The following is a 104,993-nucleotide window of genomic DNA, read 5'->3' on the forward strand; positions in this document are numbered from 1 at the left end:
AAAGTGGTCTTTTTTTTACTAACTTTCTTGGCAAATATTTTAAGGTTTCCAAGTCTTAGTAGTAGAAGGTATGTGATTTAACATTGCTTTTGATTTCATTTTAAGATTTTTTGCACACTAATGATATCTATCTCTCTAACTAGGGTAATTGGTGACAAAAAATGATATCTGAAATAACTAGACAGTTTTCGCCTGATTTATAATTTTGATTTAAACTCATTCTACCTACTCTTTTTCTAAAGAAACTGAAAGAATGAAAATAAAACAAAAGGTAAGCAGTATCGAATAAGAGATTCTTTCATGTACTAACTTTCAGAATCATCATTTCGTTCACATATAGCCTCTGATCAAATAAGAATCACATCACAACTTTGGTATAAAAGATATACCCATCCATTTGGACAGGTTAGTCTTAACCTGAACGTCCGTCGTATAGAACCTTTTTTGTCGTGAAGATACTCGCATACAAAAACACATCTTCAAGTTATTTTTAGAACCCTAACTAATTAACAAACCACAAACATGAAAATCACTTGTTTAGTTCTGTGCTTTCTGGGATTAGCCGCTTTTGTTAGCGCAGGTAATTTTGAAACATTCAACAGCATCAACAAATTATAAATTGCGTCACACTGTAACTTAAGATGTATTTTGTGATTAACAAATTATATTTTAACTTCGTGATGTCGGTTAAAGATTCTAAGAAGCAATTATAATTGGATATCGTTGTGGCTTTTTCCGATGCATTCCGACGGATGCAAGATCAAATCCAATCATATCGTGACTCATGTGTGTGCAAATAATATAATGATCGTTCAATGATCTTTGCCAGAGGCATGCCTCGAATGAGGAAGTGTCTGACCCTCATTCATAGCACAACAATGAATCTTCTCCATTGCCAATGTTGTTTGGTTTGTGATTTACAACAAAACGGCTCAAGTGTACGTGTTTTATTAGACATTCTAGACGTTCAATACACGTTCTGAGAATAAAAACCATCTACACAGGGCAATCTACATATTTTTGCCTTTCTAATGGAAATTTAAATTCGCGATAATGGATGTGTGTACTAGTATCTTTAAGAAAGCATCTGGAAGAAGTAGATTTGGGTTAAAAACTTGCTCAAAAGGTTCTGTCATTCAATGTGGTTAAATGAAAAAAAAAAAAACAAGTTTTGAATTCCAAGTGATTAGGAGCCGGTTTTTGTTTTTATTTTTAAATCTTCGCAACCGCTTTTTGGTCTTAAGCTCATTAAAAAAATTTGCTTAATTACTTTCACGTTGATGATGCCAAAAAATTCTCATCACCGTTATAACTAACGATGGTTTTAATTAAAAATAATTATCTACTTTGTTTATCTATTTCCTGGTAAATGATATTTTAATAACGTCATTTCCATTTAATTCTTTCAGATTCTGGGTTCTTTGTTCCTAAAGCTTTTTACAAATTAGATGCTGAGGGTCATAAATCAAATGTTCATGAAATCAATCCTCATGTATGTATGAGTTCATCATTTTTAATATTTTACTAAACAAATTTCTGTTTTTATTTTTTTCCAACATATTAGCAAGCAAATATTTTGAGACGTCTCCGAAGACAAACTTTCGGTAGTAGTAGCAGTTCAAGCACCTCATCATTTACAACTGGTGATGGTGGACAAACTTACTATGAATCACATCAAGTAGTGAAAAATTCTGCACCTGGGTAGGTTTGGATGATATTCTTTTGAAATTACTAATATTAATTATATGGTTTTTTTTTTCTACAGAATTCTTCAAAGCCGTTTCAGTGGTGATGATGATGATGATGATTTTGGTATTACTGGACATGCAGTACATACAACAGGTGTTATTAAAAATGGTCGCGTAGTTTATGAAGATGTAAGGCACGAAAAATTGTAAAACTAATTTGAATATTTGAGTATAACATTGTGGTACATGCCTAAAATTTATAAATAAAAGAGAAGCTTTTTTATATTGAATCAATAGATCTTTTATTTTTTTTTCTGAAACGCGTTCAAAACGCGTCTGAAACGCGTTCAAAATGCGTCTAAAACGCGTTCAAAACGCGTCTGAAAGGCGTAAAAAACGCGTCCAAAACGCCTCTGTAACGCGTCCAAAATACGTCTGAAATACGTCCAGAACGCATCTGAAACGCGTCCAAAACGAATCTGAAACGCGCCCAAAACGCTTTTTAAAAGCGTCCAAAACGCGTATGAAACGCGTTCAAAACGCGTCTGAATCGCGTTCAAAACGCGCCCAAAACGCGTCTGAAACGTGTCCAAAACGCGTCTAAAACGCGTTCAAAACGCGTCTGAAACGCGTTCAAAACGCGCCTGAAACGCGTTCAAAACGCGTCCAAAACGCGTCTGAAACGCGTTCAAAAAGGCGTCCAAAACGCGTTCTGAAAAACGTCTAAAACGCGTCTGAAAAGCGTCTGAAACGCGTCCAGAACTCGTGGGGCTACGCCGCCCCACTAGTGAGCCTGAAATCAACCTATTCATAACATACTTTTTTGTTTGGACAAATTTTTTTTCGGCTTATTTATGGTTACCATTGTTCCAAGTCTTTTTACATTCTTCAAATTATTTTTTAAACTTTTATTTATTATTTTTTTTGGTAGGCAAATGAAATATTTCCCTTCTCAAGTATTTTCAATCTTCATTAACAAGAGTAAAAGTTGACTTATTTTGTAATTATTAAAAAAGGCTGCCATTGCCACATTAAAATTCCCATTTTAATGAGAGCAAAATTTTTTCATTATCAACTTATTTTAAATTTAACACCAATTTCAACTTTCAACCTTACAATTAACCTATTATTAAAAAAGAAATTCCCAAGGGTACATGTCCCCTGGGACAAAAAAATAAACCATGGGACACAAAATTGCAACGATATTAAAGTTTTTCTTGGTAACTTGACAGTACTTAGCTCAGTGAAATTTAACAGGGTGGACAACAACAAATAATTACTAAAGATAAACAAAAGTATTCGCCTACTGTGGTGTACCTTTATAGAGAAATTTTTTTTCAAACTTATACATTTTTATTTTTGATATTAATTTTGATGATCTGTTAGAGCTTTAGTGAGTCAGTCAGTCAGTCAGTTATCGTTTTTGTGAAGCCCTATGTTTAAGAAACTACTCATCTAATCTTAAGTAGCTGAAATTTTCGGAGGAATTTGTTTTTGATTAGCAAACAACCGAAAATTACCGTTGCAAACATCTACCTAATAACGACGGGACTAAAATTTTAGAACTATTACAATACTTAAAAAACAATTTTTCAATTTTATATAAAAGCATTTATAGCAGATAATACTTATTTAGGTAATTCTATTATTCGAGCAGATGCTGGTGGGAACATAAACTCTGTTGTTGTTTCTGGTCGGTATGTTGAATAGGTAAATGGTTTATTCGGACGAACATATTCATATCCTCCAAATTCATAACCATTAAAATTGTTGTTTCCAGATATGAAAGGATATTCCGGCCTCTCATAATAATATCCATCTCGTTCGGAATTGTAAATTGGTATAACATTCTTTTCAAAAGTTTCATATTGACTTTTTAGCAAAGCTTGTTGATGAAGAATATTATCATTCTGAGAAATTTGTTTCACCAACGGCACCAAACGTACTGTTTTAATCACTGGAATGATATAAATGTATTATAATAATAATAAGGATTGAAATACAATCATTCGGTCTTAAAACTCACAGTTAAATGATATTAATAATAGCACAAAAATGAAAACGTTGGTTTTAAACATAATGAGATGAGTTATTGTAACGATGTCTGAAACTGCAATGAGCATGTCCTTTAAATATTCTTCGAGTTTTTACACACTTTATATGATGCATTGTTTAACCACGTCTTATACTATGTAAAACTTAACTGAAGTAAAACATACCCACCCATTATGTGTTTAAGAGTTGAAATGTTTTTGTTTAAACAGATAAAATATGTTACGACTGTTTCTCAGAGATTTTTAACGGAAATGGGGATATTTTTCTTTTGACTAAAATAAATTTTTAAATCTCAGGTAAGTACCTATACTGAAGTAGTGTAAATGCAAGGTCAAAATAAGTGATATGACAAATTAACAGTCGCTGGCACAATTCTTCATATTATAGGGTATTGTTGCTTTGTTGAGCACTTGGTTGTAGGTATACAGAAAAAAGTTAGTGAAATTATTTACCAATATAGGTACACTTCAGAAATTTTGGATGTAGTGAGCTTAGAGCAAGCTACGATCTACAATCAGAGGCTCATCATGAGTGCATGTGTTAGTGGTTAGTAAATAACACATGCACACAAAATATATAGTACGATACAATACTAACAATAAACATTACATTAAAAATTTCTACAGACATCAAAAAACAATCACGAAAGTGGTGCACTGGTCTGAAAACTTGTTTTCAATCCCACCTTACTTATGTTAAAGTCGATATAAGACGTATTTAAGTTGAAAAGTTTACACATACGATTAAGAGGTTCATGTATGCAATAGTTTGTTCTATGAAAGTCAACGTGTAAAAGTTCAAATCTTCGAAGGTGGTGAGACCCTCCGCGATAATTAATCCCGATACAGGCTAACAAGATTGGAGCATCAATGTGTCCATTAAGAAGTTGATGAAGAAATATTAGATCATTATTAACTCGCCTTTGATATAGAGTTTGAATCTGAAGAAGTTGGATCCTTTGTTCATATGGAGGCAGGTTATAGGGATCAGGCCAAGGAAGTCCCTTTAGTGCGAATCGTATGAAATTATGTTGAATTGATTCAATACGACTTTTATAAATTTCATAAAATGGAGTCCATACTTGGGAAGCATATTCGAGATGGGGTACAATACTTATTATGAAATAAAAATATTGCCAGAATATTTTTAAATCTTTTAAATGATTTTGAAATCAAAATTTTTTAGCCAATTCTAAAAAAAGCAAATAACTTGTCCAACGCTGAGAAGGGAAAAATTTATTCTGAATTTATATGTCAAAACTGAAGGCGAATGACCTTAATGTTTTTTGTATAACATAAGTATGGAAGATAATAATAATTATTCTATTGGAGTGGAAAATGCATACGAATACACAAACACGTGTATTAGCTCTACTAGCTCTACAATGCATTGATTCGCTTTGATAATGTTAGCTTCTCACATTTTTTTTCTGTTTATCTAATGTCAAAGTAAATAATAAGTAGGATACAAACACATAGAAACAATAAAAACCATTAAAATCCTCTTTGCAAAAAAATTTCAGGTAAACCGTTAGAGAACCAAAAAATGTGAAACTAGTTTAAGCCCTGATTTTTCAATCGTCACTCGTCAGTTAGACTATCAGAAGAATTAATGTCAATATAAAACAACTTTTATTCCTAGGAATAAGCTCTAACTGAAGTTTATCTGACTATTGAAAAATTGTCTCTAAATGATTTACATTTTAAAAATAATTAAAAATTTAGAGAAAATGGAACTGTGTAAAGAAAACAACAACTAAAAACATATGTAACTACAGTTACAACTCGAGAATGAAGTGAAAACACAGAGAAAAATATGACCCGCTAAAAACTAACAGATTGCCATATTGTTTTACCGTCCATACACTGAGCCAAAAAACAACGTAAAATGAATCTAAACCACTTTGAATCAATGGAAAATCACTACATTTTTAGCCTAAAGTGGAAAATGATTGAATCAAAGTAGCACACTTTAAATCAAAGTTGTTCACACATTAAATCAAAGTTGTTCACACATTAAATCAAAGTTGTTCACACATTAAAAAAATAAAAAAAGTGAAACTGGCATCCGCTGGGGATCGAACCTGCTATACCTGGGTTGACAAGCTTGTGCTTTACCACTGTGCCATCTCACTTATAAAAATTGATGTGACAAACGGTAAGTTAAGCATAGGACTACTTTTTAGAAAATTAATGAATATATTTTTCACCATTGATTCAATGTAGAACGGATTAAAAATTACTATGCGTTTTTTCTCTGGGTGTACATTTCATAAGGAAATCTTATTAAAATCAACGATTATTATTTTTATAGAGAAAATCTTATTAAAATTTGACTGAAAAGTTGATTTTTTTTGCAACTTAGCACTAGAACAAAAATCGCGATCAATATTTTCATGGCAGGTTGGTTCAGGTGGTAAGGTGGGTGACTAATGATTTGAAGTCTACAGTTCGATTCCCAGCCTGTTCATCGTTTTTTTTATTTTTTTGCAGATTTTAAAACAATAAGGAAAACCCGATTGTTTTAATAAGGTTTCCTTCTTGGATGAAAACCATAGAGAAATCTTATTGTTTTTGTTCTATTTTATGTGGTCTATTTTTCTCTGTGAACGACAAAATTACCCCACAGGTTTTTGACTTAGAGCCGATTTTTCAATCTTCTTATAAACAGTCAGTTAACTGTTCGACGAATAAAGTTATTAGGCTCATAAACAATCAGATAACAACATTGAATTTTTCAATCAAGAATAATTTATTCTACAGAATAGCAAAAAAAAATTGTCAAATTCAAAAATATTCAAAATTAAACGTCATTTTTATTCATATATTTTTGTGTTCTTGTGTTCCTCTGTATTTTTTGTCAAAGTTCTTTCAAAGTAGTTTTGAAAATTGACACAATATTTTTGTTGAAATTATTCTTTAGAATAATTTTTATTCGTCTCTGAAAAAAGCAGATAGTTTTATTCCTAGGAATAAGCTTTATGTGCCTGTTGAAAAAATGATTTTTTCCCTATCAGGGGAATAAGTAGGTACTAACTGACTGTTTAACTGACTATTAAAAAATTGGCCCTTAGAATTTGAAAAAGGTTAATATAATAAGTAGATATTTTTGATAGTCTCGGTTGAGGCTGGGGACACAAAACTTAATAACTTAACAAATCATGCTTGTTTGAATAAAAGAAATGCTAGAGAAAAAAATAAACAAACGAAAAATCTGAATTTGTTTATTAATGATTTCTATGGTGATGACTCCAAAATAATTGAAAAATAAAAATAAGATATCGTGGGCACAACGCCAAAAACCACGAATCTGCAAAATTGTAATTTTGAGAAAAACGGCTGTGAATAAAATTTTAAGTCATGAATTGCTATCAAACAAATTCGATATTTCTGATGCATCTTAACCCAGGCCTATAACAATATCTTCGGTAAAATTATCAACTGCCTTCAAATGATAAATAATTAAATAATTGCATGCTTTTTACTTGCTCTATAGGGCAAGTATTGGTTTCGTGTCGAAAAAAAAATTGAGGTTTTAATCAAAACCAACATTACGATGATGGAGAATTCCGAAAAAGTGGGTCCCGCAATTCCGTCCGTCCGTCTGTGCGTATATCTGTACACATTTCCACAGCCTAAACGGGTGGACGGATTTTCTTCAAATTTGGTACAGATGATTTTTATGAAATTCTGAAAGTTGTTTTTTTTTTGTTTTTTTATATCTCGTTTAGAACGTATACTTCCCATACAAAAAAATACGATATTGCGAATTTCTCGAAAACGGCTCTAACGATTTTCATTAAACTTTGTATACGTAATATTTAAAGCAGTGACAATAAAACTGCATTTTTATTTATCTCAAAAAAGTCAAATAACAAAAAAAAAATTTTTCATTTAACAAAATTTTACCCTAAATGTCGGCTCTTCCCCAATATCATTTTTTTTTTTTAATTTAGAGCCAGCTTTTAAAATCTATAAGTAGACTAACATAAAAGTGCTTTGAACTGCAAGAGCAAGTACGTGCGACCCCAGTCGTGCATTTTATTTTGTATTGCCCGCTGATATGGAGTGATGCAAGCCTCCGCTTTCTGAGGCTAACCCAGTGAATCTCACAGACGGATCAATTAATTAAAATAGGGATATCAAGAACTGTTCTTCATTATTTTATCGTAATTTTAGAAAAAGTTCAGCTGCCTCATAAATGCTTCCTTCCAGTAAGCGAATGAGTTTTTTTTATTCTCGCTCAATTTTCCATGGGAATTTTGATTTGAAACGACCTATAATATATTCCAATTTTTTTTTCAAAATAATTTTTCGACAGACAAAAAAAAAATTTTTTAATTCTTGAAGGTTTTTTTCAATTTCTTAAGTTGTTCATTCACTGAGGGAAAATCCAAACAAAAGTTGTGACGTCAGCTAACTTTCGATGCAGTAAAGTTTGCAAAAGTTTGGTCTTTTGTAGCGCACAAATTAGCTGAGACCTTTCTGATTGGCAATAATTTAATTATGCTTTTTTCGTCTATACCTACAATATTTTTGCTTTATTAACAAGACCAATTTATATAATGCTAAGAATTCTACTTCTTGGCTTATAGATTTCAGTACCCATATAAGGTACAGAGTATTTATATTATAAAATCAGTCTTCCTTGAAATACGGAAAATATTATGGAACTGCAACCTGCAAGCATCGAACAATCTCATAAGCATTTGTGTTTTGCAAGAACGTAAGAATAAAGCGTAGTATCAGTATCACACACATGTTCCTTAAAATATAGCTTCTCTATATAGCTTTTTTTTTTTAGTTGGTTATGAATTATTATGAATAGGGTGTTCACTTCATAATGTATTTAAAGAAGATTGTTGTTGTATCTATAAAGCAACTTTATTTGTTTCTGATGTTTAAAACGTAAAGTTAATTGCACGTTTGCTTAAAATTTAAAAGATATTTATCTTCATTTCCATAAACCATCTTTAAAAACAATGCCGTCATATTATACATTAACATATTTTATTTATAAAAAACGTATGTTAAAACAATGTTTTGATGAACAAATTCTTGGCACGTTATGACAGAGGTGACATTTCACCAAAAAATAAAATTTAATTCAAATCAAAATTGTATAACACTGACAAAATAACAAATCTAAATTTTAAATCGTTAAAATATTTTTCGCAATGTCTTGGCTTTTAGCTTTATTAGTTTTCTCAAAAAGTTTACAGTTTAATTTATCATTTCTCTTTCAGATTAAACATTGAAAGCTTTTAGCTTTTTCGAATGTGTGAAGTGTGATAATGTATACCCATATCAATGTATACAAAGTATATCTTTCCGGTCAAGTTTTATTATTTACATGTTGTCTTGATGTTTAATAAAAAATTGTTGTTTAATATTTGACTTGTTTATCTTATAGGTTCAACACCGTCGTCAGTCGTCATCACGTATAGTAAAAACCCCACCGGCTATTTAATTATGTTATGACTGTAAGGCAATATGATAACATTTGTTTTGCATTTTTTTTTTTCTTTTTCTTGAACAAATATAATTGTTTATTTTATTGAGTTGGTACAGGAATGGATTTATGTACCTACACCTACTTAAGTTTTTTTTAACTCTAGAGAAATATTTTTAGTTCAGTTTGAAGTTTCTATTTTTAAATGCCTTTTTCACGAATTTCTTGAGTTCTGGTAGAAGTAATGCCTGAGTTAAAAAATGTGGAGCTAATTTATTGGTTTTCAGGAAATAATGTAATTCTTTGTGAAAATGCTATAACTGCCAGCCTATGAACTTGGTGGTAACGCACACAAGTGGTTGTTGTTCATTCAAAACCTTCAATTCTTTGTTCAGCGTGACCATCATTGGTTACATAGAGCGGAATAACTACTTAATCCTTAAACGTTCCAAACTTAAACTTTAACGTTCCAAACTGGAATTACTTCCATCTTATCTGAAAGTGATCGAGCTCAACTTGCATGCAGAAAAAATTGCAAGCGTCAATATTGAAACAAGTACCTACTCATACAAATTTGACCGAATTCGCCTTTTTAAGGATGAAATTTCCTACTGACCGGAAAATTTATTTTAACAATTCAAAATTGATGATATTAAGAAGGAATATTTTTGAAACAATTAAAATAACAAAAGTAGATGGTTTAGGTTCAAATTGTAGGAGATTATAAGCTTAAAGACTATGAAACATCGTTTTTGTTAACAAATATGTATGTAAATGTAGTTTTTCAGGGCTAAAATGAACAAAGACTGGAAAGTTCAAGTAATTTTCAATATAACTTCTAGATTTGTTAGTTTTGGTATCACCCATGTGGTTTTACCTCCCCTCCGACATCAAAAACTTACTCTCTAAACATTGTTGACAATGTTTTAGCATGGGCAATTTCGCGATTGTTTATTTTTAAAATTTTCTATAGGCTCTCGTTATTATAGGACAAGTTAATGAGCCCTTTACAAAATATCGCCCTAAACACTGTTAACTCTCTCAATATAGTGAATCCGTGACTGTATTCCTTTTAAGTTTGTGAATGTTGAATGACATATTTTTCAGTGGTAAGTATATTAAGTAAGCCAAAAGATGCTGTGAAAAAAGTTCAACAACATTTCAAGTGAGAATTATGCATAATTTTCTTTAACATTTACCAAAAAAAAATCTCATTCGGCTCAACTGTCAATTCCAAAAAACTATACTCATAAAATACATATAGGTATGCAAAAAAAAAATATCTTGAGACTTGAGGTATACATACATTTATATGTACAATTGTACATGTATGTACATTAGGGTGGTCCAATTTTTTGAAGGTTACATTTCCGTTGTTCCCGACTCAAAAATTGGTTGCATATGCGTTTTGTATTACTCACATGAAATTTCAGCTTTTTAGGTGAAGTGTAAGTGGGCGCTCAACAGGCTCAAAGTTTTTGCTCAGATGCTGTTCTAGCTAGGTGCTCATGCCTAGTAATTAACTTTTTTTTTTGAATTTATCAAGTGAATTAAGTTGTGACGGTACAAAGTTTTTCATGATATGTTTTTTCATTCATAAAAAAACTACTCGTTAAGTGATGTTTTCACAGATTTTTGTTGTTCATTTAAATTCGTCTTTAAGTATTTTTTGCTTAAAGTTAAAACAAAACAGAATTAATCAATGAAATATGAATGACTCAAAACCAAAAACATGAAAATCATTAACTTGGTTGTCGGAAGCATGCGTGCTTATCATATTTTAGTCAAATTCCAACTCCAAGCCAAGTCCTATTACGATATAATCAGATATTAAGGGTAACAAAGTCTAATATTTCAAAGCTGATGAGCGCCCTCTTCCTTTTACTTTTGAGAGCTAAAACTTTTAGCTTATGTTGGTATAGATGCCTGTAGCAAAATAATGGGTGGGGAAGTAATGAATTATATGGTTTACTTTTTTGCCTTATAACGTGGACCACACTAATTGTACATAGGTATATGTCTTTATTCAACACGCTTTTGTGGGCATTCTCGGTAATGTTTGTAGGTACCTATTAAAATATATTGAGTATATAAATTATATCCATATTGATATTATGTACATTGAGTGTCAAATAAAATCGTAATGGGGACTTTTCACGAGTTGATTTTTGCCGTGCGGCGAAGCTTTTCGACTCGTGTGAACGTAAGTCGCAGGCGACTAAAGTGACATCTCCATAGAAAAATCCTAGTTGACCGACATATCGTGCGGCTAAAATCGACTCGACTTGAGAAAACTGGAAGTTGATAAACTCTCGAGTTGAAAACCGAAAGTTGAAAACGTCAACTTTGAGTAAACAAAAGCAAATTCGGAAGTTACATAAAGTTAAAAATCCTCAAGTTATGTTCAACTTCTAGTGAACAAAATGGCCCTTAATGTATTTTATGGTTTTCAAGAAAATGTTGCGATAGTTTTTATTTTTTTTTTTTTTTGAGATATTGTTGATTTATCCCTTAATTTGGGCCCCTTTGCTCTTTATTTTTCTTTGTAAGAAAATGCAAGTTTCCTTTTATTTTTGTTAACCTTAGGTATTCAACATTTTGAACCTTGTTTCGGCTAGTTTTTTTTCAATTTAAAATTTAATAAGTGCACTTCTGGTTCGTTTTACCAATGAAGAAAGATTTAAAACTTTGTGAAGCGTTTTTTTTTCACCGGAGCCCCTTTTTTTACAAAAGCTTGAATATTTTAAAAAACGTTCAAATGACAAAGCAAATTAAAAAAGATATTTTTTGTTTTTAAATTTCTCAAATGGCTTAAGCAAACTTGAAGCGCACTATTATAAAATTAAAAATTGGAACAAAAATTTACTCGTAGGAGGAAAAAAAATAATTTTTGCACAGCAAATGAGCATATAACTAGCTAGAGTTAATTTATTTTTTTATTTAGAACCCAATAAAGGTTACGGGCCCCCACCTATTGTGTGGTTAGCCAAAAATGCCCCTAATTTGAATTTCTTATGTTCCTGACGGAACCTCCTATGGCATGATGAAACCTCCTACTTAAAAGTCGGAACCTCCTACAAGGTAGGATGTTTCGTCACTTTTTCTTTATTTACTAATATATGATATTAGTTAGTAATGGTTAGTAATTTACTTACTAAAATTTGTTTTTGAATGAGCTTAAACCGTAATAAAAAGCATTTTGTGTAAAAAGATGGCTATTTATAAAAGGAAGTTCTTAATTTTTAACAATATCCGTTAACGTGTCAAAACCTCCTCGCCCTACCCTACTTAGTAAAATAATGGTTATTTTCTTATTCGACAAAACTAATTAGCAAAAAGAAATGCCCATCAATTTAGTTCGAGCTAAAGTAACTATTAAATATGCATTCATTTCATATTTAATACAGTTTCCATATTTAATTTACATTAATTACCCAACCTTCTTTCAATTTCCCAAGTTTTTTTAATTTGTCTGTCAAAATAATATCATCCAACAGCTTTGCCGACCTTCTTTTACTGAGTCATAAATTAATCTGACATGAAAAGATTCAGCCGGCAAAGACACGATTTATAATGGTGTTCCACTGTTTAATTTATGTTGATCGCAAAATATATCACTCAAATCTTTTAAACCTTTCTATATAACCAAAATCGTCTTTCTAAAATGTAAAAAAAGATTTACTTTACTCTCAAACTAATGGTGTCTAGGATAAATGTCAACTGGGTTGGATACCATCTAATTTAGCGATATAAAAAAAGAAAAACTATTAAAAAAATACGTGTTTTTGGTTTATGAATGATAAATGTAGGTGTGATATAAACTAAAGTTATAAATAAAACCAAAAAAACAAGTTGTCACATTTCAGGTATCTTCTATTTTTTTGCTATAAAAAGATACATAATTGGACTCCATTGAATGAGATACAATGGTCTCATCTTTTATCACTAACATTATTGCTACCAATCCATGCAATCTTATTTAATATACCACGATATAAATATTTATTGGTTGCATTTTTTTTTGCATTTTCCCAAACCAAAAAGGAGGTTTTTATGTCATAAAAGGGCCCGCATCATTGCGTTGCATCTGCATATCTGACGACCGCTGACCAAGATGAAAAATTATATTATATCTCATCCAAATATCCAAATAATTACATAAGAAATGCTTACAATACCATCCAACAGGTGGTGCTGGATAATAGGGCCGGTTATTTTTTTGTGTCCAGTTCACATGCTACGTGGTTAATACACACAGTGGATAAATTCAAAATTGATTCAAAACCAAAATTAAATACTTGAGTCTACTGTAGACATTTCTTTTGAAGATTCAAACGAAAAATGGTAACTTTTCAATGTTTACTTTGCAATTCAAAAACAAAATGAAATATAATAAAATAAAAAAACATTAATGGCCAATTTTGCAATAGTCAGATAAACCTCAGTCAGAGCTTATTCCTAGGAATATCTATTTTTTTATATTGACATTATTCGTTTGATAGCCTGACTGATTATTGAAAAATCAGGGATGAGGAAAATAAAATAAAACAAATTTTTGAAATGTACATGTACACGTTCACTACGTACAGTACATTACATGGAAGAGTTGTTTTCGAAGAAAATTGTGTGATATTCTAAATCCAATCAAAGTTATTGGGAACGTTCAAACAGTTAACACAAAGCTATCGGATAGCTTTTTGTTGTTGTAAACAATGTTAAAAATTAGCAAAGAAACGAACCATTTTCTGTCAAAAAATAATCTGAAGGTATCCGAGAATGTTTGGTATACCTCAGGTATCCGAGTGATCAGCTGATAAACATTTGGCTATTTTTTATTTTGATTTCTTTTCGTGCGCTTATTAAGCTTGAAAATAAAATTAATTTGCAAGAATTAAAGTTAAATCGATTGTGCAAGTGCAAAAGAAACAATTTCCTCTTTTCAATACGTACTTACATATTTTTTGTAGCTGCTTTGTTCAAAGAGATATTCCAGATACGGATATCCCAGATAGCCTATCCGATAGGTGTTTGGACGTGCCCATCAGTGTTGCCAAAAACTATGATTTATCATAGTTTTCATGAATTCTGAACTCAAAACTTTTTTTATTTCCTAAAGCCTGGTACGCTGTTCGCGCTAAATTTTAGCGAAGATAAAATTCCCATTCATGTTAACTATAATTTGTATTTGATTCATTTTAGCTCGGCTAAAAATTTTCGATTATTTGTATGGAGACTAAAATTTGAATAGGATAAACTCCAGTCTTTCTTAAAAGCAGCTTAGATGTTAAAAATAACACTTCTCAAAACTAAAATTAGAAATAGACTTGATACTGAATCACCAAACGAAATTGTCAAAAATCACAATTGCTTTAATTTTAAAGTAGAAAAAATTATAAAATGTATTCATAGTTCTTTCATAAGCTGTTATTTTCTTGCTTCTAAAATATACTGAGGTTTATCTTATTCATAGACAATTTAGACCCACTTCATGATTTTTCTTTGGAAAAGAGCTTCTTCTAACCTGGGTAATAACTTTAGACTCCAGACTAAGTTAGAACCGCTTTTAAAATATGGCTATGAATATGGCCCATTACTATTATCTATATTGTTCAGTACCAAGTACATTTACGTAAACATAAAAACTGAAAAGTACAAACTAAAAAATATTTTTTAAATTTTGACTTAATGTTAAATCCGAAACACGTTGTTGTTGTTTTACTTTTCCCAAATTTGGTCAAACATGATTTTTTTCTCAAATCATGATTAAAAATCATGATTTTTTATTTTTTCATTCGGCAACACTGGTGCCCATTCTCACTTCTTTTAATTCACTGCAATACCGAGAAAATAAGGTATGTACCACCTTATTTCTGGTATATTTAACTATAATGTAAGGTCAATATAGAGATGACTCCCCAATAAAATATAATTTACCTTACTGTTCTAGTAAATTTGTGGCTTCTGATTAACTTTACATTAAAGCTTTTTCTTGTATCAATTTCAAACAAAATTGACTAGAAATAAGGTACATATTTTACCTTACTGTAAGGCTGAAAATATTGCTTTTTAAAGTAAAATAAACTTCTGTGGAATATAAATATTTCACGATAATTTAGTTAAAGATTGGTTCAAATAAAGTCAATTTCATATTACTAATGATAGTTTTGTAAAGAAAACTGTAATGCATGTATCTACCAATATTATAATAAAATAAAGGTAAAAATAATAATACAAATTTGAAAAACATAATTTGCTAACACGTTCTTACTCCTGGAATTGAGGAGAAAGTACGTGTGACCCAGTTATATGTTTTTCAAAAATTGTTATTATCTTTATTTTATTATAATATTGGTTTATACATGCATTACAATTTTCTTTAGAAAACTATCATTAGTAGTATGATATTGACTTTATGTGAAGAATATGCCAGCCTCAATTAAGGAGATCACCACGCTCATAAAAAGACAAAAAATACTGAAAAAAACTACATTTCAAAAAGGAAAAATTACATCTGATGTCAAATTTTGATGTTAGACCTAGTAAAGTTAAGTTTAAATCCTCTAATATTGAATTCTAACATGAAATGAAATCCAGAAGAGGCGCCCTGTTACAAATTATAGGTAATAATAGCTTGCAACTAATTTTCTTTTTCTCTGCTTGATTTAGCTTAAAAATCAAGCATTTGTTTCCAGCAGTAAATTTTTTATCTGACACAATTAAACGCATGGAAAAAAAGTGAAGACAAACTTAGAAACGAATTTAAGCTAGATCGATCTGCGTACTAGACAAAGAAAACAATTAGGTAATATTACCGTTCATTTTTGTTAATGGTTTATTTATTAAAAAACAACGCACACAATTACGACAGCCAGATTTTATCTTCCATTTTCCGGGAAAAATTTAAGAATTTTATAAATTATAAAAACAACTCGATATTCCGCACTCAACTATGATTGAAAAAAAAAAACATCAAAAACAAAAGAAAAGCAAAATGGCAGACTTTTCAATGACAGCATTAAGACGTTTCTACGGCAATGATCTCTATTGGGAAAAATTCCTAGAATTCGGTACAACTTTTACCTTAGTATGAGGTTATATTTACTCAAATCAATAAAATATTATTTACTAGAAACGTGGAGTAAAAATAGTAATACACTTTTTTACTTGAAAGTATATTTTACTTTACATAAAGAAAATATTACTACAGGTAAAGTTTGTACTACTTTATTTTGTTCACTATAATTAACTTGTAAAAATTACTTTACAGAGCCACGAAATTCTCAATACGTAAGATAAGTTTTATTAAAAATCTAGGGCTTTTAACTTTAATTATCTTACTAGTCATTTGGGGTGAAAAATACTAGATTCATTTTTCTCCGTGTACACTTTGTATTTTTATAAAAATAATTGCCTTTTAAATTAATTTTTGTAAAATGGGTTTTTAACGTTTTTTTTCAACAAAAACTCATTTAATTCTAAGGGAAAAAAAATAATTTTTTACATTTAGTTTCCCGGATGACCAAAACCCATAAGCATTAAACATGTACTATTTAAGAAAACACTATTAGATTAATAGTATATGTATTTTAAGTTTATTTTTTATCGGCAACGAAAATAGAGCTTGAACCAAAACCTACTTTTCTAAAGGATTTTTGTGTGCTGGGTCCGAATCCGAAATCAAAATTTTACTAGTACGTCACGTTTTTTAAATACTTGAGTATAGACAGGTCAAAAACGCGTTTTTTGAGTACATTTGATGTCGAATTACATGACCGAAAATATTTTTTTTGCAAAACTACTTATGCAATCTCAAAACGCCATATTAAAACGTCCTGAGGTATTTACTTTTTTTCAAAATTATTTTTTTTCTGAAAGCTATTTAAAAAAGAAATTTATGATACATGTCCCAAAATCTTGATTTGTTTATATAAAGAAATAAATGGTTTTTTGAACCAAATTTCTGTTTGCATCTTCTGATTTAGACTTAAAAAAACACCATACTACGGAAAAATATATATTTTTGACTAAACATCAAAAATAACTAAATTGAAAATTAGTTTTTGAGACTTCATAGCGAATATAAAGTGATGAATATAGCTAAAAAACTAAACGTGATTGAATAAATCTGGAAACAGTTTTGAATTCAGCACACTAAAGTCAATTAAAATCACCAAGCAAAGTTCTTGCTCCCAACTTTTTTTTTGTTTTTTTGCCAACCAGTATGCTAACTTACCTTTTTAAATTTTTTTTTCTAAATTTAACACGGACAGGCAGTGCTCGGAAAAAAAGTCATGATTAAAACAGATACAATCTGTATTAAATTTAGCGGATTTCTGCATGGATTTTTTTCCAAGAATATGGCGTATACCATATTCCGTAAGCGGACAAATTTTCTCATATTCTTCTAAACAAGGAAAGAAGCTTTTTGAATTATAAGGTTAACATTGTTTTTAATTTAAAAATTAGAACTAACTCTGTTGTTCCCGTTGTTTTCAAATATTTTTTTTTAGATATATATTTTTAATTCGCACTCCTTCCTAAACAGGTACATCCTTCCACTCCCACGTCCCACCTTGCATTTGTTTCCTCTACTCTATAAGAATCCAATACATTAGGGTGGTGGTTCTCATCCGGGTCATGCAGTTGGATAGCCGACATCCGGTTGGAACTGTTGAGAAACAATTTCCCTAATTTGTTTAGATTTTTATTTCACTTCCTTCCTCCCCTGGATTTAACGTGGAATTTTCATGTAAATCATTTCCTTTATTTTTAATATAGGTAATTTTATATAAGATATATAATAAGATACGCGGATTGTACCGGGAGACTACGCAGAAAAATCAAAATCCGCAAAAATTAACGAATTTTTTGTCGCTATATTAATTTAGAGTTGATTGATGTCCATTCACCGTGGAATTTCGGAAAAAATCCATATAAGGATCATCTTAAAGAACATACATACATGGATATATCAAAAAATTATTTAACAAAAATTTGGTCCTTCTTTTAATTTATTAATTTTTTTTATTTTATTTTATTAATGAAAAACTGTATATCTAAAGTATCTAAGATAAATCAAACATTTAATCTCCTTTCGATGTTTTTAGGTTCTCTTCCAGTTCCAAGGAGTTATTTTTTAAAAACAAATTTTAAAGAATAGATAAACACTTTGTTTACCTAAATATTTGAATAACAATGTCTCTTGGCTAATATCTTAATTTATTTTCAATGTTAAGGCTACACTGCCCCACTGTGTGACAATACGACATAATGACACGCTGAGACATTTACAATGACCTCGAAACATTATGCCAATTACGTGTTCAATTTTATTTCTTTTTTCTTCTTTTTGACATAAAACCAAACCTGTGTGTGATAACACTCTTCGATATTCAAAAGAAAGAAAAAAAAATCTCCTCCTTCCACCAATTTTAACATAATAATACCAACCTTTACCGACTTTTTGAATAATGTTGATCGAAATTTCATTAGATAATTAATATAACAACAAAAGCAGAAAAAAAATCTGGTATAACCGGCACTGATACCAATATTTCCAAATTTCCCACTGATGAGCGGACAGATAGACTGATACAAGAAACCAAAAAAAGAAAAAAAAAAATTGCTGAAGATGAGTGCGGTGCTACCACGTGTATATAATAACTGTCCCGTGGTGTCCAGTACTCAGTTCAAAGTTTACCTCAATAGTGAACATCTATCTTGTTCGGGAGCCAAAAATTTAAATTTTCTTCTAAATCAATCATGTTCCGTTTCGTATTTGTTGTTTGCGCTTTGAGCGTCGTTTTTGCTGCTGTGAGTGAAATTTAATTAAAAATTACCAACTATTTTATTATTGCTAAAAATTTATTTATTCGAAATTTTGTTTAAACATTAAAGTGATAAAAAGTTATTGGAAAGTTAACAAAAGATAAAGAAAAAAAAAATTACTTAGGAACGCACACATTTTGGACGTTTTGTTGATTTATCCATATCGCACTTTTCAAATGAACTGCATTTTACATTACCACAATAGGTTCCAGCGCCACCAGAATCTTGTGGGAAAATTAAGCAACAATTTATAAAGTACATTCATATTGGTTTTGTTATCAAAAACTTACATTTGTCTTTGCTTCCAAAAGCACTCGATCCAGAATCAGATTTCGAAAGAGTATTTTGTTGTGCGCATGAGCGACCATTGCAAACATTTGGGCAGCACTTTCCTCCTATGCTACTGCATTCAGTATCTTGCAAGCATTTTGGAGTGCAATTTTGAACCTTGCTGAATGATGGGCATTCTGAAGTTTCAAATTTTTAAATATTAGAAACAAATAGTTGAACTTTTAAAACAACAAGACTTGTTTTTAATTATTCAATTTTATTAATTTTATTGTTTCTATAACAATTCTCTCTATTATTAAAGATATCAAAACTTACCTTGTGCACTTGCAATAGTGACGAATAGAGCAATTACTGCCAAACAAATTATAAGTTTCACTGAAATCATTTACATTTTAAAACGTGTCAATACTATTTTATGTTTATTTTTTACTTTATTATTCAAACTTACCCATTGTTACAAAATCGGTATACACGTCTTCTTACTTCAACTTTGTGCCACAGACTGCTTTAGTAGTTTGTTTGCTTTAATCCCTGACGGTTGATTTTTATAGAGACGCTGAATATGAACGTAGGCTTCCAATTATCTTATACAGTCTCTTGACTAAGCCCCGTAATGTGAACTCACCACCTTTACGCTGACTTGTTAATCTTATTTCTTCAAGTAAGTGAGGGCGAGGGTCTCGAGATAAACTAATAGAAAAAACCCGTTTAAGCGCCATCAGTTATTTCATTTATAACAATAAAAATAATAATAAGCTGTAGTTAAGTATTGTTTAATTTTTTGTTTATGTTTACAACAAACAAAAAAAAAAAGGTCGCCTTAAGGCCGAATAAGACAGTCTTCTATGTGGATGCTTCTAATCTGCGTTGAATCTTTTTTAAATTACAATAATATTGACGATACTACTTAAGTTCTCTTTTTTTTTTTCAAAATATGAACAAGTGAGAGTGAGAATGGACGTTAATTGAGGAGACTTTTAAAGTCTAGATAATAAACGGTGACCACAGATTTTAAGTGGATTCAGACTCAGTTTATAGTTAAATATGTGCAAGTCAATTAGTTATTTCTTGGAAATATATCAGTGTAGTTAATCATTTAAGATGTAAATATTGAAACTGATTGTTATTATTTCATAAAAAGATGAAAAAATTAATCACATTTAGATTTTTTTTCTTTATCGTGGTTCCATTGATCATTATAATTAAATTCAATATTTTTTATATTATCTTCTTATGAGAAACCTTATAAGTTATGAAATATTTAATAAAAATTCAGTTTTTTTTATTGTGGGATCAGTCAAACCTGATTAATTCAACTAAATTGGTGATTTGACTATGAAGTGACTGTACTGATGATTTATGAACTAACCACAATTAAATTCACAAGTTCGATTTACTGACTTAGTTAACTAGATTGGAAAAACTGGTCCTCAATTTTAAGATAAATAAAATATCTTTCCATAAAAATCGTAGTATTGAAACTTAACCTATGAATTGTAATTTTTCCTCACTCATTTTTTTCCCAAAACCCCTTAAAACTACTATGAACTCATCTTTATAAGAAAAACATTTTTGTATTTATAATTTTTTTTTTTTAATTTTTCCTTCCAGCCACAAAGGGAACTCAGCGCAGAAGCTAAAGCCGAGAAGGATGAACTCGAAAAATTCCAAAATGAAAACGCCCACTACTCCTTCGACTCAGCTGTCAATGATGATATCAACGATCAAGCCCTTCATCGTTCTGAAACTCGTGATGGAACTAAGGTAGAAGGACAATACTCATACAGTGATGGTTTTGTTCGTCGTACTGTTCATTATGTTGCCGATGAAAATGGTTACAGAATTGTCAAGGAAGATATGGAAGAAATTGGTGAAGGTCCAGTCTTCAATCCAAATGGACAAGCTGATGTTTCTGGTTCACAAATTGGACAATACTCCATTAAATTGGATCAAACTGACAATGAAAAACATTACAAAGAAGTCAAGTCACAATAAGTTGACTAAAGTAAAAAATACAAATTTATCTGTATTAGACTGAAATATTATTTTAGCTTGTAGCTGAATTGTAAGATTTATTATAAAAAAAACTGTTAAATTTGAATTACATATACATAAAAATAAACAAAGTACAGGTTTAACTGTTGAAAGTTAATTCAATGTACTGCATGTAACATCAAAAAAATTGGTATTTATTTATTTTATAAATTTTTGTTCTTACTTTTCTTCTGAGATCCATACTCTAGTCAATGTAGGTTTTTATATTTCTTGATTCCTAGTTAGCATTTCATTTCCGTACATTCATAATGAGTGTTTTGAACTTTCAAACTTTCAATGTATCATCACCCTACCCACCTTTCACATTCCCATTTTTTAAATCTATTTATTGATTCTTATTGATCGAAAAATTTGGTTGTCTTTAAAGTTGGTTTTCAGACGACTGTAATTTTACGTGATAACGTCATAAGAAAATTAAAAAAAATTTTTGAGCCAAAAAAAGCATTGGGCTGTCTTTTACAAAATGTTCAACGGTTTAACACACTATACAGGGTGACTCAAAAGTAACAGTCCAAACGAAATATTATGTTAAAATAACTACCTACATATATCAGTTTTATGTGAAGTTTCTAACAACCCCGACCTTAAACTAGTATTTCGCTTCCCCTGACTATAATCGTTTTCAGTTTTTTTTTATAATTCTTTCACTTAAACATTAATAATAGTTGGGAAAAATTAATTTATCAAAACATTTCTTATCTCGTACACCACGTCGCACAGTGTGGCCAATGGTATGAAAAGCTGGCAACATCGATGCATCGGCCACACTGTGCGTCGCTACAAATTAATTAACTGTTTAAAGTTTTTATAAAGCTCATTTTCAAACTAAAAAAAATTCGTATGGCGTTACACAGGTTTATTATTTTAAAAACTTACTCTGTTATTTTAGTTTTCAAAATAGTGAAACAGTTTTCAAAGTTGATCTTAAACGAAAGTTATTGCAATATGAACTCAACAACGAATTTTTTTCATTTGCTATATAAGTAAAATTTTCAAAAAGTCGTCGGGCCACCCTCTACTGTGGTTCCACATCCTATTGGTATCATACTGCTGAATACTACCTCCTATCTTATACAGAAGAGGGTGCTGATCGATATTGGAAAATTTTATTTTTTTGGAAAAATATAAAAATAAAAAAATGTTTCTTTTTTTTAAGTTAAAAAGTTGTTTTTGTTGTACTTATTCTGAAATAACATCAAAATAATAATTTCTGGCACCTTTTCCAAGTAAATTTAGTCAACATTTTTAGTACACAGACTATTTTTTGCACTTTTTGTTTATTAATTATTATAATTTATTATTGCTGACATTTTTTTTCGAAAAAAAAATATTTTATATGGTTTATAAAGACAAGCAAAACTTAAATAATATATTTACATACTTTTCAAAAAAAAAATTTTTTAAATCAAGATAACGTACAAAACCTGAAAATTGAGCTGTTATCAGCACCCTCTTCCGCTAAAGATAGCGAACTAAAATTTCACAACGTTAATGTTATAAATAAGTGAAACAAATTTAGCGGGTGGCCCGACCAAAAATTAAACTTATTTATTATCACTCTCAGGGGGTCACCATGGTGTATGAGGAATTTTTTTTAATTTAATTTTTGTTAACGTTTCAAATGGTTAGATTGGTAATGCAAAGTTATGCATATGATATGTAGCACTTAAGGACTAGTTTAGAAACATTAAAAAATGCTACAATTTCTCTTTTATAAAATGTAACTCTAACTATATGTCGGTAGATACTATGGGGCAAGTTAAGGATTCTTTAAAAAAAAATGGAACTCGCGATAACAATTTTACATGACATTAAGATGATGGAGGATGCCAAAAAATTGGCTCCGGCAATTCTGTCTGTCTGTCCGTCTGTAAGTACCTCGAGCTACAGCGTAAACTACTGAAGCGATTTACTTCAAACTTGGTAGTTAATAGTTTTGGGTGATTCTCTAGAGGAGAAATTGAAATTTTTTTAGGACCAAAAGCAACGCTACCTTTCATGTAATGTAAATAGAAAAGTTATTTTTTTTTTTAAGTAAAAGTAATATTAAAATTTTATAATAATTTCAAAAAATATTTCAATTTTTTTTTTTTGAAAAATCATGTTTTTGAAAACGGGTTATTGAAAAATTTCGAAATTTCATTTTTATTTGTAAATTAAATATTTCTTAAAAAAAAGCGTACCAACCTTTTTTTTGAAAAATGTTAGAAAATTTTTATATATAATTATTTTTTTTTAAACGGCACTTACGATTTTCAAAATTTTAAATAAAAGAAATCAGATGCCAAACTTTGTTTTGTGATCAAAATCATTAAAAATGGAGTTTCATTAATTATAAAAACCGATTATTATTTTATTTTTAAGTACATTATCGGAATTGTTTTAATAAAAGCTTTAAGATAAGAGCTACTATTACCATAAGAGCAAGTACGTGCGACCCAGTCGTGCATTTTATTTCGTATAATTTAAACTGGAGTTCATTTACCAAGTTTCAAAAGTATTGAATTTTACTCTCAAGGTGTTTTGGTGTTAGTTCCTAAGCCTCCCATTTTCTTAAAAAAATATCTTTCCAGCCTGATCAAATTCCCTTACCTTACCTACCTTTTTACATGGTGATTTATAATCATGAAATCTTAAATGGTATCTTATGAGCATTAAAAAGAAAATCACAAAACATATTTTTTAATATTTATTTCAATGTGCTTTTTTAACATTAAACAATTTAATTTGCTTTGCAAAAAAATAAAATATATATATATAAAATTTACATTTCATTGTGCACAGTGACGTCACATTCTCCACTTAAGGAGCTACTACTACTATTCGATATTATAAGTGCTTTTTCGGAATCGGTAAGATTTATGAATTTATTCTTGTTCTTAAGTTCGATTTGTATTAATGAAAGAAGATCTGGAGATTTGGGTCGTTTTTCATTTAAAATCGAAAAACTATTTTGTGGAGTTTCCTCGATTGTTGCAGGTGCAGGTACTTCAACAGGTACTGCAGCTGCAACTGCAACTGGAGCTGGTTCGACTGGATGTTCTTTTTCCTTGTTCTCTGATCTTCTTTGGAGTCGTTTTGATCCTTTTGTGATCAACATTACAGCTGGAGATTCATGAGATAGAGCTTGGATAACTGTCTTAAGGAGTTTTGGTGGTGTTTCAGGTGTTTTCGGATTGCCAATAACTACATCCGCTTGCATAGCACTTCTTCGGGCTTCTTCGCGCTCTCGAGCAGCATTCTTACGCATAAGACTTCTTGCTCGTTTCTTGAGAATAGCTTGTGCATTTGGATAGTAGACTATCACTTCATTCAAATCTGACTTTGAGAGAACAAATAAATTTGCATAACCTTTGGATCGGACATCTGCTGTACGTCGATCGGCTCCATTTATACCAAGCAAACTGATCTCTCCAAAAACAGAACCCTCTGAGAGTGTGGCAAGAACGATTTCGTTGTTAGGACCGCCCATTACTTGAACTTGCCCCAACTTAATTATATACATTTCACGACCAACTTCACCTTTGCGACACACATAATCGCCTGGAAGGAAAGTAACTGCCCGTAGCTTTAGCACCAAATCTCTCAGAAGTGCCTCTTCACAATCGGCAAAAAGTTGAACTTTTGATAAAGTTTGAATGTGCACAGAGATAGCGATGTCGGTTTTTAGATTTATTGGAAGTGAATCTAATATGTTGCTTTCATCTATGAGGAATTTTAGTGAGTATCGATTTAATGGAAGGTCAATATTAAAAACTTACCCAATGTTCTCTGTTGATCCCACGTGAACTTAAACCACATTTTAACTCTTCTCTGGACTTCGTTTGGTAGATTTAATCTTCTCATATATTCAAGTGTTTCATCTTCAAGCTGGCGATATTCGTTTTTGTTTCGAGTTGCTGTTGAGATGATATCACGGATTTGACCAATAAGCAAGGCAAATACAAACACTCCCATCAGCCAAGCAGCAGTCATGAATACATATTCACCTTCCCTTTCAGGTTTTGGATTTTTTCCTAATAGAAACATTATAATGAAAAGCAAAACAAAAGATCGGTAATATTCTCAACATAAAAAAAAAAATATATTCTTTTACAAAACCAAAAGGATGAAAATTGAGAATTTGGTGGGTTTGGCTTGAAAACTATTTTTCTTTTAATTCTTATTCTATATGAGCTAGAAGCTCATTGGCAATAGCTTTTTATATTTACTTGTTACATTTTGGTTAATTCACCAGGCAGTTACATAATTCGATTCATTTAAAAACATTTATTTAAATCGACTTTTCAAAAAGATAGTACCACCTTTAAATAAACAGATTGCCTTGTTGAGCAGTTTTTAAAAGATATTAAAATTAAAATCAACCATTAAAAAGGGTTTCCATACAGACTTCTCAATTTTTATAGAGTAAATCTTCTTAAAATTTAAGTAAAACTTCATTTATTTTTTATCTTGTCTGTCTTTATCTGTCGGAAATTAGATTCTACTTCGGAAACAAAAAATAAATATTTTTTAAACCGTTATTTAGGTACTTGCTATTGAAACGTTTTATTGATTTCTGACTTTATCATGAACGACCTGACCGGTTTCAATTAAAATTTTTTTATCACAAGTGAAACGCCACAAAACAACAAGTAATTAATCAAAACAGACCTAGAGCCTACGAAGAAGAACAAATTAACTTAATTAAAAAATTGAGGAAAATTCTTAAAAGTATCAATTTTGCAGTAATCTGTTTTTTTTTTTTCAAAACAGATTGATAAATTTACAGAATGGCATTTTAATGACTCTTAAAAAAAATAAAAAATTCAATAATCTTTTCTAAACAAGAAATCTAATGATATACATAGGTACCTACTTAACTTGGAGGTAAAATCTTTTTGGTTATTTTAAAAATAACTTTAAAAACTTTTTTACCTTTCTTTTAAAATAAATGATAAAAGTATTCTTTTATGAATGCTTTAAAAACGTTTTACAAGTTTTAAGCAACTTTTAACTTAAGAGCAAGAACGTTCGATCTAGTTTTGCCTTTAAGTTTAAGAGCAATGTTTTTTAAGTTTTGTAACTTTGGACAGAAAAATCGCCGTAGCCTCAAAAATATTATCTGCACAGAAAAATTATGTACACTCACATCAAAATTATATTGCCAAAAACTTTGATCTCTAAAATTTTCTTTAAATATAATGGAGAGTGAATAAATTGGGCCTTAGAGATATAAGCCAGTTTGCGCTTTAAATAAGACGTATTTCAACAGGGAAGGCTTTTCGAACACTTTTCTTTTATATATCTGAAAAAATTAGCATTTCCGTATTTTGTTCCACAAAATGCCTTTTTTTACTCGTCATTCCTGTACTATAATAATCAGTCGGCTCAAAGACTAATTTTAAAATTATTTTCCATTATTTTCAATGCTGATTGATGAAATGTAAGTAAAAGTCACTTAACAATATTGTTGAAAGCAAGACTGGAAAGAAAATACTAAAAACTGTTTTGCATCTCGAGTATCTCGGAAACAAACGGGCCAACGATTGTGTTAGCTTGAAAGCCCTTTAATGTCGAAATTTGGATGATTTAAGTTGGCACTTTTGTTAGGTATGTAAAATGAAATTGTTTCTCATGTTTTTAAAGTTAAGCGAAACCATACCCAATCACATCCCAAAAAATTTGTGTTTCGAAAAAATTCAATTTGATGACATTTTTTGACTTAACAATACTATATGTACAGGTATACTAAAAATATTGGGATACCAAATTATACTGTTTTTTTTTTTTTTAATCTTAAACCTTAATCAATCACATACCCACATTAATTCGTTTAAACAAAATATCCTTACCTATTGATGTGGCAGTTTTGGTTGCAAATGCGAAACATCTAACATATGGATGACCTTTTCCACTAAACACCCAACGATTTACTCCAAGACCTGAAAATTATGTTAAATACACAAAAGTTAATAAAAAAAAGAAACACACATAAATCAATATTTATCAAAGAAGATAGTTGCAACGTTTCTAATTAGCAAATCAATCATACACAATTTAGCAACGATAATACGACAAAACGACTAGATTACCTTGATACGAACTATACGCATAATACGAACAAGCTGTAAGATGTATCATATAAAGCATGTAGGTCAGTGTCTTTGCGACTCGAACCTATATAAAAGTGAAATTCATTCATGAGTATTCGATTTATTTAACTTTGCTGAATAGCTTACAAAGTGTGGTGATGAGATGACACGATCGAGTAGCTTGAAGACTTCCCAGAAACTTTGAATTTTCAAGAATCTTGGAAAACGCCAATAAACTGCACTAGTTCCGAATTGGAAATATAATAAGTCCAATGGCAGAAGAGATAGAAGATCAAGCTGTAAAAGAAAATGAATTAACAAATCGTTTTGAAAAAACTTTTAAGCTTTTATATACCTTGAACTGAAGCTTTCGCATGTAATTCTTTCGCGTGAGGTTTTTATTCTTTACCCAAAAACCTTCGAAAAGATACATTACTCGATGCTTGAAGAATATCACATCCAAAAGGTAAATAAGATCAGCACAAAAGTCACATATAAGCCAAGCGTTTGTATTTTCTGGGGTTTGAAAGGGGAATGTGGACCGCAGAGGGATAACCCAGGCATTATACAGAAAGCTTATGGAGACAACACATAACCAGGAGATATAGATTTTTCCTTGTGGATCGAGAGTTTTTTCGTCGTTGTTACTGCCACAAAGGCTTGAGCAGAGCCATAGACTGGACTGGGGATTATCTGCTTCAAACTGACTTCGATGGCTTCGGTTTAAAATTTTGATGTTTGAATGGTTATCACCTTTGTTTGGTTGCTTTGTAATGGATACTGGTGCCGAAGGTGGTGGGGGAGATGGAGAGCTGGCACTGCTTGAAGGTGTTGGAGGAAGCTCCAATCGAGATTTTACCTTATTTGCCCGAGCAGTAAATCTTCGAACCAAATGGCGAACTTGGTCTCGCAGAAACTGTTGACCATCAGAATCAAGACTATAAAAAATAACAAAAAGTGTAAATAGTAGAACGAAGTTTTTATAAAATCTCACCTTCCAGGAGTTGATCTATCTATGGTATTAGTTTGGGCATCATTGTTATCCACAACTACAAGTTCACTATCTAATATGTTTTCCGGTGTTTCGGCTGTATTCTTCTCTTCATTAGGCAAGTCGGGAGACTCATTGTAACAAATTTGCACATCTCTCTCGTCACAGTCAATTTCTTCAACAACCTCATTCTCCATAGGTTGTGATAAGTTATCGTCAGTCTCCTCCGGAAATGTAACCTCTTGAGCTACTTTTCTAGCTTCTATCATAAGAGGTCTGCCCGAATCTTCATACTCCTCAAATGGAACCTGTCCCGGCAACAGACATTCATTCAAAACCTTTCGAACACTCTCAGGACTGACAAGAGGTTTTTCATTTTCATACTGTAGAATATGTTTGACCAAAGCATGAGTACTCTCAATATTCGAAGCGTTTTGTTCAGCTTCCAGGCATCCAATCTTTCCATTTCGAAAGTAAAGCTTTGAGTTCAAGAACCTCGGACTTCCCGGCTTAGATCTCTTGGTTTTGAAAGAGTTTATTTTGTATGTTATACCCCTTTGTGAATTCTTTCTCGAAGTTGCAGGGGTCTTTTTCAATGGACTAGGTGTTTTGTTTTCCTTATTCGGACTTGAGATCTCACCAGATTTTCTACGTTGTTTTTCTTCTAGCTTTCGGCGTTTCTCACGCGCATAGAGTTCTCTATCACGTTCTTTCTCCCTGCGAATAATATTTTCCGTTACAGTGAGGAAATCTTCAATTTCTTTAATGTCCTTGGAAATTTCTTCCAAACTCTTTCGAACGGATGCTTCTTTTTCACTTGGTGATGAATATTTTATCTCAAAACCTTTAGAATTTATGACATTTCTCATAAATGGATGGCGTTCCAAAGTATCCGAAAACATTGGGGAAATGGGTCTATTAACACGTGTGGGTGGTGGGGAGGTCATCTTGCGGGCAGCCTTACGAAAATCTTCGTAAGGGAAATTCTCCAAAATATTTGGCGATGACTTTAACAAATACTCTGACTCGCAGCCAAAAGGCTATTCAAAGAATATGTACATTTAATTAAATAAATTGAATTATTTTACGATTAAACGTTAATCCAAACACATTGCTCAGTGCTACGATACTAAGACCCATCGTCGATTCTGTATAATTTCAACTGAACTGATACAACTAACTAAAATTCATTGACCATTTGCAAATTTCTGGATAAACAACATAGATATAGCTTACAGGCGTTTGTAGTTTGAATGCCATTAAATGACTCTCGTCACGTCGGTCGTCGTTGCTGCTGGCTGAAGCATACGCCTTTGGAATACCAATTTAATTGAACGTAGGCTTAAACAGTATTATTATTGAATCCGAAGATAATTCATCACAAAGCCGTTGACAAAAAAGTATTACAAGGGGGCTTGAAAATTTGTGCTTTACATTGCCTCTAAGGCTTTGCATTAACATAATCTGATAAGTTAGCCTTTAATTTATTAGTTACAAAATATATTAGAATCTTACAAAAATTTCGATATTTTCCCATGAGGAAAAGATTTTGGGACCCAAGAAAAGAATGTTTAAAAAAATAAAGTTAAAAAAATAAAATCTTTATGGGGTACCTACATACATACATGAGTACCACAAAAAAATTTTTTAAGCTACGGCCTTGTACACCAGGTGTATAAATCTTATTTTGAATATCGATCATGGGTCTTGGTAGTCGTAGTATTTAGTACTTAAGGATATTTAAATAACTTGTCTCCAAGGACAATGTTACTCACCTTTCGCAATAATCCAACTTTATCCATGGACCCTGATTTTGTTTATGATTTTCTATTTTTGGAAATAATAATATATATGTACCTTGTACCTATTATTGAATAGTAAAGAATGTTTATAAATTATTTTTATTTACGATCAAATTTATTTATTTATAAGATGAACATCGAACAGCTATTGTGTGTTCAGTAATTCTTGTTAATAAATAAATTTGTTTAAGGAAAACACATTTTTTTCAATAATGTTTTTGTTTGTGAAGTATATTTTCGAATGAAATTTTTACTTTAAAAAAATTAGCTATCAAAAGACTCATAAAAAAGGGTACAACAAGCTCAAAATTAAGGTTTAGATCTCGTGTATTTTAAATAATTAAAAAAAAAATAGTAGGTAATAAAACTTAAATCTATGCAGAAACATTGAATAATTATATTTATATAGAAATGACACCGGGAAAAAAATCTGCTATGAATGAGAATTGCCTCCACAGTCGCCTTACATGATTGTATGTTCGATACCCAAAAATCCCCGAAAAAAACTTTTTGGTTACTTAGTAACAAAAACTATTTTTTTATTTGTTTTGTGTTAAATTTTTTTTGGTTTATTTTTTGATTTAGCAATATTTTTAATAATAAACAGAATTTAAGAAGCTGAAGAAATTTTTGATTCTTATTTGAAAGGATTTTGTTTTTCTTTATGTTGTTAACACTGACTGACGACAAAGAACATGAAATTTTTGGTCAATTATTGTATGCAAGTATCGATTTGGGTGTGTTGGTACCTAAGCCAACGTTTTAATTCACATTATCTACACGTTGTCTACGTGCACTGTGGCGTATACGTGCTATTTTTTTTTTTAATTTATTTATTGCTAATGGTTGAACAAGCTAGAGATGTAGGTTCATGTAATCTGGCAATATGACAGATTATTTTAAAGTATTTTATAATGCTCAATGGAACGAGAATTTATAAGACCAGTCTAGAAAAATTGTGTGATTTTTAAACCGCATTTTACCCAACTAAGAGAACGCCCACTTATGAACTTATGTAACTCTGAACTCAAACTCAACTTAAAGCTTGTATACCTATTAAACTGACCCATATAAAAAAAACCAAACTTAATTTGAAACTTTGCAAAAAAAGCTAGGAAAGAACAAAGTGACATTGTATTAATTTATTCTTACAAAAAAAAAATATTATGTCTTTTAAAATAACACACTGTGGTCTAATCATAAAAGCACAGGGCAGAGCAGGGATGTATATTGTACGTATAGTTTTTACCAATTTGGAAAAATTTAATTTTTTTCAAAACGGCTACTAAAATTTTGATTGAAAAAATGTATTTACCTTTTCTTTATATATTTGTTTTTTTTATATATTTGGAGTTGTATGTACTTAACTGAACCAAAAGCAATTAATTTGAATGTTAGTAAAAGTAGATTTACCTTTCAGAATTGAAGAAAGACCTAATTTTAGTAATCAAAAGACAAACTTCATATTTTAATTTTTTTGTCTTAATTAACATTTTCCTACAATTAAAGGAAAAACAAATCAATTTTAATTATCTAACCTAAGCAAAGCAAATACGAACCCATTATTATTTTTTTTTTTTTTTAATAAACAACATGTCAATGCAAAAAAATACAGTTTAAATAAAGCAATGAATACGAAAAACTTCAGATAAATCTAAGGAACATTTTCCTAAACGAAACTTAAATACTTAAGTTGAACATAAGCCACTTACAATCTGCATTACTTATCGTTATCAGTTATTAATAGTTCTTAACAAAGGTAGTATGTTACAGTACGTAAACAAAGAGAAAATTAATCGATTTATTATGCATATAAATTTGAAGCACTTTAGTGCAAACTAAGTGAAACGACCTTCGTTATAATGACTTTGACTTGTCACTTCTAAGTTCGTCCTTGTTAACGTCTCAATTTTTGCGTGCGGATATTGTAACCAAAAAAAAAAATTTTTTTAAATCACTTTAGCTATGTTCGTTGGCCTCATTTTGTAAAATAACAAATTTCCAGCCTGAAAAACTATTAAAAAATTGTAAAATTGTAATTTTGGACCAATTTAGTAAAGCCTTTAAGTTAGTTAACTTTAACAGTACCACTTTAAGATACCTACAACAAAATTTATAAATAGAATCGCTTGATACTTTCATCATAGGTACTTCAGACTTTGAAACAATCACCAAGTTCAATGGAAGTTATTATCGATTATCCAAAATGAATTGTAACCAATTTTATTGACTTAGAAAGAACTTTAAACTATGTTGATATTAAAAAAAGTTACTAAAATTCAATTTTCTTAGAATAGAACTAGGCATTATATTTTAATTATTGTAAAATGCAATAAAAACGTTGTGAAATATGTGAAATAGTTTCTGAATTCATGCTAGATATGGGGCGAACATATGTTTGAGAATTATTTGGGAAATTTCGACTCAATTAAACTGAATTCTTCATACAAAACTTGACCAAAACTTACGGGACTGAATAACTAAGAATAAACACTTTAATCCAAACAAAGAACCGACTAAAATTTCTTATTTTTTAACTCGAGAATTTTCTGCGATTTCACCTCCATGATTGGATTAACACATTTGACAGATTTTTCTACACAGCTGTTAAGGAACACTCCTTTACGCATGTCCTTAAAAGGCACATTAGTGTTGGAAACAAATACAATGATAACACAATCAACTGGTGGATTTTGTGTTGATAACAACAAAATACTGTTTTTTTTTCGTTATCTCTCCAGGGACAATGACTTAGGTTACTCACGACATTAGACAGATACCACATATTTACAAAATAAAAACAAAACAGCACGTGCTTCTTACATATCGGTTGTAACTCTCATTTTTTATTCCATTCATCTTCCCTACAACTTGTTTGTAAAAAATCTATCAATCAACGTCAAACATGCGATTGGTTGATCTGTTGGCACCATGTGTCCTGCACTTATTATTGAAACCTCATAGAAGTTTCGCGCCTTAGTAACATAACCATGAAGCTTTCCATTCACCTTAAAAGGTCGACGTGTTGCTGATTTGTAATCTTCCGCACCGCTCCATTGCATTTTGTGGAAGGCGTTTTCTGACAAAGGATATGCAACAATAAAGTCCCAATTGCCATTGTAGTACATAATGCGAAGTCCAGCATCTAGAAGTCGTTCGGTCCAGTGCATTGCTGTTGTCATAAAATCATTGATGAGGTGGGTGTAGACTGTATTTGGTCCAGAAAATGGATGACCACCGACATGTAGAGCCTCACGAATCTTAAAGCATTATTGGTGAAATAAAAAATTACTTCAAAATGTGTATTAGATTAGAATTATGTGCTTACATGGGGCTGATCAATAAAGGGTTTATAAGGGAACAGGTCCATTGATTCAGGTTCCTGAATGTTGTACATATTACTATAGTTGCTATGAACAGTGAATAGATGCAAGGTCGAGTCCCAATACTATGATGAGAAAATAAAATAAAAAATGTATAATATTATGTTTAATGTATTTATTTTTAATCTTTACAGCCTTAGCCAATTTTGGTTGATCAATATAAGCTCGAATAAGACTCTCTGTAAGTTTCATTTCCTGGTAACCTTTTCTACCTATCAAACCCAATTGATACGCAAAGTCTGAGTAGTCCACCATGTTGTACGGATCTGAAAGTGCATTTCCAAGTGCAAGTCCCTGTGAACATTGAAAAAGATATATTATACATTGATAAATAAAAAACAAAGGGTTCATAATAAAATGGTGTAACTTAAGCTCAAAAATGGCTTTATTTCGGAAGCGGGACGAAAACCTCTAATTTTGATGATTTTTTTTTTATTATTAAAAATACTTAAACATCTATGGATCAAAAATACTATTTTTTTTACTTCAGATATACTTAGATCCTCTATAGAGCAAGTTAAGGAATCGTAAAAATATTAAACAAGAGTTTGAGAATGGGGAAGTAGGTCTATCTGTCTCTATCTCGAGCTAAAGCCAAGCTTCTGAAGCAATTTGGTTCAAACCTGTTAGTTAAGAGTTTTGGGTGATTCCTTTGAGGGGAAATAGAAATTTAATTTTTAAGGTGAAAATTAACGGTAATTGCCATATAACCATAGGTAATACAAAAAAGGTCTAATGATTTTGATTTAAAAATCTCTGGACTTTGGCAAATAAGGTCCTACTGAAAAAAAAATATTTCTTGATGCATAAATTAATTGTATCTGGCATAAGAACCGTTTTCTTGATTTCTGACTTTCTCCTAAATGACTAAACTGATTTCAACTAAATTTTTTTTACTGAAGCGTTTGACTAGCTGTACCTAATGTTAAAATTTTCAAAAAGTGTCCAAAAAATATTTTTGGATTTTTTTTAAATATACATACAAACATATTTCAATTTTTTTTTAATCAAGATAAACTTCTTAGTAAGGACAATCATTATGCCTCTATAATTCACAACCAAACAATAATTCATGTGAACTGGAGAGTGCATTACTATCAAACAAGGTGTGGCGTTTTTCAAAAACGAATAAAAGTGAAAGTGCTCGGTGGCGTATGTGTAACATTTTTTTATATTTTCTTGTCAAACTGCGAAATTTTATTTTGGAACTAAAGTTTAAAGTTTGAATTCAAAATTTACATAATTATAAAGCCTAAATAAAAATAATAATACTTTAAGAATTTAAGGGAAATCAAAATGCGGATGTGATGTAGAAGGTAGATATACAAACAATTACGATTTTTATTTGTATTTATTTTTTTTTTTTCATGGTTACTAGATTTTAATATTTTTTATAATACCATAGTTAAAATAATTTTTTAGTATAATAAGTTTTTTTTAGCTCTTACATCCAAACATTCACATTAGAAGGATCTGGCTAGAAGTGATTGAGTTTAAATCCGTCCTTGGTGCAATCATTTCTAAAACAAGTAATTTTCTTTTCTTTTTTAATTTTACAGATTCATGTTTTTATCGTAAATGAAACATTTCAAAAGTTTGTGCGACTATTTTACTTTGAATATTATAATTTTTTGAAAATATGTTAGACTTAACATTTTTAAGTCCCAGGCAAAAAAATCAAATTAATAAAAATAACAAAAAAAAATACACTATAGTAGCACGTTATTATTTTAGGTGTTGGGTAGGGTCAGGGTTGTAAGTTTTTTTTTTGTGCAATTGCTTATCTAGATTAAAAATTTTAAAAAATATTTAATGCAAATGAAAAAAAAATTGTACCTATTAAATAAAAACATTTGCATTAAAAAAAATATTGCAAATAAAAATATTTCCGCATTGAAAAAAGAATTCAATGCAAAGTGTGTGCATTAAATATTTTTTTTTATTCGACGAGTTTCTTACAACTTTGGCTATTTGGCCATACATAAGCTATTTCAACTATAATTATATATTTTACAACCATGGGTAGGGATCACTTCTGGTTTAATAAATCCATACACTAAAAATCCCTCATACAACAGGACCATAGTTACAATATAGGAAAACTTTCGTGAAATGTTTAAAAAAAACTTTGCTTAGAACTTAAGGTGATATAAGCTGTGTTTTATTATTCCCGTGATTCAGATCAGATCATTGTATTTGTTAGCGTTACAATAAAAAGGCGAGATCCTGCTTTTGTTGTAGGTAAAGCAAATAAAAACAATGATCTGATCTAGATCACGGCAATAATAAAACACACCTATGTATAAACAAGAAAGACACAAATATCAAAGATTTATTGACAAAGCATTTTGATACTTTGCTTACAGGTGTTTAAAATCGTATCAGTATAGTTGAAGCAGAGTAAAAGTGATAGAAGAACTAACTGTTCAATTTGATCTAGTTATTAATAAAACATTGTAAACTATTTTCAGGATAAACTATACCTATACGAATACTGAATAATTTATTTCTATAGTTTTTAGGAAGTTCATATTTTTTTTTTTGAAATGGTAACGGAGTTACGAATAATAGAGTTACGCGCGACAGAGTTACGGCCGTCAAAGTTACGCGAAACCGAATTTACGAAAAACTAGAGTTACGAATTCTAAAGTTATGTTAAGCTATGACATGTGATTTTTAGGTTGGCAACAATTGCAACAACAGTTCAAAACACCAAAATAACGTCTGTAAAAAAAAGGGGTGGTTTAGTTATTATTTTAATATAAATAATAACAAAGTGGGTATTACAAAATACGATATGAATAATTATAATACACCGGCACACAAAATAAAAAAAGTGTCATGTACCAGGAACCAGACCTATCTTTCTATATGTTTTCGGGCACGCTGAATCCGAATTTCAAGTCCGTTTGACCCTGTCACCCTCCAGTTTTGAGTAAAATGCAAAAAACTCAGTTTTTTGCCTTTTTTGGGGTCTTTTTTACATTTTTCTCAAAACTGAAGGGTGTTCGGGCAAAACGGACTTCAAATTCGGATTCAGCGGGTTCAAAAACATATAGAAAGATGTGTCTTGTTCCTGGTACATACAACTTTTTTTTTGGTGTGCCGGGGATAAAAGCGACATTTCGCGACAGTGCCAGCACACCAAAAAAAAAGTTATATGAACCAGGAACAAGACCCACCTTTCTATATGTTTTTGGACCCGCTGAATCCGAATTTCAAGTCTGTTTTGCCCGAACACCCTTCAGTTTTGAGAAAAATGCAAAAAACTTCAAAAAAGTCATAAAAATCCAAACAAAATGCAGTCACAGCTCAAAACTGGAGGGTGACAGGGCCAAACAGACTTGAAATTCGGATTCAGCATGCCCAAAAACATATAGAAAGATAGGTCTGGTTCCTGGTACATGACACTTTTTTTATTTTGCGTGCCGGTGTAATTAATAGAAAAAAAATAAATTGCACGACTGGGGTCGCACGTACTTGCTCTTATGCTTAAAGTAACTATAATGTTAAAGCTTTTTATTCAAGAAATTTAAAATTTGATAATTTGAAGAAATTTCATAAGTAGTATAAAAAAATTAAATCTGTTTTTATAATTAATAAAACTCCGTTTTAAAATATCTTAAAAAAAAAAAAAATATGCCATTTTATTTCTCGTATAAAAAGGTATTTTTAGAAAAAAAAATTTTGAAAATTGTAGGAGCCGTTTTTTAAAAAAAAAATTTTTTATATATAAAATTTTTTTAACATTTTTCAAAAAAAAAGTTGGTATGCCATTTTGAAGAAATAATTAATTTACACATTAAAACTAAATTTCAAAATTTTTCATTGATTCGTTTTCAAAAAATTGATTTTTCAAAAAAAAATTTTGAAATATTTTTTAAAAAACCAAAAATGCGTTTTTTGAAAATTTTCTAAAATTTTAATATTATCTTTACTTACACACTTTTGTATAAAAATTTTCATTTAAATCGGGTTAATGTTGTACGAGATATTCAGAAATGAAAAAACCCGTTCTATGACAGGTACCGTTAATAACGGTACAAAAAATATTTTTTTTATTTAAAAAGTTGGCTCTTATGTGTAGTACTACACACAAAAATTTTAATCAAAATCGTTAGAGCCGTTTTTGAAAAAAATTACCTTTTCTATTTCCGTTACATGGCAGGTACCGTTAGTTTTGGTCATAAAAAAAAAATTTCAATTTCCCCTCTAGGGAATCACCAAAAACTGCTAACTACCAAGTTTGAAGAAAATCACTTCACTCGTTTAGGCTGCAGCTCCAGATAGAGACAGACACACAGACAGACAGACAGACAGACAGACAGACATACAGACAGACAGACAGACAGACAGACAGACAGAATTGCCGGACCCACTTTTTTGGCATTCTCCATCATCGTAATGTCATGTAAAATTGTTATCTCGAGTTCGATTTTTTTTACGAATCCTAAACTTGCCCTATAGTACCTATATCGCAAGTAAAAAATACGTATTTGCTATATTAGTTGGACAAATAAGAAGTTAAATTCAATTATGTCCCCCAAACTGACATAAGTATACTTATGTTTTTTTTTTCTATTTCAACGTTTTTGCGATCTTCTCACAAAAACAAAACCATATATGTATAGTATATCTATTAGGGTGGGTCAAAAAAATCGAAAATTTTTTTTTTGATTTGGTACTCCGAAAAATCGATTGCTAGACCCCTCTAGAATATACACACCAAATATGAGCTCTTTATATTAATGGGAAGGTCCTCCGCTTTGTAATTTTCCATTTTTACATTAAGCTTCTACTAAAAAAAAATAATTTTTTTATTAATTGACTTTTTAGCAAATTTCTTTTCATATTCTTGTAGGAAATTGAACGCTCTAAAAAAAAGGTCTTATACACTTTTTTCGTTTATCTAACCGTTGAATAGATATTTGAGGTCCAAAAATCGAGAAAATCTTTAAAAATTCGTTTTTTGTTCTTAATTTTGTAACAAATTGAAAAATTATAAAGATCAAACGCGCAAGACATATTCTTGTTGAAAATTGATTGCTCCACAAAAAAGGTCTTATTAACTTTTTTCATTAATCTAACCATTCTAAAGATATTCGAGGTCAAAGTTAAAAAAAAATATAAAAACATTTTTTATTTTTAAAAAATTTCTAATTCACTGAAACTTCATTATTTTCAAATTAGCAAGATATATTCTTGTAGGGGCTTAAACGTTCTACAAAAAATTCTTTGGAATGAAATTGATTGCTTTAACCGTTTAGAAGATATTCGTATCCAAACCAATGCTCACTGATTTCAATAGTTTTCTTATGACCCGTATGCATTGCGATTTGGATACGAATATCTTCTAAACGGTTAAAGCAATCAATTTCATTCCAAGGAATTTTTTGTAGAACGTTTAAGCCCCTAAAAGAATATATCTTGCTAATTTGAAAATAATGAAGTTTCAGTGAATTAGAAATTTTTTAAAAATAAAAAATGTTTTTATATTTTTTTTTAACTTTGACCTCGAATATCTTTAGAATGGTTAGATTAATGAAAAAAGTTAATAAGACCTTTTTTGTGGAGCAATCAATTTTCAACAAGAATATGTCTTGCGCGTTTGATCTTTATAATTTTTCAATTTGTTACAAAATTAAGAACAAAAAACGAATTTTTAAAGATTTTCTCGATTTTTGGACCTCAAATATCTATTCAACGGTTAGATAAACGAAAAAAGTGTATAAGACCTTTTTTTTAGAGCGTTCAATTTCCTACAAGAATATGAAAAGAAATTTGCTAAAAAGTCAATTAATAAAAAAATTATTTTTTTTTAGTAGAAGCTTAATGTAAAAATGGAAAATTACAAAGCGGAGGACCTTCCCATTAATATAAAGAGCTCATATTTGGTGTGTATATTCTAGAGGGGTCTAGCAATCGATTTTTCGGAGTACCAAATCAAAAAAAAAAATTTCGATTTTTTTGACCCACCCTAATATCTATACCTATCCAATCAAAATTTTACAAGATTAAATAACACCCATTTTCGCTTTACTCATTTAGTTCTGACCAATGAGAAAAATGTTAATCTCTTGTTTGTATTTCCATAATTCCATATCGTTCCTAGCAATTGTTGCCAACCAAAAAATCACATGTCATAGCTTAACATAACTTTAGAATTCGTAACTCTAGTTTTTCGTAACTTCGGTTTCGCGTAACTTTGATGCTCATAACTCTGTCACCCGTAACTCTGGTATTCGTAACTTCGTCGGTTTACCATTTTTTTTATTGAAGTTCGATTTGAATACAAGATAAAGTAGTTATTGAAATCTTGATAATACAAGGTACTTTTGAATCTTATTCATATTAATTAAAAGCTCCTTTGACTCACCTTAAGGTTTATCTTCAAATAATTCTGTGGTATTCCATTCTGCTCGTAAATTACATCCGCTATCGCTGGAATATATTTCCCAGCAAATGATTCACCGGTAATATAAAAGCTATTTGTCTGCAGTGATGGAAACAATTTAAAAAACTGCACCAAACCAGTGTATAAATGACGAGCCACTCCAGTTATAGTTTCACAATATCCATCCGAACTTGTGAAACTAAATCCCGTCCCGACTGGATTATCAATATAAAGCATATGATATTTCTTGTGCCACGAATAGGGATTATCTGCATAAATTATTTACAATCCACAATTAGCTGGAAGCGTCTGATGTAATAGCACCACTTATTTCTAAATGTACAAACCTCTTAACTTCGTGCCATCCAAAAAGAAAGGTCCATTCTCTGTGAATAATGCCATTAATGATGATACTCCTGGGCCGCCCTGCAGCCACAGAACAACAGGTTTACCATCGGCTCCATAGTTGGTGGTCTCATTAGCCGATAGCTTCTTCAAATATTCATGATCGAAGTCAGTGTCCTCTGTCTCGCCCGCATCCGCTTCATCGTCGAGGTCATTCTCGCCACTCGAAAGCAATAATCGTTGTGACCCTTCGGCTGGGAAGAACCAGAAGAATAAATTCGAATCTCGTTCCTCATCAACTGTCAGATAGCCTTAGCAACGCCAATAACAACAACAAACACAAAAAAAAAACATTCTAAATGAGTGAAAGTTATGACCATGAATTGCGCACTATATGCTAAACCAACCAGCATAACTTGTCGTGTTGAGAAATAAGCTCCTGTCGACTTTGGCCAATTTCCTGGCAGTCGACTGCAGGCCAGCTTCAATGTATGGGGTCAGTAGCAGTCTGCCATCTTCAAGATCGTTTTTATTGAAGTTGTATCCATCAGAGGGGAACTTAGGTATTCCAAAAGTCGGAAGAAGTTGGCACCGTACCGTAGTGACAATGACAAGCACGCACATTAATCCCAACACCCGAACCTTGTTCATCTCGTCGCCTCGCGTATTTGTGGACGCACTATTTTTCTGTCGAATAAGGTGGAAGGAGTGTTCACTCCCGCGTGGTAAGGCTTCAACTGCCTTTGCGTCAGAACGCACAATAATCTTTATATGGGTAACAATGGATGGACTGCTGTTTTTCCCTATTCCTCTATACCCTCTGTACCCTCCCATCATCGTAGACCATTTCCATTAAAACCTCCTCTCGTTGAATTAACTGAATCAAGAAGCGCTTAAACATAATCAAGCAAATAATAACCACAGGTGGGTACAGAATACAAAGTGGCTCTCACCTGGTCGACTAGCCATCTCTACCAATTATATTATTATTATACGATGACGATCGGCAACAATGATTGACTGGGAGACGATCGGGTTTTTGGCCGATTACCCATTGTACTGTCATTGTTTACATGCGGTGAGACTTGGACTGAACTTGAATATATGAGGTGTTGTAGGTCTTGTTTTTCTTCCACCTGAATACGCACTTATGTTTTGATCACTTGACTTCACATAATGCATTGGGGTCTATGAAATTGGGCTTGGGGCACCATCAACACTGTATTAAAAGGGTGATAACCGAATAAGATTTGAGTATACTGATGCTTAATTAAGGTGACTTTTTGGAGACAGTGATAATTAGGTCAATTAGAACTTGAAACATTTCTTGTTTACTTCAAAAGTTATCATTCCCTTGTGGCTTTTTTTTTCTGTAAAATGTTGGATGATGGATATAGATATAATAACACAATTCCAGTTATTTATGTGTACCTACTGTATAGTGAAAATTGTGTTGCTAAATTGTTTGTACTAAGTTAAAAGGACTGTCTGTACATTATGTCTAAATTAAATCATCTTGGATCATTATTAAGATGAATCAGTTAATAACAGCCTCCTGGTTTGTGTTTTTTTAATTGGTTTATTCAACCGGATTTTTAAGTTCAGTATAAAACTACACCTCTTGGCAATATTCGAACTCCAAAATTTTGAAGAACATTATTTAATAGTCTGAGAATATCAAAGTGAAGAAATATCTACAATAAAAATGTTTTTATATAGAAATAGGTATCCGCATTGTATACATTTTTGTTTCTGTTGAGAAAAATAATGTATGTAGGTACCTCCTAACGTGATTTGACTATCATTTTATTATATAAATAAATGTGTTTCATGAAAAATTTATAAGGAGATGTAACCTATAGTTGTGTCTTATCTTCAATTATTAGGTCTACACTCTACAAAATAGGTACACATATCAAAGCAATATCACATTTTAATTCCATTTGAAAAAATTAAAGCAGATTACATTTATGACAGCCCGACTAACAAATTTGCTTCTATAAAGCTTTACACGTGGTAATGTAGCTCCTGTAAAGCTTAATAGAAGGGATATTGTTTGTTGGGAGTGAGCTCCACCGAGACGAAACGATAAATTTTTGTATGAACTAAATGCCGTAAAAAGCTATATTAATAATGCTTATTCTTCTACTTTGTACTGATTTAAGTAGTAGCTACATAGATTTTATATTATAAAACCAATCTTTTTCTTCTTTACGACATTATTTTTAAGGCTCTTTGGCAAAATAATTTTGTTCACAAAAATTTAAAAAAATATTTTAAAACCCTTTTGTATAGTACCTATATTACAAAAACAAATCTTACTTACAAAAATGATGCAGGAAGCTTTTAATATATGAATGCGGTAGCTCGAGATATATTTAAGATCCCTTTAAAAACTTAACTTGGCTCGAACTGCATACCTTATACGATTTAGGCCTTAACTATAATAATCTAAAAAGTGAAAAAATGGGAAATTTACAAGAGTAATCATTTTTTTAATTTCTTTCTAGCGCTATTAGCTTAGAAAAAAACTACAAAAATTGTTTTTGAAACTAAAAACTTAGCTTTCTGCATCATTTGTTCAAATTTTGGTCGGAAAAACTATCACAAAATGAGTTTGAAAATGTCTCATTTTGACTTTTTGCCTTTGTAGTTATACCTTTATGATTTAATGACTGCTTCATTTTTGTAAATTTTTAATTCGAAAAAAATATCTTTTTGTACCTTTTTACATTTTAAGAGTAGGTACATATGAAGATAATACTTAAGCCTGTAGTACGCGCTTGTGATAAAGTCTAGTACCTACGTTGATGATGCGAAACGCAATATCAACGGAAAAATATTCACAAATTACAAAATATTAATCATAAAGTAAAAGCAAAGACTCATCTCAGAGAAAGATGCAATGACAAAATGAACAACAGAAGCAATCAAACCAAACATTTCGTTTGGAGAAAAAAATTGCATCTGATTTTTTAATTTTTGTCTTTGCATGTGCTTTTATTTAAGTATTTTTTTCGTTTCATATAAGCAGCCTGAGTAGGTACTAGGCTTTAATTAAAAATAATTCAAAAAAATAATCACTTGCATACTTTTAGATGCACATGGATTAGTACACAGGTACTTTCCACCACAACTAGATGTCGCTTTTTAATTGTAAAAAAATTCAATTCAAAGAACAAAAATTCTGTTGTGTTCGTTAATTCGTTTTGGTTGTGTGTTGTCTCTTGTGTGAAATGTGAATTTCTTCTAAATAATAAATAATCTTAAAATAAATAAAGCTTTTTCAACACAAAATATTATAATAATTTTGTATTCTTATGTATGTTTCAAATACAATACCTAGTTAAGAATGTAATTAAATTTGAACGTAATCAACTTGTTGAAGTCTATACAAAAAATTCGTGTTTGATGTTGTTTCCTAGAAAGGTACCTACTTTCATTAAATAAAATGATTCCGATTGCAAAAATTCTATCGATAAATAGGTGATCCATGAATTACTTGAAAAATTAACAAGTAAAACACCTAAATCTATTATGTAAGTACCTGCCTATATAAAACATATACAGTAAATCCCGCTTAAGAGAACCCCGTTTAAAAGAAAAGCCCGCTTATCTGAAACACTTTTCTTATCCCCAAATATTGTATTTAACTTAAATTAGGTTCTTTTAAGTGAAGCTCGCTAAAGTGAAAGAGGGACTTTGGCATTTTCCCGTTTCTCTTAAGCGGGTTTTATTGTACCTATTTATTTACCTACCCCATCAAATTTAATGAAGATCTTATCTGTAACCACATACTTATAATTTATAAACACCCTCCACACATACCTATACACCCTCCATAACACACATTCACAGGTACCTACTTATCATTTATTTAATGATTTTTTTTTAAATATTTTATTATACATAAATACGCATTTAATAAATGAACGAATTTAATAATTTAGATGTCTTTTTCACTCTCAATTTTTACTAAAAAAAAGTGCATTTATAGAAAATGACGTCACCAACTAAAAATGAACAATTCACGCAGGGTAGCAAAAAATTGATCTTTCTCTTCCTTTGAGATAATCTCCTGAATTACACGTGGTTAAAATTAATTTTTTCTCTCTCATTTCTAATTCTCTATTATATTTCAAAGATAAATAGTTGGGTTATTCAAAACAAAGCTCAACTTTATGATTTAATAATTAAATGCCAGCTTTTTTGAGTTTTGACCCATTGTGCAGCGTAAAGCAAAATTGTTCTAAGTCACAAAATGCAAATTTTACTGGGGACGATTTTTAAGTTTCAAATTGGTTTAAAGCTACAGTTTTCTGCTCGTTTGCCTTTCAAGTTATGTTTTTTTATAAAGTTTGTTCTTTTCTCTTGAATTAAATATACAAGTTTACCCCATTAGTAGGTGCATACTATTTTTAAATATTTTTTAAAACTAAAAACAAAAAATTGGACATAGAACAGTTCCTATACAAGTACTCACTTGCACCAAAAAGTGGACTTAGAACAAAGTATGATTTGACTTAGAACAATCAAGAATACTCGGGTCTCATTTTCAGAAAGTAAGTACCTGTGTTTATTTTTCTATATCCAACAAAATTATATTATCTGCTGAAAAGAAATTTTTTACACAAAACCCTTTTCAAATTCGTAAAGAGCACCCTCAAATTAGTAAAACTGCACCATTATCTCATTTTTGGTAAAAAGTGGATTTAGAACAAATTGATTTACGCCGAAGATATAGGTACCTATTTCAATTCTTTTGTATGAATTTTGGTTTATTTGCAACAATTTTTTTTTTTTTTTTGTTTTACCTTATTGCGGTCAAACCATATAGTTTTTGGTTTGGATGTGCAACCAAAATCTGATAACGCAGATTTATAGGTTCATGTCTCCTAATACCGATTTCAAAAGTCTGGGGACTTTTTTTTACCGCCGCCGCCGCACAGTGGGACGACCCATAGCAATAAATAAAAAATACAACTATTTTAGCGGTACTTTTTATTAATTGTTTAGTCTTCCTAAATATATGAAAGCTCTAAATGTAAAAAATGTTTTGGAAATATTCGTGTGGTTATAAATTAATTCAACAATGGTTAATAATAGTAATGAAGGTATCTTCATTAAAAATGGTTTTTAAAAAAGTGGATTTATTTTTGTGGTTGTGTTTTTTTATGTCCATTTTTAGTGTATTTGTTTGTGCCTAAAAAAAAACATCGTTCTTAACTTTGTATTTCTAAATATTGTCGAAAATGGGTCTTGGGTTCTTTTTTGTTTTATAATCAGCAATGTGTTCTTAAACTAAATCACGAAAAAAATCCTGCTCCAACTTGCAATTCTTTATGAAATTGACATTTTATGGGATCAACTGCGTTCATCAAAAATGGTGACTTATTCAAAATATGGCTCGATTGTGAAAATTTCAAACTTTTCAAACAAAATTAAGCAGTTAATTGGATTGGAATAGCTTAATGAAGGAGAAAATGCGAAATTTAAAGAAATTTCGAGGCTTTTTATGTCAGTTTGAAGCAAAAATGGCAGCATTGCCAGAGAAAGGAGGAGATCTTTATGGACAATAACCAACGACGGCTTCACTTCATTTTTTTTTGCAAGTTCGTAGACCAGAACATAAGCTTCTTTCTATTTGATGAAAGAAAAAAAAATATCCTAGAGAACTTCAGGCAAAAAATGGGACCTCTGGTGGACCAAACCTGGGTATGGCACAACAAATGATGTCAATACTCGTCGACGTTCTTTTTCGAATCCAAAGTTGAGTTCCGAAATAACCCGTATAGATAAGAATATTGTCTTTGAATTTGCATTAATTTTGACAACACTTGCTGCTGGTCGAGAAATAAAAATGGACACGTTTGAAGAACTAATTTTTGGAACAAAAAATCTTTATCTTTCGGAGTAAGGCTGGTACTGTATGTCTAGCAGTGAATATAAACTTTTACTCCATGCAAAAAACATAATAAGGTTTATTCATTTACCTATACCTAGGTGTTCTTCCGATAGAAGCGTTGTAAGCAAGGTACAAAAAAAAGGAAAGCTAGTTTGGATCATACTCAAAAGAGTTCGACGTTGAATTCAATAACCGACTTGATTAATCATTTATTTATAACGTCATATCTTTAAATTTGAACATCAAAACTAGTGCTGCATTTCAATTCTCAAAAATTGACCCAAATATGAATTTTACTGGGTTAACAACAGTTAAAATGCAGAATTATACCCATGGAGTTAGATCTTAGTAATATGCATAATTCTTCCGAAAGTCATGGTGATTAATTTATGTATAGAAGTATAAATTTGTTTAACTATTTATTTAGCTATTAAAATAATGTAATCTAGATAGCAAAACATAAGCAAACAATTATAAATAAAAATTAAAATAAAAACAAGTTCGCTGCTCAGCTCTTTTATAAAAAATATCCTAGATTTATATGTTTTAGTGTATCAATTTCTTTGTTTTTAGGTTGCAATCATAGATATAAGTGATAAAATACTATTTTAAGCATATTTGGCTGAATTTCTTATTTTATTCCCAAGATATTAATTTTGCCGTTTTTCCCATACACTCGTTCCACTGTGCGCCGCCACGGCCATTACACCACCACCGATTAAAATTAGACCTATATGGGTTTTATTTTATTGGTACCTACTCAGTATTTTTTTTTTTTTTTTGAGTAAACATTGTATGCTGTAAACAACAATTTATTATTTTTAATTATTTATTAACAATTCTTATTGTTGAAGGGTCAAAAATTTATTAGTTAAGAAAAAAAATTTCTCTATAAACCAACAAATAAAAAACTTTTGTTTATCCTTAGCAATCTTGTGTTGTTTTTTCCCGTGTAAAACTTTACTGAGCTAAGTACTGAGTTACCAATAAAAACAGCCAATATTAGACAGCAAATATGATTTTTTTTTTTCAAAAAACCATCTCCGGAACTTGGTATAACGAAATAACGATTCTTTTTTAAATTATAAAGTGTTTTTTGTATGCAAAACTAAAGCCTCCTCTCAAAAGATCAACGCTACAATAATTGTAGGCACTAAAAGCAGTAGGCATTTACCTACATCCTACATGGCAATCTATTTGAGTCACAAATATGGTTTTCGGCTCTGATTATTGGGAATCTTAAAAGCTTTATACGATGATATGTATATCGTTTATTTCAAAAATTAATATTAAACAGCTAAAATGACCAAAAATTAAATAGTTGGAAGAAAACAATTTCACTTGATTTTTAATATCGGCTATTATTTCACTTCAACCTAGCTGTAGTTAGAATAGGCACCTATAGAAATTTCATGAAGTTTCTTTTTCGCCTTTTTCGGAAATAAAATGACAACATATCTAAAATAATGCATTTTCCTTGTTTTTGGTAAAGGCGAAACATTCCAAAAAATTGTAGGTAGGTATTTTGAGAAAAATAGATTTTTACAAGATAGTAAATTTTGTTAATTTTATCTTGTAACCAACTAAATCAAAAATGAACTCCCCAGCTTCTAAACTAATAGAATTACCTTTACCTAAATAATTCTTATGTTAAAAAAACCACAAGTTAATCATATCCCATATGGTCTAGTGGCTAGGATATCTGGCTTTCACCCAGAAGGCCCGGGTTCGATTCCCGGTATGGGAAATATTTTTTTTTATTTTTCATCGAAACAAAGGTGTTCAGAAATAGTTTGCAATCTTTTCTCAACAGCGATTATTCAAATGAGCGTCTATAGAATTTTCATAGGACCGAAGGCACTATCTAAAAAAATAGTGGGCTGGGCATGATAGACATGATTATCGGGGGAAGAACCAGAAATAGACCGCTTCTATATCATCTTTTGAATCCAAGCGGCTTCGATTAAAATGTAAAAGAGATAATTTGTGAAAACATTTCATTTGTGTTCTATACGAAACAGGCTATAATATGGGTACAAAAGTTAATTAATTTCCGTTTTAATTACATAGTTTGAGAATTTTTGTTAGTAAGTACAATAAGTTATAACTTTTAAGTTAACTTGATCGCGGTTTCTTATAGACATAATTTTAAGATATTTTCGGATTAGCCGCGTTTTAAATAAAGAAAGTACTTTTTTACTCCCCCGAACGTTTCGCATCAAGTTTCATTGAGCGTGGTCACCGAGTGTGGTTTCCCGCTCAATGAAACTTGATGCGAAACGTTCGGGGTGAGTACAAAAGTACTTTCTTTATTAAAAACGCGGCTACACATAATAATATCATCATGGTATTAAATATATACCAGAGTTTTTAAAGTAAATGTACAATGGCACTCCTCTAAACACAAGTAGTAAGTACATCGCAGGTATTACATTTTGGTACATTAACAAATCTTCCATTTCACGTATTTTCATTATCTTTCTGCAGGAACACATATGAGGCGTTCAGTTGGATATTTTAAGGTCTACCAACGTATTACAGCTAAATTTTGATTTATTTGTAAATTTTTATTTGTAGAAGAAAATTTCATTCTAGAATATTAATGCATTCTAATTTGTAACTTTATGTATCTTTTTTAATGTGTAAGGAAGCAACCCTCTCACAACCCACCATATGAGTTAAAAGTCGCGACTTGAATTTCATTTCGATGTCTTTTGTAAATAATTCTTCTAGGGTAGAGTTGCTAGTAGCCGGCCTTAAGGATTTTTTTCTAATAAAAAAAAAAACACAGAAACGTCAAATATCAGCATTTCGAATAATTCTTGAAGTAAAATGTACTTTATTTATTTCTTTTTCGGTATAGTTAAAAAAAAAAGTTAATAAATTACTAAAAAAAGCCGGATTTTCATAAATCCGGCCTTTGTTTCAAATTTTCGGCCATCTAGTGTCCCATCTCCGGCCACTGACTTTATTGGGTCAAGCTTAAATAAATTAAACATTTTTTATTTTTAATTAAACTTAAATAATTTATGTTGAACATAAACTCTTATTTTCTACTTTTTCCTCTGCGTAAACTGTCACATAAGGATTCATGTTGAACATAAATGCTTAATTTTCGATTAAGTAAACAGCTCTTAGGAACAATTCTGAATATTAATAAGTATTAACATCAAATGATTAAAAAAATTTATTATTTTTTTCCCATTTTTTAACTTTTATCAATAAAAGGGGGCCGAATACGGGAAACCCTAATTGAAGAATGAAATATATTTAATAGGAAAAAAAAAACATTTCAAAGCATTAACTCGGAAATTGTTTACACAAAACACTAATAGCCTTATTTATTAGATTTCTCTAAACAGCTCTAAACGACTACATAGTTATACAACGCATAAAGTTTTATGTAGCCTTTATACAACGTTACATAAATTTCTATTTATAAAACATTTTCTTAACCATTAAAGTTATGCTAGGTTTTTGTCCAAATAACACTGGTCGGCAACGGATATAGAGCAAGAACCAAACGCTACTTTTCGAGAGGAATTTTGTGTGGTGAGTCCGAATCTGAAGTCAAAATTTCACTGGCACGTCACGTTTTTGAAATAATTGAATATTAATAGGTCAAAAACGCGTGTTTTTGGGTACAATTGACATCGAATTACATCACCGTTAATTTTGTTTTGTAAAACTACTTATGCAATCTCAAAACGCCATATCAACAAGTCCTAAAGGTATTTATATTTTTTCAAAACAATTTTTTTTCTTAAAGATATTGAAAAAAGAAATTTATGGTACATATCGTCGGTCTCATGAGAAAACCTCGTAACTCCACTTTTTTTCAAAAATGACTTTTGAATGCCATTCTTTAGAAAATATGTCAGCGGAGCAACCCAGAAAATTTGGGGTCATTCCGAAAACTCTAAATAGACTTAAATTCAAATTTTGCACAGCGCGTTTCTTCCCAACTATTCTGTTGTTTGTTTACTCTTTCGTCTCTCCTGTAAAATTTTGATTTTGGGAGTTACGAGGTTTTTTCATGAGACCGACGATATCTCAAAATCTTGATTATTTTTTTCAAAGTAATGAATGGTTTTTTGAATCAAATTCCATCTTGCGTCCTCTGATTTGGACTTATAAAGAGCAAAATATTACGGAAAATATATATTTTTGACTAAATATAAAAAAAAAACTCAATTAAAAATTAGTTTTTGAAGCTTTATAGCGAAAATAGTGATGAGTATAGCTCAAAAACTAGACGTGATAGAAAAAATCTGTAAACAGTTTTGAATTCAGCACAATCAAAATCACCTTATAAAGTTCTTGCTCCCGACTTTTTTAGTTTTTTGCCGACCAGTGTAATTAATAAATAGGGAAAATAAGTACTTTTTATCACGACAAACAACTCCATCTGTCGATGATATAACTCCATATGCTTCGAAAATAATCATAATGCTATGCACTGTCTATGATGAGTTTATAAATACGGCTGTAATTACATAGTAGGTTTCGGAAGTAAAATTATAAAAAAAAAAACCTTACCCGATTGGATCACGACACAAAAAGTTATTTTTTCGAAGAAGGCTTACTAACAAGAATAATAAGAATATTGTAACCTTAGGAGAGACATTTAAAAGAACAGCAAAAGAGCTATAAATAAATTCACTAGTTATAAAGATTTTTCTGAAAGGTGGCCGGCTACTGGAGACGGCCGGAATTAGGCAACTTATCCCTACCTTCAAGGTAGAGGTTATGAAATTAGAGTTCCAGCAAAAGAAAAACAAATGATTTCTGTTTATTGTGTATTTCTTTTTATTTTAGTTAATTCTTAACGGGACAAGTGTTAATTTTTTTTATACTATAATTTATTCAGAGCAATATAAAAGGAAAATACCGTTATTTTGGGGAGGCATGTGAAAATAAAAAAAATAAACGAAATTCTCTTTTCAAATCGACCGACGATAATAAAGACTGAAAACTCTAAATAATTATTTACTTCTTTACTTTCTCATCTTTACTTTTATCAGTTTTCTCTTCCTTTTTATCCTTATCCTTTGCATCTTTGTTATCTTTCTCCTTCTTATCTTTGCCTTCTTCTTTCTTGCCCTCTTCGGCATCTCGATTCGTCAACTTGTTATTAATCAAATTATGCAGAGCAATAATTGAACGCACCATCGAGGCCAAATAAACAACCAACATCTGATCGTTTGTCTTCACATACATCGTCTCTGTGAATTGATCTGATGTGATGTCGGGCAGAAGATTAAAGATATCCTGCAGTTGATAGACAATTTGATGATTGATGGGCAATTTGCCATCGCCAACTTTCTGTAGGTAGTTCTTAATGTCTTTCAATTGGGCATTAAGACCTTTCAAGCCTTGCAATTGATTGGTAATTTTTTGTGAGAGACTGCCAACAGTTGTGTCCTTAATGTCACGCAAAAGATGCTCCACACCAACTTCTTCGGCCTCCTCGGCGCCAATTTCACTGGGAACATGCTCGAATGTCTTGCTTGTGGGTGTTCCATCATCATGAACCTCTTCGACGGCAATGTATGCTTCAGTTGGAAGGCCGAGATCTTTTGGTTTAGCGTCGATTATTACCAAGACAGAGTTGGGGCAGTATCGGCGAACAAGTTCGTTGATAGCAATATCGTTTTGATGGAGTTTGGGTCCGGTGTGATACCAACCGACAACTCTTTCGCGGGCATTGACCTTCTTAAACATGCCATACATATTCTCTAAATAGTCATGATCAAGGAACCAAACAGATTTGTCTTTGTCATCTTCGTCGAAGGGAACTGAAAACCATTGATTCATATAGGAACTTTTTCTTAAACAAAAATAGAGAAAAAAAAAACACTTACCAGCAAAACTATTTGATACATCAAGGACGCCTTTTGATCGCCAGCAACCAAGGAGCACTCCAACAACGCGTTTTTGATTGCCGATTTTTCCCATACGATTAAAATGGTCAACCACACTGAGCAACACCAATGGATGCACAATGACTTTATTTACAGTAACTTCTGCAGACGGCATTTTTAATTAGATGGAATCGAATTATTTTGTTTAAAATGAACAAGATAAAAGAAGATTTGTTTTCAAGATGAAAATGCACATATATTTTTTGGGAAAAATGATGATTTTACGATTTTTCTTTTCTTCTTTTTGGATGAAAAGCGGCTCTCACAAAGCTGAAAATGACAGGCAACAATTTTTTGACGATGAATTGTGTGAAGTTGGCTGGGGTTGGGAAAAGATATTTTCGAAATTAAGGAGACGTATCTACTATTGACAAAATGTTAATATTTAAAGCGTAGTTTACATTGTGTTATGCAAAATAAAATTGAAATTAAATTGCGTCGTAGCGCATAACCGGAACAATTTTGAACACTTCTTATCTTGGGGTCATTTTGGCTTGAATAGAACATGACAATCACAATGGTGGAGAAAATTTTTTTATGAACCGATTTTAATTGTTGATTCATATTTTTTTTTTCGAATTCGTTCCGAAATGTTCACTTCCATTGAAACCAATTTTCATTTCAAAAAGTGAAAAAGTCAAAAATTTCAAATTTATTTTTTGCTAGTAGGTATTTCAGGCTGTGATGCAAAAGCAGTGATGCGTTTGCGAATTCAGTCAATATTTTTTTTCTCGCTAGTGTGCAATTTGTTTGTAAAAAAGAGTATACAAATTGTATTTTAGTGCCGGGCTACAGGGTGATTTTTCAATTGCCTAACCAGTCAGTTTGTAGGCAAGAGGGGTGAGGATTTTCCTCTTTTTGACGTTTGTTCCTAGAAAATGTGAATTGGAACGTGATTGGGCACAACATACTGCCCAACAAACATTATCCCTTCTATAAAGCTTTACAGGGGCAACATTAACACCTGTAAAGCTTTATAGGAGCAAATTTGTTAGTCGGGTGTGTAGCCAGGCCCTTAGACCATAAAATAAGATTTCTGCATAATTTTTGTAATTTTTCTCTTTCGGGAAATCATCACAAAATCAGGTTCACCTCTTCAGTTTTTAGGTCAATGTAGTTAAACGTAGGCCATGTGCGAATTGGGTTAAAATGTTGGTTAAATTTTCTACCACGTGTAAACTTTGACGTTTGGTTAAAAAAGGGATCAAATTTATTTTTTTGCTGTGCGAGTTGGGTTAAATGTGACATTTTTTTGGCACTTCTTTGATTAAAATTCTCTCAAGATAAAGCAAAATTACCGTCAAAATAGTTTTTCTTATATTCAGTTAATTGTCATCCATCTGAAAAAAATTAAAGTTAAAGTTAGTATGAAAGTGTAAGAAATTTTCAATTTCACATATTATTTTTATTTTTATCAATAAATTCTTACTTCATTTTGATTAAAAAAAACTATTGTCACAGTTTTTAATTTAGTCTTCCAACACTATTTCATAGTTCACAGCTGTTTAATTGTTTGAGGAAGTACTTTGTATTAATACTTTTACATTTCTTAAAACATCCATAAGAAAAATAATTCCAAATGTATCTTGATCTTTCTATTTTGAGAAACGTCAAATTTTAACCACTAGAGTCAAATTTCGCCTGCTCCTCAGCTGGATAAATTTTAACCTATTTTATTCACCACGCTAGTGACAAAATTGAACGAAACGTCAAATTTTAACAAACATTTTAACGTAATTCGCACACGGCATTAAAAAAAATATATTTTACCTTTCTTTTGTCTTTTGAGAAAACGAATTTATATTTTTGCTTGTAAACTGACCCTTATCTTCGAAAATGTATTACTGTCAGTTTTTATTTTTTGAACACATCCCTTTAAAAAAAATAACATAACCTTTCAACTGTCAAATTTCTCTGGTGCAAGAAATTTTCCAACTTTTTACCAAAAATAATTCTTTTCTGATTTTTTTTAAATTTTAAAACTGAAACCTTCATTAAAAACTCTAACAACATGCCTTTCATGAAAGGTGCTGCTCCTGTCCGTAGGACAATGAAATTTCTAAATGCTGGCAAACTTGTTTTAAAGGATAAAGTTAAGATTTTCAGTGTCAATTATAACACACAGGGCGATCATCATGCTGGAGCTAGGTATATTTTTATTTGTTACACAAGACTTGATTGATTCTATCTGTTGTCACTCCAATAGAGATTTTGTTTTCTGGAACATCCCTCAAGTGCAATTCAAAAATCCCAACGTTCAAGTGGTCACATTCAAAAATTTAACTCCCTCTCCATTTATTCGGTGTTATTTCCAAGACGGCAGAGATATCCTCATTGACATTGATAGCAGAAATCGTGAACAAATTTTGGATCACCTTATTAAAGTTATTGGCAAATCACAGTAAGAATTAGAAATTATACATGTTTATTTAGTTTATTGACACAATTAATTCTTGATTAGGGAAACACTTGTCGCTGAAGCTCGACTTGTCGAAAAGAAAGACAATCCGGCTAACTTTGGTGTTGGTTGCGATAGACATTGTATCTGCGAAATACCCGGACAAGTTCCATGCCCAGGAACAATTCCAGTACCTGAACATATGCGTGGCAAGCATATATTCCAATCGAAGTAGATTATTAAATTGTTAATTAAAATAAAAAAAAGTTAAAAAATCAATTGAGACTTCTTCCTTTTGAATGATTCTGCTTTTTGTGAACCCTAGAAACTAAAAGCTTTAGAAAGAAAATTCGATTTCTTCTAAAACTAGATGCTTACGACTCAGCCATTCATACTAAAGATTCTATCATTTATACTGGGTGAACTTCGAAAACATTTCTGTAACACACTAATCGGAACGTTACAGTGTAGCTTTCAGTCGAAAGATCAGCAACAGACTAAATTTTAAGACTGTGGAGGTGGATATATTATTTGGCACAGTAAGCCATTAAAGTAAATAAATGACACAATGGATAATCCGGGACCATTGAAATTCAAGTCGAAAACCATCATCTTTTCATCGTTTTCAAACCGCTTATGATAGCGTGCAACATCAGGAGCTTTTTACAGTTCTATGACTGATACGGGATACCAAACAAAATTAATCCAGATGTGTCGCGAAAAATTAACAAACACCAAATGCAAAGTGCAACTGTGAGATAGCTCCAGCGAGTTATTCAAACCATGCACAGAGTTTAGGTAAAGAGATGAGCTATTATCTGATTTCTTAAACTTTTTGCTGAACTGTAGCAGAATTGCACAGAGCCACTGTTCACACGGAATTCACTACCTATCTTCAACAATTTAAAGGTCCCGGTGTGAAACTTGATACAGTTGAGTGAAGTTGAAACAATCGAGAATCGCCAGCTTCTTATATGGTTCAATCAAAGGTTTTTCAATATACTGCTCAATGTTCCAAGTACATATTGGCACTCAAGTTTAACCGCTTATAAACCCGAAAGAGATCGGTCTTCCTCTTCAAGCTGTATTAGATAATTTCAATGCAATAATTGCAGAGCCAAGTATAGGCTATCAAAAAACAAACATAGATCTACCCGTCGCCTAATCACAAGTTCACCTATTTTGGATTCAATATCCACTCAACGAATGACAAAGTGGTCTATCTTGAAAGAATACAGCATGACCGATCGAGCTGGTAATCTCATGTACAAAGACGAAACAAACAGCATACGACATTCAATATGAAAACGCAGGCTCAAACAATTTTGGAGAAAAAAAAAATAACGGTTCCATTGGCCTTAAGCATGGAACAATTCAAAATTGTATGACCTGCCGACATTTCCTAAAGGTCCACTCGGCGAACTGAGCTTGGAGCTTTTAGATGAAGCAGTAGTCAGAGAGTTGTGATCCCATTCGAAACCACGACAGTGATCGAAAACAAGAAGAAAGACATTTTTGTTGAAATTCAAGGAAGAATTATTAACCTAGAAAACCGTTGCTACTTTAGTTGTGCTTGTTCTAATGTTTTATGGGGCTGAAGTGTTGGACGATAAGAAAGGTGAAGCACTAAACATTTTTGAAAACAATGAGTATTCCTATGGAGAAGATATGATTTTGAAATCCAAAGTGTCGATATAATGCTCAAACACGTAGCCAAAAAACGCAAGACTTTAAGGAAGGCCGAACCTTCGCTTCAAAAACCAAGCAATAGCGACTGGACACATCACGCTATTGATTAGAACGTTGAAAAGCCGATGTATCGCAGGCAGTTGAACTAGCCTTCAAGAGTATTATTGTCATAAATATCGATACCTTCCCGTAAGAATGTATTAAGCGATATTTTTTTCGAAAATGACTTTTTGATGTGGAAATATACTATGAGGTAAGCGCCACGTTTTGGTACCATTTTGGTTGTTCTATCATGTATGCAAATGAAACTAGAGAGAAAATAAAATTGTGCAAGCCCATACATATCATCACAGAGTAATGAGTAATTTGGTTTTTTGCGTTTCCTTTCTTACTTGCTTACGGGAAGGTATCGATTTGTAGTTGCTAGTTTCACGGTCGAAGGAATAATTGAGAGTTGCAGGATACATTGTAAGGCCTTGCTCCCCAATTTTTTATTTTATTCATCCAACAACAAGAAATTCAGCAATTTTTTAAGGGAATATACAAAAGAAGATAACTCGACTAGCTTCGGTGACAATAAAACCAGTTTTTTGGTAAAAAAAAAATTGCATTGAAATTTATATAACGACATCTTTAAAAGCGAAATATCCGTTATTCACCTATCTTCAAGTCCTTATAGAGGTTTAGTCAACTCTTAAGAACCGATTACATATAAAGAACCATTGGATATAACAAACAAATTCTACAGTATTCCAAAAAATAAACTAATGTCCAATTAATTATCTAAACATGAATATAATTTATTTGTTTCAAAAATAATTTCGTCTGAGGAGATTTTTTTTTAAATAATTTTTTTTTTACTTAAAACAAAACATGCGATGAACACAAGAGAGAGGATTCTAAAATGATGTCATTTGAAAAGCTAGGCAAAAAATATCTTAACATTACCGCCGTTTAGGGCGACTATTTCTGTTATACGGTCTAGAGGATCCTCGATGCTTGACAAACTGCATTCGTGTGCCAAAACCACCTCGCGTGCTGCTGCTACCATCATTATTCTTATTGAATTGGTATTTCTGAATAATGGGCGTTTGGCAGGTTGATGAGTTATTAGTCATTTCGATCTCTTCATCTAGAGTTCGCTTCTCCAAAACATTGAGTTTAGCTTCGATGGCACGTATCGCGTCTTCTTTGCTAATTGTCGAATCCACAGGGCGGGTACCTAAAGCGGGAATTTCTATTCGTGGTTTTGGCTTTTCTAATTCATCCTAAAACGATTAGAAACGTTTGATACGAGAGATCTGTGAAAATATTTATAAAACTTACATAATTGAGATTTTTGGCTAATCGCACTGCAAGTGGTTTCTTTCCAATGTACTGTCCATTTAGTTTATGGAGTGCTTTTACACTTGAGTCAGCCTGAAGGAGAGATTTGGATTATTTCAAATATTTGCGCGCCTTTTTTTTTCTACACACTCAAAGAACAAAAACTCACCGATTTAAATGTTACAAAGGCATATCCTCGAGATTGGCCAACAAGCGGGCCATTCTTATGGAAGAGCATATCGAACTTTTCAATTTGACCGCATTTTTGCACAATTTTAAGAAGTTGAAACCAACATTTTGAAAAGAAAATTATATAAATTAGATTTTTTTCTACAACTTTTTGAGAAAACATAAAATTACATCCAAACAAAGGCATATTTTTGGTGAAAGTATTGCGCAAAGCAAAATACAAAAAGAAAAATAAGAAAATCAATAATAAGGCCAACTTACTCGGTGAGACGAGTATCCAAATTGCCAACCCATATACGACGATCATCTTGTGCCTTAAAACGGAAAATGTAATTAGAATTTTTATTTGATAATTATTTAATTGAATAATTTACCTCGGTGCCCATTTAGTTAGTATTTTTATGTGAAAGTTGAAAGATCTAAAATATGACTTTTTAAAGGAAGAATTCTTTCTCAAATGCTTTGGTCCGTTCTTTTATTGAACAATGTTAACTATTGTTGTTATGTCAAAAAAATCGTTGTATTTGTTTTTGTTACATTTTGTTACAAAATGTTAACTTTGATTTAGGAACGACTAAATGTTACATTTTGTTGATCTGTCAAAAGAAAAATTTTTGAGATTAATTTTATGAATGAATAAACAAGAAAAAATTAATTTGGTACTGAAATAATTCTTTTTAATTGAATTCTAAGCAAATTGAAACAAAAATATGCATTCAATAATTTCAAATATGGAAACAAACAAGAAATTCTCTTCTCACATCATCCCCTCTCTTCCCCATTTAGTTGTGTTTGACAAATTAACATTGAAACTCAAGTCCAGAAGAGGTGCGTTCTTTTTCTAACAATAGTTAACTATTGTTAACTATCGTTAACTTTTGTCGTTCCTAAACTACAAAATAGTTACGATTTGTAACTATTTGACAGATGAACATCGTTCCTAAACTCGTTTTGAAGTGTCAAATAGTTACAAATCGTAACTATTTCCAACTCACCTCCATGATGTGAGTTGAACCCTCATGAGATTGTTGATGTGTCAAAGTGTATGTTTTGTTTAAAAAACAAACTCAAAGATTTATTTCCTTTTTGAAATAAGCGGAAGTAAAAACAGAGTTTTGTAATTTTTTGATGAAAGATAATTTATTTTGAATAAAAAACAAAATTTTTTGTTATAATAATGGATAATAATGGAAATAAAAGTATTCTCAAAAGAAATTTAGCTGGTGGTTTGACAGACTAACAATCTCTAACAATAAATCGTTCCTAAATGATTTGTAAAAAATCCAACGATTTCTAACAATGACACTTCAACAATAATTTTTGACATAACAACGATCGTTGACTATTGTTAGAAAAAGAACGCACCTAAGCTGAGTTGGAAAAAGTAACAAAATGTAACTATTTGACACTTCAACACTGGATTTAGGAACGATGTTGTGACGTCACGATGTTACACTTTGTAACTTTTTTCTCATTTAGGAACGATGAAAGTTAACTATTGTTAACAATAGTTAACATCGTCGAATAAAAGAACGCATCACTTCTGCTGCTTTTTTCGACAGATTTGTCATTTGTTTGTATCGAGGTGAAGTTGGGTCAGGTTTAGATTTATAATTTAAAAGGATTTTTAGTGCCACCTAGTTGTGAAATCGAACACAGGTGATTTATTAAGTAAAGGTCGGGTCACATCACATTTCATTTTTGAATTTTATTTATTTTTTCGTTAGCTGTTACGGAACGAACCGAAGCTTATATTGGAGGGAAGTCAAGGGTTCGAAACGAAATGGAATGAAACGTTCTCAAATTATACTCGATGGGATTTTTCAAGGGGGCCTAAAGTTTGATGAATAATATTGCAGTTTAAGAAAATCGTAGAAGACTCAAACAAAAAGAAATTTGTAGCAAAAGTCTTGCTTATAAAAGAGGATTCATATGCAACGCTGTAAACTCCGGGTGATCCTGGTTAAATGGTAAATAATAGGGATATTCACGATCCGGTGCAACGAAAAGGTGTAAAATTGCTAAATTTTATTTTTCTACTACAACAACTACAAAAGACAAATTTTACACCATTGTAGTTTATTTTTGCAATAGGGCTAGGGTATAGCAAAAGTGCAAAAGTGTAAAAAACTTTTGCAACGATACAAGACCATTTGCATCGAATCGTGAATACCCCTAATGTAATACAAAATTTTTAAAATCTAATACAGCGGTATTAAAATTCAATACAAGATTTAAATTTAATACCGGCGGCGGGTTAATTTTTAACCCACGGAGGTTATTTTCTAAAAATTGTTGTATTACAATTACAAGTAGTAAAGGCCCAACTATAATAGGCATATGCGCGCATGGGCTTATATGTCAAAATCGAACGAACTGCTTCGTCCTGTTTCTGAAAACATTAGGAGTAGCCATAATGAACATACTCGCGCATAGCCTTCTGTCAGAATTTACATACTTAATACTTAAATATTCAAATTTAATACAAAGAAGATTTAAAATAATTTTAATATTTTGGAAGCATTAAAATAAAATATTTTTTGTGTTGAAAATTGCTTTAATACAGGAGCTATACTTAAAAATACTCCAGAATTTTTAATCGCACAGTATCACACAATACAAATGAAGAGGTTGGATGAAGAAGGGGGTAAGCGGTAAGTGACATTTGTTGCAACAATTCGAGATAAAAGGACTTAAATTTTTTTGTTGAGAACTTTTTTCGTATTCCAATCAAAATAAAATTGAATAAACTAATAACACAAGAAAAATATAGCTTTTTAACAATGTTACTTTTATTTCAATACAGTAGCTTGGTACATTTAAAAAAAACAAAATTTTTCTGAAAAAGAGCAGTTATAACTATTTCTTGCACAAAAAGCTTATTAGTATTTTGAATTTTTAAGAATACAAAGGGGTTAAGTAACAAAATTCATTTTTTTTTCTTTTTATTTTGAATAGTTGTTTTCTGTTCGCATGATTCCGATAAAGATTTTTCATAAAACCAGTGGTGTTCCCTTGGTATGAACATCATTTGTTCCTTTAAATTTTTTATTTTCTCAACAGAAAGCTGCTTTATCTTATTTTTCTCGGACGAAAAAGTCTTGTTATTTTTTTATTTCACCCAAAAAGGAGTTAAGTGCTGTTACCCCAATCTTCCACTCATATTATACGATTTTTAGTTGTTAGTAACCCTTTTATACCAAAAATGAAAGCGCTAAATAAGAAAATACGAATCGTAGCGTGACGTAGATTATACGGAAATTTAAGTTTTCGCAAGGCATTTTTCAAAAAAAAAACGAAAATCGAAAAAATTTCACTTACCCCCTTCTTCATCCAAACGCTTCAAATATTTTCAGAGTGCTTTTTTAGGCAAAATAAAAGCTGGAAAAAATGGCGTACAAGATAAAAAATATTTTGATAAATGATTTTTTCCCAACACTTACCCATGTTTTAGTGAAAGAATTGTAAAAAAAATTAAGGAGAAGCAAAATACTAGTTTAAAACAGTTTTTAATTTCACAATAACTGCTATTATTTGAAACCATCAAGATTTGGGATGAACGAGTTTCTAAATTTTTACAGTTTTTAAGTTGTTCTTTCATTATTTAGACCATAACTTTTGGATTACCTTGAATACACACCCAAATTTGTTCATCTGTACACCGAGCTAGGGCCTAAACGGATGGATTTATTTACTGAATTTTTGCGTTCTTTCAAAGATTTATATTTTTTCAATATGTCCTTTTAACGTAGGTATATCTTCCATATAATGTTTTCGTGGTCTTGCAATTTTTTTGAAAACAGCTCTAACGATTTCGATTAAATTTGGTGTCTGTAATGATCTTAGTGATCAAAACAGATCTGCGTTTTTAGTTTTATCCCAAATATCGGATAACGAAAATATGGCGTTGCCGTTTTTTGCGAAAATTGACATATTTTAGTAAATCTCGTATATTTTGTGAAATTCTGAACTAATTTTAAAATGTTTATGTTTACGGGCAGATATTTGTTTGATGTCACTTTTAAAAATAAAATGTATTTACCTAAATAAAAAAAAAATTTTGTAAATATCTACCTACAAAACCAAAACCCTTAATTTCCCATGTTTATCTAAGATATAGATACTTTGAACTACAAGAGCAAGTACGTAAAAGAAAATGATTATGTGGAGCTTCAAAAAACTCTTAATTTAATTCATTCAATGCCAATAATCTCAACTTAGTTCAGAATTGTCCGAAATTTAAAAAAAAGTGAAAATAATAACTGGTAGGTATATCTATCTCAAATACAGTTTTACGAAAATCGTTACATATTTGAAAAAAAAAAACAAATTATTAAAAAACTTAATTAATTTGTTTTGTGGCAACATTTTTAAGACTTTGCAGCTGCAAAATTTGAAAGTTTGACTAAGTGAGCGAATTTTCGAAGATAGGTATCTCTTTTGATTGTAAATGTCGCAAAGATAAAACTATTTAAATCGATAAATTTTAAACATTTATAAAAAAATGTCAGCAAAAATAAAAACATTTTGTTATAGTTATAATATAGTAGTTCAACGTACGCCTCTGAATCCAACTTTAAATCACAAATAACTCTGAATTCCGCTTTCGGGCTTCGCAAAACGCAACAACATTCTGCAAAAAAATAAAAAAACAAATAAAACCAGTTTTTTAGATTGTTGACCTTTTTTTAAATTTTTATTTAATTTATCTACCTACTTTCTAAGTAAAACACTTATCAACATAATAAATGTACATAAAAAACAACTTAACAAATCAATAAAAAAGTTATTTAAACCTACAATATGCGGTACTTAAAACTAAATAGCTACTCAATACTTAGTTCCTTACTTATTATAAGAAAAAAGTCTTAACAACTTAATTTAAAACAAAAGAAACACTACAACAGTTCCCGAAGGTTTACATTATTTTTTTTTAGTTTCAATAAACCAACTCTTAATTGATTTTTAAAAATTTAAACAAAAAATTATTATCTTTCCTTTTCGTATTTTTTTTTTTTCAAATATAAATATCCCACATGCAATTTACTTTATTAAAATTATTTTGCTCACGTCCTTAAGACGTGATTTTTATTTGTGATTTAACAAGTCTCATACTTTCAAGTAAATAACTGATGATCCAAAAAAGTGATCTCTTATAAACCCCGACCCGTGCTTAGATATATAATTTTATCGAAAAACCCCAATCACATCCTTATAGGATTTGTTTAGAAAAAAAAACTACACATTTCAAAAGGAAAAATGAGTGCTGGCAAAATAGGAAGAGACAAGATCTCAGGTCCTCAAAATCGAATCTCTGCTTTGTTGATTTTTTCATAAATATCAGCTGTCAAAAGTTCATATCGTCCCTTGGGTGTTTGATAGTAAATTGCATCTGCAATCGTACTCGGATCGAACCCTTCCTTTTGCAAATCAACTTTACGAAGCTTAAAAGTTCCGGTAAGGTCGACTTTTGTCAGGAATCTCAGGAACTGTGGTCGCGCATATGTTGGAAGAAGCTTCTTTAGTTCTTCGGCAAATGTATCCAAATCGACTGATCGCTCAGGATCATATATCGCAGCCATTCCAGCTCTGCCTTCGGTATGAGGTATCGAAACACCGTAGACTACTGTGTCCTTGTATCCAGCTACATTGCTTACTTGTGCTTCCACCTCACCTGTCGAGACATTTTCACCCTTCCATCGGAATGTATCGCCTGTTCGGTCAACAAAGAAGAGATATCCCCTTTCGTCAGCCATCAACAAATCTCCCGACAAAAATGCAGCATCTCCCTTTTTGAAGACATCTTGAACGATTTTCTTAGCCGATGCTTTGTCATCCACATAACCCAAAAACTCTCTGGAAGGATTGCCTTTGATAATTTTGCCAATAAATACACCTGGTTCGTTTGGCTTGCAAAGCTGGCAAAGACCATCAGGTCCACGAATAGGTTCACCGGAATCTTGGTCAGCTTTGATGATCGAAATGGGGTAGACGGTTGGAAGAATTCTTGAAACAAATCCAATAGCTCCAACGGTATTATCGTTATTGATGATATTTGCGTTTCCTTCAGTTGCTCCATAGAACTCGCCAACCTTAGGGATATTAAAACGTTCAACAAATTTCGGCCAAATTTGTGGCCTCAGTCCATTTCCAAAAAGTACGCGAATCTTGTGTTTTTTATCATTTTCAGAACTTGGAGTGGCAAGAATATAGCGACACATTTCTCCAATATACTGGCCAATCTGAAAAAGCAAATGATTCTTATGTGATTATCAAACAGGCTTAAATATGTGATAACTTACGGTTGCATTGAATTTGACGCAATCAGCAAAGTAACCTGATGCCGAGAACTTCTTACGAATGGCCACGGTAGCGCCAAACAGAAGTGCTTGTCCCATGCTCATGACACCGCCAGCTGTGTGGTAAAGTGGAAGTGGCGTATAGAAAACATCGTCACTACTGAAACCCATGGTATAATGAATTCCAGCGCAGATAAACAAATATCTGAAAAAAAAACCACAAACTTGAAGCATAGTCCTCATCATCATACAACCGAGTTCACTTACCTGGAATGTGATATGACAGCTGCCTTGGGCAAACCAGTTGTTCCCGATGTGTAAATATACACCAATTTATCATGATGATTGGCAGGCTCAACTGATGCAGGTATATTATCCTTGGAAGAACTTTGCAGCAAAGTTGTAAGATCCTTTGCTAAGCCAGTAACTGGAGACTTCTCTTTATTGTTAAATTGATAGATTGCCAATGAAGATGGTAACTCTTTGGTAATGATTTCAATAGCTTCTGCATAACTTTCACCATAAATCAAGGCACTACACTTTGCAACGGTTATACTATGCAACAGGGATGGTCCTCGCAAATTTGTATTGATAAGTGGGGTTATCACTCCGAGTTTGGATAGACCCAACCAAGTTCCAACAAATTCGGGACGATTTTCCATTAGCAATGCGACAACATCACCTTTTTTATAACCATGACTGTGGAATACATTTGCAATGCGATTCGAGAATTCATTTAATTGTCGGAATGTCCAGACTTCATTTTCGCAAAGAATAGCAGCTTTTTCGGGTTGTTTTGCAACATTCATGTGGAAAATGTCCGAAATGGTGAGGTTTTTCTTTTCATATTTTTTGATTAGAATAAGGATTCTTATGTAGGCAAGAACACCACTGAAAAGAGAAATACAATTTATTAAAAGACTTGTCAATGTTGCGGATGTTAAAAATATTTGTTATCAAAGCAGTGAATTAAGAACACACCAATCAAATACAGAAACTTATTCTTCAATTTTGTAAGTTTTTTTGTTACATTTTGTTTATAATTTCTTGATGTTTAACTTTGGGTCACTGTGTCGTATGTGTAACCTTTTTTATATTGAAAAAACTCAAACTTCTTTAATTTTATTCTCAAGCTAACAATAAAAAGTTGAACTTTGTTGAACAAAAAGGAGAAGCGGAATTCTGAATTAATGGGTGGTACAGAAAACTTCCAAAAAGTAGGTCCAAAAGTTGGAGAAAACATAATTCCTTTAAAAAAAAAAATTTAGCTGATTTGATGGCTGTTACAACAAAAAAAAAAAAACAGGAAATATCCATCTGAAATAAAACCTTGGAATTTTTTTGTTTTAATTATTTTAAACTGCATTAAATAACGGTCTTGTGCAAAAAAAAAAAAACAAAGTAATTAATTCAATCAGTTTGTTTTTGCAACTACAATTTACAGTAATCTTGGCTTGAATTTTTTAATAAAACACAATTTTGAATTGGTTATTCTATTAATTAATTAATTTAATTACAGAATCCTACTTTTTTTTCACATTTTTCTACACAAAGATCAAAAATCAATGAATTATATGAATTCCACAGATTAGAACAAATTGTAAATCCATAACCATTTTTTTCTCGGTTTAAGAACGATAATTATGATAGTTTTCGTGTTAAAGGAATCGAACTTGACATAGTTTAATTCAATTAAATAATTTCTTATTTAAAACTTGGAAGATGAACTTATGAGTGTTCTAAAAAATAAATAAAAAAAAAAAAAAAACTAACTTATGGATCTGTTTTTGTTCAAACTATTTTTAATTGTTTTTTGTGTGACACAAAACAAATGAATGAATTCTATCAGTTTTTTGTTTTTGCAAAGAAATTCCACAGAAAATGTTGGATTACATAGAGTACAAAGTTTTAATAGCTTTCAGACTTAAAAAAAAACAAAAAAAATTTAATTTTGTTTAATTTTAATTGCATTATCTTAAGTTGTTCTATAAAATGACTGGTTTAATTTTTTTTTTTATTTTTTTTTCTATAATTGCGCCAAAAAAAATGATAACTAACTTTTGAACTTTGCCTAGTACAAATCTTTTAATTTCTTTTTTTCAATACAAAATATCTTAGCGGAAAAAAGATTGTGGGAATGTAAGTGACTCCGGTATGGAAAAAAAAGTAGTTTTGCTTGATTGTAATAAAAAACAACAGAATTGTTTAATTTTGTTTCATGAAACTTAAAAAAAACGTTTAACCAACACACTAGTGCACGAATAGGTTGTACTGTGTACTGTGGTTGTACTCAGTAAAATTTACCCTTTTTTCAAACTAGTGTTGTGGGTGTGATTTTTAAGAAAATAACTTCTGTAATTTCAAAAATTCCTAATTTTCTGAAAAATTATTTTCCTTTTCCCTCTTTTTCCCACGTGCACATTTTCATTTAAAAATGTTTACCGGAGGCTTTTTAAAATACACTAGCCCAAAAAATTAAGGGAACAGTGATTTCGATAGGCTGTATCTCAGTAAAAAATAATCGTATTATGACAAAATAAAAAGCATGTGAAAGTTCTATTCTTCTAGTTTTAGGATTAAATACTAAAATATTTTATTTCTAACGGTAAAATAGCTAAATCATTGGAACTGTTCAAAAACCAAAATTTTCAAATTCTTTTTGTTTTTAGTTTTCTCTTAAGAAAGTTGGAACATTTTTTCTGATAAAATGATTATTATTTTTAGAAAGGCTATTTATTTGGCTTTGAGATTCAATTTTTTTTTAAAACTCCTACCATTTTTTTTAGACTGCAATATCAGTCATCAAAGCAAAAACTATATTTTTGACTTTGACTATCAATATCTCAACAACGGATCACTGTACAGAAAATTGAAGGACACATTTAAAAATTTAATTCAATTCTCTACAAAGAAATAAAGTTTGCTTTGTTAAAAAAAAAATGTTTTCTTACTTTTGGAATTAATTTAGAAAAGCTATCAAAATAGGCATTTTTACGTTTTTTTTTTTAAAAGCACCGCTATTTAATTTCTATGGGTGATAAGATAAAACTGAGGCTTAATATTGAAGCTTAATATACCTGAAATTAATTTGAAAAGTTTGAGCTTTTGAGATGAAATAAAACTTCATATTTCTGCAGGTCTAAATGATTTACTTTTTGTAACTTTTTTATGAGCAAAATCAAATTCTTTTGAGTTAATTTGAACATTTTATTGATAAATATCGTTTAAGTTTTAGATAAACCAAGGAAAAACAAAAAATTTTCAAAATTAGGAAAAGCATCCAAAAATTTTTAAATATGGTGTTTTATTTCATCTCAAAAGTTCTAGTGTAGATTAAATTTTTATTCAGCTAAAAACTAATAAGAGCATTGAATCGACGGCATGTCAAAAATCATTTTTTTTTTATATTTCTCCTTAAGCGTAACAAGGTTTTGATTAAATTTTTTTACGATAATAAAAACTACATTACTAAAAAATTTAGTAACACGGAGTTTAATAAGGTAACCTCATTTAGTACCAATTTGGACAATGATTATAACTCTTCAAATTGTGAAGAAATTTTCCCAACGATTTGTTTACAAAAAACAGAACCATCGACCTCATTTAAAAACAAACAAAATGTACGCCATATCGCAAAATGATATTCACAATCACTTTTTTTTTTATCTGAACGATGAAAATAAATTCGAATTCTAAATGACAAAAAAAAACACTAATAACTCATCGTTCCTAAAGCTGTGCACAGTTTGTGGTTTTAAATGTCAGAGTTCCGCATGTATGGATGGCGGAAGAAAAGACTCAACATCAGTGCCACACATAACAATTAGCAGTGACCTTAAGCAAAACGAATAACCCCAAGAGCCCACCACCCCTTTGGAGCGATAAGTAAACAAAAAACAAAAATATACTCGCTTCGTTGAAGATTCAGGTCAATGACTCACATGACTCAATTCCCAGACACAACGAGTTTATTCTTCTATTTTACTCCATCTTGTAGACCGAAAATAAAGTTGCTGATAAAGAAAGTTACATGAATGCATGCGATCGCGAACCAAACAGTATCTGTTGCTGTGTAGCTTTCTCCTCTTCTGATCTTGGGGAACCAGACTTTAATGATCATGGCAAAAATAGATGCAATTAATTTGCATTTAAGAAGGGTAAAATAGATTTTGAAACTCGAATAACAAGTTTCAGTTTATTTTTAAAAAAGATTTAAAATAAACTTCAAACTTGTCTAATTTACATAAGAAAGCAATTTTTAAGGTTGGGAAAAATCTTCTTTAAATCATTTTGGTATTCATTATAAACTCAAGTCGTTTCTTTTGACGAGGATTCATTCTGAAGAAATTTCTTTGGAAATAATCGATTTCTTTGCGATTGTGCAAGGGTCGCCACAGTGTTGTTATACATAAATGCCTATGCGGTAAGAACGGAATCATTAATTAATTAACATACATTATGTACGAGTATGTTGCGATTAAAATAGAAATCACCTATTAAATCTTGCAGCATCGTATGCTGTTGGCTGATGATTCAGCATTTCATTCAGTTCCCGCTGAAATTGCTTTTCGTATTCGTTCATCTTTTTGCAATATCGCAAGCGACATGTCATATGACTAAGGAGTATACATTTGAATGGCATTTGAAATGAATGAATCTTAAATAAAATAAAAAACTTTACTAGGGAACTTTGAAATCAGTGTAGCTTGGATGAATGCTTCTCTCTGGATCATCTTTGAATGATTTCTGCCTTTGTAGAATATCTTGAATTATTCTGTTGGTACTCTCATTTCTTGCAAGCAGTTGAGAAACATCAGATTGACGCTGTGTTGAGGAGCTTGCGACAGTTTCCATTTCAAAAAATTATAATTTTGTAAGAAATTAAATTATTTCGTTGACAAATTTTTAAGCAGATCGTTGTTGAAAACGAAATTTACAAAGTACTCGTGTCTTGGCAAGACTGATTGATTGGTCATTAAAGCTCAACAGTTTTTGAGCAAATAATTTTAATATTTCGAGATAATCGACATTGATATGGCAAAGTATGTTTTCAAAAACCGCCTTAAAATTAAAACAAGCTACTTTATTGAAAATTTGGAATTCAAATGCGAATCGGCTAGAATTTTAAAATTGCGTTAATTGTATTAATTTCACTTATCCGTTTGCAATTGTCAATAACCACTCATTTCAGTACGATCCTACCTTCGCATCTAACTCGAGAATGGTTCGGAAATTTTAAATGCTTTTTTTTTATTTCATTTGTATTGGTACAGAGTGGTTTAGATGTAAAAACTTTTATTATAACGCACGAAATTCTTTTGAATGTTTTGTGTGCACGTTTTTGAAATTATTACGTATACGCCACAGTGAACATATTTGATTTTGTATGCATTCTTACTTTTTTTAAATTTTGTTTGATGATTTCGTTAACTTCTTTTTTACTTTCGATGTGTACACGTACACTGTCAAAAATTTTGGGTTGGTTTCTACGAAAATGTTTGTTACTTATGATATGAGGCAACGCCAAAACTTTAGAAAAAGTTTAAATTTTAGTTCTAAGGAGTTAGATTTAATACAAATTTCTTACATATCGCTCATTTACTTGAACACTGTCATAACACAAAAAAACTGTTTCTTTAGAAAACGAGTTTTAAAATTACGATCTATTTTTGTATGTAAAAAGTAAGTTTCTAAAACAAACTAGTGCCCTTTCTCTATCAATTTTTAGTTAAAAAATGACTTTTTGGAGGGTTAAAGATTACTTTATTCCAATAAATTCTGCATTAATAACTCAAAACTCGTGATTTTTTAGTTATGATAATATTCAAGTAAATGAGCGATATATTTCAATAGTTTTGATTGCATTTCAATGTTTTTTGTATTCAAAAATATTTGAAAAATTAAAAAATAAAATATTTTAAAGACTGTGGAATAAAATCGAAATACGTAAAATTTTTTGTTCGTATTGAAAATAAAATTTTTAACCGTGTACTTGTCTTGAAAAATTTACCTACATAAACTCAATAATTTTACCGATTATTCGAGTAAATTACTTAAAAACTATCTCTAGGTATCTTGTATTCGCAACGTGTTTATGAATGATAATGACTTGGGGTCTTAATGGTCAAACAATATGGTTTTGTTTTCCTCTAATTTTTTTAGAGTAAAATTGTTGAAATTAATGTTGTTGTTGCATTTAACATGTAGATCGCAGAAGAAGCTATTTGTTCAAAACGACTCAAAATGTTTTCATAACCAGCATCAAACTTAAAAATTTATTTGCCATATATTTAAATTAAAGGTTAATGGAATTAATTTAACTTTTCTATGGAATATTAAAACAATCAGAGAAATAGATTAAAACTGAACCAAAAATTGAGAATTTGATTCCTTAAATGTGAAATAAAAAAGTGAACATTTTTAAAGGTATCAACCTCCAACTGAATTAAAATTAAAATTTATATAAACAATAAACCTATTGAAATTAAGAAGGTATAATACAAAAAACTTAATAAAAATATGAGAGTTGAGCTATACAGAAATAAAAAAATAATCAACGATTGAAGGTTCGCCGAGATAATAGCTTTGATATAGCCCTTAACACTTTTGCTTTTTGTTATTTCATTCGAATGTTAATTGATAGAGCAAATGATTTGCAGCTTCCACTTATCACCTTAAAGTTTTCCTGTTGTTTACTTATTCTAATTCAAAGCTAAATTTGATCATATAAAAAATAATTTTGATTATTTAAGCTAACAAATTAAACATATTTTTACTCTCCATCAAAATATTTGAGACCTTGAAATCTATGTTTAATTTTATATCTCTTCAACTTGAATCTCAAAAAAAAAAAAAAAAAAAATCAAAACAATTATTAACAAACAAAAACAAAGTTGAATGTTTCTATAAATATCTAAACATCAATCTAGAAACCAGTTTTGGCATTTTGAGGGATATCACACATGAACTTCATAATTTTCGTTGCTTTCCGTTTCAATCAATTCCGCATTACTTTACTACTGAATTTGCTGTGTTAGTCAAATATTTTGCATAGCTAAGTCATTGGGGCTTAAGCTTATTGTTTATTTATACATACATATACCTGTAAAAGTATGTACATAGTTAACTGTGGGGTTATTCATATAGAAAAGTTGGAATAAATATTTTAAATTAACTCAGTAAAAGAGTAATATTTCTTTGAATATGGAAATCTTGTTCAAGTTTTTTTCCAATTCTAAATATAAATTTATAATTTCTTTGCCATAACTCCAAGAGTCTTCTTCTTCTTGATACAAACTAATTTGCATGAAAAAAAAATTGTTTCCAAAATACTACTTAGCTAAAACATGTTGTTGTGTTATGTGAACTATTTTTGATTTCCATTTAATTCTGCAAAAAAATCGTTTGGCTTTTGAAGTGGCCAAAAACTAATAAAGTAACCATATTTCCATAAATTTCTGTTTGAAGAATTAAGGGTATCGAGTGCTGCCTATTGCTGAATATATTTTAGATCAAATTGAACACGAAATATTCTAGATTTAGTTCCAAATTAAAATAGATTCTATCCCATTGTATACTGAGACGACGTCGGTCGTCGTTAGGCGATAAAAACGTGAATTGAATTCAAAATTTATCAAAGGCACATGGAGGAAGACTTACAACCGTCTGAATCAAAAGTTTATGTTCCAATGAAATCGAAAAAAAAAACAAAACACACGTAATACTAAGTTCATTCGGCTTTATAAAACAACGACAACCGATGCGACAACGGCGACGTATCAATGCCAATGTCACTATCAAAAGTTTAAGCACATTGCTACTTAAATCGCGATCAATATATATTTTGCATCTTGAATATATAGCCCATCAAGTGTTATACGGAAAAGACTAGGTGACCGGTGCAAGAGACAATGTAAACATAGTACGAGTAAATCCACTGTTATCTAATCTCTGTATGGCGAGAAGTTGTTTGAATTTCATTAGTGAGAGCTGCTTATTCGGATTCCAGCAAAACCTAAGCCATATATAAAATACCCACCTAAACTTATGTGTAAAGGAATGATTTGCTAGATTAGATGGATATAGCTATTGAATCTGAAATTTAAATTCTAATAGCAAGTTAGCTTATCTAAGCAAATGACTTTCGGGTTCTAATTTATATTTATTGTCTAGTTTCATTTCAGTTTTTTTTTGATTGGCCTTTGCAATATGCTAATGAGTTTAAGTTCTAGAGTTAGTCAGTCATTCAGAAAAGTTGTTTAATCTTATAGATTGAATAATATGATTTTAGTATTTATAATATTTCTATAGTTGATGTGAATGACTTTTAAGAAATTAGAACACTGATATGAAAAAAAAAAACAAAAACAAAATTAACTTGTAATGGAACTTGTTTATCAACTCAATACTGAAAAGAGTTATGACGTCTGCAAAGTTTGGATGCATTGAAGAGGGTTCATATTGCTTAGTGTGTGTAAACATGTAAGTCTCAATGTCTTGAGAACGACTTGTCGGTTAGAAAATGTGCGAGGATCTTTCTTATTGGAAATGTAATTATCTATCTTTGTCATTTTCCTATTAGAGTTATACTTTCAGAGTTGGAGTACCCAAAACATCAAAAAATGGGTAAAACCATAAGAACTTCAAATGCAAGTCAGTATGCAAGGTACAAAAATATGTATAAATATGTATTAATCCCTTAATTAATCCAATGATTGAAACTTTCAGACCAACAAATCGAAATCTGAAGATTGCTTTTTTCTTTGAATATGTGCTATAAGAGTCTTCTTTTTTCATGTTATCCTTCAATTTAAGAATTAACACAAAATTTACAATACCTAGTAATAAACGAAAAATGTTGTAGTTTCTTGAAGCTTCCGCAGTTTTGGTAATCCTAATCAATCATTATAAAAAATGGGTCTGAAAAAAAAAAAAAAAAAAATCATATGCATGTTCTCATAACGTGTTTTTCCATTTAAAAAAAAATATTGCTCTACACAAAGAATAAGATGTATTCACAAAAAATGGATAATTAATATTATTTTATATAACAACAAATGGAACAGCTTTTAAAGTAAAACTTGAGTGATGAAAATTGAAAACATTCATATTCCTTAAATAATTAAATTTTTCGTTCAACAATTCGCCGTTTTGCCATTTTTTTTTTTAGAGTGAATGCAATTTCTCAAGTATTAAATAAGTAGAAAAATATAAGATGGCAAGAAACAGTACAACTCATTTCTATAAGAAATTAATAAAGAAAATAAGTTTAATAATTTACTTGAAAGAACTGAAGCTATGGATTGTCAGAAAAAAAATTGAATAATCATGGTTTAAAGATGTTATTTTTCTTAACACTTTTATTTATAATTTTACCTGGTGCAGAGTTTCCCAAGTAGGTACCGTACAAAGTATGAGTTTTTTAGTAGACTTGTGAATCATAATAATAAATTATTGTTAATAATAATAAATTATTGTTACTTAGTGTGACAATCTTCAAACATTATTATCTGAGCAATATAAGAAGATATCAACATTATAACACAGTTATACATGGTAAAATTTTTCCTGAAAATGAGATCATAACGAAGTTTCTAAAATTCGTATTTAAAAACAAACTTTACTGCAAAATATGTGCGTTAAAATATTTTCTATTGTATTTGCCGAATTTCAAATTAACTTTAATATTAGGTAAAGTTGAAACAGTTAATCACTCTTTTACAAAATTTGTCAACAATTACCTAGTCTTTAGGGCCTAAAATCAGCAAAGACCAACAAATTTGGGTATCTCCGACAGTTTATGCATTTTTAACAAAGATTATGTTTAATATTTTTGTCCGATACTTTTGAAAAGACAAAGAATTAAATTAGGCATAGGTATGCTAATCGATTAACCCTTTCGAACCCAAGCTATGAAAATCAATATTCAAAAATGTTTTTTTTCAGTATTATCGTGTCAAAAACATCACAACTAAGAAATATGAATAGCAAAAAGTTATGTTCCAAAATAATAAATAGCAAAACTAATGTTACATGTAAGTAACATACACTGCCTATGACCACCAAAAAAAGTCGGACAACTGAGAAAATAACTTTTTATAGAACAACAATGTATGCTGCTTCTTCTAAGCCAAAACACAAAACACTTTGTGGATTAACATTTTTTATATTTTTTTTTTCAAAATTATGACCATATATAAAAAAAATTTGTTTGGCAAAATAAAAAAAAAAAAAATTGTGGATTTCAGTCCCTTTTTCCATAAAAAAATATTAAAAGTATGATATTTGACTAACTTTTTGTACTCATCCAGTAACTAGGCATTATTATCTTTTAATTAAGCCGTCGAAACCTACAAAATTATTTAATGGAATATTTTTTACGAATTTTTAGAGATATATTACATGAGAGTAACGCTGGTACCGAAAGGGTTAAGACTAATTTCCTCACAAGGAACACTGTTCAAAGATATTAAACATAAAGAGCTAAGTTCCGCATTACAGTTTCCTCGGATTTCAGTTATTTCCTTCCTAGAAGTTTACTTACTTGCATAAATATTCAATATCTGTATTTTGAATTTGACAGTTCACCCACCCAATCTATGAACTATTTTAAGTTTTTTTGTGACGAATTTATACCTTTCCTCGATATACATAAATTTAATTGCATCTTTTGAGAAACTTTTTTTTTACCTAATTAAAAACAAATCAATCCAAAACTATATCCCAAGATTCAAAGAGGGAAGAAATATGATAAAAGCTAAATTTTTCATAAAAGTCTTTCTTATCAATTTATCGATATTTAAATTTAATTTTTTTTTTTGTCAAAAAAGTATAATTATTTTGAGTAGATACCTATTGGAAATGATGAGTTTCTTTTATGTACGAGTATTTAAAAATATGAAAAATTTTATTTAATTTTAATTTTATATTAACAAAAAAAAATATTATATGAAACAATTTAACCAGATCTATTTAATAAAAGTGGGTTCTTAAAGTACCCCATGAAAATTTTTGGATCAGGTCACCGGGTAAAATTTAAACTAATTAATGACTAATATGAGGATGCGGAGCCCAAAAAACTCGCAATATTGCTCGCTAGTTCAGTGGTAGTACTTGAAAGTTCCCGTGAGTTATTTCTGACCCCACTCATTAGTTCTCTGGCTCGTAAAAAGAAAGTATGGAAACCAAATACAAAATAAATTTGGTCTCAATAGATTTGAAAACTGAAGTTTTCATCCGAAAAAATCTCTTTTTGACTTTAAAAATAGATATAAGCGCAAATACATTTTTGTGGAAAAATATAAGTACTAAGGAAAGGATACAAAACCTAAAAATGCTTTCGCTTAGGTAATCCCATGGTCCAAAACTATCAAAAATTAATAATTCAATAAAAACTTTTTTGTTCCATCAATTTGTTCGACTAGTGTAAAAGTTAAATCATACTGCAAACAGAAACAGTTGGGGAACTTCATCTTAAGTAAATACAAGTTGTAGGTAATAATTAAAATAACCCATTCAATATTAACTCAGCAAACAAACTTGTAATAACAATTACAAACATCGCGTCATAAATGTAAACAAATTCTCTTAACCGTAGCTTGAACTTTGATGTTTAACAACTAAGAAAAAGGTGATATAAACTATAAACAATTGCTTCTAGAAATCCAATATGAAACCACAATCTCTAAAGGAGCCATAAGTAGGTACATCAATGTCATTTTCAAGTATAGATGAATCTCATCTCAGACATACTAAGAAAAAAAAAAAAAACACGAAAAATGACCTTGAGTTTCGACACACATAAAAAAGCATTAAACAAAACTTGAATACACTCACTTTACTTTATAAATTTCAATTAACATTTAAAAAAAAAAAATCGCCATTCAGCTCGAAGCTGATCGTTAAAAAAAAATCTACCTATTCATCAACATTTTTTTGAATAAGAAACCTGTTAAGAGAGATTCTACTCTACCTATACACAAGTCCACAATATAACAACAAACGCAAGGCAAAGAATATTCAACTCCGCGGAACGTGAATAGCTCATGTTTGCCTTGGAAAGTTTGTCAATTTTGAGAGAGAAAAAAAAAAACTTGTTTTGTTTAAATGGACACAAAAAGCAAAAAGAATAAACATTGTCTTCTTCAAAGCAGGTCAAAGGTTACCCTGCTGTTTGTTGACATTTTTGTGTGAAAATGTTTGAGTAGTCGACCGTTAATGCACACCACGCACTTCAACTTCGTAATTTACATAATTATATATTTTTTTTCTATTTTTTTTCACTCTCTGTCGCATTATTTTTCGCTTTCCATTCACAAATTACTTTTGAAATGACAAAAACCCGGTTAAAGAGAAGAACAAAAAAACCTAATTAAGTCTTAATTTCCTTTTTCGGGACAAATCGACTTACGCGGCAATTATGCCCGCCAAAGTAAAGAATTTTGGGCTCTGAATTGTTAGGTTATCCAACGAGTTGCTAAGGGTACACACTGTCTCGCTAATGTCTATCCACCTGTTTTACATGTTAGCTATAGCAAGTGCAATAAAATCAGAGAAACAATCGACTGAAGTACCCATTGCATTTATCAAAGGCACGACAGGTGGTTAGGGTGACTTTAACTTTCAACTAAACAAAATTATTATGAATAAAGTATATAGGTATACAAAAACTTACGTTATATCCCGTCTACTGGTTACAGCAGCAATGTAGAACCATCTCCAGCCGACCGTTGACAGGACGACAGCTACAAAAGCAACCAGCAATGCTGGTAGACCGTACTCCCAACCCATGTAGTACCAAAGTAGGACAACAGCAGCAATAAGAAAACAAATACCAACTAACGCAAAAGCCGCACGACAAAAGACTGCTGCTCGCGATCGCTTGACGAGCTTTTCGCGGTCTTGCTTCGAAGACTGGTTGTTGTGGCCTCCGCTGCCGGGTGTAGATGTGCTGCTATTAGGTGTTCCGTTTCCGATTGTTGTTATGGAATGCGATGAGATTCCATTGATTTTAGCGTGATGGTGTTCTGTGTTGTTGTAGTTGCCGGTACCGTTGTTGTTGGAAGCAGCTTTTTCGATGTCAATTGAAACGTGTTCCACACAACAAGATGATGGTGATGATGGATTGTGTTGATTACTTCCAGGCTGCTGCTGGCGATAAGAATTGGAAGTGGAATTGTAAGTGGAATTGAATAAACGATTACGATACTTATGATAGTGACGTTCAAATAAATGACGTCATAATATGAAATGTGGTGATCGCGTTGGCAAACTCGAACGAAATATGAAGTTTCGCATTAGCATACTTTTAGGCTGTTTTTACTTCTTCTTATTTATATTCAAATAATTTTCAAAACTAAAAGATGCTTTTCTCTGTTTCTAGCTCTTAAATCGATACTATCTCAAGTAAATAATGAAAATTTTTTTATTCTACTTGTTTAAGTTTACGAAAGGAAAAAATCAATATTTCTATTTTTCCAGGAATAGGTTAAGTGTATTAGCAATAAACACGACTTATTTGGTCAACTGCGAGCAATATACGGGTAATAATTTTATAAAATACTTTATGTCGATTGCTTTATTAAAATAAACAAAATAGCTCGTTTTGTTTACTTTGATTAAATTTTAAAATATTTTCGGCTTTTGTTTATGATTTGAAGTGCAACGAAAGCAAATGAAAGATGTTTACTTAAATGTGGTGAAAATATGACATTACGACACCAATACTGATTTGGTTCCACTTTTGAGGAGAGTGGGTGTAAATTTGGATTTTGCGCAAATGTAAATATTTATTTGATTGTTAAAGTGCCATCTACTGTTGGATAGCATATTCATGTCTACCATATTACGAAGGACATTTGGGCCATTATATATTTTCGGGTGACAATGTACCCAAACTTTTTTTATTTTTATTTATTTGTAAGAAATTATTGAAAAAAAAACTGCTCTTAGGATTTTTAAACATTTGTTTTTTTATTCCTTTTTGGTTAATTATATTAAAATTAATCTCAAACATAAGAGACTTTATTCATTTTAAGAAATTCTTTCCATAAGTGCAAGAAAGTACGACCCATTTTATTACTTTTTACTTGCGATATAGGTACTCTATAGGGCAAGTTTAGGATTCGTAAAAAAAATCGAACTCGAGATAACAATTTTACATGACATTACGATGATGGAGAATGCCAAAAAAGTGGGTCCGGCAATTCTGTCTGTCTGTCTGTCTGTCTGTCTGTCTGTCTGTGTGTCTGTCTCTATCTGGAGCTGCAGCCTAAACGAGTGAAGTGATTTTCTTCAAACTTGGTATTTTGCAGTTTTTGGTGATTCCCTAGAGGGGAAATTGAAATTTTTTTTTATGACCAAAACTAACGGTACCTGCCATATAACGGAAATAGAAAAGTTAATTTTTTTCAAAAACGGCTCTAACGATTTTGATTAAAATTTTTGTGTGTAGTACTACACATAATAGCCAACTTTTTAAATAAAAAAAATATTTTTTGTACCGTTATTAACGGTACCTGTCATAGAACGGTTTTTTTCGTTTCTGAATATCTCGTACAACATTAACCCGATTTAAATGAAAATTTTTATACACAAGTGTGTAAGTAAAGATAATATTAAAATTTTAGAAAATTTTCAAAAAACGCATTTTTGGTTTTTTTAAAAATATTTCAAAATTTTTTTTTGAAAAATCAATTTTTTGAGAACGAATCAATGAAAAATTTTGAAATTTAGTTTTTATGTGTAAATTAATTATTTCTTCAAAATGGCATACCAACTTTTTTTTTGAAAAATGTTAAAAATTTTTATATATAAAAAATTATTTTTTTAAAAAACGGCTCCTACAATTTTCGAAAATTTTTTCCTAAAAATACCTTTTTATACAAGAAATAAAATGGCATATTTTTTATTTTTTTTTAAGATAATTTAAAACGGAGTTTAATTAATTATAAAAACAGATTTAATTTTTTTATACTACTTATGAAATTTCTTCAAAATATCAAATTTTAAATTTCTTGAATGAAAAGCTTTAACATTATAGTAACATTAAGCATAAGAGCAAGTACGTGCGACCCCAGTCGTGCAATTTATTTTTTACGCATGCAAGAAAGAAGTTCTTATTTTGGTATACTTTAATTTAGGACTAAAAAAGTGAATGTTGTGAAAGTAACTAAGATCAGGCCACAAGGTCAAATAAGGGGAAATATTAAGTGCACTTTAACTTGAAGATGAACAAGATTTTAAATTTAAAAAAAAATGTACATTAATCGAAAAGCAAAGGAAGTGTACCACTAAAACTTTTCTGGTACTTATACATTATATTAAACAAAAATATTAATTTCTCGTACCTAAAACTGTTTCCACTTTATCATAAAAATTTATTAATAACTGTATGAACACTGAAGATTTACTGTTCTAGCTAATAATTTCTACGCTCTTTTATAGCTACTATCTCCAATAATTGGTGATGGTGCGGTTTTAATCACGACCAAAATTTCACGATTCTCTAATCATTTACTTGCGGATACGAAAGTTTATCTGGCAGACCAAAATTCAATAAAACTAATTTTACGTAATATTAAAGTCCTTATAAAACTAATCTTTGTTTGGACTTCAACAATGGGCAGAAAGTTCGATAGTCCGTTTGAATTAAATGTGATATAAAACGACTGTCTTTTATACTTTATAAATAAGTTCATACTGATCTTTTTGATTAAAGGTCCATAATGCTCATAGATATGAATGGACATTGCTCAACTAGACCTCTTAAAATTAGCAATAATTATGCTGATTTCTCAGAAAGATAGAAATTAATTTCTTTAATCGATTGGTATCACCAACTCAAAACTCAAGTTCTTTTTAGATTATACATACGCAGTTCTTTTTAATAGGCGATATTTTTATTATCTACAGATTTGACCGATACCTTAAGCCGAAACACTCGCAAGTTAGTTTTAGGTGACTTGGGTAAAAGACAATATTATCTTACTATTTTTAAATGCGATATCGGTACTTTCTAAATTTTGTTTATTTGTGGGTTAATATTAAATAAAAAAATTTATAAACACGCAAGATATAAAATATGGGTCCCACAATTCTGTCTTTTTATCTATAAGAAGCATGGGCGTTAGTAGGGCTGTATCAGATGTATCAATGATACAGGGCTTTAAAGAGATAAGGAGGCCCCGATCGTACTTAATGTTGATTCTATTTGAGAACTACATATTTTACTTTCGAAATTAATAATCAAAATTCTTTAACAAATTAGGTGACTTTTCTTATATTTAAAATAAATTTTTTAATTGTTGGCTTAAAGTCAGTTTTATTTAATTGTTATCTTTTATTATATTTTGTATGTTTTCCAATTTTGTTATTTATAAATTTTATTAATTATTTAAAATTTTTACTTAAAGGCCTGATGAAGGGGATAACCATCCCTGAAACGTTGCGCCAAAAAATGAAAGATAACAATTAAATAAAACCGACTTTAAGCCTACAATTAAATAATTTATTTTTAATAATCAAAAGTATTGAACCGTATTAGTTTTGAAATTTATTCAAATTTTACTAAAAAATCCTTTATTTACCACAAAAAAAAATAAGAAAATAGTGAAATAAACAAAAATGTCGTTAAGATGGTAGTTTTTACTTGCGATATAGATACTATTATATCAAGTTATGCATTCGTACAAAAAAAGTTGAAATAGCATTTTTCCATGACATTACGATGGCAGAGAATGCCAAAAAAGTGATTCCCGGAAGTCCGTCTGTCTGTCCGTCTGTCAGTCTGCCTGTCTGTAAACGAAGCTACAGTCTAAACGGATGGACCGATTGATGTTAAACTTGGTATGTAGCATTATTTGGCGACTCTCCAGAGGGGTTTTTGGAATTATTTTTTTTTTGACCAAAAATAAAGGTACTTGTCATATACCGATTTTAGTAAAATTGAAATTGCTCAAAAACGGCTCCAACGATTTTGTTTACAAAATTCAAACGTAAGTTTAAAGACAAGGTCTATCTTTGAATACAATTTTTTTTTTGAAAATCATTTTTAACGGTATTTGCCATAGAACCGTTTTTTTTTTCAAATCCGATTATCTCCGAAGGTGCTTATTCAATTTCAAACACAAAATTTTGAAAAACATAATTTTTGGATTTAAAAAAAAAATTTAGAATTTTTTTTTTTGAAAAATCAAATTTTCAAAAACGAGACATTGAGTTTTTTTGTTTTTAGATGATGATGAGTGATTTCTACAAAATAGCATACCAATTTTATTTAAAATTTTTTTTTTTTCAAAAAATTATTTACCTATAAAAAAATAGTTTAAAAAAAAAAACATTTTTATAAAGTAGGGGGAAGTGGTCACCCTTCGTACACGGTCACCCTTCGTACAGTGAGCTTAAAACAAAAACTAAACGGTATTCAAACACGTGCTTACTAGTGTGCATAGACATAGTAGGCGCCGAGCTGCTAGATAAATTTTGAATCCTAAGTGCAACGGATTCGGTCGCCACAAGACTTTTAGTGTTTTTTAGTGCTCTGAGTAATTTTTTTATGTACATTTGATGTCATGTTGTGTTTAAGTTAAGTATGTTTTTGGCTAAACAGTAATGAAGAATTGTTGTTTAAAGTGTTTAATTTGTGTTTTAATTATAAATATTGCAAAATCTCAGTACATTTTTTCAAAAATCGCTTTTTTTGCATTATGTACATCTTGGGGAGCATTCGTACAGTCAAACATGGGGCACATTCGTACGCATACGTATGCCCGCCAGTAAATTTTCTTGAGCAGATAACAATCAAAACACGGAGTTACAGTTTTATTGAAATGAAATTTAAACCTCTATAATAAGTTTTTCGCATTCTATAGTAAATTAAGGTTGGTATTTTTAAATATGTAAATAATAATTTGTTTCAGAATCGTCGAATCGCGAAAAATTGAGTTTTTTATTTGTTTTTGTTTTTTTTTCTGAGTCAAGTTCAATTAATTAATAAATTAATAAGTAATTAAATGTTTTAAAACTCAAATTTGGCATTTGATAAATCAAAAGTTAGTCAAATTAACGTTTTAAATATCCTGTACGAATGTACCCCATGTGCTGTACGAAGGTACCCCACGGGTGGGGAGGACTCGTACAAAAATCTAATCCCAGTAAAATGGCTATAACTATTTAAGCCTTTGACTTAGAAGTGTCAAATTTTTTTGTAAAGTGTAATAATATACATATTACAAATAAAGTCTATTTTCTCGAAGCTGGAGTAAGTAAATAAATAACTAAAAATAAATAAGTAAAAACTGTACGAAGGGTGACCACTTCCCCCTAGGTACATTTTTATATAAGTTTCTTTTTTGTCCTTATCCTGTTGAGTGCATATTAATCTTTGTTCAATGTTGTTTAATATTCTGCTGCTGATAGCTTTGCCAAAAAAAAACCTAATAGCACACATATCTTTGTTTTTATTTTTTCTCAATCTTGTATAACACATACAAGTTCTTAACTATGGACATGGACACTGATTTAATGTATAATTTTTTTCCAATTTGCGTTTGACGCACTTAAACTTTCTCCCAGTTTCTCACAACTTTAATACAAGTCATCTACCATCGACGTACTCAATCATAAGAAATCCAACCTTATATTTCAATTCAATTGAAGGCATTTTGTGCCTTTAACACACTTTGCATTGTTAATATGTTAACCTAATGGTTCAAGCGATTTTAATTACGGTATGATGAGAGTTTACTTCAAAATAGAAGAAAAAAAAAAAAAACCAGAATAATTAATAATATTTACATAAGACACTTAAGTTCATTTTTTGAACTTTTATGTAGGGCGTTTTTCTTTTAGAACGAACAAAATTATACCTACTTCTTTTATAACAACATAGTTTCAGGGTTGATAAACTTGATAAACAACCTTCTGTTACTTAATGTGCATATTTAGAATTGTGGGAATTGAAATGTTGGCGGTGAAAATGTTTACAACCAAGAAAATATAAAATTTTCAACTATCTAATAAGAATATTGTATTACAAAAATGTTTTATTTAAAAGAACAGAAAACACAAGAAAGATTTTTTGTTGCAGTGGTAGAACATTTTGTACTAATTTTCTAAATTTTAATGGTCACTGTGGCGTATGTGGAACATTTTTTAGGAAAATTTTTCTTTTGCTAAACCAATGATGCAATTAGTTGATCTTTCTGAACCATAGCCTGACGGTTAACATTATGAAGCTGTCATTAGATATTTTTTTTAGTTAGGTTTTAGTGTTTAATCTGCCTCCTGAATGTTAGAAAAAAAACAGGTTAAAAAGAGTAAGATAGTTTATCTAATGTTCGCCTCTACAACTTTAGCATCATTGTGACCATAATTTGAACAAATGTATTTCCAGAACTAATAAATCTTGATTTTTTGTTATTGTCTGAGTTGTTTCAATTGAATCGTAAATGCGTAACAGTTACAAATGTAGTTATTGAGGTCAAACTTTAATCTCCTAATGCGATCTTAAACACTATCCTTTGAAAAAGCAAATAAATAAAAAATAAATTGCACGACTGGGGTCGCACGTACTTGCTCTTATGCTTAAAGTAACTATAATGTTAAAGCTATTTATTCAAGAAATTTATAATTTGATATTTTGAAGAAATTTCATAAGTAGTATAAAAAAATGAAATCTGTTTTTATAATTAATTAAACTCCGTTTTAAATTATCTTAAAAAAAAAAAAACAAATATGCCATTTTATTTCTTGTATAAAAATGTATTTTTAGAAAAAAATTTTCGAAAATTGTAGGAGCCGTTTTTTAAAAAAATTAATTTTTATATATAAAAATTTTTTAACATTTTTCAAAAAAAAAGTTGGTATGCCATTTTGAAGAAATAATTAATTTACACATAAAAACTAAATTTCAAAATTTTTCATTGATCCGTTTTCAAAAAATTGATTTAAAAAAAAAAATTTTGAAATATTTTTTAAAAATCCAAAAATGCGTTTTTTGAAAATTTTCTAAAATTTTAATATTATCTTTACTTACACACTTTTGTATAAAAATTTTCATTTAAATCGGGTTAATGTTGTACGAGATATTCAGAAACGAAAAAAACCGTTCTATGACAGGTACCGTTAATAACGGTACAAAAAATATTTTTTTTATTTAAAAAGTTGGCTCTTATGTGTAGTACTAAACACAAAAATTTTAATCAAAATCGTTAGAGCCGTTTTTGAAAAAAATTAACTTTTCTATTTCCTTTATATGGCAGGTACCGTTAGTTTTGGTCATAAAAAAAAATTTCAATTTCCCCTCTAGGGAATCAACAAAAACTGCTAACTACCAAGTTTGAAGAAAATCACTTCACTCGTTTAGGGTGCAGCTCCAGATAGAGACAGACACACAGACAGACAGACAGACAGACAGAATTGCCGGACCCACTTTTTTGGCATTCTCCATCATCGTAATGTCATGTAAAATTGTTATCTCAAGTTCGATTTTTTTTACGAATCCTAAACTTGCCCTATAGTACCTATATCGCAAGTAAAAAATAAAATAATTATTTTTTAGTTACAACCACAGTATTTATCAATTAATTATTCTACTTCCATAACCGCAAATCTATCTACAGGTTTTTCCCAACTTAAAAAACATTTTGCAAACTGTCTGGTGAATTTGATGTGCTGATTTATTAAAAATGTCAACATTAAAATCTTAAAATAAAATTCATCACATTGCGTCGTATGAACTTACTTTAAAAGTTTTTTTTTTTATGGTGTGAACTTAAAAAATACATTAATTGAAATCTAACTGTACAAAAGTTAAAGATTATTCTAAAAAAGTGTATGGAATATTGATGAAAGTCTTTTAAAAGATGTACAAAACCAAATACATAAATAATTTAATAAAAGTTTTTTTTTTCGGGAATCAGAAATTTAAAAAATACTTCTTTTATAAAACATACCCCTGAAATATGTATTTAACTTACTTATTATGTGGCAAATCAATACAACAATTTTTTTTCTCAGAGTGTGTTTATCTTATCAAAAGATATCGGCAACACTAATAAGTACAAACAATTGAAACCAGTTGTTATTGAAACCGTTCATTAGCCTTAAGGAAATTCGATCTGTGAATATTTAGATACAATAATTTATATTATTTTAGAGATTAATCACAGCAAAACAATTTTTTTTTGTTTCTGTTTAATAGAAAATCAGTAAATTTATCGGATTTAAAATTACATGCACTACCAATTGTATAATTTGCGGTTTATGGGCCAACGATTTTTTATTTAATTGCTTTGACGTAATATTTGCGAGTTGTAGCAACATTTACAATATTTTTCAACTCAAGCGTAACAACATCGAAACCAGTAATTCGAAAGTTCTATTTTAAAAGTGGGTTTATCGCATTTACGAAAATTCTTGTTCAACACAAATTTTATATCCAGATTAAGTTAAATGGCTTTGCGTTTGCAAAAACATTAATTAGTGCGACAACATTTTTTACATGTTTTTGTTTGCAAATTTAAATGACGTTTAAAGGGCAGACTACAATTAAAAGTGATTCATACTCTAGTTGTTTTTTTTTTTCTTTTTTAATATTTCAGATGATAAGTTAGACAGATATTCATTATTTCTGAGCAATTAAGAAGATTTATGGAAGTATGTGGTACTTAATGAAGTTTATTTCCTTTGAATGACAAAACTAGTTCATATTATGCATATGCAATATGCATGCATGAAAGATTATTATCTTTAAGATATTGGATATTGAAAATATTGACTCGTTATTAGAATAAAACATGTCGTTTATTTGGTTCATCACACTAAATTTACTTTAATAGAGGTAATACACAAACATTAGAATTTACAAGCCGTAGCATTGTAACTGAGGATTTTTTTTTAATATTCGCTAACTTAAGGGAAACCTGTTCAGAAACTTTTTTTTTTAAAGTAAAATAAAATGGAATAGGTTGCCGTTGTAAATATTTCTCATTGGCATGGTAAGCAACTCGGGTTGCCCTATATAATATGTCGAGTTGCCACCCGTCTTTCTCCGATAAGTATCATTAACGTTGGTCTGGTAAGTATGACCAGATAAGTATTTTTAAAAGTTTCTATTTTTTATTAAATAACAGATCCGTGAATCCAGAACTGCGACCTCAAAATTTTTGAACCAACCTAGTCTAATTCGTTTATACACCATTCAAAATTTTTAAAGAGCAAATTCTTCTTTTTTAAAAGAAGTCTAAAAATGAAAAATCTTCTCAAACGCTTAAAAACGTTTGTCCTCCTCGAATTCTAAATACAATACATACATACCAAAAATCATCATAAGCCTATCCTACGGTAAGAAAATAATCAAAAACAATTCTCTTATACAAACTTTCATACAAAATTTATCATTTTTTCCTAAATTCAAATTCAATGGCAATCGTTTGTTAAATGGATACAAACAAAAAGATATCTTTGTTCTTTAAATATTCAGTCAGTGATTAAATTAGATGAAACTTAGAAAGTCACTGTGGTGTATGTGTAACTTTTTATTTTTATATTAGTATAAATATAATTGAATAAAATAAAAATATTTAAAATATACACCACAGTGACTTTCATAATTTCCTCTAACTTAATCACTGACTGAGTAGTAAAAAACCATCTGAATTTCTTGACCATTTAATAACTGTAAATTATACGGTTGTAGACGTAGATGCAAAAGTTATAGTTCTCATTTTTTTTACCACAAACGCAGACGTTTGAATTTTCTGGAAAAACGCATACAAAAATGCCAGATTATAAGTTAATTACATTCAATAATAGTTACACCAGCCCAAAAAATTAAAAAACGCAAGCCAGCGAATTAATCGTAGTGCAGATCATATGCATTAACTCGATAAAGCTATTGCACTGCAGTTATATTAAATAATCAGAGGTAAATTAAGTTTTGTAAGGCATGCATATGCCCTGCGTCAGATTTTCTATTACAATATATATTTCTTCTAAAGTCTACATACCATAGGTATAGTTTCTTATTTTTCATGCCACCAATTAGTTCTCTACAACTGCATTCATGTCTTGTGTGGATTTCCTTGAAACAGTTTTCAAGACAATTATATTCGGCTATTATTACACTTCAACCAACTATAGTTAAACACGCTTTTGCTTTTCCAACTAATCCATAATGATAACTTGTCGTTTTGGATTTATCATTTATTAAAAAAATTAACATTACATGTGTCAAAACTTTGAGAAATAAAAAATGTTTTAAAATAAATTATCAAAACAAAGATGCTATAAAAAAAAAAACAAAAAACAAGGCTGTAAATGTATAGGTAGTTATCTTAAAAAGATTCGAAGATGATCAAATCTCCAATGGCGTACTAAAATTTTGTAGGCCCAATCACAAAGAAATGAGTTTTTTGTTTTGAATTTCTTCCACATTTTATTTTACTGTTGATTATTTTCGGTAATTTCTTAGAAAAACAATAAAAGTATTCAATCAAGACTCACAACGATCTTCAAAGTTATAAAAAGTGAAATTAATTAAACTTAACCCCTTGGAGATAGTATATGATTGTAAATCACGTTATTCTCTATTAATCCGCTACTGAAGCTGCTCATCCCAAAATACTAAAAAAAAAGCCAGTAATCGTATAAACGTTTTAGCAATATAAGTAAAACCTTGTACCCAAGAAATGTTGAAGTATAGTTCACTGCTCGTCTCTGTACATCTTGATATAAGAATGACATTGAAATACAAACAATCCCCAATGCATCGAGGTATGGCAGCTTTTAGCAATTTCGTAATAGCTTTTGATCACCTAGCTACCTGAAATGTCAGTAGGTAGTTTTTGTTTTCAACTATACGTTTACATGTATATTAAAAATGTTGCATAAAAAATCTTTTTTTTAAAGCCTTCTTATCCAATGATCCAAAAGTTATATGAAGCTACTCTTAAGAACTTCTTAAGCTAAATACACGTCAGTTAGTTGACTTAGAAAACAACTCATGCATTTACCTATAGTCAAGAAGTTAGTTTAATGAGATTGCGTTTTTTTTTCTCAATTACATATTTGTGTTTGCCAATTTAGTGAATTGAAACAAGTGCCGCTGTATAGCTACTGAAGAGAATTGCGTGCCGGAAGTTCTGACTGACACTAGGTTAGTTTAGCTTTTAAAAATTGAAGTGGGTTAGGTTACCAAACACTCCATTTATAATTTTAGATACCGGAATAAGATTCTATAATGGTTTGTTAACTCACTCAAATCAGATAAGATTGACTTTTATGTGTTGTTTTATAGTAATAAAAAAATATACATACGTATACAAAATTTACATTTGGTTTGCAATACATTTTGTTTGAATCATGTTTAGAATTTATGGTTGTAGTAACTATCTGATAAATTTAGATCTTAAAACATTATAGATACATAGACACGCAAAAACTCATTTATAATCATTATAAGGTGCTGATTTTTATTAAATAAAGATATCGATACAAATTGAAATTTATGGAAAAGTAAATATCAACATGTAAAATATTTTAATATTATATCTTGTGATTTGTCCAATAATATCGAAGAACTCAATCATTAAAACATTACGGAAATGTTGAAATCATTGAATAATTACAAATAGAAATGGACACCATTGAATAATTATTCAATGGTTGAAATCTAATGGTGTTTACTAATTTTTGTTTGCTTCGAAGTTAAATGTCTTTGCTTCTTAGAATAAAAAAAATTTCATTCAATTGAATTATGCTGTCAGTGTTTTTCTCAAAAATGGAGAGCAACTTTTAGAAGCAGCATAAGGTTGAAGATGGGGAATTTTGTTTAAAAATTCTTGTTAAACTAAAAGGCAAAAGCTCAGGACTGTTAAATCCAAACTCTCAAATTTCAACCCTTTTCGATAAATTCTTCTAGTATTTTTTCGTTAAGAAACCCGCAAAATGGCTTTCGATTAGCTTATACAAAACTAACACTTAAAAGAGATGGCCATTAAGCGAAAAAATCTTATTCAGTTTAAACTGACATTGAGAATATGTAAATAAAAACCTAAATTTTTAAAAATTGACAATATAAGTTTTTCTGATCGATAGCTCTTCTAAAAGACAAAACAGCAATTAATACTTATTTTTTACTTGCGATATAGGTAATATAAGGCAATATAAGGTAATATGGGATTCGTAAAAAAAATCGAACTCGAGATAACAATTTTACACGAAATTACGATGATGGAGAATGCCAAAAAAGAGGGTCCGGCAATTCTGTCTGTCTGTCTGTATAAACCTCGAGCTACAGCCTAATGATTTTCTTAAAACCTGGTAGTTAGCAGTTTTAGGTAATTCCTTAAAGGGGAAATTAAAATTTTTTTAGGACCAAAACTAACGGTACCTGCCATAAAACGGAAATAGAAAATTTAATTTTTCTCAAAAACGGCTCTAACACCGTTTTACCGTTATTAACGGCACCTGTCATAGAACGGTTTTTTTTTTTTTCTGAATATCTTGTACAAGATTAAACCAACGAAAATTTTTATAAAAAAGAGTTTAGGCAAAAATAATATTAAAGTTTTAGAAAATTTAAAAAAAAAACATTTTTGGATTTTTAAAAAAATATTTCAAATTTTTTTTTCTGAAAAATCAATTTTTTGAAATTTCATTTTTATGTGTAAATTAGTTATTTCTTTAAAATGGCATACCAACTTTTTTTTTTGGAAAAATGTTAGAAAATTTTCTAGGTATATAGAAAATTATTTTTTTTTTTTAAAAACGGCTCAAACGATTTTTTTTTTATTAATTTTTTTTTATACAAGAAATCAAATGGCATACTTGATTTTGTGTAAAAGATCATTTAAAACGATGTATAGCCAATTATAAAAACAGATTTTATTTTTTTTTCACTACTTATCAAATTCCTTAAAAATATCAAATTTCCTTAATAAATTTCCTTCAGTAAAAAGCTTTAACATAAGAAAACTTTTACCATAAGAGTAAGTACGTGCGACCCAGTCGTGAATTTTATTTATGTTTATTTTCGTATTCTATATTTTACGAATAAAAAAAAGTAAGTATACGCCGCAGTGTACACTGTACATAGTATGTATACATTCAAAATCTATTTTATTAATAAACATTTGAAGGAAAATAGAGCCTTGTGAGTTTTTAATGTTATAGTTTCTATAAAAAATTAAAATCGGGGTACAATTTTTTTTTGACAGAGTTCTTGTTGAATAGCTCTTAAAAGTTTTCTTTTGTCTAATATTTTTACAACCTTGATCATAAACCATCCTCTACCAGTGTTCGTAAGTTGATATTCATATCTCATTGGTTTATGATTACAAAGTCGATCATCAATGTTTGCTCTTTCCGGAACTAAGAAATTCATTGCTACTGATTTGATTAATGGTTGTTTAAAAAAATTTTTATTGTAGGAAATAGACCAGCATTTACAAAAGAAGACTAATTAAACGTGCGAATGTACTTTTATTTCACACACAAAGAAAGGTACATAAATGCCTTTAAAAAATAGTACACATTCATTGGCATTTTTCTTAAATACTACTTGATTATATTTAGCAACATACCTACTCAATGTTAAAAGAAATTAAGGAAACCATTTCACACTGCATAATTCATTGTCATGGGCAATTTCACCTTAATGTGAACTTTCTAAGACCTCATAGTCAAATTTGAAAAATTTATTATATCATCAAACATATCTTTTAGCCTGACACTGGATAAAAGTAAAAAGTGTCAAAAACTTAGACTGACGACTGACGTGTATTCTTGTCAGTAGCTTTATGCAGGTTGGTAATTATTATTGTATGAAATTTTTCATAGTAGTTCAAAATGACGACGCACTTAAAAGTTATCATAAAACTGTAACTTCATTTGCAATGCCTCATGAGGCCTTGTGTTCGTCTCTTAATTAACATGTTTTTTTAGACCACAATTACATCTTTCAGTCAACGCTAAATATCTACTTTAGTTAACCAATTATATCTAGCTATTGTATCTTAAGTGGGTTAACTGAAAAAAAACCTTTCTTTTTCAACTTGTTTCATAAGTCAAAGTGCATAAGCGTGGAAAAGACAATTAGTAATTATCTGATTCTTTTTTGTACATTTTTCGTAGGTCTTTAAGTGCGAGTAGCATATTCATGTTGAAAAGTATAATTAAAATGCATTATAAAATGCACTATCGACTTATTACCTTTGAAATGTTACCACCATTAGCCGTTATTTAATTTAAGCTTCAGTGATTATACAAAATATAACAATCCCTACAGCCTACATATTAAAAAGAAATAAATGTAACTTCATATGTTTCAACTTTTGAATTGCATCTCTAGAAATAACTTGAAACAGAAATTTATAATGTAAGTTTCCATAGGCTTATAAGCCGGTAATCGTGAAACCATTATAGATTGTAATAAGACACAATAATATTTATCTCAATACAAACGTGTTTAGTTTTTTTGTTGTTAAACTGACATTATTATTGTTATTATTGGTAGAAGTTATTTTTTACAATGATGATTTTATGTGAGTACAAAAAAAAAAAATAACTTGAGTTTGATTGAAGTGAAAGACAACTGGTTTAAGTGCATAGACTCCATTGAAACTAACCACAACTATGACGAGTTTTGCAAATCACTTAACCATAAAATTGCTTCATTTGAAGGAATGTTGATAGATAGATGATTTCCAATGTTATTTTTAATTGAAAACTTGTTGCTAATCAGTTCATTGATCTCTAATTTAAGATTTGTTTAAATCGAAATATATATTTTTTAGCACCTCCATAATGATTCATCTACCATCATTTATCAAAACCAACACCTAGCGTTTTAGTACCTTTACGTATCTTAGATACGAAATTATCATTATTGTTTGAAACTTGATGAACAAAATTTGTTAAAACTTGACCAAACTTATATTCTTTTGTATCATATTATTCTGCACAAGTTTTTATAAAACAGTGAAATAAAATCAAAATAAAAATTGTGCAAAGAAAACATTAAAATCATTTTTTAACTACGATTTATATTTTTTTTATTTTAGGTATTTATTTTGGAATTTATATTTTAGTCCCGTTTTGTATTTCCAATCCTTTTGTGTGAAATATTTTGAAAAATATCCTTTTTACATGGGTACTTACTTCATGTATTTTCGTTTGGAGAAAGTTTGAAATGTTGGATATATTTTTGAAAACAAAACAACAGAATAAGCCGATAATCCATGACAGTTTTAAATCTTCTTGTATGCACTGGATACTGTACATTACTCTGATTTAAAAACAATTTTTTAATTATGTTTTGATGAAAACCAATTTTTTTCGAAAATATTTGTCAAAGGCACGTTTCAAATCTGTCTTAAATATCTTAAGTACAACAAAGAATTACAAAAAAAAAAAACAATTTTTTGTATAAGTACTTACTTTTTGTTTTCCATTAAAAAAAATTAATAGCCAAAAAAAACAATGATTAAAGAAGTTCATAGACCCGGGGCCGAATCGGCTAAGGTGATATTTGATAGTTGACAGTCAAATTGATCTGTTTTCTATGCTCTAAAACAAGTAAAACAACAACAAAATTGTGCAATTTGACTGTCACTTATCAAATATCACCTTAACCGATTCGGCCCCCGTTTTCAAAAAATTGATAAAAAAAAACCTACGTATATTTTTTTAAAATTCAAAAAATTTAATTTTACGGTTTTTTAAAGCTTTTTTTTTAAATTGTTTAGAAATAAAGAAATCGGTTCTGTGCCATTTTTTTTAAATTAAGAGTTAAAGTAGTTTTTTGAAAAAAGTGGGTTTTTTCATTTTGGGTTACCTATTTAGTTTTAAAAATTAAACTTCAACTTTGACCTCCATAAAACCCGTAACTTCCAATTTTGAGGAATAGCTGACGAAGAACGGGATTTTTTTTAAAGCATTTTTTTGCAAACTCCAGGCTTCAAGAGATGAATCCGGGATTTTTAATATATTGCAACGTTTTCTGTACATTAGTGTTAAATTTTGGCTTCTATACGTATTAGCTTTTTTGTATTGTTTTATTTGCTAATTTATATCTTGAAACTAAAGAAGCACTAATTCTGTCCAACGTTTTATGAACTACATATGTAGGTACCTAAACATTTGTAACTTACCGTGAAAAATTATTTTCATTTTTTCAAAACAATTTTTCTAAAATAGCTTCAAAATTGAATTGAAATCTTATTGCCGAAGAAGTAGACTATAAATTACAATTTCTTTAATTTTATTGAACAAATTGAACATTTCTGTATACATAATAGAGTTATGTATGTTTTCTTAATTGTAGAAGCATACAAATAACATGTACATAAATAATTTTTTTTAAGCCATTCTTCGAATTACAAGACCTTCAAAAGTGATTGAACAAACAAGTAAGATAAATAGACAAATGTGGAAATATTTTTCTTAACACATTACTACAACTCCCACTTAAAAATTATTTTTTAGCCAAAAGTAAACAATCGCATACATTTTTTAAAGCTTAGTTTGGTTAAAAGTCAAGGTTAAATCTAATTTATGTAGCATAATACCGATATTCTTAAATATTTTCACAACAGAAAAGCTTCTTAAGAACAAAATACAGGTTACACAATTTGGACATACAACTCAGTTTTGCATTTTGGAGCACCTGTGGCTTAAAAATTTTCAGATCTTTTGAGCTTTTCATACTTTGTGTTTCATCAAAAGGTAAATAACAAATACTTAACTTGTCTTCCCATTTTTTTTTTTTTTTGAAAGGGAACAAACAGAACCAGAAGTTAACTTTTTCTGCAAATAAAAATCTGCGCTTAATTGAAATTCAAAGCCATACTTTGTGTTTGCATCAACACAGAAACGTGATGTTCAAAATGTCTTTTGAGTATTGTTCAGAAAATCCACATACATAACATTTATGAGTACTTTAACCGAAAGATGTGTATACTGATTTCAAGACAAACAATATTTACTTGTTAATTACACACTCTTTGGGATACGGATAGATGCTTTTATGAATTTTTGTTTTGTCCCGTCATCTTTTTCATATACAATTTGGTGAAACAGCGGGCTTTTGTGTTACTATTTACCACAAAGTATCTGCCACTGACATGGACAAAAGATGAAGTATTTATCTGGTAAATGAGTTATGGCCAGCCAACTCATGCAATTATGCATAATGGTTGCGTGTTTTTTGTTTTCTTTAGAGGTAACATTAAGGAGATAAATACAAAACCGATCTTGAATAGTGAGGAGTTCCACTATAACCTCGATCTTTTGTTTGACAGATAACAATACGAATGACATTGCTTACAACGTTTGCTGATCAGAATACAAAAATCTTACATCGTTTTCTGATGATTCGAGTGTCGTTTATTAACTATTTGTGTCTGTGGGTATCTAAGCGAGTGCGTGAGAGATTTATGACTTAAACGCCTTTAAACGACGCTATAAGAATACAACTACAGGAATTGATTAAATTAATGAATGAATTCATGTTTTGAAATGGTTTGTGTGTCATGCGCCCTGTATCTTAAATTCCCATTCAAAATTCTAGTTCTAATTTGTTTGCGATAAACTACTGGAATGTTCACACTCATTTAATATTCCTTTAGGGTGAAGAATATTGATTTTGGTTGTAAAAAACACTTCATAGTTTTTTTTTACGGTTAATCGTGTAGGCTGTAGGGTATGTTATGATTGGTTATTATTTAAATGTTGGATGAGGATTTTTCCTTAAAGCATACTTTTGAGTAAAGAAGGTAATTAATTAATAATTTTTCCATCTGTCCCTGAAATTGTAAAAAACTTCTAAAAATTGTATATAAATAAAATGCACGACTGGGTCGCACGTACTTGCTCTTGTAGTTCAAAGCATCTTTATCTTAAATATCTATTGGAAATTTAAGATTTTGTGGAGAAAAAAAATAAAAACAAAAAAAAAATCGAAAGTTAAAAAAATTCAATTTTTTAAATATTTTTTGAAAAACTTTTTTTTTTAATTTTTTTTTACATTTTACACTTCAATACCTATGATGTCTGTAAATTTTGAAAAAATTGACTTATGCTTTGATGAAATATATGAACTTAAAAAACATGTCAATTTTTGAAAAACGGCAACGCCATATTTCCGCTCTCGGCATTTTTTGAGAAAAACTAAAAATGCAGTTTTGTTAGAATCAATAAGAGTACTGCGCACACCAAATTTAAACGAAATCGTTAGAGCCGTTTTCGAGAAATTTGAAATACCTCGAAAACGTTATATGGGAGATATGCGTTAAATTGGAGATATTAAAAAAATAAAAAAAAACGGTCCTAGGGAATTACGTAAAAATCCTCTGTACCAAGTTTCAAGCAAATCCATCCATCCGTTTTGGCCCTAGCTCCATGTACAGATGGACGCACAGACGCACAGACCGACGGACGGCATGAAGAAAACCACTTTTTTGATCTTCTCCATCATCGTAATGTTGGTTTTGATTAAAACCTCGATTTTTTTTTCTACACGAAACCAATACTTGCCCTATAGAGCAAGTAAAAAAGGTGTATGGCGTATACGTAACATTTATCTCGATTAAATTCTGTTTTATTTTAAGTGTAGGTAGTCCATAATATAGTCGACCGACGTTTTTTTACCTCATAAGGTTAAAGGCTAAAATTGATATCAAATGAGAGATGAGTTGATACTGAAATAAAAATAATAGAGTTGCCACGGGAACTTCTATGTGGCAACAATATTTTTATGGATAAACTACTAAATGACTGAGTTCTTCATATCTTTGTAGTTCGGTGAAACAATGAAATGTTTAAAATGCCCAATAAAACCTTAGCACTTACAAGAATTAATTTGATAATTTAAGGAATGCAGGCCTCCAAATATTCAAATAATAAAAAAAATACTTTTTAAACACAAAAGTATGATTTTATATTCATTAAATTATTTTTTATTATTTTCATTTGAAATTGAAACAAAACAAATTCTTACTAATATAATCCTTTTTTGTTTACCATTTTATATGAAAAACTAGTTTTGAATTGTTTAAAATTTAAATAAACATTTATAACTCGTTTTTGCTAAAAAAAAGGGTATAATTTTCAATTCTCATTAATTTATACGTTATAATGTAGCTTTCCATTATGTTTTTTGTTTGTGTTATCAACAATATTTCCCTAGGCGCCCCCGGTAAAGGCGCCCCCGGTAATTAGGTAAAAGTATCATAAATTGGGCAGTCGTGTGGGAATAATTGGTTAACGAAATTACTTCAGACGTATTTTGGTGTCCTAGTTTATTTTTTTGTAGGAGTTTTTGTTTTTTTTTTTGGGGATGAAGACAAAAATGACAAGCCATTCAATTCCTACAACAACAAAAAACCTAAACAACATTCAATTCGATTATCTTGATATGCTAAAGAAAACTTGCGTCGAAAGGATGACTTAATCGTAAAGTTTAGATCCGAGTCAGTGAACGTAGATATAATTCTATAGTATATCCTTAAATTTCGTATACAAATGTTGTCTCTTATCACCAGTTATTTAAGTAGTTATTGATTTCAAATAATTTGTTTAAGGAACTGAAAAATGAAAATATATAAGGTAAGTCATAAATAGAAATAAATAATATTATTATTTTATTTAAAAAATGTTGTTAAACAATAATATGACGTAGTTAAAACAAGCTCAGATCTAGTTGAAAACTAATAAACTCCATAATAAACTTGTACAACAGTGTTCTTTATAGACTTTTAATATTCCTTAATGAAATTCAAATAGATTGAATGAGTCGTCGGGTGGTGATGAGCTCGACAGGGTATAAATAATAACATGTTTTGAATAGTAATCCAGATTGTTATGTTGCTTTGCTTGGGAGCAATCAACTAACTGGGCCACAAGGCTATGCGCGTGTCTTAAAGTACATTATGAAGTATTAAATAATTTTGTTCACATTTATTTGCTTGTCTACCTCTTAACGGTTGAACAAATTGTTGTTAATTTTGTAGAGACTTTCGGAAGTTAAAAATAAAACCTTCTAATATTTCCTTAAAAATTTTTGTTTTTCTTGAAACTTGATAGATAAATAAATTAGATCCGAAGACATTTTTTACGAATGAGTTAATTAAATGGCAGTTATCTTGACTTTCATGAAGGAATTGGTTTTGCTTTATATCATTAACTACTTTACTTGTATGATGTGCGTCTATGATATATTTATTTTACTAGTTTGGTAAGGTTTATTAAACTTTTTTTTACTCTAGTTAATTCGTTTTTTGTAAACAAAAATATCAAAGAGTAATCAAGATCTGAATAATATAATTCTGAGTTCTAACAGAGTTTCGAAAATTGTGTAAGCACTAGTTAGTTGTCACTAATTACATTAAAATGCTTGAGTTGCAAAATGACATACCTCACATAAAGATGTAATTTTTAATGTTTTCCTAAGTAGAATTTATTTTATTTAGATTATTTTTTTATAGAAAAAATGTCTTCTTATTAGAAATACATTTAAGGGTGCTCAATATGAAATCATCTAAAAACTAGTTCTTAAAAGAACGTTTAAGAATTGCACATGACCCGTCTTACAAGAGGTATAAACAATGAAAGGAAAAATTATTTTAATAAGCTTTAACTTAATGTTATTTAATTACATACTTGCTTTAATAATGTTTAGTAATTATTTTGGAAATTAAAAAATTAGCAAGTATAAAATAAGAATTCAATAATATAATTATTGTAAAATTTAATATTTGCAAAGTTTAAAAATTTTCATTCGTTAACGTAGGTATTGGTATATTATATTTGTCATTTAATAACATGTAAATATGTCGTTTCGCATGTAAATTCCCACAGAAAAAAAAAATTGTGGATTATAATTCTAATTTCATTTGCAATTTACGTAGATGTAAATATGCAGGTAGAGAGCTACGTGAAGCCAGAACTGCGACCTCAAAATTTTTGAACCAAACTTGTCTAATTCGTTTGTGCACCATTCGTCCATGTTTGTCCACCCAAAATTTTCGTTTGTCTACCCTTCAAAAAAATTTTAGATTAAATTCTTTTTTTTTTTTTTTTCTTATATAGGAAGTCTGAAAAATGAAAAATCGTCTAAAACGCTCAAATTTTGAGATATCCGTTTAAAACCAACTGCAATCTTTTGTCCACCTCGAGTTTTATATACATACCAAATATTATCTTTACCCCCCTTTAAGAGCAATTCAAAAAAACAAATTTTGCACTGAAAAATTGAAATTCCTCTAAAATTCAAAAAAATCTAAATTCAAACTACTGTCGTTTTTCCACCTCGAGTTCTTTACGTATACCAAAAATCATCTCCGTTTAGGAGATAGTCCAAAAAGAATTTTTTTTATAGCTACTCTCATATAAAATATAGTTTTCTCTAAAATCCCCAAAAATTTCAATTTTTTTACAAAACAACGGCCATCGATTATCCACCTCGAGACATGGATACATACCAAAAATCGTTGTTTGTCTATCCTACGTTTAGGAGATATTCAAAAAACAAATTTTTAAAATTCCCATAAAAAGTACGCATACGCTACAGTGTACCTACTTAAAATTTCAAAGTCCCTAAAATCCCAAAAAATTATTTTTTTTTTTTTAAATCGAATTTCTGTCGTTTGTACATCTCTATTCGTACACAAAAAATCGTCGTTTTTCACACTACGCTTAGGAGATATTAAAAAAACAAATTTTTTTACTGAAAAATTCAAAGTCCCATAAAATCCCCAATCCCTTTGTCATTTTTTTGTTAAAATGAATAACAATCACTTTTCCAAGATGTCGGCTGCTCATCCCTACAAATTGACTTTTATGATAAGGACAACCGTCCGAACATAATCCATGAACAAAATTTTGTCCCCCTAAAAATGGGATTTCATGCCCATATTTTTTGACTGATTTGGGGTAATAGTGTTTCGAAAAATTAATTTTCAAAATAAAATAAAAATTCTTTTAAGAAAATATTAAGAAGTAATTTGAAACAGACAGCCAGACAGAATTCACATTCTCTATCGGAGCAATATCATACTTTTTACTTGCGATATAGGTACTATATATCAAGTTATGTATTCGTACAAAAAAAAAAAGTTGAGATAACATTTTTCCATGACATTACGATGGTAGACAATGCCAAAAAAGTGGGTCCCGGAAGTCCGTCTGTCTGTCTGTCTGTCTGTCTGTCTGTCAGTCTGTCTGTCAGTCTGTCAGTCTGTCTGTCTGTCTGTCTGTATAAGGAGCTACAGCCTAAACGGATGGACCGATTAATGTCAAACTTGGTATGTAGCGTTATTTGGCGACTCTCCAGAGGGGTTTTTGGAATTAATTTTTTTGGACCAAAAATAACGGTACTTGTCATATACCGATTTTAGTAAAATTAAAATAGCTCGAAAACGGCTCCAACGATTTTGTTTAAAAAATTCAAATGTTAGTTTTACGCTAAGGTCTATATTTCAATGAAAAATTTTTTATTTGAAAATCATTATTAACGGTACCTGCCATAGAACCGTTTTTTTTAAATTCGAATATCTCCGAAACTTCTTATTCGATTTCAACGAAACTTTTTGTGAAGAAGCATTTATATAATTTAAATATAAACCAAAAATAAAATTTCCAAAAAAATAATTTTTGGATTTTTAAAAAAATTTTGAAAATTTTTTTTTGAAAAATGAAATTTTCGAAAACGGGACATTGAATTTTTTTGAAATTTTGTTTTTAGATGTTGATTAGTGATTTCTACAAAATGGCATTACAATTTTATTTTTAAACTTTTTTTCCAAAAAATTATTTATAAAAAATTGTTTTTTTAAAAAACGGCTCTAACGATTTTGAAAATTTTTTTTCTAAAAATGCACGTTAATATATCAATCAAAACTGCATACTTGTTTTGGAGGGCAATTTAATTTCAGATTTTATTTTATTTTTTTTTTTAAACGAATTTTATTTTTTTTTCCAAATCTTATATATAAAAATGAGTTCGTTTAGTGTGTGTGGCCGATAAACTCGCGTTTGGCTGGTCCGATTTTGGTAATTTTTTTTTTGTTTGAAAGGTATTAATATGTAGATGGTTTGTATCAAAAAAAAATAATACCTTTTCTCGCATCTTTACATAGCTGTCAATATGTACATACGAGTAAAAAACCACTCTCGCTTTTTATATATAAAAATGAGTTCGTTTAGTGTGTGTGGCCGATAAACTCGCGTTTGGCTGGTCCGATTTTGGTAATTTTTTTTTTGTTTGAAAGGTATTAATATGTAGATGGTTTGTATCAAAAAAAATAATACCTTTTCTCGCATCTTTACACAGCTGTCAATATGTACGAGTAAAAAACCACTCTCGCTTTTTAAAAATTTTAACTAAGCTTAATTTGTAAAGCTTTCAAAATAATTAAAAAAGTCTGATTTTGAGTGAAACAAATAATTATTCGTCTTGTGATATTAAATCCACATATGGACTTCACAAATAAAATGTATATCTCTGATTTTCATTGAGGACAAATAAGTAAAGCATTGGCACATCAATCAGAGTTATGGTTTGTATCTACATATTATATATATTTCTCCTGTGCGTTTGTTTGTGACCCTACTCCTAAACGACTAGACAGATTTTTCTGAAATTTTGCGTGAAATATATGTGAAAAGGTCCATCCGAAACAGGTTTTGTTTTATAATTGGACCCGGTAGGTGGCGCTGCTGTCAAGTTATAGGCAAATTCCATATTTGAGGTCGAATAACTGAACAGATTTTTGTGAAATTTTGTTTATTTGATAAGGTCTATCCGTTACAGGTTTTGTTTTATAATTTGATCCAATAGGTGGCGCTGTTTTCAAGTTATAGGCAAATTCCATAGGTGGGGTCGAATGACTGGACAGATTTTTGTGAAATTTTGTGTTATGACAAGGTTCATTCTAGACAAGTTTTGTTTCATGATTGGACCCAGTAGTTGACACTGTTGTCAAGTTTTAGGAAAATTGCATATTTTGATTTTTGTGAAACTTTTTGTGTCTGATATAATTTATTCCAAACATGTTTTGTTTCATAAATTGGACCCGGTAGGTGGCGCTTTTGCCGAAGTAGTTAATGACAAATTTCATATTTGGAGTCCGAAAGACTTGACAGATTTTTGTGAAAGTTCGTTTGTGTGATAAGTTCCATCCATGTTTTGTAAATTATAACTGTATGCAGTAGGTGGCGCTGTTGTCAAATTATATATAGAAAGACTTGACGCTGTTGTCAAGTTATAGTTAAATTCCATATTTGGAGTCCGAACGGCTGTATAGACTTTTATGAATTTTTTTGCGTTTGATAAGGTTCATTCGAGACAGGCTTTGTTTTATAGTTGGACCCAGGGGCGTAAACCTCGGAATGAATGCTAATAGAAATTTTTTTTTGTTCAATACCTTCGGTTTGGCATTATATAACATACCTCAAAAGTATAGAAAAATCTCATGTCCGCAAGTCGCGATTTTCAAGGTCAAAGCGTGAAATGGAGATTTTCAAAATAAGCAATAAAAGACAATGGTATTATATTCACATATGATACAATACTTCGAGGTATTTTTTAATGCTGATTCCAAAAAATCTAGAAAAGATCAAGACAATCTGACGTCTCTAAAAAAGTTATACCTGTTTTTTAATTGTCAACCCATATTATTATAACAGTTGCAAACTTACTACCGAAAAACCCTTAAAAGTTATGGTAGAGGGACAAAATTTTTCATAAAGGTTTTCATATTCATTATCATTAAGAATCAAAACAATGCAATGAAAAAAACATTCATACCTATGAAAAATTGGTATTTTTTGAGAAAAGGGACAATTTTGGGATATGCACTAAAAAACATCCTGGTACAATCTTATAATTAGTGCTGATAGGCTAATTTTTTTGTTTATATCTTTGTTTGGATATTCTATAACTTATGTCAAAAATCAAAAAAAAAAATTTTTGTAATCAGCATTAAAAAATGCCTCGAAGTTATGTAATTCTTGAAATTCTAATTTTGAAAATCTCCATTTCGCGATTTGAGCTTGAAAATCGCGACTTTCTAGACTTTTGAGGTATGTTATAGAATGCCAAAACGAAGGTATTGAGCAAAAAAAATTCTATTAGCATTCATTCCGAGGTGAAACCCTTATTTGACTGGATTATCAAATTTTAGTAGCGATTGCAAGTGATTGAAAGGAGTTCGAGACACATAAGATTAAGTTTTTAAAAACATTTTTTTACTATTTGACGCAAAAAACCCGTGCCAATAACAGAAAAAAACAGTGGCATGCATACAACATACATATCGCCTGGGAAAGCAAAATTATTGTAACTCCATATAGGATCTGTTAAGGACATAATACCATTTTGCTTTCCGCTGAAGATTTATGTTGTTATACCTTAATAATAATATTAATGAAACTTCGTACACATTCCAATTAAAATTATAATAGATAGCTGTCAGACAAATGGTTTGCTTTTTTTAATACTTTATACAATTTTATGTTTGTGTTCCATATATCAAGTTGTGGACCGATTTTTTTGTATTGGAAAAGGTTAACACATTACAAAGCCAAAAATTGAAAATAAATACAAAAAAAATGCGGAACGAAGTTCGCCGGGTCAGCTAGTTTCTACATAAAAAGTCTTAAAAATTTAAGCAACTTTAACTCCAAGAGCAAGTTCGTGCGACCCAGTCGTGCATTTTATTTAACTAGCGTTCAATTTCATTTTCAGGTTTAAAGATGTAAAAAATATTAAGAAGAAGACCTGTCACATTTTTAAAGATTGTCGTACTGTTCAAATTTCATTAAATCTGCAAATAACGGTTTTCAGACATAGAAAAATTGAACCGATTTTACCTTTTTTATTACCTATTATTTCTTACGAAAATTGTTTGAAAATTGGTAGAGAGATAAAAATCAAATAATTTTAACAAAAATTTGAACGTTTAGGTACCGAACAAAACTTTTCCATTCGATTAAATTAAATTCCATTAATTAAAGTTTATTTTGTTGATATTTTTTCCTTATCCCCATTAAATTAAAAAAAAAAAATACAATATTAAAATGTTGCCATGAGGTCAAGTGCGTGCGAACTCAACTGGTGTTGAATTTAATTCACGATTAAAAATTAAAACCTGATTTTTAAAAGTCATCCTTAACAACAAAAATAAAAATAAATAAATAAAAACAAGAAACAGAAAAAAATATAAGTACCCGGCAGGCACATCAATAATCGCGTATCAGTATCAGCTAATCACATTTACATTTCTTACACAATCCCGGAAAGTAGGGTAAGTTCAAGGTGAAAATTGAATAGTAATTTGAATAAAAATAAAAACATGCAAAAAAACGTTAACCTTTAAATCAAATAATAATATTCATAAAAAAAAAAAAAATGCTTATTATACTAATCGTAGTCATTATTAACATGATTGCTTAACATTTTTTTTTGTATCTCCTAAATTTAAAGGTGATAGATTGATCTTAGTTCATTCACTCACTTGATTCTCGTCATCAGCCATTTTTTATTTGAAGGTAATCCAATTAAATCCAAGAATGTTTAAAAAAAAATCGAAGGTGTTTTGTTTTGTTTGTTTTTTCCTTCACAAATAACACAGTTATATTTTTACAACCAATTTAAACAATTTCAAAAAATTAACATATTTTTGTTAATTACAAAAAAAAAATTCCACAAATTCACTCAAAACCACAGAACCAAAATCTCAATTTCAAGTGGCAACACCAAAATAACTGATCTAGTTGATTTTTGTTTTATTTTATTCTTTTTATAAAGACTTTTTCGAAATGCCGGTTATATGGCTGCATAATTTAAAACTCGAATTTCTAACCGAAGATCAATGAGTTTGTCCCGCGAGCTTCAATCTAGCAACACAGACAACACCGGTTCGTCCAAAGCAAACAACCGTCTGTTTGAGTGGATCGTTTCGAAGTAAGCCACAACAATCGCTATGAGCTATGTACACCTTCTCGTATTGAGATTGAGAAGCTTTCATTGCAATGCTCAGGTATAACCAAATCCAATCTGAACTTGTGTCAGGATTCGGACTTTACTTCGATCGAAGTAGATTTACTTCGATTTTGGGAAAAAAATAAAATCTACTTCCCTACTTCTCTTTTTCAGGATCTACTTCTATTTCTTGATTGAAAAATATTTTTCAAATAATAAATTTAGAGAAAGGGATTTAACTTCAATTTTAAATTTGGTCGAGGCATTGAGAAATAAAGCTCAACTGAAATCTCAAATGATGAATGGAGGTCAATTATTCTTCGAATTCAAGATATAAATAAAGTTTATCAAAGTAATTTTGACTGATTTTGGAGAATTCGTGATCAAAAATTTGTTAGATTATGCTGAATCAACATTTTACCACAAAGCACCGTTACAACCACTAGATGAGAAAGGTTTTTTGGAAAAGATCATGATAAAAAAAGTAAAGAAAAATAATTTTGTTGAAAAATTATTTTTTTACAATAAATTTTTGTAAATAAATGTTCTGAAAGTTTAATTTTGAAATCTACTTCCGAAATTTTGGATCTACTTCACTTTTTTTTCAAATTTGCTTCGAAATTTTGAAATTGAAGTCCGAACCCTGACTTGTGTAGAGCTGGCGTGTTTAAGCTTTTGCTGAAGACATTCTCAAAGTTCTTTGCGTGTTTACCGACTCATTGTAAAGGTAAGATGCGATTTCTCCCTTAATTAGATCGATGTGGCGGCAACAATGGAGTGATGACAAGATACAAATGCATCAGGCTCAGAGACTTTGGGAAATGAAAGTGCATTGGGAATGAATCTATGAGTTATGTGGCCCTTGAAATAAAATTTTCCGCTGTCTGATTTGAGTTAGACAAGACTTGCCTTAGTTTTTGTTGT

At 30.2% G+C, this 104,993-nt stretch overlaps 10 protein-coding genes and 1 non-coding gene across 14 annotated transcripts; 4 read left to right on the forward strand and 7 right to left on the reverse strand.

Annotated features, from left to right (window-relative positions):
- Nucleotides 1-399: 399 nt before the first annotated feature.
- On the forward strand, nt 400-1,978 carry LOC129918544 (uncharacterized). 2 transcript variants are annotated; one of them, XM_055999148.1, is made up of 4 exons: nt 400-580; nt 1,410-1,492; nt 1,565-1,701; nt 1,766-1,978. In XM_055999148.1, exons 1-4 carry the CDS (start codon nt 523-525, stop codon nt 1,896-1,898), a joined length of 411 nt encoding a protein of 136 aa, XP_055855123.1. In that variant the 5' UTR covers nt 400-522; the 3' UTR covers nt 1,899-1,978. The 2 variants fall into 2 exon arrangements, with proteins under 2 accessions (XP_055855123.1, XP_055855122.1); XM_055999147.1 differs by lacking the exon at nt 400-580 and adding an exon at nt 973-1,126.
- A 16,821-nt stretch (nt 1,979-18,799) lies between these two features.
- Nucleotides 18,800-21,466, forward strand: LOC129919877 (cuticle protein 7). The gene is made up of 2 exons (XM_056000975.1): nt 18,800-19,007; nt 20,925-21,466. The coding sequence occupies exons 1-2, from the start codon at nt 18,957-18,959 to the stop codon at nt 21,306-21,308; spliced, it is 435 nt and encodes a 144-aa protein (XP_055856950.1). The 5' UTR covers nt 18,800-18,956; the 3' UTR covers nt 21,309-21,466.
- On the reverse strand, nt 19,038-19,906 carry LOC129919878 (uncharacterized). The gene is made up of 4 exons (XM_056000976.1): nt 19,762-19,906; nt 19,629-19,688; nt 19,313-19,489; nt 19,038-19,246 (listed from the first exon to the last, which is right to left on the reverse strand). The coding sequence occupies exons 1-4, from the start codon at nt 19,763-19,765 to the stop codon at nt 19,143-19,145; spliced, it is 345 nt and encodes a 114-aa protein (XP_055856951.1). The 5' UTR covers nt 19,766-19,906; the 3' UTR covers nt 19,038-19,142.
- A 2,607-nt stretch (nt 21,467-24,073) lies between the features above and the next one.
- On the reverse strand, nt 24,074-32,828 carry LOC129918601 (cyclic nucleotide-gated cation channel beta-3). The gene is made up of 9 exons (XM_055999223.1): nt 32,704-32,828; nt 30,209-30,260; nt 28,437-29,473; nt 27,798-28,380; nt 27,590-27,739; nt 27,443-27,527; nt 27,203-27,292; nt 25,130-25,384; nt 24,074-25,073 (listed from the first exon to the last, which is right to left on the reverse strand). The coding sequence occupies exons 2-9, from the start codon at nt 30,233-30,235 to the stop codon at nt 24,133-24,135; spliced, it is 3,168 nt and encodes a 1,055-aa protein (XP_055855198.1). The 5' UTR covers nt 30,236-30,260; nt 32,704-32,828; the 3' UTR covers nt 24,074-24,132.
- A 233-nt stretch (nt 32,829-33,061) lies between these two features.
- LOC129918602 (venom serine carboxypeptidase-like) lies at nt 33,062-41,339 on the reverse strand. Its single transcript, XM_055999224.1, has 6 exons — nt 40,765-41,339; nt 40,360-40,668; nt 39,995-40,281; nt 33,751-33,912; nt 33,564-33,683; nt 33,062-33,495 (listed from the first exon to the last, which is right to left on the reverse strand). The coding sequence occupies exons 1-6, from the start codon at nt 41,192-41,194 to the stop codon at nt 33,100-33,102; spliced, it is 1,704 nt and encodes a 567-aa protein (XP_055855199.1). The 5' UTR covers nt 41,195-41,339; the 3' UTR covers nt 33,062-33,099.
- Nucleotides 41,340-47,937: 6,598 nt separating this feature from the next.
- On the forward strand, nt 47,938-48,009 carry Trnae-uuc (transfer RNA glutamic acid (anticodon UUC)). The gene has a single exon. It is a non-coding gene; the product is annotated as a tRNA-Glu (tRNA).
- Nucleotides 48,010-51,053: 3,044 nt separating this feature from the next.
- LOC129919646 (26S proteasome non-ATPase regulatory subunit 7) lies at nt 51,054-52,483 on the reverse strand. Its single transcript, XM_056000600.1, has 2 exons — nt 52,127-52,483; nt 51,054-52,060 (listed from the first exon to the last, which is right to left on the reverse strand). The coding sequence occupies exons 1-2, from the start codon at nt 52,299-52,301 to the stop codon at nt 51,252-51,254; spliced, it is 984 nt and encodes a 327-aa protein (XP_055856575.1). The 5' UTR covers nt 52,302-52,483; the 3' UTR covers nt 51,054-51,251.
- Nucleotides 52,484-54,066: 1,583 nt separating this feature from the next.
- Nucleotides 54,067-54,863, forward strand: LOC129918725 (probable 28S ribosomal protein S25, mitochondrial). Its single transcript, XM_055999425.1, has 3 exons — nt 54,067-54,334; nt 54,393-54,587; nt 54,648-54,863. The coding sequence occupies exons 1-3, from the start codon at nt 54,198-54,200 to the stop codon at nt 54,817-54,819; spliced, it is 504 nt and encodes a 167-aa protein (XP_055855400.1). The 5' UTR covers nt 54,067-54,197; the 3' UTR covers nt 54,820-54,863.
- Nucleotides 54,864-57,052: 2,189 nt separating this feature from the next.
- LOC129919833 (probable RNA-binding protein 18) lies at nt 57,053-58,264 on the reverse strand. 2 transcript variants are annotated; one of them, XM_056000905.1, is made up of 5 exons: nt 58,163-58,264; nt 58,050-58,102; nt 57,769-57,843; nt 57,600-57,692; nt 57,053-57,541 (listed from the first exon to the last, which is right to left on the reverse strand). In XM_056000905.1, exons 2-5 carry the CDS (start codon nt 58,080-58,082, stop codon nt 57,218-57,220), a joined length of 525 nt encoding a protein of 174 aa, XP_055856880.1. In that variant the 5' UTR covers nt 58,083-58,102; nt 58,163-58,264; the 3' UTR covers nt 57,053-57,217. The 2 variants fall into 2 exon arrangements, with proteins under 2 accessions (XP_055856880.1, XP_055856879.1); XM_056000904.1 differs by having other exon boundaries at nt 57,769-57,887; nt 58,048-58,102.
- Nucleotides 58,265-62,502: 4,238 nt separating this feature from the next.
- LOC129917966 (long-chain fatty acid transport protein 4) lies at nt 62,503-103,712 on the reverse strand. Of its 2 annotated transcripts, none has more exons than XM_055998231.1 (5): nt 103,603-103,712; nt 76,761-77,236; nt 64,355-64,978; nt 64,091-64,292; nt 62,503-64,030 (listed from the first exon to the last, which is right to left on the reverse strand). In XM_055998231.1, exons 1-5 carry the CDS (start codon nt 103,621-103,623, stop codon nt 63,089-63,091), a joined length of 2,265 nt encoding a protein of 754 aa, XP_055854206.1. In that variant the 5' UTR covers nt 103,624-103,712; the 3' UTR covers nt 62,503-63,088. The 2 variants fall into 2 exon arrangements, with proteins under 2 accessions (XP_055854206.1, XP_055854207.1); XM_055998232.1 differs by having other exon boundaries at nt 76,761-77,233; nt 103,603-103,711.
- LOC129917967 (uncharacterized) lies at nt 68,235-69,144 on the reverse strand. The gene is made up of 3 exons (XM_055998233.1): nt 68,769-69,144; nt 68,581-68,703; nt 68,235-68,503 (listed from the first exon to the last, which is right to left on the reverse strand). Exons 1-3 carry the CDS (start codon nt 68,939-68,941, stop codon nt 68,368-68,370), a joined length of 432 nt encoding a protein of 143 aa, XP_055854208.1. The 5' UTR covers nt 68,942-69,144; the 3' UTR covers nt 68,235-68,367.
- Nucleotides 103,713-104,993: the final 1,281 nt, after the last annotated feature.

The sequence above is a fragment of the Episyrphus balteatus genome, chromosome 4, assembly GCF_945859705.1.
Source record: "Episyrphus balteatus chromosome 4, idEpiBalt1.1, whole genome shotgun sequence".
NCBI classification, from domain to species: Eukaryota; Metazoa; Arthropoda; class Insecta; order Diptera; family Syrphidae; genus Episyrphus; species Episyrphus balteatus.

Coding starts and splice junctions, on each gene's coding strand:
- LOC129919877 (XM_056000975.1), top strand. CDS start 18,957: ATGTTCCGTTTCGTATTTGTTGTTTGCGCTTTGAGCGTCGTTTTTGCT. Junction 19,008..20,924: donor TGAGCGTCGTTTTTGCTGCT/GTGAGTGAAATT, acceptor TTTTCCTTCCAG/CCACAAAGGGAACTCAGCGC.
- LOC129917966 (XM_055998231.1), bottom strand. CDS start 103,623: ATGGCTGATGACGAGAATCAA. Junction 77,237..103,602: donor TGGCTGATGACGAGAATCAA/GTGAGTGAATGA, acceptor TCTTATCGCCAG/CAGCAGCCTGGAAGTAATCA. Junction 64,293..64,354: donor GCTGTCATATCACATTCCAG/GTAAGTGAACTC, acceptor TTTTTTTTTCAG/ATATTTGTTTATCTGCGCTG.
- LOC129919833 (XM_056000904.1), bottom strand. Junction 57,693..57,768: donor CCTTTGTAACATTTAAATCG/GTGAGTTTTTGT, acceptor TCTCTCCTTCAG/GCTGACTCAAGTGTAAAAGC. Junction 57,542..57,599: donor TAGCCAAAAATCTCAATTAT/GTAAGTTTTATA, acceptor TAATCGTTTTAG/GATGAATTAGAAAAGCCAAA.
- LOC129917967 (XM_055998233.1), bottom strand. CDS start 68,941: ATGGAAACTGTCGCAAGCTCCTCAACACAGCGTCAATCTGATGTTTCT. Junction 68,704..68,768: donor ACTGATTTCAAAGTTCCCTA/GTAAAGTTTTTT, acceptor TATACTCCTTAG/TCATATGACATGTCGCTTGC. Junction 68,504..68,580: donor GATGCTGCAAGATTTAATAG/GTGATTTCTATT, acceptor CTTACCGCATAG/GCATTTATGTATAACAACAC.
- LOC129918725 (XM_055999425.1), top strand. CDS start 54,198: ATGCCTTTCATGAAAGGTGCTGCTCCTGTCCGTAGGACAATGAAATTT. Junction 54,335..54,392: donor GATCATCATGCTGGAGCTAG/GTATATTTTTAT, acceptor TCACTCCAATAG/AGATTTTGTTTTCTGGAACA. Junction 54,588..54,647: donor AAAGTTATTGGCAAATCACA/GTAAGAATTAGA, acceptor ATTCTTGATTAG/GGAAACACTTGTCGCTGAAG.
- LOC129919646 (XM_056000600.1), bottom strand. CDS start 52,301: ATGCCGTCTGCAGAAGTTACTGTAAATAAAGTCATTGTGCATCCATTG. Junction 52,061..52,126: donor TGTATCAAATAGTTTTGCTG/GTAAGTGTTTTT, acceptor AATGGTTTTCAG/TTCCCTTCGACGAAGATGAC.
- LOC129918601 (XM_055999223.1), bottom strand. CDS start 30,235: ATGGATAAAGTTGGATTATTGCGAAAG. Junction 27,740..27,797: donor TGCGAAAGCTTCAGTTCAAG/GTATATAAAAGC, acceptor TTTCTTTTACAG/CTTGATCTTCTATCTCTTCT. Junction 27,293..27,442: donor TGCGTATAGTTCGTATCAAG/GTAATCTAGTCG, acceptor CATAATTTTCAG/GTCTTGGAGTAAATCGTTGG.
- LOC129918602 (XM_055999224.1), bottom strand. CDS start 41,194: ATGATGGGAGGGTACAGAGGGTATAGAGGAATAGGGAAAAACAGCAGT. Junction 40,282..40,359: donor GGATGGCACGAAGTTAAGAG/GTTTGTACATTT, acceptor TAATTTATGCAG/ATAATCCCTATTCGTGGCAC. Junction 33,913..39,994: donor ATTTGAAGATAAACCTTAAG/GTGAGTCAAAGG, acceptor CAATGTTCACAG/GGACTTGCACTTGGAAATGC.
- LOC129918544 (XM_055999147.1), top strand. CDS start 1,054: ATGGATGTGTGTACTAGTATCTTTAAGAAAGCATCTGGAAGAAGTAGA. Junction 1,493..1,564: donor TTCATGAAATCAATCCTCAT/GTATGTATGAGT, acceptor CCAACATATTAG/CAAGCAAATATTTTGAGACG. Junction 1,702..1,765: donor GTGAAAAATTCTGCACCTGG/GTAGGTTTGGAT, acceptor TTTTTTCTACAG/AATTCTTCAAAGCCGTTTCA.
- LOC129919878 (XM_056000976.1), bottom strand. Junction 19,490..19,628: donor CACTATTGCAAGTGCACAAG/GTAAGTTTTGAT, acceptor TTGAAACTTCAG/AATGCCCATCATTCAGCAAG. Junction 19,247..19,312: donor TTTTGGAAGCAAAGACAAAT/GTAAGTTTTTGA, acceptor TTTTCCCACAAG/ATTCTGGTGGCGCTGGAACC.